The sequence below is a fragment of the Brassica napus genome, chromosome C1 (assembly GCF_020379485.1).
Source record: "Brassica napus cultivar Da-Ae chromosome C1, Da-Ae, whole genome shotgun sequence".
Classification (NCBI taxonomy): Eukaryota; Viridiplantae; Streptophyta; class Magnoliopsida; order Brassicales; family Brassicaceae; genus Brassica; species Brassica napus.
Window position 1 is genome coordinate 9,538,524 of NC_063444.1, and position 130,072 is coordinate 9,668,595.

General features: G+C 36.8%; 17 protein-coding genes across 22 annotated transcripts; 9 read left to right on the forward strand and 8 right to left on the reverse strand.

Moving 5' to 3' along the window:
- Positions 1-6,171: 6,171 nt before the first annotated feature.
- LOC111202186 (transcription factor MYB102) lies at positions 6,172-7,727 on the reverse strand. The gene is made up of 3 exons (XM_022694627.2): positions 7,469-7,727; positions 7,240-7,369; positions 6,172-7,144 (listed from the first exon to the last, which is right to left on the reverse strand). Exons 1-3 carry the CDS (start codon positions 7,599-7,601, stop codon positions 6,343-6,345), a joined length of 1,065 nt encoding a protein of 354 aa, XP_022550348.1. The 5' UTR covers positions 7,602-7,727; the 3' UTR covers positions 6,172-6,342.
- Positions 7,728-20,278: 12,551 nt separating this feature from the next.
- On the forward strand, positions 20,279-21,386 carry BNAA01G11290D. The gene is made up of 2 exons (XM_013814245.3): positions 20,279-20,690; positions 21,069-21,386. Exons 1-2 carry the CDS (start codon positions 20,400-20,402, stop codon positions 21,234-21,236), a joined length of 459 nt encoding a protein of 152 aa, XP_013669699.3. The 5' UTR covers positions 20,279-20,399; the 3' UTR covers positions 21,237-21,386.
- A 769-nt stretch (positions 21,387-22,155) lies between these two features.
- On the forward strand, positions 22,156-24,430 carry LOC111202188 (vesicle-associated protein 4-2). Its single transcript, XM_022694629.2, has 7 exons — positions 22,156-22,947; positions 23,256-23,326; positions 23,412-23,493; positions 23,605-23,723; positions 23,933-24,010; positions 24,124-24,243; positions 24,337-24,430. Exons 1-7 carry the CDS (start codon positions 22,602-22,604, stop codon positions 24,394-24,396), a joined length of 876 nt encoding a protein of 291 aa, XP_022550350.1. The 5' UTR covers positions 22,156-22,601; the 3' UTR covers positions 24,397-24,430.
- A 333-nt stretch (positions 24,431-24,763) lies between these two features.
- Positions 24,764-26,929, forward strand: LOC111202187 (bifunctional riboflavin kinase/FMN phosphatase). The gene is made up of 10 exons (XM_022694628.2): positions 24,764-25,021; positions 25,104-25,290; positions 25,380-25,510; positions 25,579-25,648; positions 25,729-25,794; positions 25,877-26,031; positions 26,109-26,204; positions 26,285-26,436; positions 26,520-26,603; positions 26,676-26,929. The coding sequence occupies exons 1-10, from the start codon at positions 24,946-24,948 to the stop codon at positions 26,796-26,798; spliced, it is 1,140 nt and encodes a 379-aa protein (XP_022550349.1). The 5' UTR covers positions 24,764-24,945; the 3' UTR covers positions 26,799-26,929.
- A 12-nt stretch (positions 26,930-26,941) lies between these two features.
- On the reverse strand, positions 26,942-29,793 carry LOC106440109 (sugar transport protein 12). Its single transcript, XM_048745598.1, has 4 exons — positions 29,605-29,793; positions 29,179-29,501; positions 27,952-28,581; positions 26,942-27,583 (listed from the first exon to the last, which is right to left on the reverse strand). The coding sequence occupies exons 1-4, from the start codon at positions 29,735-29,737 to the stop codon at positions 27,128-27,130; spliced, it is 1,542 nt and encodes a 513-aa protein (XP_048601555.1). The 5' UTR covers positions 29,738-29,793; the 3' UTR covers positions 26,942-27,127.
- An 11,318-nt stretch (positions 29,794-41,111) lies between these two features.
- LOC106374369 lies at positions 41,112-42,061 on the reverse strand. Its single transcript, XM_022694210.2, has one exon. It carries the CDS (start codon positions 42,013-42,015, stop codon positions 41,284-41,286), a length of 732 nt encoding a protein of 243 aa, XP_022549931.2. The 5' UTR covers positions 42,016-42,061; the 3' UTR covers positions 41,112-41,283.
- Positions 42,062-58,938: 16,877 nt separating this feature from the next.
- Positions 58,939-60,177, reverse strand: LOC106375730 (F-box protein SKIP27-like). The gene is made up of 3 exons (XM_013815718.3): positions 59,673-60,177; positions 59,511-59,585; positions 58,939-59,434 (listed from the first exon to the last, which is right to left on the reverse strand). The coding sequence occupies exons 1-3, from the start codon at positions 60,021-60,023 to the stop codon at positions 59,237-59,239; spliced, it is 624 nt and encodes a 207-aa protein (XP_013671172.2). The 5' UTR covers positions 60,024-60,177; the 3' UTR covers positions 58,939-59,236.
- A 270-nt stretch (positions 60,178-60,447) lies between these two features.
- Positions 60,448-63,392, reverse strand: LOC106375729 (telomerase Cajal body protein 1-like). The gene is made up of 14 exons (XM_013815717.3): positions 63,137-63,392; positions 63,000-63,062; positions 62,857-62,909; positions 62,688-62,768; positions 62,520-62,593; positions 62,251-62,333; positions 62,051-62,157; positions 61,812-61,954; positions 61,682-61,729; positions 61,463-61,515; positions 61,208-61,292; positions 61,027-61,093; positions 60,829-60,948; positions 60,448-60,711 (listed from the first exon to the last, which is right to left on the reverse strand). Exons 1-14 carry the CDS (start codon positions 63,319-63,321, stop codon positions 60,581-60,583), a joined length of 1,293 nt encoding a protein of 430 aa, XP_013671171.2. The 5' UTR covers positions 63,322-63,392; the 3' UTR covers positions 60,448-60,580.
- A 216-nt stretch (positions 63,393-63,608) lies between these two features.
- LOC106375728 (anaphase-promoting complex subunit 4) lies at positions 63,609-69,004 on the forward strand. Its single transcript, XM_013815715.3, has 19 exons — positions 63,609-63,864; positions 63,955-64,066; positions 64,245-64,336; positions 64,484-64,567; positions 64,658-64,897; positions 65,208-65,288; positions 65,442-65,590; positions 65,762-65,922; positions 65,994-66,094; positions 66,172-66,246; positions 66,366-66,545; positions 66,653-66,735; positions 66,814-66,912; positions 67,161-67,265; positions 67,561-67,699; positions 67,822-68,040; positions 68,166-68,318; positions 68,428-68,509; positions 68,663-69,004. Exons 1-19 carry the CDS (start codon positions 63,793-63,795, stop codon positions 68,761-68,763), a joined length of 2,328 nt encoding a protein of 775 aa, XP_013671169.2. The 5' UTR covers positions 63,609-63,792; the 3' UTR covers positions 68,764-69,004.
- A 447-nt stretch (positions 69,005-69,451) lies between these two features.
- LOC106375725 (B3 domain-containing transcription factor VAL3-like) lies at positions 69,452-74,832 on the forward strand. 2 transcript variants are annotated; one of them, XM_013815708.3, is made up of 12 exons: positions 69,452-69,735; positions 70,411-70,492; positions 70,595-70,693; positions 70,919-71,222; positions 71,353-71,701; positions 71,917-72,013; positions 72,217-72,391; positions 72,558-72,637; positions 72,984-73,028; positions 73,114-73,320; positions 73,794-73,825; positions 74,086-74,832. In XM_013815708.3, exons 1-12 carry the CDS (start codon positions 69,581-69,583, stop codon positions 74,633-74,635), a joined length of 2,175 nt encoding a protein of 724 aa, XP_013671162.2. In that variant the 5' UTR covers positions 69,452-69,580; the 3' UTR covers positions 74,636-74,832. The 2 variants fall into 2 exon arrangements, with proteins under 2 accessions (XP_013671162.2, XP_013671163.2); XM_013815709.3 differs by having other exon boundaries at positions 69,454-69,735; positions 73,117-73,320.
- Positions 74,833-74,997: 165 nt separating this feature from the next.
- LOC106375726 (vacuolar protein sorting-associated protein 28 homolog 1) lies at positions 74,998-76,765 on the reverse strand. 4 transcript variants are annotated; one of them, XM_013815712.3, is made up of 3 exons: positions 76,559-76,765; positions 76,183-76,340; positions 74,998-75,885 (listed from the first exon to the last, which is right to left on the reverse strand). In XM_013815712.3, exon 3 carries the CDS (start codon positions 75,836-75,838, stop codon positions 75,209-75,211), a length of 630 nt encoding a protein of 209 aa, XP_013671166.1. In that variant the 5' UTR covers positions 75,839-75,885; positions 76,183-76,340; positions 76,559-76,765; the 3' UTR covers positions 74,998-75,208. The 4 variants fall into 4 exon arrangements, with proteins under 4 accessions (XP_013671166.1, XP_013671165.1, XP_022550352.1 ...); XM_013815711.3 differs by having other exon boundaries at positions 76,183-76,336; positions 76,559-76,754; XM_022694631.2 differs by having other exon boundaries at positions 76,183-76,482; positions 76,559-76,737.
- Positions 76,766-77,300: 535 nt separating this feature from the next.
- On the reverse strand, positions 77,301-79,304 carry LOC106375724 (transmembrane protein 184 homolog DDB_G0279555). Of its 2 annotated transcripts, none has more exons than XM_013815707.3 (5): positions 79,035-79,304; positions 78,323-78,607; positions 78,114-78,236; positions 77,740-78,030; positions 77,301-77,651 (listed from the first exon to the last, which is right to left on the reverse strand). In XM_013815707.3, exons 2-5 carry the CDS (start codon positions 78,587-78,589, stop codon positions 77,448-77,450), a joined length of 885 nt encoding a protein of 294 aa, XP_013671161.2. In that variant the 5' UTR covers positions 78,590-78,607; positions 79,035-79,304; the 3' UTR covers positions 77,301-77,447. The 2 variants fall into 2 exon arrangements, with proteins under 2 accessions (XP_013671161.2, XP_048601557.1); XM_048745600.1 differs by having other exon boundaries at positions 78,323-78,596; positions 79,035-79,284.
- Positions 79,305-88,566: 9,262 nt separating this feature from the next.
- LOC106374368 (F-box protein At1g31080-like) lies at positions 88,567-92,160 on the forward strand. The gene has a single exon (XM_013814413.3). The coding sequence runs from the start codon at positions 90,046-90,048 to the stop codon at positions 91,261-91,263; it is 1,218 nt and encodes a 405-aa protein (XP_013669867.2). The 5' UTR covers positions 88,567-90,045; the 3' UTR covers positions 91,264-92,160.
- LOC106375723 (BAG family molecular chaperone regulator 7) lies at positions 91,930-94,084 on the reverse strand. The gene is made up of 3 exons (XM_013815706.3): positions 93,045-94,084; positions 92,468-92,758; positions 91,930-92,394 (listed from the first exon to the last, which is right to left on the reverse strand). The coding sequence occupies exons 1-3, from the start codon at positions 93,903-93,905 to the stop codon at positions 92,182-92,184; spliced, it is 1,365 nt and encodes a 454-aa protein (XP_013671160.2). The 5' UTR covers positions 93,906-94,084; the 3' UTR covers positions 91,930-92,181.
- A 7,458-nt stretch (positions 94,085-101,542) lies between these two features.
- On the forward strand, positions 101,543-103,364 carry LOC106375722 (quinone oxidoreductase PIG3-like). The gene is made up of 5 exons (XM_013815705.1): positions 101,543-101,874; positions 101,987-102,166; positions 102,426-102,507; positions 102,586-102,852; positions 102,933-103,364. The coding sequence occupies exons 1-5, from the start codon at positions 101,623-101,625 to the stop codon at positions 103,127-103,129; spliced, it is 978 nt and encodes a 325-aa protein (XP_013671159.1). The 5' UTR covers positions 101,543-101,622; the 3' UTR covers positions 103,130-103,364.
- A 1,888-nt stretch (positions 103,365-105,252) lies between these two features.
- LOC106375721 (endonuclease 4) lies at positions 105,253-107,419 on the forward strand. Its single transcript, XM_022694632.1, has 10 exons — positions 105,253-105,271; positions 105,406-105,520; positions 105,643-105,823; positions 105,916-106,026; positions 106,097-106,152; positions 106,236-106,319; positions 106,405-106,497; positions 106,600-106,667; positions 106,769-106,842; positions 107,010-107,419. The coding sequence occupies exons 2-10, from the start codon at positions 105,407-105,409 to the stop codon at positions 107,126-107,128; spliced, it is 900 nt and encodes a 299-aa protein (XP_022550353.1). The 5' UTR covers positions 105,253-105,271; position 105,406; the 3' UTR covers positions 107,129-107,419.
- Positions 107,420-114,403: 6,984 nt separating this feature from the next.
- Positions 114,404-116,542, forward strand: LOC106374367 (endonuclease 5-like). Its single transcript, XM_013814411.3, has 10 exons — positions 114,404-114,577; positions 114,668-114,782; positions 114,876-115,062; positions 115,163-115,273; positions 115,366-115,421; positions 115,535-115,618; positions 115,706-115,798; positions 115,888-115,955; positions 116,075-116,148; positions 116,231-116,542. Exons 2-10 carry the CDS (start codon positions 114,669-114,671, stop codon positions 116,347-116,349), a joined length of 906 nt encoding a protein of 301 aa, XP_013669865.1. The 5' UTR covers positions 114,404-114,577; position 114,668; the 3' UTR covers positions 116,350-116,542.
- Positions 116,543-130,072: the final 13,530 nt, after the last annotated feature.

The following is a 130,072-nucleotide window of genomic DNA, read 5'->3' on the forward strand; positions in this document are numbered from 1 at the left end:
CCCCAAACCCCAAACCCCAAACCCCAAACCTGAAACCACAAACCCCAAACCTCAAACCCCGAAACCTCTAAACCCCAAACCCCAAACCCCATATTCCAAACCCAAAACTCCGTATTCCTTATTTTCATATATTCCAAACTCCATCTTTATTATTAAATTTCGTCGTTATTTCCTCGTTGGCTTACGAGGTATTTACGACGATTTCTGCCTACGTGGAATTTACGACGATTTCTTATACGTGGTCTTTACGACGATTTCTGCCTACGTGGAATTTACGACGATTTCTTATACGTGGTCTTTACGACGATTTGTGCTTACGTGGAATTAACGAGCCTGCGTTCTTTATTTTAATATTTCGTCGTTATTTCCTCGTTGGCTTACGTGGAATTAACGAGTGTTATGTTTAAATCCCTAGAATCCGAAACCCCAAATCCCATATTCCTTATTTTCTACTTCATATATTCCAAACCCCATCTTTATTTCTCTTCCAAACCACAATTCCCACATTTGCTTATTCATAAAACAAACTCCCACATTACCTTATTCATAAAACAAACCCCACATTATCTTATTCATAAAACAAACTCTCTCATCTTATTCATAAAACAAATACATCAATCGGATACATCGACATTCTCGTCATCACTAGAAACATCATCATTTTCATTAAACTCGTCTTCAACAGCTTCGTCTGTGGCATCATCGGGAAGATCTTCGTACTCGTGATTATGCGGATCAATGAGAAGGATGTCATCAATTTCTTGTTCAGGTTCCTCGACTTCATTTATCTGTTCTTCTTGCAATTGTGGTTCTTCTCCACTGATGATTCGTCCTCGAGGTGTAACTTTGATCACTGCTAACCAATTTATACCTGAATCTCTCATCCGAGGGTATGGAAGGAAGCTAACTTGGTCTGCTTGTGAAGCTAAGATGAAAGGCTCGAATTTGTTGTACCTTCGTCCACCGTTGACATCAACTACACCGAATTTGTTTGACCGAACACCTCTGTTGACGACGGGGTCAAACCATTCACATTTGAAGAGGACGCATTTCAACTTCAGTATTCCTGGAAATTCGACTTCAATAATCTTCGTCAAGATCCCGTAGAAATATGTTTCCCCTTTCACACATGTTCCATAGTTACTGGTCGCCCGCTGTCTACCATACTCATATGTATGAAAAGTATAGTCTCGTGTGAAATACATCTGTGATGTGGTGACCTTTACAAGTGGAGATTGAATTACTTCGTGTAACCACTTAGGATAATCTGCATCTGTGATGTGGTGACCTTAAAAAAAAAAACGTGTAACACCTACAAAGTTGGTGGATTCAAAATTTCCTCGCTAAATACACGTAAACTATTTCTTCGTAAATAACACGCAAAGTTTACGTCGTATTTACGAGAAAATAGTTTTTCCTCGTAAAATACTCGTTAAATTACATCCACTTTACGACGAAACACTTTTGTCGTTACGGTACGAGGAAATAACGATGACTTTAGTTTTCCACGTAAATTTACGAGGATTGTTTTTCCTCGTTAAATTTCCTCGCTAAGCATGTGTTTTCTTGTAGTGACGGTAGGCTGTAGCGGAAGTTAAACTTGGTCTAAATCATCATAATAATTCACCACTATCAAAACCGGATCCAAAAATTATGAGATTAATAAAAAATTAGATTAGTTTTAATCGTTTCTAAAATTTTAAGAAAATCATGCAATTTATATATAATCATTTTTAACATTTGAGGATCAAAACGATTTTTTTATCCGGTTGTATACACCATTATTTGTTAGTTCCTATAATAGTTACAATGCAATATATAGTTTTAACAAACTCAAAGTCACGTTGCTTCAAATCAACTAATCGTATGAAAATATAGTAGTGCCACGCTTGCCAAAGACACATATTTAGTTTAGTGCTTATCTTAACTTTTGAAATTGACTTTATCCGGATATGATTTTTTCCCTATGGACGGCTGGGACTTTGTGTCCATGAGTGACTAAATTGGTCTATAAACTTTTACAATAGAAAAAAAATTGAATTATTGTTTTCCTTTATAAAGGTTTTGAAATCGAGCTTTTGTTGTTTTGCTTTTCTTATAAGAGCACCATTTTCAAAATTTTAGTTAATACTATTGCTACCATGATTGGATAATGCTACGTTTTATTTGACTTTAAAGATATATCCATGTTCAGGAGTCGATTACAGAAGATAGACAAGCATTTGTCTCGCAGTTCTCAAACCGGTTCACAAACGTATGTGTTAGCAGTTCTTACACATATTGATAGGTTTTCAAATATATTCATATGCTTCCATGTTATAAGCAAACTAGTACTAATTAATAATTAATATATAACTTGATTTCAGTTTAATTAGCTTTGGGTAAAGGCTAAATTAAGTATTCTTGATTTTTATTAAAATCATTAATTTAAAAGTTGTACGATGTCATTGTTTATTGATACAATATGTCTTCCAAACTGTTGCACAAAAAAATTGTCTTCCAATTTTTTAAAGTTTTATATATCAACATTGTCACTCTCTAGCTAGTAAATGGTCTGTAAAATTTCATTGTTTAACTATAATGACTCATTTTCTTTGTTTCATTTACTATAAATTATTTTTTTTTCTTTGTATGATTAGTGTGGAAAAAGTGGACTACTCGTATTGATGTATGAATGACGTATGGATTACGTGGTCATCGACCATTAGAATGACATGTGATTATAGAAGCTTCTGGTCGTACGGACGACAATAATGAACTATCAAAGTCCAGTAAGTCCACTTTGTGGTGACAATTAATAGTTTAATTGTTGGGAAAATTCTTTGACTAGTGAATCGTGTAATGAAATATCACAAATTGGACCATATGGATGATATTTATCACAGATTTCAAGCCCGACTTATATCTTGATTAGATTAAAACTGGCCGGTACGTATAATCTACAATGACCGAAAGTTTCAAATTGTTAATTACCATTTAGCGAAGAAATGGTGAATATACCAAAAATAAATATTGAGAAAATTATTTGTCTATTTTAGATACATGGATATATAAATATAAGTAATTAGTATATTATTGACCAAACCAGAATGGTCATATATAGGAAACGTACTAGCAGTGGCGGACGTAGTAAGAGCTGTACGGAGGCATGTGCCCCCATCTAACTTTTCAATTTCTTTGAGTAATTAAGCTTAATCAATGACAGTGCCCCCTATTGAATTATAAAATATAGTGAAAAATGTTATGTGCCCCGATTAAATCTAGTTCTAGATCCGTCCCTGAGTACTAGGTATACATTCTAACCAAATTATTGTACTTAATTTGGTTTTTGTGTGTTTGTCGTGGTTTGCCATCGATTTCAACTATTTTTTTCATTTGTTTTAATAATAATTGGGTACTAATAGTTTTGCATTAGTGATTTAATACGAAACATATAACTTTCACTAAAAACATAATTGATAACTTGAGTGTTTATTTTTTTGCGCAAAGGCTTTCGAATAACTTGAGTGTTGCTCCAAGTCTCCAATTATCTTAGAAAACTTAGTAGAAATAATTAGATATTGAATTTAGGAGGATATTAATTTACGTTAACTCTATAAACCTCCAAATTTGACCACAAGATTTGGTTTTCATGATCAAGTGGCTACATATAAACACAACACGAATTGTATACGAGAAAAACACGTTTTGTTGTTTTGTCATGGGTATGCAGACACACAGACGAAAACAAACGGGAGCATGTAAAACAAAGTTCACCTTTTCGCTGTGGGTCTGATATTCATTTTGGCAACCGCCCAAATGTGTATACAAATTATTGGTAAGCTTTATCTGATTCTTCAGTCAATAGATTACATTTTGTTTAAATTTGAACTTTTTACGACGAGCGTGTCTTTTTTGTTACGTTTTATATATTTTGCAGACAACTAATAAAAGTTTTTTAATATCGGGTTTATATAACAAATCTACTCTTTGTGTTTGTCTTATAAAAGCTTTATATGTCCTTAACACGTAACTTTTAGATCAATTAGGTAAAACTTTAGCGCACAGAAGAAAAAAAACATAAGAGTTTACCTTGCATTACACTAACTACAAAGTGATAAGGGTACGATTAACCCGGTCTTTTAACCGGGGTTTTTAACTCATGATTTTTTTTTTTTAACACTTTTTGGTTAAGAGGCAACTTTTATATATCTTGTTTAAGAGACAGTTTTTAGCTTAATACTATCTTTTAAGCGAAGGTAAGAAATCCAGTTAAAATTTTTTGGTGGATTATGGTCTAAGAAAACCTTTACGGTTTATAGAAGGATGGAACCGACTTTTTGGATGGTCCATTGAAAAACAATACATTTAAGCTGTCAAAGTCACAACATTTATCCAATTACAAGTATTTATGCTATTATAAACAAAAAATTATTTTTATTTTGAGGAAAAAAATACAAACATGGTTAACTGATTATGTCCGATCTAGGCCTGGGCATAAAATCCGGAATCCGAAATCTGAACCGAACCCGAACCGAAAAACCCGATCCGTTATCCGACCCGAAATGTAAAAATACCCAAACGGATCTTGTAGGGTAGTACAAAAAATATCTAAACCCGAAGTGTTATTAATCGAACCCGAATGGATAACCCGAAAAATCCGAAATTAATAGTCAATATAAATATTTTGAAATATATATAAGTATTCCAATTATTAAATTCAATATTTGTGGTAATATTATATATAATAATAAATATTAAAATTCTAATAAATGCTTTACGTACACAATTAGTTATAAATAAATATTTTATAATTTGCTCGTTGAAATAAAAATTCTATTCTCTATAAGGCAATACATATTTTTCACAAATGATATTTGTTTTCATACTTGATTTAACATTTTATTATTATTTTATCAATTTATATGTGATAGATTAATTTTTATTTAATTTAGATGTTTTTCTTTATGTTTTACTTCAAAAAATTTGTATTTTACTTTGGTTATATCCGAACCGAACCGATATAACCCGAATCCGTACGATATATGATTACTTTATGAGTTTTATGATGCAATACAATTTTGAACCGAACCCAAAGTGTTATTATGCGAATCCGATCCGTACTAATAAAATTTTAGTATGAGACCTAGAAACGTAAACCGAAAAATCCAAAAACCCGAAAAAACTCGATCCGAATGCCAACGGGTACCCAAACCCCTAGGCCTAGTCCAATCCGGCAGTCAAAAAATAACAGCTCATCCAAAAATAGCGGGACCCACGGATCTATTATTGAGTTCCACGTGTTGTCTATCTTATGTTTGATACCTACGCGTGTAAAGCGTACAAAATAAAACTACGCCGTGATTTCAATAATGAGGAGGCTTTCTTTTCTTTTTCGTGGTTGCTTTTTGCCTTAATTACATGCAAAGCCGTCGACACTGCTGGACATGTGTCTTCAGTCCATTAGATACTCCCATATAAAGATAAAGGACTGGGACACCTTTCCGCACGTGAACTGCACACGCCGGGGCGCGACTCCCGCCGGTTCCGGGATTAAGGAAGGAAGTAAAATATCACTCGGTTTTTGTAAGATTTTTGAACATGAAAGCTCCACTCCAACTCTCTGTTAAGAGTTGGAACAAGTCCAGTGGATCGCTGGAATAAAAGAGTATTTAATAAATTAACTTTTAGGTACACTATATAAACTCAAATTTTACATGTTTTTTTTGTCGGCCTCAAATTTTACATGTTATGTATGTCTTTATTTGTTTGATAAAAAAAATGTCTTTATTTATAAAATTTTACTACCAGCCTGTAACTCGTAATCTTGTTTCCGTAGAGATGATGATATAATGCCAATACAATTATTGTTAATTAATTAAATATCTTGCTGGGAATGCATGTTGTGGATCTTATGAATTAAAAAGAAAAATGAAAAAGTATCTAGGTTGAATGGTGGTGAATCATTTGGACTATAATGCTTTGGCTCATACGTTTCCATTAATACCTTTTGGGAAACATGACATAAGTCAATGATGTAATTATTAAAATATTTATATCAGAGGAAATTTTAGCACCTCATATCAATCATGCATATCATTGAGTCAAAATAATACGGGCAGGAGACTATGCTTATGTAGAAGTAAAGCCGGCCAAATATAACATTTAAATAAATAGTAGATATCAATAATGGAAACTAAAAATGGTTTTACGTACTATTAACTCTAAAACACAATTAAACAAAAGAACGTGAACAAACTGTATTTTACATTACATGTAAACCAATTCAAATAGAAAAACAAAGCCTTAAAATTACAAGTAAAATAAACTATTCCAATAAACTTTTATTTTGTTTCTTATAAATTATATGAGAAAATCATTAACGTCTAAGAAATCGGAAATATCAAACTTTACGAGATTACTGCAATAGCTTTCCATTTCATCCTCAGTGTTGCAACTGCTACTATTGATGTAAGTCGTGGAACTGGAGTTTAATGTTGTCGGGCTCGAGGATGGCGTGTTCAAGACCGAATTAGCAAAGCTAAAGCTCTGGTCCGAATAAGAAGGATCTAATACAAAACTAGAGTTCGCAAAGTTGTTGAACGATGGAATATTGCAATCTTGGACCGATGTATTCGAGGTTGAAGCGAGAGCTTGTTCTCCGAAACCATTGAACTGATGACCCATGTCGTTGAACTGAGCTTCATTGGGGAATGGCGGCATGCAAGGTTGGTAATCTTGATGGCCGGTTTGGTACTGATTTACTCCGGCTTGGTTAACATCTTGATGATAAACTGAGTGGTGCTCGTGGGTATTTGTGTCATGATCCACCACGAAGTTTAGGTTTTGGTTGTGGTTTTGGGTTTGGGTTTGGTTTTGAGAAAAGAGAGAGGTAGCGAGTTTGAGAATCTCCGGGTTAACCAAAGGATGTTGTTGCTGTTGACGATGAGCATCCATCATGAGTCTTGACATGTTGACATGATGTGAAGAGGAATTGTACAGAGATGATGCCAAGATGGATGAGATATCAAGGAGATCAAGTCGGGGACTGTGAGTCACTGGATCGATGCCCATTCTAAGCAACTTCTTTCTAATATGTGTGTTCCAAAAGTTTTTGATCTCGTTATCTGTTCTTCCAGGCAAACGTGCCGCAATAGCAGACCATCTATAAGAATTTATTAAAAACAAAACACATAAGAATTTTTGGACTAAATCAATATTAAGAAAATATTGTATAGACAAAAGTAAAATTAAGCTCACTTGTTTCCTAAAAAGCTATGAAGATGAATAATAGTTTCTTCTTCTTCCAAGGAGAATCGCCCTCGCTTTATATCTGGTCGGAGATAATTAGTCCACCTTAGCCGACAACTCTTGCCACATCTTTGCAAACCTGATAATTAAGAGAAAAATATACAAAATTTAAATATCAAAACTTTTAGAAAACATCATTACTAAAAGCATGGTTTAAAATGCTAAATAAGAGACAAACCAGCATTTTTGGGGAGGGTTCTCCAGTTACCATATCCATGTTGCTGGATATAGTCAACAAGCTTCTGGTCTTCCTCAGACGTCCATGGCCCTTTCTTGAGGCCAGTCTTCTCGCAGCAAGGTGATCTTCCCATTTGAGTTTTGTCGATGATTAATAATTAATCTCAAATAATTGGTTAGTTGGCTTTATCAATAATGAGCTAATGAGAGAGTTTTAAGGAAAGTAATGGAGAAGAGAGAAACAAAAGGCCGTAGGGTCCGTAATGGAAAGTACCAAGTATATATAGGGATTGAAGAAGAGGGGAAGTCAATATGGTTCGGTGCCGTCCTCTGTTTCCCAATTGGTATACGTGTCCCTTTTATTAAAAATAAAAATAGAAATCGAATAAATTATGAGTTTCAAAAATAGAAATCGAATAAATTATGAGTTTATACTTTATACGATGCTTTTATTGTTGTAAAATTACGGAGAATTTATCTGTGTATTATTAATCATAACATGTGTTCCTTTATATAAAAATTATATGTCATAGAGAAAGGAAAGTATCCAAAACTTAAACTAATTAGGATTAAGAAAATTACTACTACATAATAATAATAATGGAAAGATAACAATTACAAGGAAAATGAAACAGAGTTTCATTTTCTCCAAAGCATAAGCCGCGCCTCTCTCTCTCTCCTAAGGTCACGGCCGCCTCTCTCTCTAGGGTTGGGCCGTCTCTCTCTCTAAGTGTATAGACCGGTTATGGACCGGACCGGTTATGGACCGCTTATGGACCGGACCGGTTATGGACCGAGCCGGTTATGGACATTCATCAATTGATTTATAACACTCTCCCTTGGATGCCATAACCATTCAGGGATTGTAATACGCTTAATGTTGCCTCATTAAAACCTTATCAGGAAAACTCAGTGGGACAAAACCATGATGAAGGAAAAAGAGTACAACACGTACTGATCCCCCTGATGTAAACCTCAGTGTAGGTTCTTTAGTCTACGCATCTGATGCGTGATCTTTCTTGGACGTGCAGGAAGGGAGTAATCAAATCGGCCAAGTTTATTGCTGAACCGTAATTGGACCATTTTGATATTTCCGGTCTTTTCTCATGTCTTCTGACATCGTGTGTACATGGTCAAGAAGTGAACCTTTGCCGTCGACCACTCTATACTTTGGTCAGACATGTAGGACTATGGTCCTCGACCAAAAACATCCTCACGGATACTCTCTTTGGCTATTAGCCGCCTATGACGATGTTAAAATGCTGATTGATAGGTAACAGACTGTATGAGTTTTCTCTATACTACCATCGACTATGCACTAATCTGATCGATCCATGTTGAGTCATAGACTTCTTTTATACATGTCCATAACTTATCTCATGAGTGTCCAAGATCATGACTAGATCAATGATCATTGTTGTAATGAATTTTACAATCTCATCAAACTATGGCTCTGCGGCCAAATACACTCATGGACCTCACACATGGCTATCGATTCTTCTTGCCTTCGGCAATGCCACATACATTAGATATTGCAGTCCTATATTTATATCTTGATGGCGTCCCATGACCTTTCTTGCCGTGGATCATACCACGCACTTGAATATATATTAGGTCATGGACCTCGACCACACGTGCTTATGGACTGCCATATGATAGCTGATCTTTCTTTTCCACTAACCTGTACTACAATCTTGTCGGTCTAGGCTAGTGTCACAGATCTGTATAAACCTTTTAACCTCTCTTTAGGTTGGTTTAGTATAAACACAAGGAATTCGAATTTCTTTATTAGTTTACATATGGACTGAATTTGATCGTTCTTACATAACTCCTTTACTAGTATTACATACTATATGCAGCTGCTTTGTTTCAGTCCATGAACAGCTTAGGAACAATGTTGTCCTTTATCCAGTGATCCATATGCTGCTTACTACATCTTTATATGTCAGTCTAATTTCTTTCTTATGACCAGACCTTTGTCAATTTCGAAATTGTGTAGCAGCATCCACCACATAGGAGTTTATCTCCTTATAATCTGTTCCATGGTCTCTGTGAGTATCCTTGTGTAACAAGCTATGATCGAATGTTGTTAGTAGGAAACATGAACACCTTTAGACCTCGTGATCATGTACCATATCTCACGGTTTCTTTTCTCTCACAAGACCCATATATTTCACTGGTTTATATCAGATGGCGTTTCTAAATATGTATGTATGGCCAATACGCCTATCTCTTCTTTAGATACTTTAAACCCCACGTTTATCTTTTCAATCTAATCTTTAATCTTTATGAGTACTCTTTCGTGGGTTCTGATTCTCATTTATATCTTTATGTTCAAGTGCTACTCTCTTATGTATAAATATATCTTTATGTGTCGACACTTATATATGGTTCCATTGTGTTCCAGACATGATCTAATCGATTTGAGATTTCATTATCCAGGACCTTTGTTACCTAGTAGCTTGGCGTCCCAAACTACATGGTTTGGTACCTTAGATGTTTAGCTGCGCAGCCTTTTCTCAATGTCTGGTCTGGTTTCCTTATGACCTCGGATTTGTATTCTATGCACCTTTCTCTTTTTCTTTCCGAGGTTCCTTATCTTATGGAACACTTTGGTCTATCTTGTATAGACTCTGTAGCAACCTGACTGTGTCTCTTTCTAGGACATCAGATTTCGTTTGGTGCTAAGCTGGTTATGACTTAGTCATTCTATTCTTTTCTTTTCGGGTCAGTGTCTGGCATCTCGACTAGCTAGCTATGTATAATATTTTCTTTCTTTGGACGTCTATAATTCTAATCCGAGGATCTTTGCCAAGACAATGATGGTTGATATCATTTTGTTTCTTATCATTCTTTACTCTTTACCAGCTTATAGCTTTCTCCTTTTAATGTTGGTAGTCGGATTCATTGATCATACAATCCGTGTACCTGGCCACTTTCTGATCATCCATATTTGGCTCAAGGTCTCTTAAAAGTCGTGGGAGAAAGTCATACTCTTATCCAACATATATTCCCAATCCTCTTCTGAGGTTCCATCTTAGACGGCACATATGTCTGTGGTGGTTTATTCAAAGTCTGTTAAGATGGTGTATGTCTGGTTTATGACCCGTATTCAATCTGAGATGGGAATATCTATGCTCACTTATATGGCCTGATATATTTTTACTTTATATACATATAAATCCATGATGTCCCTAAGCTTTAGGATGGATGTCCGATCCTTATAGGTAATGGACTGCACGGCCAAGCCGTTTATATCATGGTCATAGACCATGGTTCACGAATTTGTAGTATTGATCATGTGTCACGGGTTTATCCTCTCTCCCCCTCATGAACATACTATAATTTCGTGATGCTTAGGACAATAAAACCTAATGAGTTTCCCTTTGTGTACATGTTTCACAACGTGAGATCATATGGGATCTCTTTGTGCCTTCTCAATATCAATCGTTGCATCAAGTTTAGACTAGGATGGCTAATCCGATCTTGCCATATCAGTATGATCACCACGGCTCTTGCCTCTTATCATACTGATCTGTAACATAGTTTTGATCAGTAGATTACATAAGTATAGTCTTGACCACTTTCTTAAAAGGGTCTTAGGCGTTTTCTTTCTTTCTTAAATCTGAAGGAACTTGTTTCCTTTTGCCCATTGTTTCTATTTGGAAACCATATTAACTCAATGGGTTATATATTCTTGGGTGTATATAATGCCCTTTAGGCAATGTCTTAGCCATAGATTTCTTACTAGTCTACTATACCATACCATAATGCCCTTTAGGCGATTTCTTTATCAATCATTCACATTATCAAGTAAGATCAGGCAAGATATAATAGTAATGAACTCAAATAAATTCTATTATTGTATATAAAATCGTGAATGACAATTAGGTTTAAAGCAAAACACAAATCAAAGACTTAAAACACAATTAGCATGTCGAGTTCTTTCTTTAGTCAATAGACATGCCGGCCACACCATCAGTTGCATTAGACACGACTGCCTTGGATTCATCCTGATCCATATCAGTCTTATTTGCTTCAGGATATCTTATCTCACTATTTTTTTTTAGCAACTAATTACTCTGCTCAGTTAGGCATGAGAGCAGATCATTATAGGTGGTGAAACATTTTTCTCTATAGATATGTTGTAACAATAGATCTCTTGGATCGGCTGTGAGGAAGGTCTTTTCCAGTAAATCCTCCTCTGTTACCACTTCACCACATAGTCTCAGTTTGTAAACGATGTTGGACAAAGCAGAATGATATTCATCCACAGACTCAAAGTCCTGGAATCTGAGACTCATCCATTCATGTCTGACATTTGGTAATAACACCATTGTGTATCTGGATTTTAATTTTGTCCAAAGGTCACGAGGATTCTCAATATTTAGGTACTGATTTCTAAGATCCTCAGTGAGATGATGACGCATAATTGTTATGGCTCTTAACTTTTCACTTTCAGTTGCATAATTATCCTGAATGATACTCCTTCCGAGTCCTCTTGATTTCAGGACAACTGAAGTGTTCATTGCCCATTCTAGATAATTTTCTCCAGAGGGATTTAGAATGGCATAATCCAAAGGCTCAAATCCCGGCATCTGAAATCATATTATCAATCAATTCATGATTTAGAATTCATGCAACCAATTTAAATAATCAGTGCATATGATTTCATAAGTCTCTTGATCAAAGCAATTTACTACTCGACCATGGTGCGAGACAAGTCGAGAAAGCTACGTCTATATGTGATGCTTAGGCCACACGGCCATTTTGATGTGATACAACGATCCTAGAGATCGGTTCATGAGATATGCAAACAAGGTCACATGACCATTCAGATATGGTGTCTCACTAGACCACACAACCAAGCTATGATGCATTAAGCCACACGGCTTTCTATCACATGCTGCAAGCAAGTTATCAATCAAGGGCACAAGGCCGCGAGTATGAGCAATGCATCGGAACGATTAGGCCACACGACCGTTCGGTATGATTCTTAACAAAGCCACACGGCCACACAATTCATATTAATTAGGGTTTACCAATTTCAAGGTTGGTAATATGTGGCTAGATTTCAGGGTTTCAGAATCAAATGATCTAACAACCTATCTTTCATGCAATATGTAAATAATCCAAAACCTTAAATCAATCATTCAAGTTTTAAACAATATGGGATTTAAGGTTTCAAGGCCTTTAGGGATTTAAAACGAGATTTAGGTTTTTAGTTTTAAACATTCAAACAATGCCTCACGGCCAAAGTATATGCCTCACGACCAATGGGTGCAATAGGTTTAACTCTTATGCATTTAGTTAACATGTAATTTCAATCCTAAGATGGTTTGTTTCTATCAGTTTATGATTCAATCAAACAAACAAACCAATCGGCCAAACAATGAAACAAATCATGTGGCCACTTGATTTTAGTTTCAATACAATCCTAACATTAAATTCTAAGTTCAATTGCAATCAATCAGTAGTGATCAAGTTCAGATATGAATTCAACAAGGCCACACGGCCACATGATATGATCTAGAACAATTAACCTAGAATGTATCAAGGCCATACGGCCACAACTTCAAATTCGATTTCTAGGTTTTTAGGGTTTCAGTTTAAACAAGATAAGCAATTCAGATTCAAGTTTAAAACAATCCTAATCATAGTTCTAGGCGATCAATCAAACACTCAAGTTTCAAATCAAAAATTAAAACCAATTTTCCAAATTAGGGTTTAGGGGATTTCGAAAACTTTGATCTTTTATCAAAAGGATTTAGATTTAAGATTCAAAAACCTTTAAGGTTATCATTTTAATTGATCAATGGATCAATCTCGATTTAGTGTTTAGGGGATCATACTTATTCGAGCTCCGATTTACTCTTTAGGGTTTGATCTATTATCCTATGGCTTTCCTCTTAAGGATTAGATTTTAGGGTTTCAATCTTTACAAACAATCCAAATTCAATTCTCATGTTCTTAGAATTAGGGTTACCTTTTGTTTGCAGGTTGTTGAAACTGGACCACCAAGATGAACGGATGAACCTCGAGCTGCACACGGACGGACGCGAACTGGTTGCTATCGGATCATCATCGGATGCGAGCGGGACGCATCTGCTTCCTATCGGGTTCGCGAGCGGCTGCTTCCTATCGGGTTTGCAAGCGGCTGATCGGGAATGCGAGCTGGCTGATGGGGAACGCGAGCTGGCTGTGATGCGAACGAGAAGCTGAGGTCGTCTAGGATCAGGAACACCTTAGGGCTGGAGCTGATCGGATGGTGACGAACTGGGACGCAAGCAAGAACGGATTAGGGTTCGTCGGGTTCGGATTAGGGTTCCAAAACAAATCGGCGCGCACTGTATCAGGGCGTGAGGGCGCGTCGGTGGTCAGATCGACAAACGGTTTGCACTGAATGATTCCTCTTGGCAAGAACTTCGATTTGATATCTTGATCGTTTTTTGGGTCCTCACGGTTTGGGAGAACGACCCCTTTGAAGTTCCGAGGTAGATTCCTTTCGTTTAGGGTTTTAGGGGTTTTGTTTTAGCCTCAGGGTGTTAGAGGCTATCGTGCTGATAACGTGTTGTAAAAGTATGAGGAATTTGTCTGTGTATTATTAATCATAACATGGGTTCCTTTATATAAGGATTACAAGTCATAGAGAAAGGAAAGTATCCAAAACCTAAACCAACTAGGATTAGGAAAACTACTAATACATAATAATGGAAAGATAACAATTACAAGGAAAAGGAAATAGAGTTTCCTTTTCTCCAAAGCATAAGCCGCGCCTCTCTCTCTCTCTCCTAAGGTCACGGCCGCCTCTCTCTCTCTCTAGGGTTGGGCCGTCTCTCTCTCTGAATGTATGGTCCGGTTATGGACATCCATCAATTGATTTATAACATTTATCTATTTATTATGTCTTTTTTTCTTTCTTTTTTACTTTTATTGGCTTCATAGTATTTTTTAGTTGGAGTGTCTTATAGTCAATATTGCGTATGGTGTTTTACGAAGTTTATTTGGAAACTGCATGCTTAGATGCAGAGATAAACCACATAGGCACATACATTACAATAATGTTTTACGTACATACAGTTAAAAGGGAAAAGTCCGTTTTGTTCCGTTTTATATTTACAGTCTCGTGATGATATTTGATTTTCTGTTTGAAGTATATTCAAGAAAATGTAAACAAAACATTATGAATTTCTTAAAAGACTGAACAAACTCAAACTCAAAAGAACGCCGATCATGTTACAAAGAAGGATTGTGAAAGATTCTTATTCAAAAGTACAAACTGTCATTTTTTTCCTATTGAGTATTGCTAACCTTTGATGGAACCGTGATTAACAGTTTGTTGAAAGTATAATAAACTGTCTTATTAAGCTTAACAAGCTTACTTGTTATATTAGAACTTTGATGACTCTTTAAAGTACGTAGCTGTAACGTTGAAAAAACTGGATTTTTCTTAGTCCTTTCATCATGATCGTGATCATATGTATGAGTCAATCAACCTACAGAAGAAAAACAAGAGTAACCGTTATTCTCATTTCATTAATGCTTCTACACCAGGAGGTCTTAGTTTCAATTTCCAAAGAAGATGAAATTATGCGAATTAATGGAGAAAATGCTTACAAGAGATCTGCAGTATAGCGCGAGAAGTACCGTCAAACGTGGATTCCATAGGACGGCTCAAGTGATGCAGTCAGGCGTAAATCCTCATACGGTAGGTAGATTTTTCGGCCGTAGAATCGTCTGTAATATTTCTCATGGTTATAACTGCTTAATTATCCAGTGCTAAAAAAAATCATATCGTTAATCTCCAAAACAATTATAACATCAAGGAAATGTATAAAAACCTATAAAATTTATTTCTGGTTCTAGCATATGAGATTCGATGTACCCTTATTTTTGATGTATACATGGTACTCAAGTCTTGAAATTTGTAAAAGAAATACGCTTCAATATCTCATATTCAAATCTCTCCTTGTTAATTAATGTCTTGGATAAGGGAGTAATTAACATGTTCTAGTTCTTGGCTAACGGATAAATATTGTACGGTGAAAAAGAAATTGTATTTTTATGGTACTTTCTTATGCAATATATATATACTATAAGAAAGTCGTTTGTTCACAGCTTTGTTAACACATAAGTTATGGATTTCTGTATTAGTCAAAAAAAAAAGATATTATAAAGAATGAATAATTAGAAAGATGAAAATAAATTCTGCTAATGAAAGTAACACAATTAAAGGGGTGACGATGAGGAAAAAGCGTCGCTCTCCAAGCTTTGTGAGATGGTTTCACATTAGCTGTCGCCAACATGAAGATGCCACGTTCGTTTCCCTTCTTAATTTCAACTCATCATGTTTTCCTTTGGATTAGTTTTCAACTTTTACAAAAAGTTATAGCAATCAATAATAATAAAAAACAAACAAATGCGTTACAAATACAAACAAAATTTTCACCCTTAACTCGTCTTGGCTCGAGCTATATACTAAGATACTAGGCTTTTTTAGACCCTCACCATTGAGAATTTAGATTAAGACCCATGTAAAAATAAAATTTTCGTATTGATCTCCATTACGATTTGAACAATTTTTCCATAATTGATATAGTGATACGGTTCACTGACTTTTTGTATGTATAATAAATGGGTCTAAAGAAAATATTTTAAAATGAAAAGAAATACTTTAGTTAAAATATTGGACCAACCGTATCGCTTGAATTGCAAGGTCTAAGGGGAAATTTATTAAAGTCAAATATCTACTGTGCACATAGCATGATAGAGAGAAAGGAAGAGGATACCGCATTTATTTCGAATGACAATAATGGAGTTTGGCATTTGCCGAAATTTAGAAAACATTAAATGTGGATATGTATTTTGATTATATACACTCTCACCATACTACATAGCTGTTGCTATCTGTATGTTTGAAGACCAATATTTTGTACCTATTAGCTTTTCCTGTATGAGATTTTGAACATAAATGAATATATATATATATATATATATATATATATATATATAGATATATATATATAGCATGGTATGGTGTGTAAATCACTATTTAATTAACTTTTTGACAAATTATAAAGAGTAAAATCTTAAAAGGACGAGTGGACAAAAAGATTAGACGAGGAGTAGCCATAGTCGGGGCGTCAACGGCAGCAGGCTCCAGAAAGAAAAAAACGACTTCACTTTATAAAGAAGCTCACGTGCTGAATCAAGGGCAACATCGATCGGTACATATGCCTGGCATGATGTGAGGACCAAAGGCCGCTTGTTTGGACCACTTAATTTACGACTCGTGTTCCCTTTAATTGTCATACAAAATTTAACTTTGATGTTTGTGGATATTGAATTTCATGGGGCGAAAAAGCTGTTTCACAGAGAAATGCGATTCTCCTATACCTCGAGTATGAACATACACAAAACCAATACATCACGTCTACGACCATTCTATTGGTGTATAGTGAATAAATATACAAATAAACGTTTATTTTATATTTTACCACAAAAGAAAATATTCCATAGTATAATAATACATAAGCACAAATTAATATATTGATCAAAAGCTTCAAATAATTGTGAGTAACAACAGATGTATGAATAATTAATTTGGCATTGAGAAGAATAGTATCACTTTCAAATCTATATTATTGAGTTACATATTGCCACGGAGTACTAAATCTAATGTAAGCATCATATGATTATTTACTAATCATCTTATTCTTATCGATCCAAATTATTAGGAACATCTCACACATACTAAAATAGAGTTACTCTTATGTAACCATTTCTTCCGGAGGTCTTATAACCTAGGTTATGATTATTTTAAACAGAATAAATTAAATAACAATATAACATAAACGATCCGTAATATTAGGGTTATGTCTCGGCGTTTGAGACTGAAGAATCTATCGGGTCCAACAACAAATGAAATCTTCGGCATGTTTATCCCTAAGAAACAGAAAGTTTTTTTTTATCTAGAAATTTTTTTTTTAAAAACAAATCAATCGCGGACAGCCACGAGTCAGTGGAGTCCGCGACCAGTGTAAGAAACTCACTAAAATCGGTTCTTAATTAGTAGTTTTTGTAACCGATATTTAAAAGTTTTGTGGGGACCCACGCACTAAGAACTTCACTAAAGACCCCGGAACCTCACTAAGGACCCCGGATAAACATGTTCTGAGGTGCGTAATTATGCTGCTGAGCCAATAAATAAATGAGTTGATCTAAATTAAAAATTAAGAATAAGATTAGGTGTTAATGCTAGATTAGGCTATAATGTGTCAAATCTAGCTAGGGCTTTGCTTGCGCATGATGGATCATTTGCCACAATAAGAGCCCACGTGTATATATATAGTTGACCAAATCTCATTAATTGATATTAATCTTTTGACAAATTAATTAATTGACTAACTATATACATGTCTTGCATGGTTTCATAATATAATATGCAACTAAATATCGCAATTAACAACTTTATTCAATTATATGAAAAACATACTTAATTAAGACGCCTTTTATCTTCTAATGTTCTTCTTTTTGGGTAAACTTCCAATGTTTTCTTATAAATTATCGTTAATAACCATTATTTTATATAAACAATTGCTTTTATTATGTGATATTGTCTTTCTGCCAATTTCATCCAAACGCAAATGCACTCACCGTCATACTTCGAGTAACGACGGACAGTTAGGCAACAGTATTAAGAGCCACACAGATACAATGTTTAATTATCAAATAATTCTTCAAATAAAATATGGAAGAGGATATATTAATAAAAGTATACACTGTTCCAGTATATATTCATTATTAATCATTATTTCTTTATTCAAAGTTTTCTGATTCGTATAAACAAAAAACTGTGATCCCTAAACAGTTGAAAGGAGCAGAGTCAGTAGACAATGACCAAAGATCCATTTGTCCGTGTATTAAAAACGATATTAACTTGATACGAAATCGTAATGGTTGTGCAGTTGATGTTGCCACTTAAGGCACTTACGTAAGACTCCATGCAAATTGTATTTAATATATTTTATGTTACGTATTAATTTGATTATAAATTGGTCAATTTTGTTGGGTCTGTTCGATAATAGAGTTGATTGATACCTAGATAATATTAAAACTTATCATATGAAATCTGGAGTAAAGACAGCAAATACACTCGAGAACTCTCTGGAAAATTGAAAAGATTCACTTTTACTAATTAATTTCATGATTAGTTGATCAAATATCTCTGAACTACATATAAATACTGCCAAAATTAAAAATGATTAATATTTGAATAGTTTAGCTTTATAATACAAGTACTTCCATGATCTTGGAGTTTACTAAACCTTTATACTTATTTATTAATATTATATATAAGAGTTTTATATATTGATAAAATATATTAGATCAATATAATTTATACTGATTATCAAAAAAATATAATTTATACTCTGCTCTCGTATTACGAGCAAATTATCTTAGATTTGATCCAATTGTTGTTATTGTTTGTACTATCTATTTCACTGATCAATTAGAAGAGACCATACACATTTTGATACATCCAAAAGATAGGTATGTGGGAAGAAACATAATCAACATTAGACACAAGCATTTTTGGCTAAATTAAGTACCAGTAAAAAACATGTGTTACCAAAGTGTGTTGGTAGCAAGTAGCCTCCTACTAGGGGTGATTCTCTTATGTCCCCGGTTCAAACTATTATTTAAATTAGAATATCTAAAGGCTAACTTGAAATCTAGGAGAAATCATAGGCATAAGATTGGGAATTTCCACGGTTAACAAATTTTTTTTAGCAAATAATACTCGCATTTTGAGGGACATATCCAACATAAAGCTTTAGGTAACCTAGACATTCATTTTCTGATATCATATATCTTGATAGACGTGTTCTCCTCCTTGATTCATAACCTTAACAAATTCCGAGCATTGACTTTGAAACCACACGTATTTACCCTTCGAAAACACACCACTTAAAGTGGAAAAAGAAAAAGAAACCCAGCGCCTCTGCTTGTTGTAGAGGATGGATTCGACTATCCCTCGAGGCTTGGAGAACTGACGGTCCGGCCCGAACAGGACGTAACGACGGTTCGACGCGGTGGTTCGGGGCGCCAGTCTCTCGGCGCGGCGCGAGGGAACTTTCGGTCGGTTGCATTTCGACTAAATGAGTCTGACTAAATGACTCCCCGAAGCAACGTGGACTTTTCGGCCCAGCGAGTTAAAAACCCATGAAGACGACGCAAGCTAGGTCACAGGAAAACACCAAGTCGACTATAAAAGAGAGGAGGGGATGCAACGTAGAAGGGATCCGAAAATACTCATACATATTGGGCGGCTAGATTAGGGTTTTTACCTTCGTTATCTCGCCGTACTGTATTTTTCCGCCAAAGCTCCTCGAGCTCCGGTCGCTTTTCCTTTACGCATTCCCTTTCCTTGTAACCGACGAAACGCTTTTCCGACCATCAATAAGACGTCTTTGCTAAACCCACATTTAAAACCGAACGTTCTCTAGTTTAGTACCGTTTCTCATTCGAACACTTGGAGAGATTTAAGAAACGTTTTTTTATTAAGAGCTTTTCTTTAGTCTGATCAGATGTAGCCCGGTGATAGTTTGTCAGTTTCGTGCTCCGAATACTAAATTACGTTTACCAGTAAAAATATTTGACCTTTTTATTTATGAGAAAAAATGCCTGATCTGGTGTTTACAAACAAATACAAGAACCTATATTTGATAAAGGTCCATTTAATAAAATGACGAAAACGCCCAAAACGATCTCAAAGCCCAAAACACCAAAAGGCCCAAAATACCAAATCATTGTTTACCACTGAAATTTTCCAACACAAGAAGGAACAAACATAACAGATAAGTGTTATCCTCATCTTCTTCTCCCAACTCATTGAGAAAAAAAAGCAAAGGGAATTTGGTGGTGTCACTATGAACATTGCCACTTATTATCGTCACTCTAACGTCATCCTTAATCTTCATGTAGACAAGACTTTAGTGAGGACTCGACAAGGAAGCTCAAATGATATTACATTCATGACAAGAACACAAGGAAGAAGAAGAAGGGGATTGTGTTTGGTAAAAGCATGTGCCGGTACAGGAGAAGAAGAATCCAGAGAACAAAGCAAGACCGAGAAAAGAAGTTTCTTGACCTTAGCAGAAGCCGGTCTTGTCGAAATCTCGGGCCTTGGTGCGCACGAGAAGTTTCTCTGCCGACTAACGGTAAATTAAATTATACTCTCATTATTTCGTGTGTTATAGGTTTTTCACATACTTAAAAAAGAAAGTATTTGCAATGCCAAATTTTACGCTAATCTATAATTCAACTTTGATGATTTTTAACTAAATTTATGGTATGAACTAGGAAATAAAACATCAGCTTTATATAATTTGGATACATTTATGTAACTATGTTTATGAAACTAAAAAGAAATCTTAAAACATACATTTTCAAGAAACGGATGGACCATAATCAACAATCTATCAAGCAATAGTTTATATATGTAGATTGATTAAATGACTTGGAAAAATATGTACATTGATTTTAAGACAGAAATTCGCATTAACTTAGGTTATATCTTAAAAATTGGAGTGATACAGATATCATCGTTGAACTTACTAAGGGTGATATCGGAGCAAGAAGGATGTTCAATAGAAGAGTTAAATGCTGGAAAAATATGCGATTGGTTCTTAAAAGATAAGCTGAAGAGAGAGCAGAACATGGAATCTGCCGTACTTCAATGGGATGATCCCGATTTTCCATTTTAATACTATCTTATCATTACACTCTAAGGTGCAACATAGTAATAGTATGATTTGTCCATTGAAAATGTTGAGTCGAATTGAAGATATTAGCTTCTTCATTTTCAATTTGGATGTTGAGTCAAACTGAAGATATTAGCTTGTTTATTTACAATACACGATGGTACGTTTCGATCTGCATAGAAATTGAAATATAATCCCTTCGTTATAATTATGTTTCACATTATCCTAAACAAACAAGTTTTAGTTGTTGATAGCTCCACATACCTTGTTCAAAACCCTTTTACTCGTCTCCGTGAATTCTATTTCTCCGACCAGTTAGTATGGTCGGAGCGTAGAAGAATCATTAAGATCAAAAACTCGTAACTGCTTCCTTGCCCTCCATTTCCTTTCCACAAACAAGTTTCAAGCACCTAACAAAAATTGGCACTGATTCCATCTCTAATCAACCTCTATTTTAGAGTTTTTTTATTATAGGAAAAAATAGAATTAACTTTTTGCTTCAATATATTTTTCTACGATGGAGCTATATTTTCTTCTATTTATACATAAATGTTATATTTGTCTCTAAATATGGAGAAAAGTAGCATTTAATCTCTACTTTTGAGTTTTTCTGTTATAGAAAAAATAGAAGTGAATTATAAATACTCTAATACTTTTTTTTTATCAAAGAAATACTCTTAACAAAAATTTTGTTTGACCAGAGAAACTTCCCAATATTGAAGGAGTTGCAGCTTCCTCTAGAAGAATGAATTCGACTATTTGAGTTTCATCATCCAAAAATAAAAATCCTACCCGGACACTGACCAAGTGTCAAGTGACCATATATGAGTTAGAAATAAAATGTACGTTGACTAATAAGACACAAGTATATCACTAAACTCTCAGCCGGTATGATATGGCGACTATGCACTAAAACGTGTTCAACAATTCTGAATATTATCCATGACTAAAATAGCTTGAAAGCAAAAACATTAAGCCAGCATAAATAAAAGACTTTTGAAAGAGAATCCAAACCAGAGTTGTCGTAGTAGTATAAAAAAGACTTTTGGAAGACAACCGAATACGCTGTCGTTTTCGAAGTATGTTACTTTCGCTTTTAATCCCACCCTCCTCCACTTACCGCGATTCGATGTTCTTCCGCTAATCTAGCACCCAAACATACAAATCGAATTATAAAATCTTATAAATATAAAAAAAAATCCAAATCAGTTAACGAAAACACGGACGCGAAATCAACGAGTTAAAATCCACTTTTCTATCTCCCTCTCGCGTCCGATCTCCCTTTCTCTCTCCTCTCTACTCATCCAAAACAAAAACAAAACAAGTCAACTCATCTTGTCGGAAAATTGCATGTCTTAACTGTCCGAGATGACTATGACGACGGAGGAGAAACCAGCTTCGGATGGCCGAGGAGGTTGGGGTTTCTTCAAGATCCCGTTTCGAAACTCTAGCGGTCGAGGAAACGCCGCATCGAGTGCCGCCACGTCTCCGTTTCCATCGTCTTCTTCTTCTACATCTTCTCATCTCCATAACCACCATCACCACCACAACCACCACAATCATCATCAGCTTGGCTATAACGGGCCTCATGGTGATGGATCGGGTCAAAATCAAAACCCGACTCCTTCTCCTTCGGTATCGTCTGTGGCTAAGTCGTTTCTGCCTACGAAACGCAGATTGAAGCTTGATCCGTCGGAGAAACTCTATTTTCCTTGTGAGTTTTGTTCGAATCTCATCTGAATCAGAATCATAGGGTTGTTTCTGTAACTACACTAAAATTTTGATCTGATTTGGGATAAAAGATATGATATTGACTTAATAGTGAAATAGAGTTTTGAACTTTGAAGAATAGTTGACGTTGACCTTATTTTACTATTATGCCATTTTGAGCATTTCTAAATTAGGAAGCTTTTGGTATGTATATATGTTGGTCATGAATATGATTTTGTTACTTGATTATATCAGATGATCAGTTCTTGAGTACTGAATTAGATTATTTATTATTCTTTTTCTTTTTTGAAGATGAGCCTGGGAAGCAAGTGAGGAGTGCTATTAAGATTAAAAATACCAGCAAATCTCATGTAGCCTTTAAGGTATGTTTTTTCTTATCTAAGTGTTTTTGATTATCAGAGTGTTTTGCATTTTGTATTTGTGCTTACTCTCGTTGCTCTTCTTCAGTTTCAAACAACAGCACCGAAGAGTTGCTTCATGCGTCCACCGGGTGCCATTCTTGCTCCTGGAGAGACTATTATCGCCACTGGTAATTGTTTTTTTCCATTTATTCTTCTTCTTCTTGATGATGCTATTAGAGAAATGAGTGTAGAAGAGTGTGCATGTGACTCTATTTCTCTCCCTTGTTGAACTGTTACAGTGTTCAAATTTGTTGAGCCTCCGGAGAATAATGAGAAGCCAATGGATCAAAAGAGCAGAGTTAAGTTTAAAATCATGAGCCTGAAGGTGAAAGGTCCAATGGACTATGTGCCTGAACTGGTATGATCATCTTATCATCTCTTGTTTGAACTGGTAACCGGTTGTAACAACATGTCAGTATTCAAATGGAACATAAGATTATCCAATTCATCTCCAAAATATAATAAAAGTAGAGACTTACAGCTACTTTTTAGGCCTAGACATATAAACCGAACATGTTTGATATTGTTTGTCATGTTCTTACATTTCTGAAAAATTCTTTTCCGCAGTTTGATGAGCAGAAGGATGATGTGTCTAAGGAGCAAATATTGCGTGTTATCTTCTTGGATCCAGAACGCCCCAACCCTGTGAGTATCTTAAACATTATACTCTTATGAAATCATTTCTCAACTACACAGTGTCTTTTTGTTTTCTGCGGCCTATTTCTACTAATTATCTGTATGATTTATTATTGAAAAAGGCACTGGAGAAACTGAAGCGTCAGCTAGCTGAAGCAGATGCAGCAGTGGAGGAAAGAAAGAAGCCACCAGAGGAAACAGGTCCAAAGATGATTGGAGAAGGACTCGTGATCGATGAATGGGTGAGTCACGCTTTTACTATCGTTAGTTTAGATGATATGTGAAAAATGTGACATTGTTATGGTCTCTCTCTCTCCTGTGTAATGAAAACACAGAAGGAACGCCGAGAGAGATATCTTGCACAGCAACAAGGCGAAGGAGTTGACTCTGTCTAAGAATGAACTAAGAAGATCCTTCTCAGGACAAAAACAAGTGTGTGCTTGTGAAGAAAGAAGAAGAGACCAAGATATTAAATTTTCTCTACTAACTTCCATATTCATAATGCAATCTAAGGATCATGTTAGTAAAAAAAAAAAAAGACAAAGAATGAAACTTTTTCATGTAAAAAAAAAAGAAGTAAACTTGGGGGTTTGTTAATGAATTTGTTCATGTTAAAGACTAATAAAAGATGCGGAATCAACCCGGTTGATTTAATCTTAAACCGAATCTCTTTTTTACTTAAACCGTACCGGTCAGGACCCAGAATCCAATTCGAATGTTCGGTAGGACCGGGGGTACCAGGAATCTTCAAATCAAAAGATGCTAAAAAGGATCAATCAAATCTTACGTGTACAACTTCTCAACCTTTCTTCTTCTTCTTCATCATCTCTGCTCTCTGCTCTCTGCTTCGCCGTCTCAATTCGTTAACCAGCAGCCTTGACGACCCGTTGCAGCTCAGGACGAAGATTGTACGGATTGTAAATTTTACATACAGTATTATTATAATGTCGATGAGCAATTCGTTGAAGAAGCTCTCGTCTTGTGTTCTTATTGATCTCGACGGAACCCTAATCAACACAGGTATATATATATATATACTTGTATTCAGCTTCTATTATCGTAACTTTGAAACTCAATTTGATTGATTGATGTTATCGTGTAGATGGTGTTGTGAGTGACATATTGAGGAAGTATTTAAGTAAATATGGAAAGCAGTGGGATGGGAGAGAGGCGCTTAAGATAGTGGGGAAGACTCCGTTAGAAGCTGCGACTACCATTGTTGAAGATTATGGACTTCCTTGTGGTGTTGATGAGTTCAATTCTGAGTTCTACCCTTTGTTCTCTGCTCAGTAAGTTAAAAAGTTCACTCCTTTTTGTTTTTGCTTTTGTTTCTTTGGTTTTGAATGTTTTTTGTGTGTGTGTGTGTTTGTGTTTGTAGGATGGATAAGATCAAGTCACTTCCTGGTGCTAATAGGTTGATTCGGCATTTGAATGGGCATGGTGTGCCTATGGCCTTGGCTTCTAATTCCTCGAGGGCTAATATTGAATCCAAGATCTCTTATCATCAAGGTATGAACTTTACTCAATGAAGAATGATCTTGTGTGTGTTTGATGGTTTCTTCTCGTCTTTTGTGTAGGTTGGAAGGATTGCTTCTCGGTTATCATCGGTAGTGATGAAGTTTCCAAAGGAAAGCCTTCTCCTGATCTGTAAGATCCCATCTCTTGTGAAACAAAAGACTGTGGTTAGTTATGCGAATGACGCTTGTCTGACTTTGTATGCTTAACAGTTTTCTGCAAGCAGCGAGAAAGCTGAATAGAGATCCAGGAGAGTGTTTGGTTATTGAAGATTCTGTGTGAGTCTTTAACTTTTATCTTATTGTTTTTGTAGCTGAGCTTTTGGTTTCTCTCTGAGTAATAGTTTGTTGGAAATGGCAGGCCTGGTGTTTTGGCTGGTAAAGCTGCTGGGGCCACAGTGATTGCTGTGCCTTCTTTGCCTAAACAAACTCATCTCTATACTTCTGCAGATGAAGTCATTAATTCTCTGCTTGACTTAAAACCTGAGAAATGGGGTCTTCCTCCGTTTCAAGACTGTAAGCAAACACTCATGAACTTCTCTCACTAATCCTTTTTCTTCTCAGTGAAAAAGACTTTGATTTGCGTTTTGCAGGGATAGAGAACACTTTACCTATCGATCCTTGGCGTATAGGAGGTCCAGTTATCAAAGGATTTGGCCGTGGCTCTAAAGTACTCGGAATCCCCACAGGTCTGTACAATTACCATTAAGCTCTTCTTTTCTCTTCACCTTTGTATGGACTTTTTTCTTATTTCCGGATTTGTTTTCAGCTAACTTGTCAACAAAGGATTATGCGGAGGAGCTAGTGGAGCATCCTTCGGGAGTGTACTTTGGTTGGGCGGGGTTAGCAACGAGAGGTGTCTTTAAAATGGTCATGAGCATTGGTTGGAATCCTTATTTCAACAACACTGAGAAAACTATTGTGAGTTTATATGAAACGTTTTTTAAACTTGTTCACTCTTGCAGTGCTTTTTTTTTCTTTAACTTTAGCCTATGTTTACGTAGGAGCCATGGTTGCTTCACGATTTCACTGAAGATTTCTATGGAGAAGAGCTGTGTCTTATAATCGTTGGTTATATACGTCCTGAGGTATTTGTTATTATCATCATGTATTCTCATATGACTCTCATGTGATGTGATGTGATGTTGTTCTTCTTGCAGGCTAACTTCCCTTCACTTGAGAGTCTGGTCGCAAAGATTCACGAGGACAGGGAAGTTGCAGAGAAGGCTCTTGATCTTCCATCGTATGCTAAGTTTAAGGATGATCCTTACCTGACTAAATGATTAAAAATTATTTTATGTAAAGAATCAAAAACTCTTGTTTTTCTCACATTCTTGATTATGAATTTGATTTTATAATCAAACTCGCTGATTGTTTTCGAAACCCGAATAAGACTTCTGGCGTCTTTGCTTTACTTATTGTCAAGTTAGTAAAACAGGTTATTGCATTAAAGAAAACAATACATAAACTTTGTTCGTGTCTGAAACGAAACAAACAAAGTACTACTTACTAATCGTATCCCTCCTTAGATAAATGATATTAAAGTCTTTTGGTTGATTATATTATAAGTTACTAACCAAGCCAAAAAAAAACATATCGATTTCTTGGTTCGTTAATGGACTTTGCCCATCTCCACACGACCATTCTCATCTCCGTCAACGAACCTTGACCAATACCAATGCGATCTCCACACCTGATTCATCTCCTCAATCGGCACACCTCTTGTCTCCGGCAAGAAAACGTAGATGAAAACCGACATCACCGCCACGAAAAACGCGAAGAATATGAACAACCCGAACTTCATGTGACAAAGCATCATCAGAAACACTTGCGCGATTATGAACGTGAAGATCATGTTCATCGACACCGTTACGCTCTGAGCCGCTGATCGGATCTCCAGCGGGAAAATCTCCGAGGGGACTAGCCAACCGAGTGGACCCCACGACCAAGCGAACGCCGCCACGTAGATGCATATGAACAAGACCACAACAATGGCGTACCACTTTGGTAGAACCCCTGGGTTCCCGTCGACCCCGAACTTAGCTCCGATCGCCGCCGCAACAGCAACCTAAGAAGAAGACGATTGAAATGTTAAACCGGTACTCAATAATCTGATTTGAATTATACTTTTAAACTTTAAAAAATATTGAAAATATTTTGTTGAAAAGTTTAATAATATAAATTAAAATATACTATATTTATTTAGTATTTCTATTATTTTGATTTAAAATTTTAGCTGAATATTTTTATATTATATAGGTTTAAAAAAATATTTACTATTTAGAACCAATTTTTGAATCTAAGAGCTTTAAAGCAGTTTGCAAAGGTTTATAGCGTTTTCGGTGTTTGTCGTAAAAGGCCACGTAGCCATTTGGATATGTTAAACCGGCTAAACCGGAACACAATAACCGAATTAATTTTAGAGATGAAAAAAACCTGAGAAATTAGCATTTGAAGTCCTCCTTCAAGGAAGAGAAACCGTCTCCCCCATTTATCAACGCCGTAAATCGAAACAACGGTGGCTCCGACGTTAACCAAACCGGTAACAACCGCCGACATCAAAGCCGCGTCGTTACCAAACCCGATCGTTTGGAACAGCACCGGCGCGTAGAACATGATGACGTTGATTCCCGTGAGCTGCTGGAAAGAAGGGATCAGAATCGCCATAGTAAGATGCGGCCTGTACTTCCTCTGCAACAGGTTCCGCCACGGATGCTCCACGAGCTTCGAAGCTTCGCTGGCGGCGATAAGGTCGTCCATCTCGTCTTCGACGTTGTCGACGCCTCGGATCTTACGGAGTTTCGTCTCGGCTTGCTTGAATCGGCCTCGCTCGATCATGGAGTTCGGTGTGTCCGGGAGGACGAGGGATCCGACGGTGATGATGAGAGCGGGAACGACGGCGCCGCCGAGGCTGAGCCGCCAGCCCCAGCCGCCTGGAATCTTGGAGAAGAAGAAGTTTAGGACGCTGGCGACGAGGATGCCTATAGTGATCGAGAGCTGGAACCCGATGTTCAGTGCTCCTCTGTATTTATATGGTGCCATCTCCGAGAGGTACAACGGTACGGACTGTCAATTTTTTTTTAAAAAGTATTGAGGTTATTTTGTAAATATGATGTATTGTAAGGGTACAAAATCAAACAATAAGTTACACCCAAGATTTTCAATTTGGAAAAGAATCTAAAAGCTTTGAGGATACTTTGTAATACTTTTAGAACTAAAGTGTACAAAAACAGACATGTTCTACTCAAACAACAACATGAGGTAGGAAACTGAATATTACTAACTTTTACTCCTGTTCAAAATAATTATTTTTTAAGGTTTTTGATCATTAGTTAAGAAATTACCAACTTTTATTCAGTCTTATCTCATTTGCATAAAGACAATAATAGCTACAAGCCTACAACTAATTCAACCAATAAAAAATTATATTGCAAAATACAAATAATTTTAAACTTTTCTGATTATAACTTTTTGATTAGAAACTTAAAAGTATGAATTAAACAGAAACAAAACGAAATTTCTAAAACATCACTTAAAAATCAAACATAGGGAATAGATAAATATCATCACAGCAACTAACAAGAGTAACAGAGCGAGGGTCTACGTGATAAAAAGCAAAGTATTAGCTCATAATTAGGATACTATATAAAAATAATAACAGACCTGATTTGTGAACCCAATACCGAAACCAAGTAACAAACGACCAACGATGAGCATCCAAACGGCAGTTGCGAAACCGTTAAGAAGAGCTCCAGCGCAGAAGAGAACTCCTCCGAGAAGCATCGAAAGTTTACGGCCAAATGCACGAGTAACGTAAGAAGCAACAACGCAAGAGCAGAGCGCGGCGAGGTAGAGAGAGGAGGTGAAGAGAGTGAGAGGAATGCTGTCGAATTTGCAGTATTTGTTGGACTCGTGATCGTTCTTTTGTTTCTCGTATACAGACGGGAAGAACTCCTTCTGAAACGACTCCATAGTCGTCACACCTCCTGCAAAAAAATAACAAAAATCATAAACACAATTGTAACATTGAAAAAAAAATGCAAAAATAAAGATCTTGTCGGAAAAAATATGGAGGAAAAAAAATATTACCGGAGATTCCGATGTCGTAACCGAAGATGAGACCACCCATGGCAGCGACGATACACGTCATGGTGACGTAAAGAGTGAGTTTGCCGGGATATTCCCTATTGCCATCTCCGATGACAATTCCGACTGCGGGCATTTTGGTCTTTTAGTAAATTTAAGAGTGTAGATTAGAATAAGCAGATGAATCGTTGAACGTTATGTGTTTATTATATATAAGCAAAGGTGTGGAGGTTAATGTGGGTTCACTAGTAAGCTGTGGATAGATCGTTAACTTACTTAACGTGTTGAATTTAATTGATTATCCTTTATGCTCATTTTCCTTAAATTTAATAATTCATTTATGTGGTAAAATTAGCACCAAATGAACTTGACATGGAATTTAATCCTCGGTCTTTATTTTCCATCTAGCAATTGGACAAATAATCCAGCCACATTAATTCGCATGCATCTCTTTAAGTCAAAGTCTATTGATTCGCATAGATATATAAGTCAAGAATTTTTTTTATAAGGTTTATAATCCGTGGAAATTAGAAAGAATAAGTATCATATTATATTTTAATAGAAAGTAATCTTATGTCAAAAAAAGTAATCTTACTTTAGAATCCCAGGTTTCTATTTTCTAGCATGTAATAGATTCAACGATATGGATGGGGAATGCATGTTCGTTTGAATTTATTGTTTCCTTTTAGGTAAAAAGTTATAGGTAAAGTTTGCGATATGGTTTAGAATTGTGGTTGAGAGGTTAGGTTTTGTTTTGACTTACTAGTATGAGAAAGATGGACAATTTTAGTATTACGTATTGGCAGAAGACTCTCCTATACCATTCTATATAATTAACACTCTACCATGAAGTGGGAATTAAATTAACTATGAAAATCTTTGCGAAGGATAATAACAGATCAAACAATGAATTTTCTGACTAGACGACACATGTTCTGTTTTGAAATTGTAAAACATTACTCTTTTGTAAGGCGCTAAGGTTAAATTAAATTTAATTTTAAACACATGAAAACTAGAAATTTTTTGGGGTCAAAACTAGAATTTATAAAAACAATGAGGATCTGTCTTCCTGAAAAAAAAACTCAATCCAAAAGCATAAGAAACAGAGGATCATAGACAGAATACCTACACACATGGGGTCCATGGTGTATTTGCTGACTATGAATTTTCTCTGTTTCTGTTGCATAATCACCAAGTGCATATATATCATCCACATTGACTACAATTCAACCCATTTTCACACTCTCCACTAATTATTTTTTTCAGCAACCTTTGACACAAACGCCTCACTAGAATCATCATACGAGATTTAACACCAAAAGAGTCTTTTGTCATTGATTAAAAAACTTTTTAGATATCAGGAAATCTCACATTGTTAAGATCATATGGTCTGCAGCCTCTAGAAGAGTGATTTGCACTAAATCCTTGGCCACGGGATAGAGTTTGACTAGACCTCGTTGATAAAATCATGAAGCTAAGAAGCAAACTCAACACCTGTTGGTCCACCACCAACTACTACAAAATTTAGCATTAGTTTAGCATCATCTTTCTCTCTTATTCGTTCAGTTCTGGTAAACTTTCCTTCTCATATGAAACAATGACAGTTCTACGGATTCTTTGTCCGTCTTCAAGACTTCAACCACCTGCAATCCCACCACCAGTTCTTAGAGACATCTTAAAAGATATAAACCTTCGGAATATTCTTACATCTATATTAGCAATCAGTCATTTTACACTATCATTGCTTACAGAACAATGTATAGAGAGTGGAGCAAGAAAACTATTAAAAAAATGCTAAGGAAATGAAAATTCTCCTCCACCCCAGGAATGTTAAATGTATTAGACTTAGTTCCAGTAGCAATTACAAGATAGTCATAGTCAACATCAAAAAATTTCTTCCCGTTAGAATCCATGTCTTGTTTAGATCGACAGTACACTTTCTTGCTTCATGGATCAATCTTGAAACATTCTGCGTCCAAGAAAGATATCTCAGCTCTGTTTCTGCTTATTAAGAGACATAACAAGTTGCATTAATTAGTAGCTACTCAACACATTACAAACACTAGAATAAACTTGGGCAACTTAAACAACAAAACTCAGAATGTTGTCTCAAAAGAAATATAACAGAACATTTGCAGTGAGAAGTACCAACAGATTTCAGTTTCTGTTTTACCTTCCTTCCAGACTGGCTCAGCTACTCTGCGAGCTTTCAACAGTAGCTCGTATGATGAATTTTTTAAATCCTTCAACAAACATTTTGGTTGACAAGTGTCAAACGTGTGAAAAATAAAAATAAAAATGTAAAAAATAGAAAAGTAAGGCCAACTAGGTTAGGGATTTTGAGGGTCCCAACAAGAGAGGAATAACAGAAAATGCATGTCGTTTTTTTCTTCTTGTGACGGTGTGGTACTGAAAGAGACAACGAATCAAATAGTCTTGTAAATGTTGGTAAATATTAAATGCATATTCTAATCAAGTTGTATGCTGCTCTATATATATCAAACTGAATGTTGATGATGTTGGATAATTACAATTAACTAACTCATTAAAGTGAAGTTTGATGGGTTAAGGAAAAAGGAAAACATATCAAGCTTATGAATGTTTCCATATTATTATTAGGAAAAGATGTAGCTCCGCCCTTAGAAAAAGATGTAGCTTCGCCCTTAGGAAAAGATATAGTTTCTTTCTATATAAAGAGTTCTCATGGAGAGATGTTCCATCAAAAGAGAAACACATTGAAAGGTTTAGTTTTGAGAGAGTTTCTAAATCTAATAAGAAGAGAAGTTCTTATAATCTTTGTGTTTGTGCAACTTTAATTGGAATCAGAGCTCCAGGTTTCGAAGGTCGTTTACAAGAGGAGTTGTAACTTCGATCAAAACATGGGGGACGATTCTCAAGCACGTAATAAAAGTTTTGAGATGAAGAAGGACATACGATGTCCGATGCTAACATCGACCAACTACACCGTATGGTCGATGCGAATGAAAGTGATGCTTCGTTTATACGAAGTTTGGGATACGATTGATCCAGAGAGTAAGGATGCAAAGAAGAACAATATGGCGATTTCTCTAATCTTTCAATCAGTCCCAGAGGCGCTAATACTTCAGATTGGAGAACATGATACATCGAAGAAGATTTGGGAAGCTATCAAATCCCGTAACCTAGGTGCTGATCGCGTGAGAGAAATAAGGTTACAAACTTTGATGTCTGAGTTCGACAAACTGAAGATGACAGACACAGACACGGTGGATGACCACACAGGAAAACTTTCAGGCTTAGCATCGAGAGCAGCCGCGTTAGGGGAGATAATGGAAGCATAAAAGATGGTAAAGAAGTTTCTGAAGGGACTTCCAAGAACGAAGTTCATTCACATCGTAGCTTCGTTAGAACAAGTGTTGGATCTAAATTGAACGGGATTCGAAGACATTGTTGGGAGATTGAAGGCTTCCGAAGAACGCATCAAAGAGGAAACCCAAGATGAAGATCAATCGAAGCTAATGTTTGTAAAGAATGATGCACAAGGTCGTGGAAGCCATAGCAACTCGCGAGGAAGAGGCAGAGGTAGAGGTTATGGTGGAAGAGGAAGAGGACGAGGAAGGTCTAATGGTTCTGATGGTCATAACAAAGGAGGAGAAGCTTCAGACAAGACCAAGAAGGACTACTCCAAGGTTAAATGCTGGAGATGCGACAAGATGGGGCACTTCGTGTCACATTGTCCTACACGACCAAGAGAAGAAGCTAACCTAACGGAAACACAAGAAGCAGATGCATTATATATGCATGAAGTAGTATTCCTCAACGAAGAGAGAGTGTTTCCTAAGAGGTTTAATGAATGCGATGGAAATACGAGTATATGGTACCTTGACAATGGTGCAAGTAACCATATGACAAGCAAGAGAGAGTTCTTCTCAAACCTAGATGAGAGCATCAAAGGCAAAGTCAAATTCGGTGATGGATCAAACGTCGAGATTGTTGGGAAATGTTCGATCACGTTCATCGGAAAAACAGGGGAGAGAAGAGCACTCAAAGATATCTACTACATCCTAAGTCTTAAACACAATATCATAAGTCTTGGACAAGAACCCGAGATGGGTTGTGAGGTTAATATGAAAGAAGACTTACTGATGCTGAAAGATCCTCGTGGAAGGTTATTAGTACAAGTCGCAAGGCAACCAAACCGATTGTACAAGACGCCAATGGAGGTTGAATATCCGAAGTGTCTTCAAATACAAGAAACTGATGTTACATATATGTGGCATGCACGGCTAGGACATGTGAACTATGGAGTCATGAAGAATATCGTAGACAAAGAGATGGTAGTAGGGATGCCTCAGGTGATACACGAGAAAGATGTGTGCAGCGCCTGCTTAGTTGGGAAGCAAACTCGGAAGTCTTTCCCGCCTAAAGCAAAGTATCGAGCATCACACGCATTGGAGTTGGTACATGGTGACTTGTGCGGTCCGATATCACCATCAACACCAGCAAACAATAGATATGTATTTGTCTTAATTGATGATTACTCAAGATATATGTGGACGATGCTGCTAAGAGAGAAGAGTGAAGCGTTCGATCGGTTCAAAAAGTTCAAAGAGTACGTGGAGAATCAAACGAAGCTACAACTCATGACTTTTCGCACCGATAGAGGAGGAGAGTTCACATCTTCTGAGTTCATTCGTTTTTGTGAAGAAAACGGTGTAACTAGACATCTCACCGCACCGTATACACCGCAACAAAACGGTGTGGTTGAGAGAAGAAATAGAACACTAATGGAGATGACTAGAAGTTTGATGAAAGCTATGAAGATACCTAATCAGCTATGGGGAGAAGCAGTACGTCATTCAACGTATCTCATAAACCGCATTGCTACAAAGGCTTTGGAAAACAAGACTCCATACGAAAGCTTGTATGTTAAGAAACCGAACATTGAGCATCTAAGGGTCTTTGGATGTGTAGCTTTTGCAAAAATCAACAGTCCTCATCTCAAGAAGCTGGATGATCGATCAAGGATGGTGATCAACCTAGGCACAGAGCCCGGCTCAAAAGCTTACAGGCTATATGATCCGGTTGCGAAGAAGATAGTTGTTAGTAGAGATGTAATCTTTGACGAGAAGAAAAGTTGGGATTGGTCCACACTATCAACAAACGTAGACGAAGAACCAGGATCATTCAAGCTTCCTCATATTGATGTTACAGAAGAAGGATATGGTGATGAGCATCAAGATCACCAACACCACGAAGAGCAAAACAATAATGAAGAAGAAGAAGCTGTAGACGCAAGTGAACAAGAACAAGTAGCAGAGAACAACGATGCAAACCAAGACCAGCATGTAACATCAAGATATGGTAGTAACATCAAGATATGGTAGTAACATCAGAAAACCAAAGCGGTTCGATGATTACATCCTACTTGCTGAATTTGAAGGTGGCAGACTCTTGCTCACCATCGATGGTGAACCAGAAAGTTACATCGAAGCTATAGTGATACAAGCTTGGATCGATGCAATGAAGGCAGAGATCGAATCTATCATCAAAAATAAGACCTGAAAGCTCGTCAAGAAGCCGGTTGGTGTGAAACCGATAGGTTTGAAGTGGATCTATAAGATCAAGAGGAATGCAGATGGAACGGTGATCAAATACAAAGCAAGGCTAGTTGCAAAAGGTTACGTGCAACAACAAGGCATAGACTTCGACGAAGTATTTGCACCAGTTGCTCGGATAGAAACCATACGACTACTCTTGGCGTTAGCAGCAACTAATGGATGGGAGATCCATCACTTAGATGTGAAAACTGCGTTCCTGAATGGAGACTTAAATGAGGATGTATATGTTACTCAACCAGAAGGCTTTGTGGAGAAAGGAAGGGAGGATCATGTCTACAAACTTAGCAAAGCACTATACGGTTTGCGTCAAGCTCCGAGAGCTTGGAACATCAAACTCGACCGTGTTCTCAAGGAGATTGAGTTCACGAAGTGCACCAAGGAACCTGCGGTATATCAAAAGAAACAAAAGGGGGAGCTTCTGATCATAGCTATATACGTTGATGACTTGTTTGTAACAGGGACTTCACTCAACGTTATCAAGCAATTCAAAGATGATATGTCAAGAAGATTTGAGATGTCAGACCTCGGGAAGCTTACATACTATCTTGGTATCGAAGTAACGCAAGGATCTGATGGCATTCACATCAAACAAGAAGGATACGCGCAAGGTATACTTGTCAAGACGAAGATGGAGTCATGTAACTATACTCATGTTCCGATGCACACGAGTTTGAAAGTATCAAAGGCAGAGGAGGAGCCTGAGATTGATGCAACATCGTATCGAAGCATCATAGGATGCTTAAGGTATCTTCTTCATACACGACCGGACTTGGCATTTTTGGTTGGTGTATTAAGCAGATATATGCAGAGTCCAAGAGAGAGTCATAGGGAAGCAGTGAAGCATTTATACTCACGTTCTGATGCAACATCGTATCGAAGAAATGCAATGCACCTATTAACGGTCTATGGACGTTCATCGGAGTTCAGAAGGTCAACATACCCGAGATTCGAGTTGGAATTAAGAGGGAGAATGTTGGATAATTCCAATTAACTTGAGGAGCAAGTTAACTCATTAAAGTGAAGTTTGATGGGTTAAGGAAAAAGGAAAACATATCGAGCTTAGAAATGTTTCCATATTATTATTAGGAAAAGATGTAGTTTCGCCCTTAGGAAAAGATGTAGCTTCTTCCTATATAAAGAGTTCTCATGGAGAGATGTTCCATCAAAAGAGAAACACATTGAAATGTTTAGTTTTGAGAGAGTTTCTAAATCTAATAAGAAGAAAAGTTCTTATAATCTTTGTGTTTGTGCAACTTTAAGATGGGTCGGTGTTTGTATAATTGTATAACGAAAGACTCTTGTTACCTAATGGGTTGCCGCATTTCTCTGATTGCGATTACAATATACTCGTCCCATTTTTTTTTGCCAACAAATGGTTTAGGCATTACTGGTTTCTCGTTACCACACGCCTTTGGTAGCGGTTATTGGCGTTTTGCAACAATCACTCAAATCACTTTAAACTGTTTCTAACCGCTATAAATCTCTTAAATTCAAAAACTAGTTTCAACTAGCGTTTGCGATTGCGGATAGTTGCGGAAGGGTAAATTTTTTTTCTTTTTTTAAAAACAATATAAATACAAAAATAAATATAAAAATAAAAATTTTAAATTGAAATAATAGAAATACTAATATATATATATATATATTATTTTAATTTATATTATAAAATTTTAAAATAAAACTTTTTCCTATAATTTTATAAATATAATTTTTATATTTATTATAATATTAGGATATTAAATACTTTTATAATTATATAAAATGTAAATATTGTTAATTTATTATTTCACCGATGTTGTATTTGATGGTTAACCAGTCATAAGTATCCCGTAAACGCACCAATTTATAACCGCAATAACAATTGTACAAATCTTTTAAAACCGCAACCACCCGCATCTGCAAACTCCCGCAATCGCTGCGGCTACACCTGTCAGGCCCTTAGTTTATCCCAAACGATAATAGTTAACAATAACCATTGTTGTAGAAAGATTTTTTAAACATATTGCGTTGTTAATTTGTAACTTTTTTATATATTTCTGCACTTAAAATATGTTTGATGGTGAAATTACTAAAGAAAAAAAACTCTTTATAACAATTGAATTCATGTAGATGGAGCAAGTTAAACTTGTCATTATGTCGGCGTAAATATAATTCACCAGATCAAACAATTAAACGCCGTATCTAATTGTTGATATGTCTTCATACATTTCACAAGCTAAATTAGAGTTCGAATCTTTTGTTAATCCTCAAACATATATGCAAATTGTATAATAATACATGATAACTAGATTGTAACCCGCGCAACCGCACGGGTGTTCTTTTACCTTTTTATGTCTGACATTATGGTTGTTCATAAGTTTTAGTTGTTTGTGTGAATATATTTGTTGATGATATATGTTACTGATGTTGAAACAATTAAAATAGTATGTTAAAATCATTTGTTAATAGGTATTTTTATAAAACTTACCATTTGAAAGTATATATATTTATAAATCATACAGTTAAGATGGTTTGTGTATATTATAAAAACACAATTTTCATAGTTTTGGATTTGATATATTTTTAATTTATATATATCGTAATTTGTTTTATATACTATTTAGTTCTATCTCTTGTAATATTTGACTAATTAAAAATCTGAAATCATAAAAGATAAAATAATACTCGGCTATACATATTGCAAATATAATGGTGCAAAAATAAAAATGGCCTATCTATTTAAATCATATTGGGCCCTATTTAATTAGTTTTTAGTTTATTATCTGATCTATAGATTTTTTTACGCAAAACAAATTACTAACATTTCCCCCCTAACTAATCTTTTAGTTGTGATATTATAGGTTTCCCTAAAATTGGTTGCAATATGTCACGAACAGCTTGCTTCTAAAGAATATAAACAATATTTTTTTTAGTAAAAAATATATACTTGTAATCTTTAATCAATTAATGGGTGATATATATGGATATAAGAGCAAGATTTGGGGAATACTTTAACTTGAGATATTGTTAACTAATTGGCAAGATTTTATTTGATGTTAACTGAATAGTTAACCAAAAATGGTTGCAAAGTCCGAAATTTTTGTATCAATAATTTTAGTATCAATAATTTTAGTCGTTTTTAATATTCGTCAAATTCCGTTTAAGGTTAGAAGAATATATCTATATTATTAATGCAATAGTTCCAATTTTTATTGAATAGTTCACCATCTTCATCTTCTCCAAGTACATTCTGTAATGAAGATGTAAAAAATGTACCTATTATTTATAATAAAGAGACTTGTGCAGACTATCAAAATCTCAACAAAAGGGCTAATACATGACACGAGAAAGCTAATTTTTTAATATAAAAACACCATAGTAACATTTCATATCGTGCTCGTTCATGGCCATAAAATTGATACCATCCTATATGCGAATGTTTAGAGTGGTTTCAGTAATAGTAATCAACTTAAAATGTCTATAGAACAACTTTGAGTAAACGACGGATGTAGTAAATCTGAAGAACAAACACGAATTAAAATCATATAAGTGTTCGATAGAAAGGTTTTATTATAGAAGTCATAATGTATATAGTATAGAAAGGTTTTATTATGAAACAGTCATTTTTCGATTTATGTTATAGTTGTTGGTAATTTACGACTTAATGTGATATTAATAAGAAAATAAATGATAGGACAAATTAATGTAACAATTTTCTAGATGATGGTCTAAAATCAAATATCACACACGAAAGAAATCCTGATTAAAAGAAACAGATATTGTGTGGCTGATAACCCACGCGCAGATAACCCACGCGCTGCATCACGCGCCCCCAAAAGCGATTTAGAAAGCGAACCCTAAATTTTTTTCCTTCCCTTTCTCGACGGATCTGCCGTTGCGGCACCGTCGCCGATCTTGTTTCACGATCTCCCGCAAGAAGCTAATCTCTAACCTGACCATCTTTTCTCTATTTCCTCATGATTTCATCAAGCTCCAAGCCACAAGGGTTAGTAGAAGCCTTGACAGAATCTACTGTTCTTGTCCATGGAATTGAAGAAATCACAGTTACGACTTCTCCAGCTACAGTCTCACCAGTGAAATCTTGCCTTCCTTCATTGGTTACTCTCTCGAATCCATCTTCTACTGCCTTAGGAGAGAATCAAATGCAGCTTGAAACAGCTGTAGTCGAGGCTAACAAGGCAGTTGTTGATAAGGACATTGTTCCTGGTCATGGCTCCAACCATCTCCCAGCTCTCAAAGGTGCATGGGTTAAGAAGCTAAATGTTGCGACTTCTTCTCACCAGTGCTCTGGTACTTCTGGAGTTGATCCAGTATTGTGGCCTTCCTTGGCTGTCTCTTCTCGCAGTCAGACACAAGTAGGAGTGCCACTGGTTAATCACAATCCACCAAGAATGGAGGATGATGCTCGCTTTCCTTGGGCAGCAAAAATGAATCCATCATCAAGGAATCTCTACAGAGCTACAGAACCCGAATATCTTGAAGATGGCACTCCTAAGGTAACAATCCCTAAACATGTTTTGTTGCAGGGATTGGAGAACCAAAAAGAGTATGTTCTTGGTCAGTTTAATACATGCTCTCCTCCGCCTGGTGGTCTGATTTTTGCGGTCTTCAGCAAGTTGTGGGGAAGGAATTGCAGGATAACAATTAAGAAACTTGAAGAATCAAGCTACCTATTCCATATTCCAGACGCATCTACTAGAACTTGGGTTCTTCAAAGGGGATTATGGCATGTTGACGATTGTCTGATGTTCGTAGCACATTGGACACCAAAAGCTTCTTTAGCGATTCCTGAGATTATAACCATTCCAGTATGGGTAACTCTTAAGAAGATACCCACCATCTTATATTCTATCCCTGGAATAAGTCACATAGCTTCGGGTCTAGGTGCTCCTATGGCAACTTATAAACCCAGGTTAGATCCTATTCTTACGGACGAAGCTAAGATTTTGGTTGAAGTTGAGTTGAGTAAAGGTTTCCCTTCAAGAATTGCTGCTAATGATGAAAATGGATTTATTTCTATGGTTGATGTTGATTATGCTTGGTTACCTTCTAAATGTGAAAGATGTGGTCAGCTTGGACACAAGATTAAACATTGCTTGCAATCTGCTACTGAGTCTCATTTAGTTGACACTAATCTCTATGAAAATCCTTCCAATGGTAGCTTGGTGGTTGTCGAGACCAACACACTACTGAAATCTGTCCAACCTGACACTTCTTTACTTCCATCTTCAGACACCACATTATCTCCTCCATCTTCAAAATTTTGTCTTGAATCAAGTGTGGTCGACATAGTTAATGGTGCTGATGTGGAGGATCTTGTTTCCTTAGCTACTATTTCGGTTCTTGAGAACATGTATATGTCTCCTTCAATTATATGTATAAATGAGCTATTGAGTCTCCGATTATGGAGTCTGCCTCAACACTGCCACTCATCGACACTTCCATTGCTCAAGCCTCACCTATAGTATAAAGGGAAAGCAGTAAAATAGGTGAGCATGGTTTATGTTCTAATAAGTTTGCCTCTTTGATCTCCTTGGAAGGAGGAGACGAAGATCCAATAGATTCGGACGAAGAGACATATTCCATGGATCTTATGACACTTTCTGGAAAAAGAATTTTTCGAGAAAGACCGGTTAAACCGTCAACAAAAGCTAGGGAGATGCACTTGCAATTCACGACTCGCGGCGGACGAGGAAACCGAGGCCGTGGAAACCGAGGCCGTGGAAATAGAGGGGCAAGTGGATAGAAGTGCTATTTCTCTATCTCTAAACTCAAAGTGAATGATCTAATTGTTTCTGGTTCATTAGTGTTCCCTTCTCTTTTATAATCAGTTGCTGAGATTGTATGATTAAGTTCATAGCTTTTTGCTTGTAACCATCTTTTAATCTAATAAATTAAAAAAAAAAAAAAAATGAAATCATGATTTATATTTTAATAGGATAGATTTGTATAGAAATGAGCCAGTACTGTTTGATTTTTCTTTCTCTCTGATCCGCAAAATCGTGATGGAACTCTTTTTTTTTAAACATTGAAGTCGTTATAGAACTTAGAAGCAAAATTAAATATAAAATAATTCTCATGATCATGGAAAAAGATCGATCTCGATCAAACCTTCTTCCTCTGCATGAAAATCCATCTCTGTTTGATTCCGTTTACTCATCTTCTTCTTCTTATACTCTTCGTAAAGCTTTATTTCAATCAAACCAGCTGCTCCATCGTCCTCCTCCTCTTCCCATCTGTATCCCATTTTCTCCGGCGACATCCAGCTACTCATCTCCGGAAAAGTGAACTCCGACGACGAATCCGAATCCGATTCCGGGTAACAGAGCGACAACGACGGGTAGCTCTCGAGTTCCCTAAACCGGGTCGGATCCTCTTCCTCGTCTTCGTCATCATCGTCTTCTTCGTAGGCTTCGTGTATCACCTCCAATGGCGCTCTCAAATCCCACTCCACAAACTCTTGTCTTATATCGGAATCTTGTTTGGCTTCGGACAAGGAATAAACATCAAACAAAACATCAGATTCTTCTGTCTCCTCGGTCTTAACTTCTCCTTCTTTACTTTTCCCCGGTCGGGTAAGCGGTTCTCGGGTCGATCCGAGGCGTTCGAGAGAGAAGAGAAGGGCTCCGGAGATGAGAAGAACAGGGGAGAGAAAGATTCGAAGGGAGTCATCAGGAGAGTAGATGAGAATCAGAGTGCATAGAGCGATGAAACAGGAGAAGAGAGGAGGAGGATCTGATGAGGAGGAGAAGGAGATTTCTTCCATAGGAGCGTGACGATGTGGTGGAAGCAGAGACTTTGGTGGTCGTTGCATTTAAAAGCCCCCCGAGGAGGGTTTTTGTCTTTCTTTTCTTAAAAACAGTCAACATATACTTAATTTGTTCATTTAATTCCATTATTGAAACGTGGAATGTATAACTGTTGATAGAATCAAATAATTTATTTCCTTTTAAATAACAGAAAACTTTAATATTGTAATAAATATTTAGAAATATTATAGATATTTTATTACCTATATTTAGGTATATAAAGATAAACATTATGAATGGTTTTGCTTTATTTCTTTTTCAGTTAAGTTTTATCTTTTAGTATTATCGTTGGGTTTTATCTTTTTTATATGTAAAGAGTTTAGATTTAAGATAAATGAAAAAATTGAATTTGAGTCATATCTTTGTTCTCAGATAGAATTTAAGATTAACAATGTTCTTAAAAAGACATTCATTTTAAACATTCATATATTAACGAGATGATTGGAATGAGTTATAATTTTATATTTTTTTTGCTATAGAACTAAAACCGTAGATTTTTTTTAATGTGGTTATAAATAATTTTGCTGTAAATTTTGGATATAGATTTAAAAAGATTTAGTGATTTACATATACATTTTCTAAAACCAAAAATAAGTTTTTTTGATTTATTGCTTTTTACACCCAAAAATAAACAAAAAAAAAGTAAAGAAAAATCTGTAACTGTAAAAAAATTTACAGAGCATGATTAGAAAAGATTTATGCTTTAAAAATAAGTTGGGCTGTAGAAATATCCTATAACACCTTTAAAGCATTTTCCAATCATCCCATTAAATAAGATTTTGTGTTATCATAGTTTCTACTACATCACACAAAAAGACTCTAATATATGTATGAAATGTAATAAAATAAAGGAAATACATATTTTTATCATACTTTACTTCTTTTTATTCGATTAGAGCATCGCTTACCCGTTTGAGCCGGCTTCCTTTTGCATTGGAATACTTACCCTGTTGTTGAAAATTTTAACACTACAGCCTAAAACGAGAAAGAGTGTTACCATCGGGGTCTAAATCATTTTAAAAACCGGTGTAGTGTGTTCGAGTGAAAAAAAAGTCTTTAGCATTAAAGTTTAATGTTTGTGTTGTGATTTAGTGAGTTATATTGCTTTGAGCTCTTTATTCGAGTTTTATATTGTTTTAAGATTTTTTTACGGATCAGATTCATTTCATGTTGAATTAAGAATGTTATTTATATATTTATAGCCCTACAGAGTCTGGATATCGAGTTACATGATCTTTAGGTGGACATACTGACCATTTGTGTACCTTTCTCACGAGCCACATGGTTCATAAGTTTGGCACAACTAACCTCCACTATCAGAACAAGTGGATCTGATGAGTCAATGTAAATGATGACACCAGCACCATAATGGGAAATGTTCATGTTGTACCACATGACGCAATCGACTTTGCTCCTATGCATGTTGCTTTGGAGACCTCCAGAATGTGATTGACACATTGACGCGAAATGCCATCCATAGAGAGATCTCCCTTTTGGTAGATGTGTATGTAACTTTTACTGTATATGTCGCGTCCTATCGTGCATCAGCTTTCCTTAAGGTGGTGTGTATAGTTAGTTGCTTTCGTGCATGTTAATTTGATAGACCATAAACTGTTTCAACCGCATAAAATAGGTTACCAAAATGTCTCGTATGGATTTTAAACCTAGGTATATCGCAAATACGATAATTCAATCTTCGGTAAACAAATTATACCAATTGATACATGATTTATTTAGTAGCGGAAGAATATTTAAATGGTAACCCATACCGACATCGCGACGTATTGCCTAGATTCCTACAACGGGTTGAGAACTGATTTTCTTGCTTTGATTCTTGGAGTGTTGGTTCGGGAAGTGTGAAAGTTCCGAAGTGCGTAGAACAAAGGCAACGAATATTAAAAAGAAAATTTACCGCAGAAACGGGAACTATATAATTGACAAAAAATGAAAATAAATTGAAGACGAAATTGGAAATTTGTTTGATATGATACATGACACAAGTTCCGTGTATTTTTCTAGTTGAACAAAAGTTTACTTTTGTATGTACCGCTCCATGTTTTTCTAGTTGAACAAAAGTTTACTTTTGTATGTACCGCTCCATGTTCTCTTTTGTAATTTTGTTATAAGATGAGTCGCGCTAAAGGTAATCTTTTATTATGATTTGCTACAAGTTTTACAATTAGTATACCTTTAGATGTAGATTAGTGAAACTTTGATTTGGCATATAATCAGGCAATGATACATGTAATTTACCCAGTAACCAGATTAACTAATTTAACTGTTTAGATACCGAGATAATCGTTTGGTCCCCCAACAAAGGCAACAAGAAACTTATATTTAAACTAATGAACTTCGTAAAATGAACTGAACCCATATAATTGCACTATTACTTCTAATGGTTTAATTTAATGACCCGTTGTGACAAAAAGAAGATAAAAGTAATGACTCACTAGCCCTGGGCTCACTAGTAAAAAACATTGGAGTAATCAACATCAATTTTTAAAGTATTACCAAGAAAGTTACGTTTCTAACTTCCACAAATAATATGCAAAGGAAAAAAAATTAATTACCCATTTTGTTAAATCTTAACCGAATATATACTCTCTTTTAAAAAAAAAAAACGCAACTGAATGTATACTATTCAGCATTTTATCATCAATTTATACTGTTATCTATATTATGTTTTGCTACCTATATAAGACACGAATCATAAAAATAATGGAATTGCTAGATCATCAATGTTCGATTTTATTGTTTCTAATATGTAATATCCAAGAAGTTCCCAGTGTTACTCCCATACTCAAACACAAATATAAATACATTGTTGTAATTATTTCCTCAACCAATTTATTTGCATACATGATGTCATTTCTTTGCATTCATATTTTCATCACACAACATGTCTGCTCCATCCTTTTTCAATTATTTTTCCTACACTTTTAATCCTGTTTCGTTCTTTTCTTTCTATAAAGATTTAAGTAATAATGAATGATTGTTGAGATAGAGAAAGGTGAGAGCCTGAAAGGTGGTAGTTGTGGCAATGGTAGTGGTTCTTTTGCCCATGTCTTCCTTTTTTCGTGTAACTAATTTTCCTGATTTTTGTTGGACTCGGAAATATATGTTTTCTTTAACCTAAAATGCTCTGTGGAGGTCTGTACTGAAAAATTGCAAGTGTTATAAATCGAATTAAATACTTTGGTTCTAATTTATGAACAAGATTGGAGATAAAGCTTTTGGGTTCTTACATTATTTCAAGTTTGAGATTCATGATATACAAAGGGTTATTTAAGCAAGAAGCAAGGACTTTATATAAAGTCGACAAAAACAATCAAAGTTTTGATGATTAAGGAGAATGGACCCAAAGGACATCACAAACCACGTGACTTTGATCCATTTTGGACCGACCCGTCCATCACTTAGGCTTGACTTCCATGTAATGATTCTCAAAATTAGATGTCCAAAAGTTTAAAAAGCACATGAACAACTTGTTTTTTAATTGTGATACATAATAATAAAATTAAAGAGAAACTAAGACATCACTTTTCTTCTTCCCTTTTCCCTCCTTTTGTTTCTCGGGTCTCTTTCAAATTTCGATGTATGAGTCAAAGTGGAAACAAAACTGTTCCATTGGATGGATGATAATGAGAGTAGAGATGCATATGGACTGTCGACATATTGGACAAAACGTTAAGCTTGAGAAAAAAAATTATTCATATGTTATGTAAACCATCTGGTGAAAGATGTACTTGGAGTCAGAATGATTTGGGTACACTTATACGATTGGTTATTTTCACGGGTTAATTTGGAAAATAATAACAGTAGTAGAAACACAAACTAAGGATCTGCATGCATGAGAGAGTTTATTAATTACTAGTATGATCATCCCGGTCAATTTTTGCTTATTATTTTTCATATATAAATTGTAATGTTTTTAGTTTTTAATGAAAAGGGATCCATGATTATAGTCACATATATGGATAGCACAGGAAAATTCTGTATTTTCTCTATTCAATTTTCTCTATATTTTTGCTAAATAAGTCTTTTCGGAATATATCTTTTGTTAATTGATATAGTAAAAATTAAACAATGTCTATAAAACAGTCAACTTATATTAATAGACTCAACCATTTCTATAGCTCGTACAGTCCACAAAGACATTTCGGACAGACTGCTTGCAGATTATGTACCATTCTTCTTTTTTACAGAGAACGCTCTTTCGTTTTGTTTTGTTTGTTTGAGATTTTTTTTCCTTGATCGTCAGTTGGCAGGATAATGATATGCCCTTGTTAAAATCTAGTTTGTCTTTTGTCTTCTTCATTTCTGTTTTTTGTAGATGCAAAAGCAATTTATCATAGGCAGAACAGTATTGTAAACAATAGTTTTGTAGATAACATTGTTGAACATACCTATCGTCGTTATACTTGTTACTGTCAAAGCTTTGAATTGAAACAATATACTCGAGTGCCATTTTTAACATGAAATAAACAATTAAGAGATTGTTAATGAAAAATAAGAAGAAACAAAATCTTAACTAAGAGTGATGAACTTGTATGGAATTTATTGGTATGAGTAAAAGATCTCAATGGAAAGAGAAAAACTCAAAGTAGAGAGCAATGTAGATTAAGAAAGAGAAATGAAAAACAGAGAGATCAAATAGAACGTGAAGTAAAAGATAAGTGATTTAACAGTTTCAAAACGTGATATTTATCTTTGAACGTGGTGGTGATAATGTGAGATAATTTAAGAATTTAGATACTTGGAAATTAAGGAAAACTGTGATCAAATAATTTTTTTTAATGAGAAATTTGTTATTTTATTTATTTTTAAAGCTTTGCCAAATGTCAAATTCTGATTAGCTAGGTGACTTGTGCTTTAGTATATAAAACTATTGTTACTCCCGTGCTATGCACGGATCAAATCTCTTATATTTTTAATTATTTTATTATTATTTTAAATTTAAATAATTAGTATTTTACACATAAAGAACCATATATAATATTGAAGCAAATATGCTGAAACTGTTTTACAAAATATTTGATTTTCTAAAAAATAGATAGGCTTATATATGTTTGTAAGCATTTAATGTTATCATGAGTCTACAACATATTTTTAGAAAACAAACTACTATTTACGCAAACACTCATCAACTTCATATGAAACATAATTTTAGAAATCAAAATTCGTGTACCTTTTTATCCAAAAATCCGAGAGACCAGTACTTTAATTTTCCATTTTTTGAAATTAACTGAGCTGAGAAATAGCAATATATTCCAGTGGTATCTTTAAACTAAATTTTGCAAAAAGAGAGAAAAGATTATGTATTAGAGAAAAAAAAAAGAATTATTCTAAGAAAATTGATAGAAAAAACATAAACCTGCAGCAGAGCTCTTTGGTTACACTCAAATTCCTGACCTCTTTATGATCTCTTTTTACATTTGTTCTCCCCATTTATAGCAAATATGTAAAGAATGTAATTTTTGTTGCACATGGATGGGTAAAACGTGTACCTTCATAAAAACATAAACTTTATATTATTGTTGCAGAAAAACTTAAGATATATAACAATGGAACACTTACTTTTTCTTTTTGATGATGTGACGTAGAGTGCAGACACGATGCAACAATGCACTGGTTGTTTTTAAACAAAAAAAAATGCAATGATTGTTTGTTCTATGTAAAGCTTAGCCCTGAGTACAATTTAGAGAACATTAACTTTAATCGCCATGTGTCAAAACTTAGAGTTTCAACTTTGAAGACACGATGCTTTGTAGATACAATGGAGAGAAGAAAATAATTTAATTTATATTATAGATGAAGAAACAATTTTATACCAAAAAAAAATGGAAAACAGTTTCAAAGTATATGAGTAACGTGGGGTGGGTTTTTGAGAAAATTAGAAATATAGGTAGTTGAATATTTGAATTGCTGAAATATAGAAAAAAATAATTGTTTTTAAAACTTTTGCAAGTGTTAATTTTTTTAATATTTTTTTTTAAAAATTTCCACATGGCAATATCTGATTTGCCTGACGACTTACGGTCTAGTATATAAGAGATATATCAGAAGTTTCTGCTCTTATCACTACAAGAAAACATCAAGGATTCTGAGGGAAAAAATCATCGGAATTTCGTCGGAATAACGTTATTCCGACGACATACCGACGAAACACGCCGTCGGAAATAATTCCTCGGAATTTCTTTTTTCCTCGGAAATCCCTCGGAATTTTCCGACGGAATTCCGAGGAAATAAATTTCCGAAGAAATTCCGAGGATCACTAGTTTGTCGGAAATGTCCTCGGAATATACCGAGGGAGAACTTCGTCGGTATAATTCCTCGGAAGTTCATCGATCGATGCGTGTTTGGACATATATACATCGATCGATAGGAGTATACCGACGGACCTTTTCCTCGGTTTATTCCTCGGAATATACCGAGGGAACTGGTTCCTCGGAATAAACAGAGGAACCTGTCCCTCGGTATAGCCCGAACGTTTTTTAAAAAACCCATCGATCGATGCTTTTTTGTTCAAAAACGCATCGATCGATCTAGTGAAAAATATAATTAATTTCCTCGGAATGTAAAAAATATTAATTTTTTTAAAAAAATAAAATTTCTGAAATTTAAATTCGAAAATATGAAATTAAAAGTAAAATTGAAATCATATTAATTAATATTCAAAGTTTCACAAATAAAAATAAAACATTCGGAGTTTGTGGAAAAAAAAAAAAACTACGGGTCTGGCACGTCCGGGAACACCTCGTTCGGGTACATCCTCTGCATCATCTCCATCATTTGCTGGTTCAGCCTCCTCTGTGCCTCATAGCCCGCCTGTTGAGCCGCCATCTGGGTCTCCAACAAAGATATACGATCATCTTTGTCCTTCAACTGGGCCGTAAGTACTTCTGGATCAACAAAGGGCGGTGGTGCAGAAGAAGGGGGAACTGACCGGGTGCGACGACCCAAACCGACCAAACGTCCCTTCTTCTTTGGAACCGACTGAATAGAAAAAAGCCAAATTTAGAAATTTAAACCAAGAAATAAATGAATTGAACTTTTAATAACAAAGAACTTACGGATTCAACGATTTCGTTGATTCGAAACCGGGACAAGTTGGTCGAAGCCGTCGAAGCGTCATCCTCGGTTTGAAGCTGAGACACTTCGTCTACCACCTGAGTTTGGACCAGGTCGACCACGTCCCTCACAAGACCGTCATCAATCTGGCCGGTCTTCTTGTTGGTACACGCCCTCCTCATTAGGGCGAGATCATCAACCGGCTCGCCATCATTTTCTTCCGCCTTGAAAAAAAACATAAATTAAAGAAACATTAGAAATTAGAAGAAATGCACAGTAAATTTAAATTCTGAAACTCATATAATTGAAGAAAAAGCGGTTGAACTTACCATGCGATCTTCGAGAGTGGCAATAGATTGAGCACCCAAGTTATGCTTGTAGATGCCCTTCCCTTTACGGTCGCTCCTGCGGTTGGTGGAGTTGGTGGAAGAAGTTTCTTTCGTTTCTTCCTTATCCCAATGCTCACACAACTCCTTCCAGACCGTGTCGTTCATCGACTTTGAGACCTTTTAATAAAAAAAAAAGAAAAAGTTTAATAAATTAAAAAATAGTTTAATAAATTAAAAAATGGTTTAATAAATTAAATCGAACCTTATTGATTTCCCACTTCTTCTTCCACTCGTGGATCTGCTTCCCATAGTTGTCCATTACTTTATGGACGAAGTGGTGATAGATAAAGAGCGTCTCATCGGAATTCCAGTTGAACTCTTGCTGAAAAAAAAAACACAATTAGTAGAAAATTTATATTAAAGATTAAAAATATAAGTAAAAAATTAGAATACTTACCGCAAACTGACGAAACCACAGAACCTGCTTGTCGGTTGGGAAGTGAGTGAAAGTCGGATGTCCACTGTCGAGGGCCGAGTACATCATACGGTTGATCCATGCGCTGATCCCGTTCCCGGATCGGTTGAACCTTATTAAAAGAACAAACGGTTAATAATGAATCCAAATTTAAAAAAAAAAATGTTTAATTACCATGTTTGACCCCGTCCATGTGGATACGGAGTGAGATACGGAAGATGGTCACGACCGGGCTGTTGAACCAACTCCGCAACACGCATCACTCCCGGAGGACCCGGAGGAACAGGAGCGGATGCAACAGCGGGAGCGAGAGGAGCAGGAGCGGGTGCAGCAGAGGGAGATGTATGGTTGGAGCTGTGGGGCGAAGGGGAATCCTGAAAATGGCTGGAATCCCGAGACTGGCTCCCCGTACCACCACGACCACGACGCTGTCGAGACCGGGTCTGATCATCATGAGACCTGTAAATTTAAAAAATATATTTAATAAATACAGGAATATATAAATTAATTTTTTTTAAAAAAAAATCCCAAATAATTTAATCACAAAAAAAGATTTATATATATTTAATTTTTTTTAATAAAAATATAAAAATAGTTCTAATAAACAAAAAATAGTTGTAATAAATAAAAATAGTTTAATAATTACAAAAAAATAGTTTTAATAATATATATATATTAAAAATATTTTTAAATCCCAAATAATAGTTTTTAATCACAAAAAAAGTTTTATAGATATTTAAAATATTTTGTAAAATCCAAAAAATCGAATTTATATAGAAATTTTTTTTTTGTAAAGTCCAAAAAATCGAATTTATATAGAAAAATCATTTTGTAAAATACAAAAATCGATTTTATATACAAAAATCGATTTTATAAATACAAAAAAAAAAATTATAAAAAAATTCTAAATCAATTCAACAAAACAAATCATTCAACCAAATCACAATTCTAAACCTATTATACAACCAAATCACAATCCTAACCAATCACCCTAAAAAAAATCTATCAAAACCACACAAAAACCTAACAAATATAACCTAAGAGAGTGGGATAGGGTCCTTACATGATTTGTGTAAGAGAAGAGGGAGATCGCCTGAGATATCGTCGGATTTCAGGGGGAAATCGCCGGAGAGAAGAGAGGATTTGCGCAGAGGAAGAAGAGAGAAATGGGGAAGAAGAACGGGCTTGTAGTTATAAAACCTAGGGTCCGACGGACATTATCCGTCGGAATTCCGTCGGAATTATAATTTCAATTTTCGCGAAATATTTGCCCGGTAAAATGAAAATATTCTGAGGAAATTCCGACGGATAATAAAATATCCGTCGGAATTTCTTCGAAATATTCTGAGGAAATACCGAGGAACTAGTGTTTGGGGTTTCAAAACATCAATATTTTTTTGCCGTATTTCATTTCTTATACAATTGTAATGCATACCATTGAGGATTCTTTGTATAGATGAGCATAAACCATGAAATAAAAAATTTCAAAGCTAAATGAAAGTATTCCCTTTACCGTTCATTAAAAGGTATAAGTGTTTGTCTTATGTTGCGAGATTTCGTTCATACAATTCGAAAAGTGTTAATTATACGGTAAGGAACAAATTTTTGACTTCATAATGAACGTAAGACACTTAATAAGGGTTATATAGGTGTTATTCAAACGGCAAAACGTTGTTTTCGGTTTAAAAACCCTATTTCCTCGGAATTTCCTCGGATTATTCCGAGGGAACTCCGAGGAAACCCTCTTCTTCCTCGGAATTTCCTCGGAATATTCCGAGGAAATTCCGAGGAACTAGTGTTTGGGGTTTCAAAACGTAATTTTTTTTAAATAAACGCATCGATCGATGCGTTTTTGAATAAAAACGAATCGATCGATTACTAAGATGGACCGGGCCGTAAGATTGTGATCGATCGATGAGAGTAACCCATCGATCGATCGAGAATCTCAATTTTTCCTCGGTATGTCCTCGGAAAATCTTGTATGCTTTTTTAAAAACGCATCGATCAATGCGTTTCTTGACAAAAACAAATCGATCGATTACAAAGATGGACCGGGCCGTAAGATTGTTATCGATCGATGAGAGTTTCCCATCGATCGATCGAGAATCTAAATTGTTCCTCGGAATGTCCTCGGAAAATCTTGTATGTTTTTTTTAAAAACGCATCGATCGATGCGTTTCTGAACAAAAACAAATGATCGATTACAAAGATGGACCGGGCCGTAAGATTGTGATCGATCGATGCGTTATAGAACAAAAATGCATCGATCGATGCGTGTTCGGAAAACAGAATTATAAGGCAAAACCCGACCTTTTCTGGATCTAAACCTTAGAACTCCCATCCCCTCCGATTTCCCCTATAATTCGCCCCCCCTTTCTCTCTCTATAATCATCCGATTTGAACAATTTTGGGCTCCATTCCACTTGATTTTTCGAGCTCTACCTGATTCCTACACTCGTCTTCACCCTAAGACAGGTATACTCTGCGAATCTCCACATTCTGAAATCGTGTTCTTGAGCAATTTTTTGGGTTTTGTGAATTTCTTATTTCCGTGTTGATTCCTTGATCAAATATGCATGAAACAAATGTTTAAACATGGAATAGAACACAATTGTCTGTGATCAACGAGTTTGTAACAGGATTTGAGATGATTTAGGGATTGAGAATTTTTTTCAATTTGGTTTTTTCTTATCACAACTCGATTTCGCTTTTCATTTTCATGTTGCTTTGAGTTCTTAATTGATTATAACCATGTTGAGAGCAATGATTCTATTTTGTAGAGAATGAAGCGCACGAAAATGTCAGCAAAGAAGAACACACAAGAAGAGGGTTCGTCTCAGCTGGAGAAGCAAAGGCCAAAGAAGTGGGATAAGTCTGATACCACCCACTACAACAACATGAAGAAGGTAGCCGTTCCGGCTACACAACTAGCATGTCCTGAGACGATGACAATATTGGGAATCCAAGCAGACATTGAAGGACTGTTCCAGAACATGGGTCTAGGCCAACTATGCAACCTCAACGAACCCACTTATCCGGAGTTGGTACGCCAGTTCATAGCATCCGCATACGTCACCCGTCCCGATGATAGCCATCAGGAAGGTTTTCTGGCATTCGTAGTGTAGAAAGTATACTATGAGGTATCTTTCACAGACCAAAGGCAAGGGCGTGGTTGATGAAGAAGGAGAAGATGAGGCTGCACAAGCCATTCCAGATGATTCACAACCCCATCAGCTACTCCCATCAGACTCCAGCCAGTACAAGCTGCAAGAGCTTCCACCGAACGCCACTTCGCGCCAGCAACAACATTGGAGAGATCAGAGCATAAAGACAAACAACGACATGCTACAGAAGATCTGGGCTGCCATTTCACGTATCAGGCCGTGTCGTTGCCAAAAGGATGATGTAGTTCATCGGGACAACTCTCCATCCAGCTCTGGTTCGGGTTCGAGTGGTACACACAGGGTAAGAAAGAGGTCCAAGAGACCCAATGATGCAGGAACATCTGGAGCAGGAGACGAGGAGTAGGAGCTATCACCGACTATTTTATTTTCTTTTCTATTCTAACGTTTTATGGTCTTATTTTCTGTTAATTTTGAACTGAGTTTTTTTTTGGGTTTCTTAATTATGAGTTCGTATTTTTTTTACATGGTTTCTTCGTTTTATTTGGTTGTGTTCTGAGTAGTTTTTAATTCGTATTCAGCTTTGCCTTGCTAGATAAACCAAATAACTATTATCCGAGGAAAGAGGTTATATCAAGTGTTCCTCGGAATTTCCTCGGTATTTCTTAAAAATAAATAAATAATAAGTTCAATGGTAGTCTGTTTCCGAGTCATCATCACCAGATGAATCTGAATCTGGATCTTGGTGAAACTCTCCAATCACTGGTTCATCCTCTACGTGAACGACGGCTTCCTCTCCAAAGTCGGTTAAATCGACTACAAGGCCAACTCCAGCTAAATCTTCTGCTGCACTTAAGTTGCCGGATGTGCTTGGTTGTAGTGGGTCTTCCAGCTCAGAACTTCCCTGAACTCGGCCTCTCGGGTTGAGTCTTGTAACAGTAACCCATGGATCATCTCTGTTCCTTACCCGGGGATACTTGATATAACAAACCTGTAACATTTAGAAAAATTATAAATTAATACACATGATGATGAATCATTCTGAATAATTAACATTTAATTACCTGATCGGCCTGAGAAGCAAGAATGAAAGGACCATAATATTGCAGCTTTCGCCTCGAATTTACTGATGTAACACCAAATGCATCTGTTCTCACACCTCGATCTGGGGTGTTGTCGTGCCAATCACAATAGAAAACAGTACAGCGCAATCCAACCATGCCCAAATACTTAATTTCCAAAATCTCATGTATGTGTCCGTAGTATACATCATCTCCTGATGCAGAACAAACGCCAGCATCATAAGTCGTACTCGAACGTCTCCTCTTCTGAGTTGTGAATGCATATCCTCGAGTACAAAATCTCGGATATGACTTCACAACAAAGTTTGGTCCAACGACCATCTCACGTATCCAATCGTCAAATGTTTCACCTCTGGCCAAACCAGCAGACACCTATTAATAGCACATATATATATATATATTATATCAATAAATGTGAATTAGTATAAATATGTGATAAAATATATTTTAATTTGTTTAAAGCACTCACATAAGTAAACATCCATCTACTAAATTCTCTCTGCTTCATTTCTTCTAGTTCGTCCTCTGTGGCGTATCTATACTCGAACCGCTTTTCTGCCATGAAAATCCTGTATATGATGACAATAATGTAATTAATTAAGATTTGTTAAAATAAAAATTTGTAAGCTCATTTATTTACCTCTCATATTGAAGAACGTCTTCGCAGTTGGTGAGCAAATATGTTTGCAAATGACTGCGCTCCTGCTCAGTAAGTCGACGGTCCTTTGGTTTTCCGCTAAGTCGTCCAACATCTGTGAAAATGTCTGGAACCGTAACATGATATGTTGCCCGTTCGCCTCTATCATCATGCCGAGCAGGTCTTCTGTTTTTGGTCTGAACTTCTGCTGGAAAGTAGTACTCGGCAAAGTTTGAAGTTTCTTCATTGATCATCTGTGCGACTATAGAACCTTCCACCCTACTTAAATTTTTCACCATCTTCTTCAAATGGAACATATACCGCTCATACAGATACATCCATCTATACTGCACAGGACCACCAAGTTCCAATTCTCTTGCCAGGTGAATAACAAGATGCTCCATAACATCAAAAAATGAGGGAGGAAATATCTTCTCAAGGTTGCACTGAATCACGGCTATGTTAGTCTTCAAATTTTCAATACCTTCAAGAGTCACTGATCTCGTGCATAAATCGCGGAAGAAACCACTTATCCCTGCAATTGCTTCATGAACATTTCGTGGTAATAGTTCCTTGAAGGCGAACGGAAGGAGGCGCTGCATCATTACATGGCAATCGTGGCTTTTCAAGCCAGTAAACTTTCCTTCCTTTCTGTCGATACAGTTACGCAAATTTGATGCGTAACCGTCTGGAAATTCCACATCGTTTGAAATCCAATCAAAGAATGCATCTTTTCCCGCTGCATCAAGTCGGTATATGGGAAAAGGAGCCCTACCATTCTCATCAACATGAAGTTCTGAACGAGCACATATATCGTCTAAATCCAGTCTGGACTTCAAATTATCCTTTGTTTTACCTTGAACATTAAGGATCGTGTTCATGAGATTGTCAAAAAAGTTCTTCTCAATATGCATGACATCTAAATTATGTCTTAGCAGATGATCCTCCCAGTATGGCAGATCCCAGAAAATACTTTTTTTGTGCCAGTTATGTAGTTCTCCAACAGCATCTACCGGAAAACGCTCATGGCCACCGACTTCTGGCGTCCTTTCTGCACCAAAATCTCTTAGTTGTATCTTCAAATCTTTCCCACAAATTTTCGAAGGTGGACTGTCAAACACCGTCTTGTTCTTCGTAAACAAATTCCTACTCCTACGATATGGATGATCAGGTGGTAGGAATCTCCTGTGACAGTCAAACCAACACGTTTTCCTTCCGTGTTTTAGTTGGAAAGCATCAGTGTTATCTTGACAATATGGACATGATAGCCTTCCATGCATTGTCCATCCAGACAACATACCATATGCTGGAAAATCACTTATTGTCCACATTAGTACTGCCCGCATTTGAAAGTTTTCTTTACACGAAACATCGTATGTTTCAGCACCTTGAGCCCATAGTTGTTGCAACTCATATATTAGTGGCTGAAGAAACACATCAAGTGATCTCTTAGGATGCTCTGGTCCGGGAACGAGAATCGAGAGAAACAAAAACTCTCGTCGCAAGCACAAGTTTGGGGGGAGGTTGTATGGTGTAAGAATGACGGGCCATAGAGAATACTGTCTTCCACTCTTGCCAAACGGACTGAAACCATCAGTACATAATCCAAGGTAGACATTTCTTCTCTCATACGCAAAGTCGGGATACTTTGATTGGAAATGCTTCCACGCTTTTGCATCTGAAGGATGTCTGATCTCACCATCTGTTGAGTGCTCCGCATGCCATCTCATTGGTTGCGCTGTGCGTTCAGACAGATACAACCTCTGCAACCTTTCCGTCAAAGGTAAATACCACATCCTTTTATATGGCACTGGAACTCTTCCACTCGTATCTTTATAACGAGGCTTTCCACAAAATTTGCATGTAACCCGCTGTTCATCCGCCCTCCAATAAATCATGCAGTTGTCGCTGCATACATCTATTACCTGATACGATAAACCAAGACCAGCTACGAGTTTCTGAACCTCGTAGTATGAACCAGGAGCTACATTATCCTCGGGTAGAATACCTTTTACAAAATCAGCAATCGCATCCACACAGTCTTCAGCCAAATTATAATCTGTTTTAATGCCCATCAATCTTGTAGCAGATGATAAAGCTGAATGACCATCTCTGCAACCTTCGTACAATGGTTGCTTTCCAGCATCCAACATATCATAAAATCTCCTAGCTTCTGCATTGGGTAAATCTTCCCCTCTAAAATGATCATTTACCATCTGCTCAGTACCTACACCATAATCTACATCCGTTCTAATTGGTTCTTCTAATCTAACCGCTGGCTGAGGTTCGCTAGTACTACCATGTTCATAATCAGTTTTCCCATGATGATACCAAATTTTGTAACTTCGTGTAAACCCACTCAAATATAGATGAGTCCAAACATCCCACTCTTTAATAACCTTTCCATTTTTACAATTAGAGCAAGGACATCTTAACATACCTGTTTTTGCTTCCCGTTGTCGGTGAACTAACCCCATGAATTCGGTTATACCTCGTTGGTATTCTTCCATAAGCAATCTCGTGTTCGGATCCAAATTAGGTCGATCGATCCAAGAACGAAAATAATTTGAAGAAGACATATTTTTTATGAATCAAATTCGTGTGTAAATAGAGTAAGAGGGAGGATGAAGATATGGAGTGAAAGAAGAGGAAGAGGAGTGCTTGTATTTATAGTTTAAATCCTGCCGACATACCGAGGAAATTCCGACGGAATTCCGACGGAAAAGGCTAGTTCGTCGGAATTTCCTCGGAATTTTGTAAAATCCCTCAACGGCTCTCCAACGGCTATAATATTTCCTCGGAATTCATCGGTTTTTTCCGAAGAACACATTGTTCCTCGGAAATTCCTCGGAATATTCCGACGGACTGAGGTTTCCTCGGAATTCCGTCGGTATATTCCGAGTAACCCCAATTTTGTGTTTCCTCGGAATTTCCTCGGAAATTCCTCGGTATATTCCGAGGATTTCATTTTCCGTCGGAATGTCCGTCAGAATACCGCTGTTTTCTTGTAGTGTATCGTTATCGTGTTCCATATTAAAACATAATCCAATACATTATAGTTAGTTACATTTTAGAAAAGTTGACTATATCCTAGGTGATCAGATATAGTGACAGATAATGACAACGTTGGAGACATTATTTCAGATTTTTCGTAGTCATGACTCTAGCGGCCATCGTGTGAATGAAATAACAGTAAACTTTAAAGTAGGTGCTGTTTTTACAAAGGGATGAAAAACGACTTATCTAAACGCTTCTAGTTGGATCATTAGCAGGTTAGTTCTTCCTTACGATGGATTAATATGGCAACAGTACAATTTTGATTAGATATCGAGTATGATTTGACCTTAAACAAAAAATATGAAAATATTGGACAACCTTCATTTCATATATCATCAGATGATGTAATTTTTATTGTGGAGTTGTGAGTAGTTTGTATGATCAAAGTTTTGTATATAGAAGAGGATTGCTGGGTTACAGAACGCATGAACAAATTACAATATGCAGATGATATTAGTTTAGGTAAATAATAGATATTGTAATATTTAAAAATTTATGACTACAGTTCATTGGATACATATGGGGATGATTGGTTGGAACGTGGCTCTAAATATTTAGCTATAAAAGTTTAGTTGCAGGTAAATTGGTTGTAGCTGTAAAGTTATTATTGTAGATTTTTTTCTTCAGACTTTTGTTGTAATTAAATTTGTTGTAGCTGTAAATTATACGCTGTAGATATTTTAAAATAAAATATGTGAAATCTGTGATGTATATATATAAAATAATTATATTAATATTTTTTATAAATTCTCAAAGTTTATTGTTATTTAAAATGTGATATATAAATAATATATATTTTATTTAAAATATTTTAATAATTTTTACAACACTCAAAATTGAATTAAATATTTATAGATGTTTTTAATTATAATTATCTAATTTATTTAATATTATAGATATTTTTTTTATTTCACAGATTCTACAGTCTATAAAAAAAAATTTTAGGTTTTTTTACCTAAAATACATTTAAAAAAATTTTGCTTTAATTTTTTTTGTTGTAGCTTTAAAAATAAAGCTAAATCATGATTGATAAAAATTTCTACATTTAACTTTTAACTATTAAAAATAAAGCTATAACATGATTGGTAAAGTTTAGTGATTTAAAAATAAATAAAATTAAAATAAAGTGATAAAACTCAACCAATCACTCTGCTATTACTAATATAATTAATTATCTTTATTGAACCTCTGAGACAAAAACAAAAACAGAACCTTGGATACTCTGACTAAAAACCCAAAAGACTGAAATACATTAAAAAACCATTTCAGTTCCCAAGGTATGCAGAAAATGAAACTATACACAAAAACCAAACTCTAGAACCCTAAAAGCTTCTGGATCAAATTGCATACTAATCTTAAAAGGCTAACAACCGTCAAAGAGACTTTAACAGTAGTTAAGTGTATAACACTTTAGCCACTCGAATCCCACCATCTACACATCTCATCATCATTTTCAAGTAAACAATGCCACAGAGACATTAGACAGCTCCTCTTTCCTCTTAGCCTTGGTCCAACGATGGCGAACCGGTGCGTTAGGAGGCTCGACATCTTCCACTTGCTGGCTCGAATCCTCAAAAGCTAGTTGGTTTCGAGAAGCTCGAGTCTTTTTGGGTGTGGTATATGAAAAGTGTAACTCTTTTGCTATCAAACTCTGTTATAGTGTCAAATTGGCAATAAGAATATAATCAGAATCAATCAAATAAAATGATGGAATTAATGGAACTCACAGCTTCTCTGATTGATTTAGATACAATATTTAGACTCTTCAGATCCTCATGATCCACACCACAAACCACTCGAATCTGTAAAAAAACTCTTATTGTTAAAATCATATCTAATCAAATCTAAATTTATTTAAAAATTTAATTTAGAGTAAAATAAGCTTTTACCAAGAGTTCTTGAGGCAGAGATTCAAGGCCAGATCTCTCAGAAGACAACGAAACATTAGTAGTTCGGCTTTTTTGTCTCTTCACGGGGGTCGATTCAGTTGCCGGAATCTCAAGCAAAGATTCTCGGACTCTACTTGAAAACAAAACCCTTTTTCTCCCTAACCCTCTCGTGAACGTCACCGAACCTAATCCTAACTCTAACTCCTCTTCCTCACCGTCTAGCTTCGACTTCATTGTTCTTCCTCCTCCACTAAGAAAGTTCCTGAGAAATATAGTTTCCAAGAACCACTCGGCTACTTTAGCAACACTGCAGAACCAAAGCTCACCGATCAAATGTAGATAATGAATCATCAGAACACAGAGAAAAAAAAAAAGAGAACAGAACTGTAGAGAACTGAAACCTGAAGAAGAATATAAAAAAAAGCTCGTACTCGAGTATATCCACGTGGCGGTTTGTTAATGGACAGCCGTCAATGGCAGTTTGTGATTAAATCTAGTCCAAGTTGAGGAGCTCTCTCTGTACAAGTTAGTGCGTTTTATTCGGGGGAGGGATAATCGGGACCGTGCGTGCGTGGTTTCATGGGATCATCAATATTAGATCTTTGCCACGTGTTGGCTTTGGGAAGTTTGAACGGTGGTGAAGGCGAGGAGTTTGGTGGTTACGTAAACAGAGGAGTATGACTTTTTTTTTTAATGTTCATTGGATTCGAGATAAGCAGCATAGGATTTTGTAATCTTTTATTTTTTTCAAAATAAATGCATTGCACAAAAAAGAGAATATGCCAACATTTTTCTTAGTTGGATAAGACTAATAAACGTTGACAAAAAAAAAAGGATAAGACTAATAAACGTTTTTTTTTAATTTCTTTTAAACAGAAAACAGTAGAGTGAAAATAATAAGATATATCTTAGGCGTTTTCTTCCTCTCCTGTGACATTCAAGTGATGAGAATTGCTTGCAAGGCCATTGTTATGTTCATCAGAAGTGTTCTCTTGGGATGTGACGTAGAAACTCCACAGAGATACACAGTTTTCATCAGCTGTGTGACCAAACAAAAAAGGAATATAAAGAATTGTTTTTTTTTTAACATTAGCAAGAGAGTAAACATTTAAGATGTCGGAAGGGAAATAGTCTTATGATTTGGTGCAAAATGTACCTTTTAATTGAACATCGTTGTTATCTTCATCGTCATCATCAGGAATTGAGAAACGTCTGTGACCAGAGGATGTAGCAGCCATTGGAAGGTATGGGTGGAAAGAAAAAGCATTGACAGTATCTGCAAGTAGTAATTATTATGCTTTAGTATCTCATCAAGAAGTGGAGAATTTACTCAGAGAACAAAAAATAAGCTTACCTGAAGCAGCTTGATATCCAGAGACCCAGTTTCCAGTTTGTAAATCATACATATGAACCAGACCATCCTGAAAAAATAAATAGAAAAGAGATATGGAGAAAAGATTTTAGCAATTTCACTTCACTTTAAGTTGGTCTTGAATACTTTAAAACAAAAGCAAAGGAAGGAAGATCAATAGTACCTGACCACCGGTACCAAGATGTCGTCCACACGGCTCAATATCAAAGAAGACACGTTGGTTTGTGTTCTCTGTTGCTCTGTACAATCTGATCACATATAGAAAGACCCATTCAACACTTTCTCATTTGTACTTAAAAAGAAACTGAAAACTACTTAACATTTGAAAAGATTGAATCAATTCTGAAGTTCAGCAAGCTAATACTCACTTAAAAACCCAAAGACAACCCAAGCCAAATAAAAGAAACTTAATACTCACTTGTAAACTATCTCAACAGATTTCCGCATATCCCAGCAAAGAATGTAAGGATCCTGAAAACAAAAAAAACAAAAACAAAAACAAACAATGTTTGGTAAGGTTACTGCACACATGATTAAAATATAATATAATGCTTTAGTATCTTCAAATCAATAACACTTTCTTCGCCTAAAAAGGGGCCATCTTAACATGTAAACCAAGTTGTTAAGAGCATGTTACCTTGCGGCCTCCTGCATATAAGTAGTTCCCATCCTTTGAAAACTGAACCTGAAAGCAAGTAAAAAGTTTGATTTTATGATTTATCATTTCTAAAAATGTACAAGAACAAAGCAAAAAGTTAATGGCTTACATGTGTAACGCCACCTTCTTGACCATGTAAAACATACAACAGCTCCATGTTGTCTTCTCTATAAATCCCAGTAGTCTGTCCGTAAGAGCCCACCGCCAACATTCCAGAATTAGTTGGAGAGAAGGCAAGAGTAGATAATATACCTGCAAATTACAAAACCAGCAAAGGCATACTGTTATTGTTTATGCATGATCTGTACTAATGATAATGCATCGTTGGAGTGGTGAACTGAAAACAACCTGCTTGGCCTTCTTTCTTTTTCTGTAGAGTTGAATACTGCCCAAAATCTCTACCGGGACGATGAAGATCAAACACTCTTATAGAGTTGTTATAACCAGCAAAGATCCTAAAGACACAATCACACCCAAATGAACTGTTACTCAAATTCTCTAGCATATGCGAAGAAGATGGATGAGAATTAGAACATGCTTTTGCTTACTTGTTTCCACCAGGATTAAATCCAATTGAAAAGGCAGCAGTTATTTCATCCATAGCATCATAGGCTCGGTACGTGCATCGGAGCTGCCATTGGTATATACACATATAAATAACCAGATACACACCATACGATAGTGATAACAAAGAGAAGCAATATAATAGAGCACATGAACACTCTTTCTCCAGGTCCTAAATATAACTAATGACCGCAACAACATTAAGTTTACAAAAACCCCAAGCAGCAGATTCCATGGAGAGAAAAATCAGCACCTCACCAGAAGAGCTATCCCAAAGATGGATGGGATGGTCTCTAGTTGTGGTAGCGAAGACGCATGTTAATGGGTCTGAATCAATCACAGTGAAAACAGCCAAGATCAGTCATTCATTAAGCCAAAAGAGAGAGAGAAAGAAGCCTTCATGATAAGCTTATTAAATTACCTGAAACTGACATGTATGGATACCAACAGAAATCATAAACAGATTCACCCTCATTCACAAGAAGACTCGCACCATATGAATCTACAATCCCAAAAAATTAAAAGGAAAAATCATAAACACACCACGAGTCACAAAACTACTTGACACAACATAAAACGGCAAATGTTACCTTCTTCAGGGATTGTCACTCCATAACCATTAGACTCCCCTCCATCTTGAGGCCTAATGCACAAATTTTCAAACTAAAACAAACCCAAGCATACACAATCCACAATGCTTATACGCTACGCTACATAAGAGTTTTCAACTTACAGATAGAACAGACTAAGTGTATTGTCCTCAGAGCTTGCAAGGAAACACGAACCATCAGGTGACCTGTAAAAACCCAAACTTTAAGAAAAAGAACAAAACTTTAAGCGAGAGAGAGTGAGTGTGAGAGAAAGGGTTACCATTTAAGACCCTTGAGGAAATTGTTAGGGTTTCGAGAGGCCCTGAACTGCTTGGAGAAATGGTGTGTTCGGTAAGGAGAGACATCGAATCTCATGGCGGGCCACGTGGAGTTTGTCTCTCCTGAGTCTACAATTAGTCCGCCGTTTTCTTCTGCTATTGCTATTGTTTCTCCTCCTTCACCCATCGTCGTTGTCAGTGGGGGAAAGTAGAGGAGAAGAGGTTTACTACCTTTGCTCTGAACCCCAGTCAAAATCGAACCCGAACCGGTTTTTTCAATCTCAGTCCTAATAATTTAACCGGAAATTCAAAACCAGTTGTAAACCGTAGTCGAAATCTCCGAAACCCGAACCGGGTTTATCATCTCAGTCAACCGAAAAACCAAAATTTATAAACCAAACAAAACCGAGATCAAACCGGAGATTGGGTGTTTTATTGGAATTGAGAGAAAAATCCCGCCAGGTTTTGCCATAAGTGCGTCTCGTTCTGCTCTCCGGCGACCTCCGTCTTCTCCTTCCGCCTTCCTAAATTCAAATTCAATCTTTGTAGCTCTTCTTTTTCTGATTCCTTAGTTCCTGTAGCTTTGGAAGAAGTCGAAAACCTCTAATTTTTTTTTCTAGTAATTGTTTTACTTTGTAAAACGTTGGGATCTTCGGAGATGGAGAGTGAGGAGGGTGAAGAAAGTAGCATTCCTTTCCAGCTCCAGTTCGACAAGCCCATACCCTTTCAGGTTTTTCTTCTCTTCTGCTGCTCAAAGTTGGTGGCTTTTTCTGATTTTAGACATGGGGGCTTGCCTCTTTTTTGGTTCATGTTTTTGTAGATTAAGATAGCAGAGTGGAACCCTGAGAAGGATTTACTCGCAATGGTTACGGAGGATTCAAAGATTTTGCTGCATAGGTTCAATTGGCAGAGGTTATGGACTATTTCGCCAGGTGAAAACACTTCTCTTTATTCACTTTTTTCAAGATAAAAAGTAGACAGTTTTATATACATGATGGGTTTCTGGCTCTTAAATATGTGCTGCAATTAAAAGTTTACTCATTTATTCAGTTTTTTTTTTTTCTCTAGGTAATAACTAGTAAGTCTATTTTCATTTCTTTTGGCTTATAGGAAGGCCTGTTACTTCTTTATGTTGGCGTCCTGATGGTAAAGCCATAGCTGTTGGGCTTGAGGATGGAACCATTGCACTTCACGATGTTGAGGCAAGTTTTAGACTTTGTAGCTAATCCTGGGTACTAATGATGTTGTTGTTGATGGACTAACGATTCTTTTTGAGCCACTGCTATAGCAAAGGAAAATAATCATGCTTTTATCAGAGTGTGGTTAATACTCTTAATTTTCAAATGCAGAATGGGAAGCTACTAAGGAGCTTGAAGCCCCATGATGTAGCTGTCGTGTGTCTTAACTGGGAGGAGGATGGACAATCCAATACCGTATGATTATTTCTCATGTTTTGGTTTTATATCAATGGGTATTCTTTCGTTCTTATGAGCTTCTGCTTACTCTGCGAGTTTGGTTTTCAGGACGAAATTGGGAAAGTCTCTGCTTATGAGGACCGTACCTCACGCTTCTTCCTTCCTGCTCCAAGAGCTCCGAAGATGCCTGGAGTTGTAGCTGGTGACTCCAGTTTCATGGATGATGGTGAAGATTCTTTAGCAGAACTATCTAATGCCTCATTCCGGAAGTTTAACGTCCTCTGCAGTGGGGATCGAGATGGGAGCATCTGTTTTAATATATTTGGAATATTTCAAATTGGGAAGATTGTAAGTCGCTCTTCTGACTTTAAGTAATTAGTAAGCCATCTATGTATAGTGTTTGCATATAGAGTTTCAGGATGCTTAATGAATTTTCAGCACTGTTTGCATATGTAAATTGTCTTGTGAAATCTTTAGTGGCTCCCTTATTACATATTTTTCAGTATTGATGTTAGGGGTATAGTTTAACATATTGTAAATTTCGTTTTTATCTTTATTGCTAGCAACGAACAATATTTTCTTGTTTTATTTTCAATGTTGACTCTTGTTTTCTCTCGTTTCACGTGTTTGCTCACCTTTCCTGCAAACTCATGATCAGAATATACACGAGCTGTCTGTTCCTGTGGCCTATCTGGATGGGCATGCCTCTTGCAAACTATTTAATGCTACTATTTACAAGGTACTCGCATCCCTTAGAACCATGCTTTTCGAATGATATAAGTGACATTTCTTCGGTTTCCATGTCTCTGAGAGTGAATGTCCGTGGAGGAAACTAATAAAGGAGGGGTAAAGAGTCTTCAGATTCGAACTAATTATTGTTTGCATTTCTTAGGTTGCTTTGTCGAAAGACCTCTGTCGCCTGGTGGTAATGTGCACAGGAGAACTTAGGGATTGTGATATCGAGCCAAAGGAGGAAAAGCTAAATATTGATTTGCATGGTTTACATTGCCTTGCAATGGACACATCTATATTTTGGAAGAGGTAAGCTTTCTGCAAGAAGAATGATTACACACCAAATTATCTGTATTCCGCTGTTGCTGCTTCGTTTGTTCCTTAATGTGGATTTCAATACTGGAAAATGTTAGTAAATGACACATTTTTGGTCTGCCTTGCATCTTTTTTATTCGTTCTCTCGTCAAAATTTAATCTCAGGAAATATGAGCTTCATCAGGTTGCTCAACAAGCTTCCAACATCGAAGATTTGACTGAGGTTATTCGAGAATCCCTATCAGTTTTGAGCAAACAATGGGCGGATGCCATGAAAACTTTCCACGACAAGTTTCATTCTCTTTCCACCTTGATCATAGATAATGGTATTCGCCACTTCCGCTTGTGTATTGTGGTTTTTTTCATAGATTCACAGGCTGCGTTGCTTTTCTCCTAGGACTGGAATCATCTCCTCAAGAAGAATTTCTTAGCCTTTTGGGTGGTGCACGAATAAGCCCAGCACTTAATCAGTTTTTAGTCAACTCTCTTGGTGAAGTGGTAAGCTTCCCTAGCTTGATCATCTTCAGGGTGCTAGTTTTTATTTTATCCCACTAAGTAGTTATCTTGTTTAGTAGGGTGTCAAGCGCGTTTTAAAGTCAGTATGTGGTACAGGAAAAGAGCTTCAGCTGGTTGTCCTTGACCATCTCCAGGTTTAGCATTCTTCACCCTCCTGGAAATGGATATATGTATTGTTAGACTAAGTAAGGTTTGCTTAGATTGCAAATAATTTTTAGGTATATATATGTAACCTATAGTTTTTTTTTTCCAGCCTGCAGCAGAAATCATTGGATTCAGGATGGGTGAACTAAGAGGTCTCTCGAGGTGGCGTGCACGATACCAAGGCATTGGTTTGGATGAGAGACTCCTTGATGAAGCAACTGAAAATGCTGGTCTTCTACTCGTACAAGTGCAACGGTTTATGATGGTATTATCTTCTGTTGTCCAACAGGTACAGAGGCATGCAGCCCTTTAGGCAATAAATTTTTTAGTTATTCAGAATAACGTTTCCCATGTTTCCCAACCAGTGTCAAAAAAATTATAATCTTTTTGTTTCAGTTCTCAAATTTCTTCAACTGGCTCCTCAAAAGCATAAAGTATCTTATGCAAGAACCAAATGATCAGCTTATGTCATACAACAGGTATGCACGCGTGTTTCTATGTTGTTTATGGTGTTGAAAGCCAATTATTTGTAGTTACATTGTTTGGTTCCGTGGCAGTGAACTCCTTGTGGTATTCTTGAAGTTCTTATATGATCAAGATCCGGTGAAAGACCTCGTGGATCTATCTGAAGCTGATGATGACATTGAAATCGATATGTGGGTTACCTCTTTCCCTATCTGCGCTTTTACCTACCTTTTACGTATTATGTTTTAGTCGATCAGAATCTTGGTCATGTTACCTGACTTTTTGAAACATCCGTAGGCAGATTCAGTAGAGTAGGTTATTGTGTTCTCACAAAAGCATTTCGTAGAAACAAATGAAGTCCATTGAATCCTCCAAATCTGTCCATTTCCTTACATTTTCCCTCCAAGTAATATAAACTCTTATGGTTTTGATGTTCCAGCAAAACAATTGAAAGAGTAAGACAATTGATTCAGTTTGGAGGGTTTTCAGACACTGATTTTCTGCGGAGAACATTGGCTAAGGAATTCCAACACATGGAGTCCAGGTAATTTTTGCCTTAACGTTTTTCTACTTATTTCAATTATTGGACATGATATTTCACGGCGCACAGCATTAGTAAACTGATATGTGTCAAAGGATGTGGTAGAGACAAAGGTCTGATGCATAGACTTGGCATTGTATAGTATTATTATTGCTAAACAACGATTATACATATTTTGGGAGTTTTACCTGCAAAACAAACTATGCTGAGCTTTCAATGTCTGATCATACTCTCTTATGGATTTCTTTAAGTGACTAGACATCAATATTTGATTTATTTGCTTTAACAATTTTTTTAGCTTCAAGAGGGCTCTTCAAATGCCCTTTACAACCATATCAAGGAAGATATCATGTTTGAAGTTGTTGCCGCTTTGCCCTCTTCAGTTGTCAACAACGCAAACGCGTAGTACCATTCCGATGTCTATTTCCTTTTACAAGGTATTTGCAACATTAGTTCTAACGTACATTATTATAATCTTGCGTATTGTCCGTTTCTATTTATAAAGCTAAAATTTTGCTCCTGCGTCCTGACATGCTTAAACCTTAATCTGCTTGTGCAGAATGAACTCTGTGCTGATACACCTTGTGAAAGTGGGTACACTGATTACATATCTTTTCAAGTCCCTGACGAAGCTTTCCCAGATATTCAGAACTGTATTGGCATAGCTAAGGGGTTTAAGCAAAACTCCAACAACCAAACCAATGATTATACTTCTCTGGAAGCTGTCTTGTTATCTGTGCCAAGTGGCTACCACTGTGTGGATCTATCTCTCTACAAGGTGAATACTCATTCTCTTCCGTAGCACTGGTTGATTATTTATCTTTTATCTCCCATTTGTCACCTGGTTGTGCCTGTCTCTCTTTCTCTGAGCTGTCCTGTAACACAGTCTTCATTTTGAAATAGGATAAAGAACTGGTTTTATTAATGAACGAAACAAGTGCAAATTCTGAAGGCTCAGGAGAAGCCTGCATGATGGTTGTTCAAACTGGTAACCTTCCATTCATTTCCATTTCAAGATCTAGCTGTCTAAATCAGTGGGAGCTAGAGGATTTGAAGGTAATGTTAATTCTAACCATTCTCAACTTCTCCCCGAGTGAGGTTATCTAGTATCTATCTTGAAACGATCTTGTTTACCTAAAAGTCCTCACAAATGTTGTTGCTGCAGAGCTCCATTGTTTACCTGGAAGTGGAGAATGAAAAGGTTCGCAAAGTTCCACATTCTACCATTGCTCCTCTAGCAGTAAGCGGTAAGTTCCACATTCATATTCTAAATCTTTAAAGGTACTGCAGACTCTAAAGGGCAAGATGTCGAACAACATAGGATGACATTCTTATAGCTAACACCTTGGAACTAAAAAAAAATGCTTTTCAAGTTCACCGAAGCATCTTTTACTTTACAGCTTCGAGAGGAGTGGCATGCGTTTTTGCTGAGAGAAGACGAGCCCTGGTGTATATATTGGAAGAAGACGAAGACGAGGAAGAAGTCTCTGAAGACAAGTAAACCCTCCTCCAAACGCCTGGCTTTTGATGTGTTTCTGTAGATCAATTAATTTCAAGTTTGTAGAAACAAAAGACTTCAGTAGATAGAATCAATCACTACTCCCTTGAATTAATTGGTTATGACTTGTTCACACTTCACAGGTTTGTACTTTAGTCTTTAGTATTAATCTGCATTTTTGTGATTTGGCTAAAACAAGTTGAAATTATGTATCTGTTAAAAAATTAGTAGTGCGTTTTGTACTCTTGAAGGCAAGTTTAAGCCACTCTCTACGCTCCTGAATAATTCTGGTTGACAACAAATGTCAGAAATGAGATGAGATGAAGACACATTAGTACATGGCGCATGTTGTTGTTCCCTTTGTGCTGCTAATTAAATACTAGACAGACCTACCTATAGAGTGAGAGTTGAAAGCTTTTCGGCAAAATACTATATTAGCATTTGCATATGGCAAAAGGTGAAAAAGGGGAGATTCTAGCCACAGCGAACAAAATAATAAAAAAAAAAATGATGCGACATATCAATGTTGTTATCAAATAAAATATCATTTGGTATGATGGGAATTTATTTTGGACCTACCAAACTCATGATGACTTGGCGTTGATTAAAATAAAAAGAGAGAGAGAGAGAATAAAAACGTAATAATAGAGAAAAAAGAGGAAAGAAATAAAATAAGGTTAAATAAATGAGATTATAGCTTTCCTTTTCCGTAAAATCTCAGAGAGAGAGAGAGAGCTGATCAGCCAAAAACAACACTTGACCACCATTTTCTTCTTCTCCTTCTTCTCTCTCAGTTTATTTAGGCATTTTCTAGGGTTTGATGCTTCCCTTTCCTTCTTCGTCCTCAATGACGCCTTCTTCCTATTCCGCTAGATTTTGCTTCAACCGCGAGTGCCCTGACTTCAACCGCGAGTGTTACCGCCCTGGATGGCGTCTCCGTAACGGCGATTTCGCCGACCTCTGTAACCGTTGCGCGTAAGCACACCCTTTCCCTCCGCTTCCTTCACTTTTCAGTTAACAGTTTTGGAGTGTGTGTTTTTTTCTCTCGATTTTTTGAAAAATTAGGTGGAACGTTGTTTGCTTGTTTGTTTAATTTTTTTTTTTTTTTTTTTTTTTTCTTGTATCTCTCGTCTCACTGGTGATAGATTTTGAAAACCGTGATTTCGGATTGTACCGTATCTCTTCTCCACTGGTCTTTTGAGCTTTGCTTTTTTGCAATGTTGATGGGGAAAGGTTTGTGTTGTTGAATTCTAGATATGAATGTAGAACCTAGAGCGTCGTGGTCTAATTTTTCATGTGGGATCAATGCGGTTTGCTAAGTAGAGAGTCGATAGTGATTTTATTCCCTGTATGTATTGTAGACTGTAGAGTGCTTTCTAGAAACAATGCGTCTTTGATCATCCCTTAGAATGTGTGTGTTCCAATGCTTGCTTGGAGACTATAGTTTCTACTGACTTGCTTTTGAAATGTAGACTTCATCAGATTGTCTCACTTGCACAAGAAGTAAAAGACTAGTTAAAAGTTTTTTTTTAGTAGCTATAATTGCATTACGCATTAACCGACTCAAGAGACTGGTTTTTCTTTCTCTGATTCAATTTATTGTTTTATCCATTTTGCAAATATATATTGATGACTGTATTCTGGTGACAGCTCTGCCTATGAGCAAGGAAGGTTTTGTGACATCTTTCACCAAAGGGCTTCCGGATGGAGGTGTTGTGAGTCTTGTGGAAAGGTAATGAAATGGTGCACTGATTACACATTTTTTGAAGTCTCTTTCGCATCAACAAAATCCCTGTGCGCATATGAAATTTCTCACTGTTGGAATTCTGTGCAGCGAATTCATTGCGGTTGTATTGTTTCTGCACCTGCTTTTATGTTACTGGATGCTGGAGGAATTGAGTGCTTGACTTGTGCACGAAAAAAAGTTTCTGTGGTGAGAAAGGATTTCACTTTTTTTTATTTCCTATTATAGAATTCCATCCTTATATTATTCTTGGGAGATTGATATCACCTGAATCAATATGGTTCATGATGTTCAGCAACTCTCGCTAATCTTTAGCAAACTTTTAGCTGTTCAAAGGTCCTTTTCATGTGTTTGAAGACCTATATTTTGTGATGTAAGGCCACACGCGATAACAGTCTGTTTTATGCGTGTCAGGGTCCTAATTTTAGGCCACCACCACCATCCTTTCTTTTCCAGTCTCCAATTTCTGAGAAATTCCAGGACTTGTCGATCGATTGGAATTCTTCAACCAGAAGTTACCGGCCTCCTAATTTATCAGGTCCTTCGATTCGGCAGAGTGATCGTGGTGATTGTTATGAATTTAATCAACCTACTTCTAAAGACAAGGCCACTGCATATTCCACGGAGAAACACAGGGGAATGAATGACTTGATGGGGAAATTAATGAGTGTAAACTCGAACAATCACACAAACAGCATTCTTTATAATCAGAAAGCAGGTGCATGCATGCTTTTATATAAAAAGATTTTTATATTACTTTTATTGCAATCTCATTTATGTTTTCTGGCTGAGGGGATTTTGTATTATTAGTCGAAGCCGGCTGCTTACTAATGAATCTTTAACTGCAGGGCCTAATTGTAAAGTACCTACTTGTCCAAACGTCAATGCAGCATATCCTCCACTGATCTCATTGAAGGAGGGTCCATTGGTGGGGGCACAGCGTGCTTTTCCCGTAACGACACCAGTTGAGACGAATGGTCACTTGGGACTAGGTGGAAGATATTTATGGCATAAAGCTAATTCTTCTCCACTGAGTCACTTACACAATGACTTGAATAATGGAGCAGACTCGCCACTGGAAAGCAAGAATTGGAATTTCGGGATTCATCTTGATACGCCAGGAAAATATCAGGTGGTTCCACGATATTCTCCCAAGGTTCCATATAAAAATCAAGTTCTGCAGAATCTACCCAACGAGTATCCTTCTTGTCTTTTATCAATACTTAGCTTTTGACGTGAATAAGTCTAGACTAGGTTGTAGAGTAGGGTGGGTGTAAGCCTTTCAGATAGACGGTCTTATATATACGTTTTACTTTTCTGCTTGGATACTTAGCCCGCTCAGGTTCATGATATATAAAACTGAAAAAAACGTTTGTCATTTTAAAGCTACCTGAACCTTAACGATGTGCAAGATCTGTATCCGTTGTCACCCCTCTCTTTGAGAAGATTCTGAGTGTGAGTGATGCTGGACGAGTTGGGAGGATGGTGCTGCCAAAGAAATGTGCAGAGGTACATAACTGTTTGCATATGCAATTACATTTTCTTATTATCTTAATTAACAGGTGATACATGTGGAAACAATTGGGGATGTGACTGTCTGCTGCTTATATCAAATACACTATTTTTTTTGCATCATGAATCCACTAGTCATAATAACTGTACACTTTCCTGTTGTGTCGAATTAAACGAACAAGGCATCTGTTATGTAACAGGCTTTCTTGCCCCAAATTTCCCAAACCGATGGTGTGCCTCTCACAGTACATGACTCAACGGGTAAAGAGTGGACATTTCAGTTCCGCTTTTGGGTCAACAACAATAGCAGAATGTATTTTCTAGAGGGAATAACTCCATGCATACAGAGCATGCAGTTGCAGGCTGGTGATACAGGTATGTCATTGGTGTTCCTTTACCATGTAACTAATGCTTAAATATGTTCTTTTGGTGGCATTATAGTGAATATCTTTTGTCAAGCATATTACACTTCTTCTGAGTTAGTGTCTTGTATTAGGGCCCTATGCTTGGGAACTGAAATCCATTCACTTTTTTTTTCTAGTCATATTTAGTCGCGCAGATCCAGAAAAGAAGTTAATCATGGGGTTCCGAAAGGCTTCGGTCGCTCAGTCGTCTGTTCAGGTTACTTTCTAAATTAACTAGATAGCTTTATTTATAAGTACTTCTGGTTTGCCAAAATTACAATTTTAATTTACTAGCCAACTAACTGTTAGTCTTAAGAAGCTTTCCTGGATGTTAGCTGCACTTTGTAATATTGCCAACACACAAATAGGAATAAGACGAGCGAAGTTATAATGAGTGAAAATACATTGTTTACATGGATTCATGTTAGAAGCAGACCTTTTTGCCATTGCGAAATGGGCTTGTTTCTAGATTGCAGTAGAATATTTTAGATTGTGCAACTCATGACTGATGGAAATACCAGAAATCTAGAACATATTATTACTTATGAAATGTGTCTTTGCAGGAAACTGAATTGAATAACAATCGTGAGAGTTGCACAAACGGAGATGTAAGTGTTCACAGTCCAAACTAACACACTTTCTTGACAAGTTAGCTTGTGTGAGGAAAGTTAATCTCTTCTGCATATGCATTAGCAGGCTGAACCGATTGATATACATCCACCTAACGGGAAGAAGAAAAGTAGCATGACGACTACAAGAAGCAAACGTCAGAAAGTCGAAAAGGGAGAGCTCAGTGAGCTGAAGCTAACATGGGAAGAAGCTCAAGGATTTATCCTGCCTTCTCCAAACCTCACTCCATCGATAATTACGATAGAAGGCATTGAGTTTGAGGAGTATGAGGTACATCCATATGATTTTTTTCTCAGCTAATTTGCATTTGTGGTTTATGCCGCTTTAGGATCTTAGTTTTCTTTACATGGTCTTCTCCTCTTCTGGAAGACAATATTTTTCATGATATTTAGATATAACCTGATGCTCAGCCGGATTTTTGAAATCAAGCTGTGTGCTCATGCTATAATAGACACATTGGGTTCTAGAAATTATTCCCTCAAGCTTAAAAATACCTTGCGTGCTTTATGATAGTCGGCTTGACTGCTCTTTGGCCAAACAGAAAGGTGTAATGACTAGAAATTACTTATTTACATTTGACTGAGAATCTTATTTAACTGTTATCCTTTTAGAAGTAATAATGAATATAAAGACAAAGACGACAACTGAGTTGATTTGCTTCTCCAATTGTTTTGTTGTGTCTTACTTTTGAGAACAGATCACTCACTGAGTTATTTCTTTCTATATTTGTTGTCTCAAAATAGGATGCTCCAATCATCGGGAAGCCAAATACTGGGTAAATTGCCTAATCTCGAATCCTCGAAACCTTGTACATTCCTTCTATCGGCTTTCCTCTTTGCTTTTAGTTTGTTTAAAATGTAACTCTTATCTTAGATGATGCCGATAGAATTCAAATTAGGTGTACTAGTACCAGTCATGGTGCAAAGGCATGTTGCTAGATATTGAAATGTATCTCCTAGCATTAGATAAAGTAAATAGTTTCTTTAAGCTCCATTGATTTTATGTTTATTGTTGTTTTCTTTGAATTGTGTCTAGTTTCGGATCAACATGCTCTGCAAATAAAGGACTCTTAGCTGAACAGGACGATGAGGAAGCCAAGGACGAAGCTGAAGGACTCTTGATGTCACCCAAATCAACCTCAAAGCACCCACGGCATAGAAACGGCTGCGCTTGCATTGTTTGCTTACAGTCCCCGAGTGGGTCGAGTCCCAAACACGGCCGACGCTGTTCTTGCACGGTCTGCGATACAGTGAGACGCCGTAGGGAAACTCTGTTGCAACGGAAAAAGAAGCAGCAGCAGAGTGAGATAGAAAACAAAGCACACAAGGAGATGGAGTCTCCAAACTCTGATGAGGAACGTCACCAATCTGTTAACAACAGTGGGACCACCAGTAAGGACTATGAGCGTCATGCATCGCCGCCTTCAAAAGCACAAATAGATTTGAACTTCCAACCAGAGAAAGATGAAGAATCTCCTCTTCCCCGTTCAAAGACAACGACTAAGGACAAGTCTCTGCATCATGATGAAGCAAGAAGCTCATCAAGTGCTCATAACAAGCTCCATGTAGATTTTGCAGACTCCTAAGGTGAATAGGATTATGATGGCAGAAACCAGAGAAAGCTTCTAGTAATTACCATTTTTAACCCCACAGGCATGGCGCATTTTGGACATAAAGGGTAGTTTTAATATATTTACGGATGGAAGCTCATTACTTTTTCTAAACTCTTAGCTAATTACAATGAGCAATATAATTTTCTCGGTGAACTTCTTATAATTTCACATTTTGATTTGTCTACAGAAACAGACAATTGAACTCTTAACATTTTGATAAGTGTAGAACTTGTTCAATATCTTCTCCCATGAGAGATTTTGAACTTGTTCCTTTTCAAAGATTCATCTCTGGAATGTGCAAATTGTCTAGAGAGTAGAATCTAAAGACACAAACATTTAACAAGAAAGAAGCAAAAGAGCAATAAAGTAGAGTTTAGATTCATACAATTCAGAAGAAATCAATTCCCTGGGTTGGCATGATCATTACACAACAAAAGAAAGGTCTACACAACATTCATCTCCAGAGTGTGTAGCAGCAAACCAAAATCATTACCCTAAAGCCAAGTAGTCTAAAACAAAAGCATCCGAGCAGAAACATCACACGGGTTAGTTACCAGCACTAGGCAAAGCAGCCATGAAGGAGTTATAGGAAGACTCAAGATCAAAGTGAAGCTGCCTAGCCTGCTGCTCAGTGAGCTCATCAGAAGCTCCCATCTTAGACAACCTCAACAGCCACTCTTTCATCTTCATCTTCCCTTCGAAATCCGGTGGCAAAATGCTCAGTTTCTGAAGCGAAGCAGAGAGATCAGAGAGCAACGGATACACCTGGTCAACAGCCACCATGTTGAGCTTGAGAGAATCCATGGAAGTGATGAAGTTCTGAACACACTCGGCAACAACGGAAGCAGAGCTCGAAGTAGAGGCCATCGCAGCAGCCCGATGCTCCACTGTAGCCGGGACGCCAGAGGTCACGAGCCGGTACACAGCAGCCGAGCAGTCCATCTTGTACGTCTCGGCGAACCTCTCGATGTTAGGGACCAAGTCCTTGAGCGTGGCGGAGAGTGTCTTGAAGTGGACGATGAGCTTCTGACACTCGGTTTCGTACTCGGATGGGGAGATGAGGTCGCGGATGTAAGCCTTCTCGAGCTTCTCGGTGGCTTTGATGATAGCGTAGAGCTCGGCGAAGTTCTCGTACATTTCTCTCTCACGCTTATCGTTCCACAACTTGACCTCCATCTTGGAGAAGAGAATGGGACACGCGCAATAGAAAGTTTCCTCTATCTCTAACAAAAATCACATGGAAAGGAGATTAGTTAGCATGTAGATATTGTAAAAGTTTAAAACTTTAAGATTAAAAGGGTGAAGCTTTGAGAGATGAATCATAGCAGAGAAGGCACAAAGTATGCAACTTTAGAGCAGATTAGATCACAATCAGTGAAGCGAGAAAAGAGGAGAGAAAACCCAAATCAAAATCTTACCCTAAATCATTCTAATCGAACATTCAAAATCACAATTTTTTTATTTCCAGTTATGAAGCAAAAGCCATAATATATAGAGAGAGAGATGGCGAAGAAACTCACATGATACAAGGGTGGGGATTTCGATGGTGGAACTAATCTCCAGATAGATTAGATGAGAGGAGAGAGATGGGAGATGAGATTGCGTGTGAGGAGAGGGGTCTTTTATGACGATGATGATGACGAAAGCTTCACGCGGGTATGCGCGCAACGAACTCTGTCTTCATCAACGAATCAATCATCATCGATTTTCTCATCGCCAAAATAATTCTCTCTTTTTTTTTTTTTTTTAATTTGATGGCACAAAAAAACCCCCTCCAAGCCAATTTAATTGATTTTATTAAAAGATTTCGATTAAAAACCCTAAAATCCAAAATTAATCGACGTTGAAATCTTAGGCACAGAATTTTAAACGCGTAGTTGAAATTGGGAAGCTGACCTGTGAGGGGCGTTGACAAAGAAAGAAAGAAAGAAAGATACTGGTATAAAGGATTCTTCTTCAGAGGGAGATTCGCTTGAGGCAGTATTAATGAATGGTATGATCTGTTGTCAGATTTGGAGAAGAAGAAGAAGAAGAATCTGTCTAGGCTGCGTGTTGGAGTTGCGATGATCTGGAAAACTCTTGTCTTGTCTTTTCTCACGCTTTCCCCTTTTTTTACGCGCTCTTTTTTTTTTCCTTACCCTTTTCTTTTTACTGCCACTTTAGTAAATAAATTTCACTTTATCCACCAGTGCATTAAATATTTCAAATTAAAATAAATTATTGAAAAAAAAAATATTTTAAATTTTGTTATTTAAATTTATAAAAAAAAAAACTTAAATCTTATTTTAAAAATGTTAAACATATTCAACTGAAATGTTAAACTTAAATCACTTTGATTATGCGAAAAATAATCTTTAACATATTTCGAGTATATAATCTGTTTTCCAGTTTTGGGATTTTTTCAATTTTCACAAATATATTAGTCCAGTGAACTTTCTTGTTTTTTGTATTATCCAAATTAACGGGGTAACAAAATAATATTTAATATAAACTGCACATATTTCTTGTTGGTTTATTTATCATCATCCTGAATCAAAAATCATATACTGTACTATTTGGACACTATGTTTTTTGCTGTTAAACTCCTGCCTGAATCATATGATTTAACAGTGTTATGTGCGAGTTTGCGAACCATAACTTGAGAATAGTGTAGTAGTTTAATTAACATTGTTCTCAAAACATTATCCCTTTGTCTCTTATTCCCAATCATGACAAGCAAGAGTTTCAAGTCCCCAAGACACCTAAACAAAAAACCGTACACTTCCCGTTCTAACCGGGGACAAGATCATTCAGTCTTTTTATCGAGCTTCTTCTTGGTCTCCCCGCTATAAGGACCAACATGATAAGCATGCTTCTGAACCGCAGCAAAGATAACCATCTCTAAACATACCAACACATTCTGAATAGCTTCCTGGATTTGCTCTACCTCAAGCCAGAAATGGTGAGACTTGATCACTCCCATCGCCACCAGAATGTCTAGTGCTATTCCCTGCAATCTCACAAGAATATCAATGAACATTTGAATCCCAACTACATGCTTTGAGGGGGTTTAGTGGTTATTATAAACATTAGTTTACCTGCCAGAAGCAAAAGAAAACAATCCCTTTGATGCAGAGGAACTTTGCGAGTGGATTATGAGGAGCAAGCTCCTTAGCAAACACATGGTAGAAAACCACAAGCGAATAAAGCGCCAGAGAGACCGAGAGGTTGAGAACGATAGTGAATGTCCAGCTCAACCAAGAAGGATAAAACCCGATGATCTGTAAAGCTATCATCAAGATGGAGCAAACTGGTCTGATGACTACAAACTGCCATGTCCAGTATTTCAAAAGTCTCAGAGTTCGATGATCCAGACGCACTACATGAGGCTGGCCAAAACAATAGACATAACAAAGTCAGTGATGATACACAGAAGAAACCTTGCGAAGATAGATAGACAAGAGAGAGATACCTGGAAGAAAGTCATGGGGAAAGAATGGTGAATCTCTCTGCCTTTGATGCCATCAGGGACAATGTTGTTGCTGATAGATATGTTCAAGTAACTATACATCAACGCCAAGAACTTCGCAATGACCTTGCAAACACACAAATCAAGAATTTGTAAGCATCTCTATATTATGTTTTGAAGATAAACAGGAGATAAAACAAAAGAATACTCACGAGTGCTTCGTAGCATTCTTTGATGGATTCTAGGAAGAGGAAGAAGATTTCACTTCCTTTGATATCTAACAAACCAACAAAGGACACAACAGCGTAGATAGGAGCCATGAGGACAATGATGAGTATCGCCTTTTGCTCCTTGGGGTTCTTCCAGTGAGAGAGATGCTGAGACACGAGCTGTAACGTCAGCAGAACCGTGATGAAGACAGATAACGCAGAGCAGTAGAAAGTGAGCTGTGGAGGCTTCAGCTTCGTTAGGTCCATCATCGTTCCCCTGCAAATGCTCTTTAGCATCAACAAGACACAGACTTAGCACAAGTATTCTAATCAATCCTACATCTGAAATCTTCACTACAGCACTAAAAGCAGAGAGCCCCCCTACATCAAAATTGAATATTTGCTGCAAGTTGTTTCCTTTTCTCAAAATCTAACATCAATTTGTACAGGCAAACACTTGATGATTGAGATCTAAGGCTGCTAAGTTCGAACTAGAAAACGAGCTGATTATACAACAAGTTCGAAACTTTTGATTGATTGAAACAAACAAGAGAGTCAAAACCAAAGAGCACACTAAACACAATCACACCCATCTTGGGAAGGAAGATTTTTTTTTTTTTTTTTTTGATATTTTAGAATATTCCAATACAAATTCGAAGCTAAAGAAACAATGTAAATCTGATCAAAAGCTAAACATAAGAGCGAGCTAGCTAACCTGAGAGATGGAAGAAGAAGAAGTAAACAGAGACGAAGATGAGAGAGACTGTGAATTAGCGTGAGATCTGTCTTGTTAGATCATGTAGAATTGAGGGAAGGGAGCAGCAGCCATTAATGGAGTCGCAAGCAAGTGGGTCCTCGTGATGGAGAGATACCACGTGAGACGCCCACGACGTAACTATGTCGGCACGATGGATCCACCTGTGAGTTGTTCACACGTTGTTTGGATTTGGTTAGATTAAAAATACCAAACGCTTTAAACGTTTGTTTGGTAGTTAGGGGTGATTTGAATTTGTCAGATTAAAATGTGAGACGCTTCAAACGTTTGGTAGTTTTTGATTTTTTTCTCTTGTTTTGTTTGGTTTCATAAATTTGATTGATTGATTGATTGATGGTAAAGATCGAGTTTTCTTCATTGATTACGTCATCGCTGAGCATATAACCCAAGAGAAAAAAAAAACACAAAACAAATCCAAGGATTTCTATTTGTGAGGCCACAAATGGGCCATTACAAGCTTCTTTTTACAGTTATATTTTTTTATCCGTGAATAAAAAAGCCCATAAGAGTCCACTTCAACTTCTATTCCAATTTTGATTAATTTGATGCTCAACTTGATCCATCTACAAACTAGGCATGATCATTCGGGTACCCAATCGGGTTTCGGTTTTATCCATTCGGATTTTGGTTTTTCGGGTTTATCAAAATCAACCTCATTCGGGTTATATAAAAGTTTGGTTCGAGACCGGTTCGGGTTCTATCGGATTCGGGTCGGGGTCTTCAAAGAACCGGTATAACCCATTGTACTTTCGGGTTCGGATCCCAATCGGTTCTTCGGTTTAAAAATACCTGATTTGTACATATTTTGTAACTAAAACATAAATAAAATCTGTTCTTCGGATTTAAAATACATGATTTGTACATATTTTAATAGCCAAAACATAAGTAAAATCGATTCAAAAATAAGAAAAAACATCAAACATGATCATTCAAAATCAAGCGAAAGATAAACATAATTAGTGATAGAAAGAAAACCAGATAAATGAAATCATAAAACAAAAACTAAGTTCTCATGAAATGAGAAACATTATTCAATGAAAACAAAACCAAAATCTAAAAACTTCATGCTTCAACCGGCACATTCCACCATCAACTTTTATGTAATAGATAATTATTTTAGAAGTTCAATAATATCTTAAAGTATTTTGGATACATATTAAGAATTAAGCTCATATTTTGTAGAAGTTCTTTTGTGATTTTAAATGTTTCGGGTTCTATCGGATATCCATTTAAGTCCGGGCTCGGTTCGGATAATACCCATAACCCAAAATACCAAAAAACAGGATCCATTCGGTATTTATGTCGGGTTTGGATCGGTTCAGATTTATTTTTATCGGATCGGGTTCGGTTCAGATTTTCGGGTTCGGATTATTTGCCCAGCCCTACTAAAAACTAAAGACAAAAAGGCCAACTGTTTTATTAAATTCTTTTTTTTATGCATCAATACTATTAAATTTGGATCATGGCCAATTCATAATGTTATGTCCAACTATTTATTTCTATATTTTACTAACTAACTGCCATTAGTCTACATATAAATATACTGTAACACCCGTCTCTTCAACACTCGAGACCAGCGTGTTACCAATCAACAACTTACATCACAAAATCCGTAAAAATGTCTGAAAATCGACTTTCATATAAATTACGAAATAAATCCATAATTCCATAGTCGAATTAACTGAAATAATCGTCGAAGATAATAAATATAAGTCTGAGAAATAAAACAAAGGAAAACGCCTAAAAGCACCAGCTGTCCGATCAATCTCCTACTCGCCAGTCTCACCTGCAAGGGGGCAAAAGAGAGGTGAATAACGGGGAAGTTACTCAGTGAGGTCTGGGATACTAAACCCGAAGTCCATGGACCCGGACGGAGCACTCCGAATAAATATAATTTAATCCTAACATGTTGCAAACACGGTACCTAAAGTACCCATAGATCAAACAATAGTCCTAGTGATGAGCACACTCGCTACCCACTAACAGGCCAAAAACACCACCGAATATGTGCTCGGTTCATACACACACAGAACAAGTGCTCGGTAACACACGCCCGTAGACGATTTATGGACCTTCTGGGTTATGTGTCAACCGGTCGACTATAGCTGACCGTAACCTCCATACAATCCGGCATACAGAAGTCTGTCTCTGTATCCGTCTCAAACAATCACATAACTCTTAATAAAACAACTATTTTTATTTACCAATTTTAAATGAAACAATCATTGTTGAATCCTCTAACACCCTAGATCCGGTTTAAGCAAAGAACCTAAAAACTAAACAAACAATGACAGACTCGATTTCACGCAGACGGAACATATTAGAAATAAATTATTCTTATTCGAAGTCCTAAGTCGTGTAAGAGCAGTTCGGGAAAAGACCCTCACCTTAGCAATATGGAAAAGTAGTAGCTATGAACTCCAGCTGGTCAAACAGACTCCAAATCTGAAATCAGGACTAAAAACTGAGTCAGAATCAGAACGCCCTTCGAACGGATAAAAACGGATAACCGGCGATCTGACAAAAAAGTCAACCCGCTGGTCAAAGGTCAACTCTGACCCAAGCCGGTCAATCCTTGACCAAATTGAAATCGAATTGAACCAATCGGTTTACCCAAACCAAAATCAATTTCAATTAGACCAAATCGGTTTTCCATAACCGAATTTAAATCAATTTTTAACCACCGGTTTGACTTAGCCAATTCAATTAATTTAAACCAGAAATCGATTTAATAATTAACCGGTTAACCTAAACCAAACTGAAATCAATTAACCTATCCGGTTGACCGGATCCGCGTTGACTCAACTCGGCTGAGTCACCGAGTCACCGGCCGAGTCACTGGCGGCGGTAAAAGGACGGCGGCTTACCAGAATCAACGGCGGCAACCACTACAAGAAAACACAAGTTTAGTGAGTAAATTTAACGAGGAAAACTAATCCTCCTAAATTTACGTCGACTTTACGAGGAACTTACGAGAAAATATAAAATCAACGTTATTTCCTCGTAAAATAACGACGAAATCATTTCGTCGTAAAGTCGATGTACAACAAATTCGAGCATTTCATCTTAACTTCACAAGCTGGCCAAGTTAGCTTTCTTCCATACCTTCGGATGAGAGAATCGGGAATTAATTGGTTAGCCGTGATCAAAGTTACACCTCGAGGAAGAATCATCAGTGGAGAAGAACCACCATTGCAAGAAGAACAGATAAATGAAGCTGAGGAACCTGAACAAGAAATTGATGACATCCTTCTCATTGATCCGCATAATCATGAGTACGAAGATCTTACCGACGATGCCACAGACGAAGCTGTTGACGACGATTTTAATGAAAACTAGACCCTGATCCGCGCGCCAGCGCGGGTATGAATTTTCAGTTTTTAATTATTTATTTTATTAAATGATGTATTTGTAATATTCGTTCATATTATATTCATTAAGTAAATATTTTTTTTTACATCTTAAACTATCTATTTTTTTACGAATGTGTGATATTATATAAAAAATATAAAAAAAAAATGAGTATAGAGTTAATTAGATAATTTTAAAAACAGAAATTTTTCTTTCGTGTGCGATATCATATAAATAATGATCCGCCCAGTTAACAAAAATCATGATTATTTTATGTGTAATTTTTTTTATTTTGACCATTTCCTTAAAACTATATTAAATTTTACATATTTTAATTAGAATATTTTAATATCTTTACCTTTTTATTTGAAATGCAACTCAATATTTTCTTAACAATTATAACAAAATATTTTAAAAATATGAAAATTACATTTTAAATTAAAATTATCCTAAAATATGATAAGTTTTGATGTAAACGAAAACTCAAATTATGTCAAAAATAATGATATTCAATGATAATAAGAATTTTAATTGATTATTTTAAAAAAAAATACATTTACAAAAATATTGTTTGAAAGAAAATTCATTTATCTTTCAAATATAAAATGAAAATATTATAATTAAATAATAAAAAATATAAATAAAAACCCTAAATTTAGCAAATGACAACTGAGTTATATTATGCTAAAATTTTCTTTCTAACAATTTATCAAATGACAAATGAGTTATGAGCAAATAATACCATATAATTTTTTAAAACAAAGCCATTCTTAAATATTTGTTGAATAAATAATTATTTTTAAATTTAATCAACTGAAAATAATATCCGATTGATGTATTTGTTTTTAATAAGATTGATTTTCAAACTTAATGCATGTGATTTGATGGATTTAATCATGAAAAACTATTTATATAATTTGATTTTGTGTTAGGTAATGGAAGTTTGTATTAGAAATAAGAGATTGAGATTATAAGTTAAGGAATTGTGGTTTTAGAATTTGGGGTTTAGAATGGAAAGAATAGATTGAGGTTAAAGGGAAGATGGGTTTGGGGTTTGGAATATATGAAGTAGAAGATAAGGAAGATGGCGTTTGGGGTTTCGGATTTTAGGGATTTAAACATAAACCTCGTAATTTTCTCGTAAAATAACGACGAAATTAAAAAAAATATAGAACGCGGGACTCGTTAATTTCACGTAAGCAGAAATCGTCGTAAAGACCTCGTAACCGGAAAACACAGGACTTGCTATTTCCTCGTAAAATAAAAACACGGCCCTTGCTATTTCCTCGTATTTCAACGTGGGCTTTACGAGGAAACAAAACGCCGGTCTTTGTAACTCTTTGTAAATTTACGAGGATATCTAATCTCTTATATATACTCGCGAGCGCTCACACTTTCATTTCGTCTCAACTTCCTCTCCACTTCCTCTCTATTTCGTAGCAATGGTAACTCTCTCTCTAATTCCTCTCTAATTTGATTAGTTTAGGATAGATTAGGTGGTTAGTGTAGGGAATTTAGATAAGTTTACGGATTTTATGTTAATTAGTGTTGATTAGATGGTTAGTGTAGGGAATTTAGCTAGATTTATAGAAATTGTTAATTATATAATTTGTTAATACTGTTGATGTTAACTTCAAAGATTAAATTTTTTTGCAGGGCCTTCGAAAGAACATGCTTACTCCCCATTACATAACGAGGCGGATGTTGCGAGGAGGAGTGAGGAATTCTACCAGGCGATGAACGACCCTTAGTTCTTTTTTTTCGGTTGTTGTATTATAAATTCAAAACTTATTTATATATAAAATATTTTCGTATTGATTTTTATTTTAAATTATAATTTTATTAATAAATTAAATATTTTTTTAATTATATTTTTAAATTCTGTAAAATAAAAAAAAACTAAGTAAATTTGTACATAAATTACGACTTATTTATGTGGAAAGTTTACGAAGAAATAACGAGGAAGGTTAAACGAGGTCTTTACGATGAAATGATGTACTTTGTCTTTACGACGAAATGATGTACTTCGTCTTTACGACGAAATGTTTTCCTCGCTAAGTTACGACGAATTGGCGAGGAAATATGCGTTACGACGAACGAGTAACGACGAAACGTGTTTCCTCGGTAATTCCTCGTAAAGCTTCTTTTAAGACGAACTCACGAGGAATACCGCCGTCGTTAATCTCATGTTTTCTTGTAGTGGACGGACAACGAGGGGTGGCGGTGGCGCGTGAGCTACACGCACGGAACGCCGCGGGACAAAGGCTGTGCGTGACGGCGCGTCTGGGCGACTCTCCAGCTGATCTTCCTAGTCTGGACTCGTTTCGACGTCACGATCACGATGGTGGCCTTAGAATCACGAGATTCCAAACGGTTAGTGAGTTATGATCGATTGAATGAACGGTCGTTTTAAAAACAAATCGGAAAGGGCTATTCCCAGTTACCTACGGCTGGGATCGGCAGTGAACTGGTCGATCTCGGCTCTGGACGTGGTGATGGTGGCGGTACGATCACAGGTGTGAGTGACGGCTCAATATCTGTAGAGTTATAACGCTTAGGGTTTCTGAGGAATAAAATAATGGGCAATAATGGTTTATATATGAGACTCACCAAGGGCTTCCTGCAACACTAACGGGCTCTGACGGGCCGAAGTGACTGGGTTGCGAACTGGGTCGCTTACAATTCTCCCCCACTAATATTCGACCCCAAATTCGGCTCCTAAACCGACTGTCCAATACCATCCTCAAAAAGCCCTGGATAATCAATCCTCATCTAAGTCTCGGTCTCCTCATGGATCTCATCTCTCTCCCAGCGAACTCATACCAAACTAGTCATCATGCCCTGAACATCTTTCACTTGCCGATCCAAAATCTGTACTGGCTAACAAAGTGTAGCCAAATTTTTACCAAGGTCACTTGGTGGCTGTTGCAAAATGAGCTCTGGCCCTCTCACAAATTTCCTCAAAATTGACACATGAAACACATCATGGAAGTCTGATAACTCTGCTGACAGCCCCAATCTGTAAGCAACTGCTCATATCCGCTCCAAAATAGGGTACGGGCCCATGAATCTCGGTTTAAGCTTCTTTAGATTCCGGGTCTTAGATCCTCCCTGAAATGTCCTCATTTTCAAATATACTAGGTCACCCACCTGACAATCCAAATCCTTACGGCGCTTATCCGCATAACTTTTCTGCCGGTCATGAGCTTCCTTAAGCTGAGTCTTGAGTATCTCTACTTGCTCTACTGTCTCCTGAACCATTGCAGGTTCTAAGTCTCTTTGCTCCCCCACTTCTGTCTATTAAAGTGGTGTACGACAAGGCCTACCATAAAGAGCTTCTTATGGTGCCATTTCAATACTCGAATGGTAGCTGTGAGCTACACGCGCGGTGGCGGTAGCGCGTGAGCTACACGCGCGGAACGCCGCGGGACAAAGGCTGCACGTGACGGCGTGTCTGGGCGACTCTCTGGCTGATCTTCCTGGTCCGGACTCGTCTCGACGTCACGATCACGATGGTGGCCTTAGAATAACGAGATTCCAAACAGTTAGTGAGTTATGATCGATTGAATGAACAGCCGTTTAAAAAAAAAATCGGAAAGGGCGATTCCCGGTTACCTTCGGCTGGGATCAGCGGTGAACTAGTCGATCTCAGCTCTGGACGTGGTTGTGGCGGCGGTATGATCTCATATGTGAGTGACGGTTCAATCTCTGTAGAGTTACAACGCTTAGGGTTTCTGAAGAATAAAATAATGAGCAATAATGGTTTATATATGAGGCTCACCAAGGGCTTCCTGCAACACTAACGGGCTCTAGCTGACCGAAGTGACTGGGTTGGGAATTGGGTCATTACATATACCTCTTACGTTATTTTCAGTTTATTATAACTTCTCTTTTTTTCTTATAATTTTTCTTTACTTCCTATATTTTAGGTATCCACTACTCTCATTATTATAATAATAAAATTCACGTATATATTGTTTGTGAGCAAAAAAAAATTATGACACCATGAACTGTTCCACTAAAAATAAATATTACAGCTATATTTAATTAATCACATTATTTATGAAAAAATCATTGACAGCAAGTATTTTCACTATTATGAGCGTTGTTGTTTTTTTTTCATGCCCGATACCACTATAATGTATAAAACATACAAAAATAAAAATTAAATTTCTCAGAAAAAAATTTAAAACAAAAATATACCCGTCCTTTAAAGAACGGGTCAAAATCTAGTAAGATTATTAAAATTATAAACTAATACTACATAATTCATCCAAAAAATTTGTTGTTACGGTTTACATAGCAGATATTTTACAATAAGATACTACTCCTAGGTGTTAATCAAGGATAAGGCTATCTTAATCATTCTTTTAATTATTGGTAAGTTATATCTTACAATCGTACTACTAAATCATTAAGTGTGTTATACACTTAAGATCCGGTGAATCAGAAGCCTTCCATCACTTCTGAGCAACCATTCAATCCATTTCTCCCTTAACCATTGGTGTTAGTAGCCTTCTGGCCTGAAGCCTACATTGAAACCACCATTAGCAAAGTGTATTTCCTCTGATAGGATGCTAATTATCAGCGGTTTAAGAATATCCACCGATATAGAAACGGTTTGAGACAACGCCAACAACAGCAATGTAAGGTCACTTAACAAGAGTTCGCCCTAATATTCTCCCAGGCACGAGCTCCAAGGCGCCTCCAAGACCAATGCCCTCCAGCGACGCGTTCTCGCCGGCGCTGGACCTCCTCGCCGGCTCTGCTCACCTTCACCCTTTGCTTTATGTTTCAGGTTTTTCTTTGTCTGTTACCGGTTCATTTTCTGTGGATTGTCGGAGGTGTTAGATCTCAGCGGATGCTACGACGGAGACAAGAGCTTCGACTCTTCGTTGGGCTTCTTCCGGCGGTCTTCCCTACCGGTTTGGTCCTTCCTCCAGCGATGAGTCGAGAGGATTCTCTCGTCGCCGCCGCTTTGCTATGGGCTTCGGGTTCAGATCCTGTAGTACCTCTGTCTGGTTACCGTCGGTCAAGTCAAGCTGTCGACTTGGTCCAAATCTTTCAACCGCGTATGGAGCTTCGTTTACAAATGTCTAACTCAATCTCTCCGTCACTGGAAAGACTTGAGTCACACGGGCCACCGTGCCTTCCTGCTCCTCATCTCACCGGTACCAGATCTCAAAGCACCACAAGTTCAGATCCGAATCTCTTCGGTGATGCTTCAATTTCTCCAGCCTATAAAGTGATGCTCTCTTCCCCGCCATGGTTCATCCTCGACGGTGGTATGATTCCGCTCCGGAGAAGAATTTCCGGCGACCACCTGGTTGGTGCCTATGTACGGTACGTTTCTCCTAGGGTTGTGTTGACAACGCTTTACAAATTAATGTCCACTTTGACTTGGGCCTGATCCAGTTGAGGAATGGAACCTGTCAGGCCAAGGAGTTTCCTGACAAGACCCAAATATTTAGAAAAAAATGAGATCCAGCAATCTGTGGCGTCTGGGTTTTGGGCTAGGTTTTCAGAGATTCCGGTTGGGTTTACCGGGATCTCACCTCGGTGTAGACTGTCATATCTCTTCTCTAGGAAGAAATTACCTCTGGATTCAGGGAACACAGTTCTATTTTGGTCATTCTCTTCTTCCGAAGAGAAATCTCTATCACCACATCCTCTTCCTATGGCAAGAGGTACTTCCTCGGATTTGTGGTCGAGTGTTTGTTTCAGTTCCTGCATCGTTTTGTCATCTTGCGGAGCGGTCTTTACGGGACCAGAAGATACAAGCGAGACTATCTTGGTAGTTCTCGTAGATGGGGTATGGAATCCAACGTCACTTGTGACTATTCTCCAACTCTCCGACATTGTCGTGAAGGTTTTACTGACGCATTCGAGCATCGTCTCGAATTCGCTGTCATCTTCTTCTGAAGACCTATCTTATTTATATGTTGTAGTTTATGCTTATTGCCAAAAAGGATGGATAATTCCCTTTTGCCCTTGTATTGAAGAAGATCAATATTGAATGAAATTCCGTTTGTGTTAAAAAAAAAGGTCACTTAACAACAACAACAAAAAGCATATAGATTATGCTTTTTACTCACTTAAAACCTATGTTACATGGAATCGGAAACGGATACGCGGAAGCGGAAGCGTTTGGAAACGCGGAATCGACATTTTATAAAATTTTAGGAAGCGGAAACGTGTTGGAAGCGTTTTAATATATATATAAAATAGTAACAATAGTTATTATTATTATTTATTATTAATCTGATTATGTATCATTTTAGTGTTAATATTTTAATGTACAAAATCTAAAATGAAATTGAAATTTAAGTTAATTTTTTTGTAATATATATATTATATATCATGTGAATATTATTATATTTATCAAGTAAAGGAAAAAAATATCAGTATATTATTCAAATGTTAGTTGTCCTCATGTTAATTTCATAAAAATGCATATATATTATTGTTTATTTAGACCGGTGAGAAGAGTATAATATCCATATTTATTTTTCCTTTAATTTTGGCTAATAGAAAAATTCAAATAAAATTTATAGTTTAAGAACACGTGTAACTTGAAAACCCTAATTGCTTCTTCTCCATCATTGCTCACCTTGGAAACTACCTTTTCACACGATAAATTATACACATCTCGGTGATTAACAAGTGCGAGTATTTGTCAAGTGCTTTATATCTTTGAACGAATCCGACTTATTCAATCAGGCGCTTCCGAACCGGAATCGGAGCTTCCCCTGCGCTTCCATATTCAACTTTTCTGGAATTCTGATTCCAACACGGTTCCAAGCGATTCCGGACGCTTCTGAACCCGTTTCTGCTTCCGAAGCGGGAATCATAGATAAAAAAACGATTCCGTGTAACGTAGCTTAAAACTTAATTAACACTCAAATCTTGTAAAAAAAATGGAAGGTTTGCTTCTTGTTTTTCGCTAACCTTTTGTCTTTTTTTTTATTAATGTAAATTATATTCAAACCAAAAGCTTTTTTATTTAATAATGAATAGTCATGTTTTTGTGGCATAATTTTGAGAAACAAACAATTTTAACACTTGCATGAACTGACTATGTCATAGGGACATAGTGTCTGTGGTATTTGAGATACAAACTCTAGAGCATAGTTTTGTTTTTTTCTTATTTCATTTTCTACCAAATTGTGCACTCTGATGTAAACCAAAAGCTTTGTTAACATTCAATTCATTTAAAAAAAAAATGTCATATGGATGACAATATAGTAGATTTTCCCTCGTGAACCCGATCTTCATGGATTCTTAGAGAGTTTCGTCTAGTCTGTTCCTTACGTGTTTGTCAACCATTTTGAATTTTTGACTCGCTGAGATTGCTGTATAACAGTATAAGTCATTTTTCCATCCCCGCGATTGTTGCATTCTCTCTATCTTTTGGCTCCACTATTAAAAAAAAATATTATTTAATGGCCAATATTGTTTTGGGTGATTTCTGTGGCTGTGATGAAATATAAAATTAGGAGTATGCTTTTTTTAATTATTACCGAAACCCTAGCTAGTTGTGTGTCATTTGCATTCACAGATATTTCTCACCGTCTCATCACAAACTGCACAACTCCAGATCATGAGTACGATAGAAGAAAATTTAGCTCCCATTCCGAATGATCTTATTGTCCAGATATTGTCGAGATTGCCTGCAGAATCAGTAGCGAGGTGTCGTTGTCTGTCGAAGCTGTGGGGATCCATACTCCACCGTCCATATTTCACCGAGTTGTTCTTGACTAGGTCATGGGCTCGTCCACGTCTCTTATTCGCCCTTAAACGAGAAGATGCCTGGAGCTTCTACTCTTTGCCTCAGCGTCAACATGATCTACATGACAAGGCGTCGCCTCCTCTAGTAGCCTACTCAGATTTTCACATGAAGTTCTCCAAAGACATTATTTCTCCAGAATATCATGGCTTTACCTCTGGTTTGATCTGTTTCTCTAGGAAGTCGATCACACTGAAGAGTCAGGAGGAGACTGTGATTTGTGAACCTAGAACGGGACAATATGCCACCGTACCTAAACTGTTACGGTATGGGAAAAGCTTTTTAGGGTATGATCCTATTGGCAAGCAATTCAAGGTACTGTTCATGGATCATACAGATTGTGTTACACATTGTTCTGATGTTCACAGAGTTCTGACTCTAGGAAATGGAATAATGGAGTGGAGGAAGATCAAATGTTCATGTTCTTTATTTCATCATGTTATGGATGATGAAGGGATATGCATCAATGGAATTTTGTATTTCTCATCTAAACAGCGTTATTATTTTCCGTGTGATGTGAAGATAGTTTGCTTTGATGTTAGGTCTGAGAAATTCAAGTCTATTGATGTAGAATGGGATAGTGGTTGGCATGTTAAATTGGTAAATTATAAGGGAAAAATCGGTGTGGTTACTTGGAAGGGCCTGTATGAGTTGAGTATATCGGTTCTAGAGGATGTTGAGAAACAAGAATGGTCTAAATATGTCTACACTTTGCCGGAGAATAATATCCTTGATTCCTCCAAATATTCCATCGCTGGAGTGACTGCTACAGGTGAAATTGTTTTCTCGGGGAATTTTACACGTGGACCGTTTTATGTTGTCTACTTCAGTCTCGAAAGCAACACTCTACAAAGTGTTGAGATCCAAGGTTTGGAGAAAGATCATAGAGTTTGCGCTTATGTAGACCTTGTAGAGGATCTTAATGTTAACAATGCAAAGTACCTCAAATCAAGCCCACGCCTAAATGTCATTACCGTTAGGCCGAAACCACAAGAGCGCAACTCTGCTCTATCTGTGAAGAACAAGCCTTGATCCTTCAGAACAAGTACGATATGTTAGCTAACCTCGACGATTGAGAACAGGTGCTGGTTTGTTGTGTTGGCTAATCTATCTTTCGTTGTCTTTCGCTTGGCTTAGTTATTTTGTGCCTTTCTTGTTACCAACTTCATTTCCTAATTGTGTTACTCATTACTTGGGAGCAAACAAAATATGTTTAGTGTTTTTTTCTTTGTCTGCATGCATTTTTTTTTTATTTAAGTTGGACGCCCAATAAATAGAAAATTACTTTGATTAGCCACGGTATAAGAGAAACTCAACTTTAAAACTTAATTTCAAAAAAATAAAATAAATAGATTTGGTGAATGTGCATGTGTAGATGCATTGTGCATGTGTCTTACTTGAACGAGCCTTTGATTGTCTGATGGATGTCTTGAGCTACGATTCTTGGTTTGATTACGTTAGGCTAGAAGAGAGTGTTGGGAACAAAGATAGGGTAAGACAAATCTATGAGAGAGGCTATATTGTTAATGTTCCTCCGAGTCAATCCGGTCTAACTTTATAGTTTTATGAAATTTATAAACAAAGACTATAATTATTTTCTAAATGTGGTTATGTACTTATGTTAAACACACCAAAAAATAATTATGTCATCATTCAAGAAACTCAAGAACACAAGAATCAAAACAATGACACAAGCAGAATCAAAACATAATCAATTTGAAAAACAAGAGTCCACAAGTTTGGAAACACAAAAGGATTACACATGAACTGATAAAACACAACACACTAAAAAGACACACGAGAGAATATTCGAGGGAAGGGAGACTGATAAACAGACACTCCCATTATTTTCTTCTCACCATAACTAGAGAAACATTCTTAAGACACTAAGAAAACAAACAAAAGAGGCTAATTAATTATTTCAAGACACAACAAAACAGAGCCTCTGAATCACGTGCACCCTTCTTCAGTTTCAAGCAATTGAACAATCTGAGTCACTCCCTCTGCGATTTCATTGCGGATCATAGTGTCTGGCATATCGAAAGTTCTTCTCCTCATCGACAATGACTTCCCCTGCTGTGGTTGCGGGTCTACAACCTCCAACATTGCTTCCAGCTCATCCACCATTGATCTCTTTGCTCCTCTAACCATTACATCAACTCCCTGATAACCAAAATCCAAATAACCACAGATTGATTCTCTGTGAATTGAAAAAACCACTAAGAAGTGTACGTACCTCAATGGCATCAACCGTGAGGAGGAGGACAATAATCTTCTCAGAGAACTTCTGGCGCTCCTCTGCATCACGAGAGATGACGCGGCGGTAGTTGAAGTTGTGGAAGGAAGCTCTTAACTCCTTGAGTTTGGTCTTTGCGATAGCTAGATCACGAAGAGCACGTAATGCTTTTGAGCGGCGAATCAGATAAGCTCTGAAAGCCCTCTGGATCATGACAGCCGCATATTCAGGTGGCATCTCCTTGTTCTTCCCCTTCTTGCTCCTAACTGCTCCACTCCTTCGAGAATACGCCTTTTATAACCACCACAACCATTAGAAGATAAAACACATAATAAGTACAAAAGGGTTCAAACTTTGAACAGACCAATCTCAATCATGCCAATCAATATCAAACTACTTTTCCAACAAACTTCATAGAAACTAAAAATCGGTCTACATGCCCCACCTAAAGACCTAAGTGAAACTAATTTTTTTTTTTTTGCCTAATCAATAATCTCCTATAAAACACATTTTTTGAACATTAACTACATAAACATAGAAAATATAGGCAAGAGAGAGTCAGTGTAAATAAAGATACCTTCCTGAGAAGGATGGCACCATGTTCCTCAGAGTCATCTTCTTCTTCATCTTCTTCATCATCCTCCTCAATCACAACAACACGTGGCTTCTCCTTCTTCTTGATCTTCTTCAACTTCTCCTTCTCCTCATGCTTCTTCCCCTTGTCGCCTCCAGAAGAAGAAGCTTTAATCGTATAGGTGTGCTGCATCTCTCCGTTCTCCCTCTCTGACTTCAACTCGGTCGTCCAATTATAACTCTTCTTCTTCTTCTTCGCCTCCATCTCCTCTGCCTCCGCAGCCTCAGCAGCAGCTTTGGCCTTCTTCAGAGCAACTACATCCTTCTTCTTGCCGCCTTTAATCTCCGTAGTCCACGTGTACTTCCTCTCCCCAACAGGACACTCAAACTCAGCTTCCCACTTGTACTTCCTCTCTGTCGGCTCAGCTTCCCACTTGTACTTTCTCCCCGGCGGGCCTTGAATCTCGGCCTCCCATTTGTACTTCCGCTCTCCAGAGCCCGCTTTAATCTCCTTTGTCAGTTTATACTTCCTGTCGGAACCATCGCGTCCTCCTCCTCCGACCAAACAACGCTCGAACTTAGTTTCCAACTGGGAGACTCGGTCGCAGAGATACTGCAGAGGATACTCTTCCTCCCTGCGGCGGCGAATCGATTTCTCGATCAGGACCAGATCCGTTTCGAAGAATAGATCGAGTGGGGAAGGTGATGAGAATCCGAAAGGGAAAGCAGCCACATCTTCTTCTTCGAAGACATGGTCAAAGAATGATGAAGGAGGTTTGACAATGGAGGTTTCTCGGTGGATGACGAGAGGAGGAGAACAGGTGTAGTACGGGTCGATGAGATCGAGTCTACGAATCCAGCTCATGCTTGCTTGCTTTGAATCGAAAGGTTAAAAACGAAACAATGTAAAAGAAGAAGCAGTAACCAGAAGAGAAGATGAGATCTGTCGATAATAGAGTCTCGCAAGTGGGTCCTAATGTATAATAGAGAGATATCACGTGAGACGCACCCGACGTTTTGCATAAACACATGTCGGGACATTGGATTCCATTTCCATCCGTGAGGAGTCTTTTAAACATTAAAATATCGACCGAACGCTTTAAACGTTTGCTTCGTAGATAGTTGGGGTTGTCAAGATTATAATATGAAACGTTTTATAACGTTTGTGTTGTTGCAATTAGAGAGCTTAAAGACTGAATATTTCTGTGTTATTATTAATGATCAATGGGAGTTCCTTTATATATATAAGGATTACAAGACAAAAGAGAAAATGAAAGTGTAAATATCATAATCCAACAGGAAATATGAAAACTACTAAAACATAATAATGGAAAGATTACATCTACTAAGCTTTGTGGCCGTCTTTCTCTCTCCTGAAATCGGCTCTCTCTCTCCTCTCTCTAGGCTTCGGCCATCCCTCCATCTTCTAGGTATTGGGCCGGTCTTGGACCGGGTCTGGTTAATGGCAATCCACTCCATGATTTATAACACTCCCCCTTAGATGCCATAACCACACAGGACCGGGCCTGGTTAATGGCAATCCACTCCATGATTTATAACACTCCCCCTTGGATGCCATAACCACACAGGATTCGTAATACGCTTCATGTTGCCTCATTAAAACCTTATCAGGAAAACCCAGTGGGACAAAACCATGATGAAGGAAAAAGAGTACAACACGCACTACTCCCCCTGATGTGAACCTCAGTGTAGGTTCTACATTCTACGCATCTTGGTGCGTGATATTTCCTGTATGTATAGGATGGGAGTAATCAGCCAGTTTCATTACTGAACCGTAATTAGACCATTTCGACTTCTTAGGTCGTTTCTCATGTCCTTTGACATTAAATGTCTCGGTAAAGCATGTGTGCTAAACAATATGAACCATATTGTCCTCAGAGATCACTATTTGGTCTTTGCAAATCGTGTTTGCATATGTCCATAGTCTAAACGTGATCGTCTACTCTTAACTCTTTACTTTGATCGGACAAACTAAGTACTTATGGACAATGTACTAGACGTGGTTATCATGAACCTGTGTCTCGATCTGGCCGATCCATGTCTGGGTCATAGACCTCGTCTATACATGTCCACTACTTGTCTCATGAGTGTTCAAGATCAATGATCATTGCTGTGAGTTTATAATCTCTTATTATGGCTCTGCGGCCGAACACTCTCATGGATGTGGACATCGATTTCTTTGCCTTAGGTAATGCCGTATTCATTTTGCATTCCTATCTTAATGATGGCGTCTCATGACCTTAGTTTCTGTGGATCATATCACACACTAAGTATATATTATTAGGTCATGAATCTCGGCTTTCACAAGCTTATGGACTACAATACATTTGTATCCGGTTGATCTTTTGTCTCTACTAGCCCGTGATCAAAGGATAAGAGCCGGACGCCTTGTTAGCAGAAGGGGCCAGACGCCTTTATCTGAAAGCCGGATGCCTTTTAGCTTAAGGGCTGGACGTCTTTAGTCGAAGGACCGGACGCCTACATATACGTTCTGTATCAGTCTACTAACCTCTTTTAGGTTTAGTACAAACACAAGGGATTTCAAATGTATATGGACTGTTATTGGATTGTCTTTTATACAACTCCAAGATCAATGATCATGCGTGATCAATTTCTTTACATACTATATGCAGCTGCTTTATGTTTCAGTCCATGAATCAGCTTAGGAACGAAGCTGTTCTTTCATCTTATCCAGTGATCCATATGCTGCTTACTACATCATTTGTATCTAATTTCTTTCTTATGACCATACCATTTTCAATTTCGAAAATCTGTAGCAGCAACCACCACATAGGAGTTCATCTCCTTATAATATGTTCCTTTGATCTCTGTGAGTACCTTGTGTAACAAGATATAGTCGAATGCCGTTAGTAGGAAAACATGAACACCTTTACATCATGTACATCTCTCACGGTTTCTTTACTTCTCACAAGATCCATCTATTTCACTGGTTTATCAGATGTCGTTTCTGTATATGTATATGGCCAATACGCTCATCTCTTTTTTAGATACTTTGAACCTCCACGTTTTATCTTTTCTAATCTCTATGATCTTTTATGATTGTATGAGTACTCATTCGTGGGTTCATGATCCTCGTTCATTTCTTTATGTTCAAGTGCTATAACTTTATGTATCTTTATACAAATGTGTGTGTGTGTCGACACTTTCATGTGGTTCCATTATGTTCCAGACATGATCTATAGATTTGAGATCTTATTATCCAGGACCTTTATTACCTAGTAGCTTGGCGTCCCAAGACTACATGATTTGGTACCTTAGATGTGTAGCTGCGCAGCCTTTTCTCAATGTCTGTTTGGTTTCTAGTATGATCTCGGATCTATCATTCCATGCACCATTCCTTTCTATCCGAGATCTCTTTATCTTATGGAACACTTGGTCTATCTTGTATAGACTCTATAACAACTTGATTATGTCTCTTCTAGGATATTCATTTGGTGCTAAGCTGGTTAGTCATTTCTCGGGTCAGTGTCTGGCATTTCGATTAGCTTCTCAATTAGCTATCTTTATAATCTTTCTTTGGACGTCTTAAATTATAATCTCTAGTCCGAGGATCTTTGCCAAGACAATGATGGTTAAAACCATTCGTACTTTTAACATTCTTTATCCAGCTTATAATCTTTCTCCTTTATTGTTTGGATAGACGGATGCAATCCATGTACTTGGCCACAATATGATCACCCATGTTTGGCTCAAGTTTTCTTTATAAATCGTGGGAGAAAGTAATACTCCTATCCAACATATATTTCCAATCTTCTTCTGAGGTTCCATCTTTAGACGACACATATATGTATGTGGTGGTTTATTCAAAATCTCTTAAGATGGTGTATATCTGGTTTTATGACCGTATATAATCTGAGATGGGAATATCTATGATCACTTATATGGCCTGATGCATATGATCATATTATCATTCTATACATGTAAAATCATAATGTTCCAAGCTTATAGACTTTAGAATCTTAGTCTTATAGATAATGGCTTACTTGGCCGAACCTTTTATGGTAATGGCCTCTCTGGCCGGTTATGGCCCTTGCGGCCGACCTGTTCATAACATGGTTTCTTTGGCCGAGTAATGTCCTTATGGTTTGGCCGTTTTAAAACATGGCCTATGGCCTCTACGGCCGAGGAATGGCCTTTTATGGCCGAGCCATTTGTAACATGGTATGGCCTCTATGGCCGAGGAATGGCCTTTTATGGCCGAGGAATGGCCTTTTATGGCCGAGCCATTTAGACCATAGTGGTACACGAACTTGTAGTATTGATCATGGGTTTATCCTTTGTCCCCCTCATGACCATACTATAAGGTCGTGGTGCTTGGGACAATTAAGCCTAATGAGTTTCCCTTTTATGTATATGTTTCACAACCTGAGATCTTTTACGGGATAACTCTGTGCATTTTTAATCTTTGCATCGAGTTTAGACTTTAGGATGGCTAATCCTATCATGCCATATAGTGTAAAATTTCGTAGTGTATCTTAATATGGTCACCACGGTTCTTGCCTCTCATCATACTGATCTTATAGCATAGTTTAAATCAGTAGAGATCATTAGGTATAGTCTCGACCACTTTCTTATAAGGTCTTAGGCAATTTTTCTTTCAAAATCTGAAGGAACTTGTTTCCTTTTGTTTGCCCATTGTTTCTATTTAGAAACCATTTTATCATAACTCAACGAGTCACATATTATTGGGTGTATCTAATGTCCTTTAGACAATGCCTTAGCCATAGTTTCTTTACTAGGCTCACTATACTACTTTCACGATTTCTTACTTGGATATTGTGCCCTTTAGGCAATTTTTTATCAGTAAAAACATTCATATGTTCAAGTAAGATCAGGCAAGATATAATGAAATCAAAGCAAACTCTTTTATATATATATAAAAATCGTGAATCATCAAGTAGGTCAAAAGCAAATCACAAAATCATAGACTTAAAATAAAATTATCATGTCGAGATCTTTCTTTAGTCAATGTATAAGCCGGCCTCACAATCTATATTACTCCACACGGCTTTCTTGGATTCATCCTGATCCAATGCCTCAGGATATCTCATCTCACTGTTTTGTTGCTCAATGCATCTTTTCTGAAGTTTCTCAAATCTGTCAATGGTATCTTTAACTTTCTGCTTTCTTTGCTTAGTTGCCAATAGGTATGACAATAGGTCATTATAGGTTGTGAAAACCTTAGCTGTATATGATAGCAACCGATCCTTTGGATGGAATGTGGAATATGTTTTATACAGTAGATCATTATCTGTAACCACTTCATCACATAGTTCAAGACTATGGGCGATTTTCATTAGAGCAGAATCGTATTCTTCCACGGATTTAAAATCCTGGAACCTGAGTATCTTCCAATCATTCATGGCTTTTCGCCATAATTATATGGATTTTCGTTTTATCCAAAGATCATAAGGATCCTCAATATCTTCATACTTATTTCTCAGTTCCTCAGTGAGATGATAGCGCATAATTGTTATGGCTCTATGCTTTTCACTTTCTATTTCATCATTTCTTTCAATGATACATTTCCCGAGTCCTCTAGACTTCAGGGCAATTGAAGTGTTCATTTCCCATTTTGGATAATTATCTCTAGAGATATCTAGGGCAGCATAATCCGAAGGCTCAAATCTCGACATCTGAAATCATCAATAAATTCATGATTTAGAATTCTTGCAACCAATCAGTGCATATGATTTCATAAGTCTTATCTATAATACTTTAGGCCACACGGCTTTTCAATATGATGCTTAGGCCATATGGCTTTGCATTGTGATGTTTATACCTCACGGCTATTATGTGATACAACGATCTTAAGGATCGGATCATAATGCAATCCGGTTTATATAACCATTTGGCTACTAGACCACACGGTCACTTTGATATTCACTAAGCCACACGACTTTTAATCAATCAAGGGCACAAGGCCGCAAGTGTGAGCAATGCATTAGGCCACACGGCCATATACTAAACAAGATCTAGATTCAATTCTATTTCTTAGTTGTATATCTATTAAGTTTTAGAATTAAACGATCTAGCAACCTAACTCTCATTCAATATGTAAATTCTTTAAATCAATCTTTCAATCTTTAAGTAATGAGAGATTTAAGGTTTCAAGGCCTTTAGGAATATCAATCAAGATTAAGGGTTTCAAGGCCTTAAGGATTTCGAATCTTGAGATTAGATCTATTAATCAATCTATCAATCCTAACATCTCAGATCATCAATCATCAAACAAAGACATTTTAAAACCGAATTTAAACTTTTTAGGGTTTCAGTTTGAGTGATTTAGATTCGAATTTAAACAATCCTATCAATAGCTCTAGGTGATCAAACAATCAAAGTTCAAATCAAACAATTTAAAACCGATTTTCCAAAATTAGGGTTTTTTTTAGGGGATTTCGAAAAACTTTGATCTTTGATCAAGGGGATTTGATTTGAGTTTCAAAATCATTAAGACTTTGATTTTAATTGATCAATGGATCAATCTCGAATTATGGTTTAGGAGATCGGACTTATTCGAGCTCCGATTTACTCTTTAGGGTTTGATCTATTTTTCCTATGGTTTTTATCTTTAGAGTTCTGATTTTAGGGTTTCAATCTTTACAAAACAACCATGTTCAATTCATGTTCTCAGAATTAGGATTACCTTTGTTTTGCAGATTGTAGAACTCGGACCACCAAGAGAACCTCGAACGGACACAAGATGGGACGAGCTGGAACGTTCGCGTGCTGAGGCGAGACGCGTCTGATCGGGATCAGATGGTTTGGCGTCTGGTCGCGGATGTGCGCCGAGGACGTCGGACGCGTCTTCTTCTTGAGTTCGCGAGCAGGTTGATTGGGAACTCAAGTTGGCTGTGATGTGAACTGGAAACTGAGGTTGTCTAGGATCAGGAACACCTTAGGGCTGGAGCTGATCGGGTGTTTGTAAGCCGGAACGCAAGCAAGAACAATTTGGGGTTTTTTCGGAATTAGGGTTCCAAAAGACCAAGACGGCGCCGTGTATTGTTTCTGCGAGTGTGGGCGCGTTTGAGATCGGATCGACAAACGGTTTTCGCTGATGGATTCGTCTCGTCAAGAGCTTCAATTTGATATGTGGCTCGTCGTCTGGTTACTCAGGTTTTGAGAGATAGATCGATCTTAAGTTACGCCTGGTTTAGGGTTATCTTTGTCTTTGTTCCACCTTGTGCGTTATTTTTTTTCATGTTCTTCCCCTAATGTTTATTTAACTCTTCAGTCCTGGCCTATTGCTAATGTTCCACCTTGTGCGTTATTTTTTTTCATTCTTTACATGTCACTTTACAGATTGGCTTATTATGTTGATCATGGTTTGCATAAGAAGGTTACTTTCGTTTAGCTGAACTATTTGGGTTTGGTTATCGTTAGGCAGACGTTAGTTTTTTTTTATGTTTCTTTCATCTTTTTCCATCTATTTAGCACATTCAACCAGGTCACTAAACAAGTCTCTACCAAAACAGGTTCTTGCATGACTTTTGATGTTAGCATACATGGTTCTCAACCACTGACACTGACTAGTAGTGTAGGATGATTTGAGTATGCTTTGTATAAAGAGATTGAAACTAAAGATGTGGAGAGCGTACAATATCTGTTTACATATGTTGTATTCTTTTTTCTTGAACAACACATATGTTGTATGTTGTACAATATCTGTGTTACATATGTTGTATTCTGAAACTTGTGAATTTACATTGATTTACGTTTTTTTTTACTTCACTCGTGACGGTTTAGAGACGGACTGTTTGTCATTATTTTTGTCTTACCAAACATTGTAGACAATGAATGCCTCAAAGCTTATCCCACACACCAAAATTCTCTTTTTGCCAAAATATGGGTGCTTGCTGCTTAAAAAGGAGTTATAATTTGGTGATATTCTCGGGGATGTTTGTTAAGAAATTCAAGAAGAGGAAGCAGATCAGTAAAGAGGACTTACAGAGTAAAAGCATTGCATACATATTGATTTATAGGGGGGAATGTGAGAGAATCAAATGCTCAAGATTAATGTGCAAAAATAAATAAATGTATTTGAATGATCATTGGGCCAGGACTGAAGAGTTACATAGAGCACTAATTTGTTTCCAGAAGAACCAGAGACGAAGAATCTTCTTATAAGATCCTTGAAGCTGCCGCCTCTAATTAAAGTCTAAAGTAGAAATGTTTAAGAGAGAGTTGTAGGTAAAGCATCATAAATAAGAACATGCCTTGCCTTGTCAAACGTAACGTACATGATCATAGTTTACATAAACCACGGGGTCTCCTGACTAGTATCTTTTATTTTTGTTCTGATAGCTACTACTACTGAGGTACATGGAGTTGATACTAGGAACTGATTTGCATATGGTAAAAAAACTGTTACCAGATAAAACCCCAAAGTCACAGTTTTACAGAACTAAGAACACCGTTGGGTCAAAACTTGACTTGTGTTTGCTCGACTCGATCCATCTGTCTTTATTTTTTTTTTTTTGTTAATACGAATAAAAGAAAAAAGAGGAAGAAGGTTTTGATACGGAAGCTAGAGAGAGAGAATGAAGGCGATCGTGATATCGGAGCCAGGAGCGCCGGAGGTTCTGCAACTCCGTGAAGTGGAAGACCCACAAGTGAAAGACGATGAGGTTCTCATCAGAGTTCACGCCACTGCTCTGAATCGCGCGGATACACTCCAGAGACTTGGCTCTTACTCTCCACCACCTGGCTCTAGCCCTTACCCTGGTCTCGAGTGTTCCGGTACCATCGAATCCGTCAGCAACTCCGTCTCTCGTTGGAAGGTCGGAGACCAGGTAGTAATAAGATTTAAGTAAAGATGTCATTTTTGAATTCGTGTTCATCAGTTTAGCTTTCACTTTTTTATATTAAAGTTTTGAACTTTTTTGATTTTCTCTCTGTCTTTAGGTGTGTGCTCTTCTCTCTGGAGGAGGTTACGCAGAGAAAGTTGCTGTACCTGTTGGACAAGTCCTTCCAGTCCCCGCTGGTGTCTCTCTGAAAGATGCAACTGCTTTCCCTGAAGTGGCGTGCACTGTTTGGTCTACTGTTTTCATGATGGGCCGTCTCTCCCCTGCTGAATCCTTCTTGGTATTTCTCTTCTCCCTGTTGCTACAATGCTCATGGCAATCTGACAAGTTGTTTAGTTTTCCTTTATTTCAGTTTTTGGTTGCTTCATAAAAACTGCTTCTTTGGCTATGATTTTATAATGAGTGAATGATTCTGCGGATTTTGAAGTGACGAGTCTTATTACTGGGACTATTAGAAGCAATTACTTCACTTTCTGTTTGTGTGTGTTTACTGTTCTTGTCTAGCTCCTTGCTAATGTTGATGGTTGCTGATATTTCAGGTTCATGGAGGTTCAAGTGGGATTGGGACATTTGCTATTCAGATGGCTAAACATCAAGGAGTGAGAGTATTTGTCACAGCAGGTTTTGGTCTAAAGCTTCAGTTAATGGACAACCTTCTCATTTGTTGACAATGTTCTAATTTTCGTTTTTGACTAACAGGAAATGAGGAAAAGCTAGCTGCTTGCAAAGAGCTCGGTGCGGACGTTTGTATAAATTACAAAACCGAGGACTTTGTGGCAAGGGTGAAAGCTGAAACAGATGGGAAAGGTGTGGATGTTATCTTGGACTGCATAGGAGCGCCGTATCTGCAGAAAAACCTGGACAGCTTAAACTTCGATGGGAGGTTATGTATTATCGGTTTAATGGGAGGAGCCAATGCAGAGATAAAACTAAGTAGTCTGCTTCCAAAGCGTCTCACTGTCTTAGGTACTCAAACACACAATCAATCAATCAGTATTCAGTCATACATCAAAACTGAAAACTTTGATATGTTTTTGTTCCTGCAGGAGCTGCGTTAAGACCAAGAAGCAAGGAGAACAAAGCGGTTGTTGTAGCAGAAGTGGAGAAGACTGTTTGGCCAGCGATAGAAGCAGGGAAGGTAAAACCAGTGATTTACAAGTACTTACCGTTGTCGCAGGCAGCAGAAGCTCATAGCCTGATGGAGAGTAGTAGCCATATTGGTAAGATTCTGCTTGTTACTTGATATTCTCTGCAAAGGGAGAAAGAAAATGTTCAGAGACACGAATCATGGTTGGAAAATAAAATAATCTGGTGGATTGTGTTCGTAGATGTACAAGAGTCTGTTCATTGGCTTTTATGTATCTCTGTGTTTGGGACTATGTATGTAACTATGGACCATATATATCAATAAGCTGTCTACACTAAAGCGTTATGTTTACTTCTTTATATTCGACAAAATATAATGTTGTAATATTCAAGAGACTGTACTTTTTTTTTTTGAACACAACTCACTTCCATTAAACTAAAATGTTCGGTTACAACAGAGAGAGAGGGGATTAAACATCCTCTTTGATAAAAAGCATTAAACACAAAGATAAAAGAAACCGAAACAGATAGGTCTTCGTACGAAGATGACAGCGGATTCGAAGCAGAGCTTGAATGCGTCAATGGAGCCTGCACGACAAAGAGAATTAGTCACTTTTGATTGTGACGTTGAACTCCAACCTGCACTTACAAGAAACCCTGAAGTATTCTCGTTTGCATCTTCTGGTCTCGTAGAGACCGCTACGCAAGATAGCAAAATAGTGTTTAGGCTGAACAAACTGCTCGGTGACGAGACCGAGACTTTTGCTCCTTTCACCGAAAGAAGGTATAATGGTAAACGTCTCTCCTCATAAGAGGAGGATGATGAAATGGAAGAACTCTTCAGAAAAGAGAGAGAAAACATTAATCGCTGAAAGATTCGGTTAAGAATTCCAATGAACCCATTAGAACTTTTTATTACTCTAGCCAAAAGGACCCAGACCATAAAATTGATTATAGACCAGACCTTACCCACAAATGCAGGGCTAAAACTTGGGCTGACATCTTGGATATTTTCCATGGGCCTGGCCCATGCTGTGAAGCTCGAAGGGCTGACGTCAGCAATACTCCAGTCGGATCTGAGAGATACGTTTGAGGGATACCACAAGGCAGAGCTGGATTGTGCACTGGAGGAGTTGTAGTGTTTGATGGAGGAGCTAGGAGGTATAGTCTTGTCGCAGGTGAACACGTCGACGGTGGGGAACGCCTTGTCTGCGGAGGATGGGCTGTTGGTGGAGACATATGGGTAGCTAGCGACGAGGCACCGGTAAACAAGAACAGGGGGGACATGCGTATCAGACAGGGATCTCTTCAGAGAAAGGACCCGACAAAGGATATCATTGGGTTGAAGTGAGCAGTCGGGTGGTAGGTTTGACAGTGCGTTGAGGTTTACACTTACAAGGGAAGCTGAGCTACCGTCGACCTTAAGTACGGCGTACCGTTTGTTAAGCGGATGTGAGGGCCAGCGACGGTTGAAGATTAGAGATCTGAAGCCCAAAGCATAGAGCATCCTTGTAAAGAGAGAGAGTGGAAAGGTTAAGCTTGCACAAGCACAAGTCCTCCAGGAACCCCCAGAGAAAAGAACAGTTCCGGTGACCTGTGACCGACGAGTAGCCACAGATATCGACGGCGTCAGATCCGGAAGAGAGAACTTGAAGAAGATTAAAAACGCAGCAGAGAGATGGTAAGAATCGAATGAGAGCATGAGAGACCAAAGGAAAAGACGATGCCGGCGAGCTCTTGCTCCACCGGCGTCGGAATGCGGTGAACTTCTGGGTGTCTTGATATCTGTGTCAGAGAGCGTTTCCAGATCTACTCAAGAGACTAGAGACTGCACTTAAAATCTGTAATTTGTAACTAAACCTTTTTAACAAGAAGCCATGTTGTAGTAAACAAAGGATCAAACGACACTCCTTCAGTTATCTGAAAAAAAAGATTTTATAAAGTATTCACGCATATTAATAATATAATAAATATTTACAATTAAATTTATTGTTTATTTTATTATATATTTTTCAATAACTATTAACCAATAATATTTAATCAATTCAAATATTTTCAATTAATGTTTCTTAAAAATATACAATTTATCAACATTAAAACGGAACGGAAGGAGTACGATCAAAGACTGTTATTTCATTTTATGCCAATTAGTTTTGAAATAAATTATATTATTTTAATAGTTGACTTTGAGCTTATTTTATGATAACAAAAAGTTTTTTTTTTTTTAAAACCGAAAAATATACATATATATATATATATTCAGTGAGCTGAATCAATTTTAGATCAAAACTTTGTGAAGGTATTATTCTCTTCTGAACTTTGACTTGTCGTTTTGAATCGATCTGTACGATGAAACCCAGTTTCTAATTTAGCAAAATCGTGCAACAAAAGTCTTTGATTAGCATAAAAATCGAAACTTTACAACTGTTTCAGTATGAATTCGTCGCTGAGCCTGTGGTTAACGAGAGTACTGGTGCTTACACAGCTCATCCACGGAGCTTTGAGCTGGGGGAAAGAAGGCCACTACACCGTCTGCAAAATAGCCGAGGTAGTGTCTTGCTTAAAGCTATAACCTTTATAGGATCAGAGATGTTTCTGCAAAGAACAAAAAAGAAAGTACCTTTTGTTGATATCTGATGATAATGACGTTTTTATTTCAATGCCTTAAAGAGCTATTTTGAGGAAGAAACTGTAGCCGCAGTGAAGAAACTTCTACCTGAATCTGCTCAAGGAGACTTAGCATCTGTTTGCTCGTGGCCTGATGAGATTAAACACCATTGGCAGTGGCGTTGGACCAGCCCTTTGCACTATGTTGACACTCCTGATTACAGATGCAACTACCAATACTGTCGTGGGTTTATTCTTCCTTCTTCCAACTATCTTTTTTTTAACCTCTCCGTTCATGTTTCAGAGTCTAATCTTATATGTTCTGTCTCTGTGAAGGGGATTGTCATGATACTCATAAGCATCAAGACCGGTGTGTGACTGGAGCTATTTTCAATTACACGATGCAACTTATGTCGGGTTCTGAAAACTCGCGGAGGATAGTACACTGTGAGTGAGATAAAAGTGAATTTAATACTATGCTTCAGTTTTTGAGTTCTGACTAGTTTTTTGTCTGTAGACAACTTGACAGAGGCTCTCATGTTCTTATCACATTATATCGGAGATGTTCACCAGGTAAAATACTGTTTGTCATTTCAAATAAATCATACCACAACATGTTCTGTCTGATCTGAGTTGTATGTTGTAAATTTACACAGCCTTTGCATGTTGGTTTCCTGGGAGATGAAGGTGGAAACACTATAACAGTCCGCTGGTACCGTCGCAAAACAAATTTGCACCATGTAAGTGTTTGTTATCTATCAATACTGATGCTCATAAATGTTAGCATTCCTGATGATTGGTTTAATCTTTTTGAATCATTTGAAGGTGTGGGATAACATGATAATTGAGTCAGCTCTTAAAACATACTACAATAAAAGTCTTCCACTCATGATTCAAGCACTTCAAGCCAATCTTACTGTAAGATGTTACTTTCTTTATGGAGCTCCAATGCAAGTACGTTATAACTAATCAACTCACATTTTTGATTATATTTGCTTTGAACTGCTTGTATGAATATAGCATGGCTGGTCAAATGATGTTCCATCGTGGGAATCATGTCAACTTAACCAAACGGCCTGTCCAAATTCGTAAGCTCTAGTCCAGACCAGTCAGAGACATCTCGTTATAGCTTGTTTGTTTTCCTAATTACATCGTTTGTTGATTGAGTAGGGTTGTGGATGTTGTTCAGGTATGCATCTGAAAGCATAAGTCTGGCCTGCAAGTATGCTTACAGGAACGCTACCCCAGGGACTACTTTAGGAGGTAATACTCACTCAGCATTGAATTCGAAGTTTCTAGGAAATATTACCTTGAAGTTTATTCACTCTGAAACAAAGATCTTAGCTTTCTTTACCCACGCATGCTCATCTCAATCATGCACTTGTATGCAAAGTTGTGATCTTGGACTTTCTCTCACGTCTGTTCTGCAGATGAGTATTTTCTCTCTCGGTTACCCATTGTGGAGAAGAGACTTGCACAAGGTGGGATTCGCTTGGCGGCCACTCTGAACCGTATCTTTTCTTCACAACCTAAGCTTGCTGAAGCATGAAAGTAAAACTAAGAAGAAGATACCACAGGAACCATAGGCAGTCACTCTATTAGCTCCTCAGCTCATCTGATGTTAATTAATTTTATGCGTTTGCTATTGTTTTTAGTTTAATTTGAATAAGCAGTAGGCGAAATTGTCATCTATTATCAGACATCTAGCTATCTAGGACAACACCATGTCCAAGGTGTATCAACTGATGCTTGCGTTAAACTGAAAACAAAGGATAATAGGATTGTTATCACAAGCTGGGTTGTACTTAACGTGTGAATGATATCTCTATGTTCGTGCTGATTCCACACCTGATCGTGACCATTGCTAAAAAAATATATGTTGTTTGATAATCCACCGACTAGGTTTTGCGTTCGGTTTTCGGTTCTAGAGACATATATAAAACTGTTTGGTTTGGATAACAATGTTAGAAACTAACTAATATCTGTCAAATTTTTGGTTTTAATTTGGTCCCGATAAAACCTAGCATATTGAAACAAAGACAAAGAAGCCTTGTTGTCTTTTGATAAGTAAGCACTCCTATCTAGCTCTTAGACTCTAATTACAGTTTGAGTTTTAGACTAAAGCTATAATTGTAAGTAGCAACCTAAACTCTCATGTAATGGTAGTAGCTAAACTTATGCTATGCATTGCTATTCTTCAGAGTTATAACTTTATATCAAAAGGGTAAACGAAAACATACACATCTCTTTTTCTTAAGTTTTATCGACATCCCACACTTGCGTAGAATACTAGAATTTTATTAGCAAATGCTATTAGGTAACTTGTAGAAACACTACAAGAAAACAGCGGTATTCTGACGGACATTCCGACGGAAAATGAAATCCTCGGAATATTCCGAGGAATTTCCGAGGATATTCCGAGGAAACACAAAATTTAGTTTCCTCGGAATTTCCTCGGAATATACCGACGGAATTCCGAGGAAATATTAATCCGTCGGAATATTCTTATAGAATACCGAGGAAAAACGTATTCCTCGGAAAAAATCGATGAATTCCGAGGATATATTATAGCCGTCAGAGAGCCGTTGGGGGATTTTAAAAATTCCGAGGAAATTCCGACGAACTAGCCGAGAAAATTCCGAGGAAATTCCGAGGAAGTAGAGTTTTTAAACCGAAAACAACATTTTACGGTTTGAATAACACTTATATAACCCTTATTAAGTGTCTTAGACTGATTATGAAGTCAAAAATTTGTTCCTTACCCTATAATAAACACTTTTCCGATTGTATGAACGCAATCCCCACAACATAAGAGAAACACTTATACACTTTAATGAACGGTAAAGGGAATACTTACAATTCGTTTTGAAATTTTGTTATTTCATGGTTTATGATCATCTATACAAAGAATCCTCAATGGTATGCATTACAATTGTATAAGAAATGAAATACGGCAAAAAAAATGATGTTTTGAAACCCCAAACACTAGTTTCTCGGTATTTCCTCGGAATATTCCGACGGAATTCCGAGGAAGATAAGGGTTTCCTCGGAATTCCCTCGGAAAATTCCGAGGAAGTAGGTTTTTAAACCGAAAACAACGTTTTGCGGTTTGAATAACACTTATATAACCCTTATTAAGTGTCTTAGACTGATTATGAAGTCAAAAATTTGTTCCTTACCCTATAATAAACACTTTTCCGATTGTATGAACGAAATCCCCACAACATAAGAGAAACACTTATACACTTTAATGAACGGTAAAGGGAATACTTACAATTCGTTTTGAAATTTTGTTATTTCATGGTTTATGATCATCTATACAAAGAATCCTCAGTGGTATGCATTACAATTGTATAAGAAATGAAATACGGCAAAAAAAAATCGATGTTTTGAAACCCCAAACACGAGTTCCTCGGTATTTCCTCGGAATATTCCGACGGAATTCCGAGGAAGATAAGGGTTTCCTCGGAAATCCCTCGGAAAATTCCGAGGAAATTCCGAGGAAGTGGGTTTTTAAACCGAAAACAACGTTTTGCGGTTTGAATAACACTTATATAACCCTTATTAAGTGTCTTAGACTGATTATGAAGTCAAAAGTTTGTTCCTTACCCTATAATAAACACTTTTCCGATTGTATGAACGAAATCCCCACAACATAAGAGAAACACTTATACACTTTAATGAACGGTAAAGGGAATACTTACAATTCGTTTTGAAATTTTGTTATTTCATGGTTTATGATCATCTATACAAAGAATCCTCAATGGTATGCATTACAATTGTATAAGAAATGAAATACGGCAAAAAAAAATCGATGTTTTGAAACCTCAAACACTAGTTCCTCGGTATTTCCTCGGAATATTCCGACGGAATTCCGAGGAAGATAAGGGTTTCCTTGGAATTCCCTCGGAAAATTCCGTGGAAATTCCGAGGAAGTAGGTTTTTAAACCGAAAACAACGTTTTGCGGTTTGAATAACACTTATATAACCCTTATTAAGTGTCTTAGACTGATTATGAAGTCAAAAATTTGTTCCTTACCCTATAATAAACACTTTTCCGATTGTATGAACGAAAGCTCCACAACATAAGAGAAACACTTATACACTTTAATGAACGGTAAAGGGAATACTTACAATTCGTTTTGAAATTTTGTTATTTCATGGTTTATGATCATCTATACAAAGAATCCTCAATGATATGCATTACAATTGTATAAGAAATGAAATACGGCAAAAAAAATCGATGTTTTGAAACCCCAAACACTAGTTCCTCGGTATTTCCTCGGAATATTCCGACGGAATTCCGAGGAAGATAAGGGTTTCCTCGGAATTCCCTCGTAAAATTCCGAGGAAATTCCGAGGAAGTAGGTTTTTAAACCGAAAACAACGTTTTGAGGTTTGAATAACACTTATATAACCCTTATTAAGTGTCTTAGACTGATTATGAAGTCAAAAATTTGTTTCTTGCCCTATAATAAACATTTTTCTGATTGTATGAACGCAATCCCCACAACATAAGAGAAACACTTATACACTTTAATGAACGGTAAAGGGAATACTTACAATTCGTTTTGAAATTTTGTTATTTCATGGTTTATGATCATCTATACAAAGAATCCTCAATGGTATGCATTACAATTGTATAAGAAATGAAATACGGCAAAAAAAAATCGATGTTTTGAAACCCCAAACACTAGTTCTTCGGTATTTCCTCGGAATATTCCGACGGAATTCCGAGGAAGATAAGGGTTTCCTCGGAATTCCCTCGGAAAATTCCGAGGAAATTCCGAGGAATTAGGTTTTTAAACCGAAAACAACGTTTTGCGGTTTGAATAACACTTATATAACCCTTATTAAGTGTCTTAGACTGATTATGAAGTCAAAAATTTGTTCCTTACCCTATAATAAACACTTTTCCGATTGTATGAACGAAATCCCCACAACATAAGAGAAACACTTATACACTTTAATGAACGGTAAAGGGAATACTTACAATTCATTTTGAAATTTTGTTATTTCATGGTTTATGATCATCTATACAAAGAATCCTCAATGGTATGCATTACAATTGTATAAGAAATGAAATACAGCAAAAAAATCGATGTTTTGAAACCCCAAACACTAGTTCCTCGGTATTTCCTCGGAATATTCCGACGGAATTCCGACGGATATTTAAGTATCCGTCGGAATTTCCTCGGAATATTTTTATTTAACCGGGCAAATATTTCGCGAAAATTGAAATTGAAATTCCGAGGAAATTCCGACGGAAACTATCCGTCGGACCCTAGGTTTTATAACCACGAGCCGCTTCTTCTTCCCCATTTCTCTCTTCTTCCTCTGCGGCTCTCTCCCTCCTCTCTGGCGATGTCCCCCTTCTCTCCGACGATATCTCCTGCGAATCCTCTCTAAACCTACACAAATCTTGTAAGGACCCTATCCCACTCTATTAGGTTCTATTTGTTAGGTTTTTGTGTAGATTTGATAGATTTTTGTTAGGGTGATTGGTTAGGATTGTGATTTGGTTGTAATAGGTTTAGAATTGTGATTTGGTTGAATAATTTGTTTTGTTGAATTGATTTAGAATTTTTTTATAAATTTTTTATTTTTTTTGTATTTATAAAATCATTTTTGTATATAAATTCGATTTTTGTGTATAAATTCGATTTTTGTATTTTACAAAACAATTTTTGTATATAAATTCGATTTTTTGGATTTTACAAAACGTTTTTTGTATATAAATTCGATTTTTTGGATTTTACAAAACATTTTTAATATTTATAAAACTTTTTTTGTGATTAAAAACTATTATTTGGGATTTTAAAAAAAAAAATTTTAAAAAAATATATATATATATATATAATATAAATTTCTATATTTATTAAACATTTTTAATATTATTAAAACTATTTTTTGTAATTATTAAACTATTTTTTATTTATTAAAACTATTTTTTGTTTATTAGAACTATTTTTTTATATTTATTAAACATTTTTAATATCTAGAAACTTTTTTTGTGATTAAAACTATTATTTGGGATTTATAAAAAAAAAATATATATATATATATATATATATTTATATGTAAACCGAGGATGACGATTCGACGGTTTCTACCAACTTGTCCCGGTTTCGAATCAACGAAATCGTTGAATCCGTAAGTTTTTTTTTTTTAAGTTCATCAATTCATTTATTTATTGATTTAAATTTGGCTATTTTCTATTTCAGTCGGTTCCAAAGAAGAAGGGACGTTTGGTCGGTTTGGGTCGTCGCACCCGGTCGGTTCCTCCTTCTTCTGCACCACCGCCCTTTGTTGATCCAGAAGTACTTACGGCTCAGTTGAAGGACAAGGATGATCGTATATCTTTGTTGGAGACCCAGATGGCGGCTCAACAGGCGGGCTATGAGGCACATAGGAGGCTGAACCAGCAAATGATGGAGATGATGCAGAGGATGTACCCGAACGAAGTGTTCCCGCACGTGCCAGACCCGTAGTTTTTTTTTTTCAAAAACTCAGAATGTTTTTTTTTGTACAACTTTGAATATTATCTAATATGTTTTAAATTTTAATTTTATATTTTCGAATTTAAATTTCAAAAAATTTATTTTTTTAAAAAAAATTAATATTTTTTTAAATTCCGAGGAAATGAACTCTCGGAATATACCGAGGAACATGTTCCTCGGAATATACCGAGGGACTCATTCCTCGGAATATTCCGAGGGACTCGTTCCTCGGAATTTTCCGAGGGCTCCGTTCCTCGGAAATTCACGATGAAAATTCCGAGGAACATTTCGTCGGAACTTTCGAGGATCGGACCATCGGAAACTCCATCGAAATATCCCGAGGAAGTTCTCCCTCGGTATATTCCGAGGAGCTTTCCGACGAACTGTTGGTCCTCGGAATTTCCTCGGAAATTTGTTTCCTCGGAAATTTGTTTCCTCGGAAATTTGTTTCCTCGGAATTTCCTCGGAAATTTGTTTCCTCGGAATTCCGTCGGAAATTTCGGAGGAAATTCCGAGGAAAAATGAATTTTCGAGGAGTTATTTCCGAGGACTTGTTTCGTCGGTATGTCGTCGGAATAACGTTATTCCGACGACATACCGACGATTTTTTCCTTCAGTATGTCGCTGTTTTCTTGCAGTGAAAGATGCATAATAATTCAATGAAATCACAAACCTTGATCACAAGTGATTTACAACGATGATGTTGATCAAATATAGAGATAGATAGATATCTGGAGTCTAACATCGAAAAGAAGAGAAGGAAAGAGAGCCAAGCCCAACTTGCCTAGCACCAGAATCAAAATTTAGATGCGTTGGTAAAAATAGGCAAGTCATCCTTGGCTCAACCTCATTCTCTATTCTTCCATGTAAGACCCTCTGATACACGCAGAGACTCTCTTAATCATCATCATTGTGATCATTTTGTTATTCTGTCTCTCCTGTTAACTATCTTGTCATGTCAAAGCCCTTACTCATGGTCAAGGTATTTATAGTCATATGCAGAGGGAAATATGTGGACTACTTTAATTGAAATTTCATAGTTTTTTTTTTAATCATGCATGGTTTTAGACTTTAAGTGCATGCAAGGAAAACGAATGGAATGTTGACCACAACCGTATGTTATGAATAATTAACATTCGTACCATCACTACTACTACTCCAAAGGCATCTCCGACATAAGAATCCACGTGTCGCATGTTTCTTAGGATTGGAATCATAGTTTTGGTGGTTGATGCACAACATGCAAGAAGTACCAAAAGGCAATAGTAAGATTCTTTGATAGTGTTTATACTATCTTTTTCAAAGAAGTTGCCAAGAATATCAATTTTCTCGGATAAAATGGAATATAAATGAAAGAAATTTAAGATTGTTTTTTTTTTGTCAAAAAAATTTAAGATTGTCCTTTGAATTGAGAATATTATTATTATTATTTGGAGACTCATCACGTCGTGAAAGGAGCACTGATTAGTGCTGGAAATCTGAGTGATTATCCGCGAGTCTAGTCTCGTTTCACCCGCCGCGGGGCAGGTGCAGGTCGACCTATTGAAAAAATTCAACATGCGGGTAAAAGTGCGAGTTAAGTCAATTTTAAACAGGGTATGTACAGATAACCAAATTTGAGTCGCGAATACCTGCAAAATTAAAAAAAAAATTGTTAAAAAAAACCAAAAATTCGTAAAAAAAATATAGAAAATATTTTTTAAATTATATAATTTTAATTACAAAAATATAATTTATATTATTTTTCATAAAAAATAATAATATATCAAATAATAATTTTATTAAATTTAGTATTACCTGCGGGTTACCCATAAATCTTAGCGGGACGGGTGCGGATATATCATTTTTTCTTCGCGAGTCATGCGGGTCAGAATTTGGAATTAAAAAAAAAGAGTCGATCCGCGGGTTAGCGGATTGACCCGCGAACCCAGCTCTAGCACTGATGATGTGATCCAAGTTCCAACTAAAGCTGGTATCTTCTTTTTTACCATTGGAATTAGACTTCAGAATTTTCTAAAATACAATTCATGACACTACAGTTAAATAATTTTTTTTTTTTTTTTGTAAACTACAGTTAAATAATTGCCTTCACGAAACCTTAAAGTTTCTCATTTATATGGGCCGTAGCCCTCGTCAATGGATCATTTGATTATGACTTATGAGATTCATATTTCAAACTGAAACCTCCCTCCTCCCTCCATTTTTCTTTATTACACCCATGAAACAAACTGTAAAGGAAAAAATCTTTGGGAATTCAGTTACAAAAAAAAAAAGTTCTTTGGGAATGCAATTCAGATTTAGGCATGTGAATAGTGGATACAACTGTCTTGTCAGTTTTATAAAAAAAGTTCTTTAAACAAATTAAACGTGGGAAGCGCAAGTAGAATAATTTACAGTTTTTCTTTTCTAGATCACACACAACCCAATGTAAGCAGAGATAGAGAGTAGAGCAGTTGAATCAAAGCAGAGAACCAGCAAAGATCAAGTCTTCTTTTGAGGTAACTCGTTTGACTTTTTTTCTATTTTCTTCTTGAATCGTTTTCTCTCGATTCGACGCCAAACCCACTGAAAATAAAAGTTATTTTCAGAATGAGGTTGTCGTTGAGACAGTGGGTTGCGAGTGTGCTTGTGCTAACACAGCTTGTACATGGAGCTCTATGTTGGGGGAAAGATGGTCATTACACTGTCTGCAAAATAGCCGAGGTCAAACTTTTCTTAACTAGTTTCTAATATATAGGAGGATTGGTTGGATCTTTGCTTAAGACTGATTTTTCTTTTCCATTTGTAAATCGTCAGGGATACTTTGAGGAAGAAACTGTAGCTTCAGTGAAGAAACTTCTCCCTGAATCTTCTCAAGGAGGAGGAGATCTAGCATCTTTTTGCTCATGGCCTGATGAAATTAAACACCTCTCGCAATGGCAATGGACTAGCTCTTTGCATTATGTTAACACACCTGAATACAGATGCAACTACCAATACTGTCGTGGGTTTATTTATATCCTTTTTCCTTTATGTTTCAAATATTTATATGCGTTTTTTAAAACTTTTTTATATGCTAAGTTCAAATCTATGTCCTTGTGAAGGGGACTGCCACGACAGTCATATGAAAAAGGACTGGTGTGTGACAGGAGCAATCTTCAATTACACAAGGCAACTTATATCTGCTTCTGTAAACTCAGAGAGTTTAGTCCATTGTAAGTAACGTTTTAGTAGAAATCTGATAATGTATCAGTTTACTAATATGTGACTACTGACTCTCTTTTTCTTTGTCATTTCTCGTTTGCAGATAACTTGACAGAGGCTCTCATGTTCTTATCACACTATATGGGAGATGTCCATCAGGTTAATTGATCCCTTCAGATGAATCACGATAGAAACCAAGTGATGTTATGCAATTGAGACCACCTTTAAACTGCAGCAGCTAATATCTATTGTTGGTTTCATTTTTTTCACAGCCACTGCATACTGGTTTTCGTGGAGATCAAGGTGGTAACACAATAATAGTCCACTGGTACAATCTCAAAACAAATTTACACAATGTAAGTGTTTTGTTTTTCAATCATATTGATGCTAACAAGTATCTTTTCTGACTGGGAACTGGAACTATATATATATTTAACTTGTAGGTATGGGATGACTTGATTATTGAATCTGCTCTCAAACAATATTACAATTCAAGTCTTCCAGTCATGATTCAAGCCCTACAAGCCAAACTCATGGTACCATGTTATTTATTTATCCAACTTCAGCACACTACAACCTTATTTGGACAGTGATCATTTGCTTTTAAATTGTTGTCTTCATATAGAATGGCTGGTCAAATGATGTTCCATCGTGGAAGTCCTGCCAATTTAACCAAACAGCATGTCCAAATCAGTAAGCAACTATCTTTATGTGAAATCTGTCTTTTGTAACTATCACTGGAAAAAGAAGAGAGAAAAGTCTTTACAGTATATCACCATTGTTGATTCTGAATGTTATTTGATGTGTTAAAGGTATGCATCTGAAAGCATAGATCTTGCCTGCAAGTATGCTTATAGGAATGCCACCCCAGGAACTACTATAGGAGGTATATTCTTAGCATTCACTGATCAGTATATTCACTCTGAAACAAGACTTTCTTAAGCTTTCTATCACATTTTCTTTCTCAGATGAGTATTTTCTCTCTCGGTTACCCATTGTTGAGAAAAGACTTGCGCAAGGCGGGATTCGCCTGGCGGCAATTATTAACCGTATCTTTTCTGCAAAAACAAAGCTGGCCGGAGCATGAAAGCTAAGATAAAAGTTTCCTGGAAAACCACACGTTATCGTTGTGTGTCCACCCAACTTACAACACTCTTTTTTTTCCAAATTTCAAGCCCTAAACCAAGTTTATAGAGATGCAATCTTTTTTCAACTTTAAGCATGAAACCAAAGTGTTTGGCCTAGTGCTAGTAGTACAAGATGGTTGGTTCTTTTAATTATTCCCCGAGTACAAACTATCTTTGATACGGGAATTCTTTAAATTGGAATATTTAAACTTGAACTACAAGCAACAACCACAACCCAATATAGTTTAGTGCATGTTCTTGTTACTACTACCCATTTGATGGATACGAGTCAATGTAGTCATGATCATGTGAACATTAGATAATTCAATTTAATTTAAGTAAGCTAGAGTCTATGCTGATTTGCAAATTGAATATTTGATTAGTAAGTTTGAGTCTTTTTTTTTTTTGAAACAAATGTAGGCACTTGAAAATCGTTCCACACGTCAAAAACTTGAATAATATTTAAAGATAACAATAAATTAGATTTTGTAAAATATTTCATGTGATACACTTCTTCTCTAAAATATTTTATCACTTAACATTATGGTTATTATGCAATAATGTAAGTCTATATTGGGTTTGGATATGTTATTTTGGATCCGGTTTGGCTCGAGTCTATAATTAAAATATCTATGAAATATATGTAATTTTGGTACAAAATAGGTTCGGATCAGATCAGATATTTAGGATTAGAAAAAACTCAAAGTACCCGAAATCCTGAAAAAGCCAAAACACGAAAATCTAAACAAATACCTGAAAATATATTCAAATACCTAAAAATATTCAAATACCTAAAAGCCAAAATTTTATCTGAAGAACGAAAAATATCCAAAGTTTTATTTGAATACCCGAAATATAATTTTGAAATTTTACCCAAACCCGAAACTATAACTGAAAATCTGAATCTAAAACTTAAAAAATTATATAATACTCAAAACAATCTGAAATACCCAAATATACATAATATACGCAAAATATTCAAGTACTTTGGATACCCGACTCGAATAGAGACTTGCGGGTCCAAAAAAAGCCAATATGTACTTTACTCGATTTTGGACCCGAACATGTATTTTCGTGTTGGTTTCGATTCAGCTTTTTGGATACGAGAAAAATGCCTATGCCTAAGAGAAAGTTTATAAGAGTGTACATACAAAATCTCACATCAACTAATTCATAAATTGTTTAATTTTTAACAAATTTCTTTATTTGATATAATACAACTTTATAACATAATAATATAAAAATCATAGAATATTAATTCATATCAAACTTTGTTTATAACCAAATGAAATCCGCGCTTTTGAAGCGCGAATCAAAATCTAATATTGCTTTATGTTCCAAAATATACAAGTTTGACTTTTTCCTATAAAAATATATTTTAGTGTATATAGTTAATTAATGTTATGTCGATAAAGCCAAAACACAGAAGGAAAGCGACGGAGTTTTCTTTTCCTAAAAATCAACTGACTTGAAAATTTCCTTTTCCTGATAGAAATACCACTTGTGAAGTCTTCGACTTTGGCACTAGCCTTTGGAGGTACATTCACCCTGCTTCTCCTTGTCGAATAAATGTTCACCATGACCCCGTGTACTTAGATGGGTCACTTTACTGGTTTACGGCGTGTGTAAATCTAGCACTCTAGATTCTGAAAAGACTTTCTTATTTAACAAGAATGTACAAGACAATGTATTTATACAAGAGACTCGACAAAGAATTGGTAAATATTCTACACCGACATTGGATATTTCCTAAACAGATATGGAAACATCCTAACAGAATTGAAAATTATCGTATATTCCCTAATACTCCTCCTCAAGTTGGAGTGTGGAGGTTCGTAACACCCAACTTGGATAATAACAACTCAAACTGCGGTTTGCCAAGTGCCTTAGTCAAAATTTCGGCTAGCTGATCTTTAGTTCGCACATGCCGAGTAGAGATAAGACCAGCTTTAACAGCATCTCGAACACAATGACAGTCACGTTCAATGTGTTTTGTTCTTTCATGAAAGACAGGATTGGCGGCAATGTGTATAGCAGCCTGGTTGTCGCAAAAGAATGGCACCGGTTTGGTAACGGACACACCCAGATCTGTGACCAATGGGACTATCCATTTCATCTCTTTAGTTGCCTGAGCCATCGCTCGATACTCGGCCTCTGCAGACGAGAGTGAGACCGTATCCTGTTTCTTCGTTTTCCAGTCAATCGGAGATCCACCTAGTAGAACCACATACGAACTTAAAGACCGACGAGATGCTGGACACGAACTCCAATCTGCATCACAATATATAGAGAGCTCGAGTTTGTCATTTGAACTCAGAAGGATACCCTGACCCGGAGACCCTTTCAGAAAACGTACAGCTCGGAACGCAGCACGCAAATGTTCTTCACGAGGAGACTTCATAAACTGCGAGAGTAAATGAATGGAGTAGCACAATTCTGGTCGCGTTATAGAGAGATATACCAGTCGACCAACAAGACGACGATACACTTTCGGATCAGGAAGAAGAAGCGAGTTCTCAGTGTGAAGCTTGTGATTTTGTTCAATAGGAGTGCCCGCAGGTTTAGCACCAAGAAGACCAGCGTCTGCCACAATGTCCAATACATACTTTCGTTGAGATAGAAAGAATCCCTCTCCAGAACGAGCAAGTTTATGAAGTTACTGGCAATGACTAGATCATCCACATAAACAAGCACACGAACTTCAACTTTTCCTTGAGAGTAAGTAGACAATGAATAATCGGAATAGGATTGCACGAACCCAAACTTCTCAAGAGCCGATGATAACTTTGTGAACCAACATCTTGGTGCTTGGCGAAGGCCGTAAATAGCCTTACGTAGACGACACACTTTAGATGGATCCGGATGGGAGAAACCATGCGGCATGCACATATAAACTTCTTCTTGAAGATCCCCATGTAGAAACGCATTATGAACATCCATTTGATGAACCTCCCAATTCTTAGCTGCAGCAATACGTAGAAGACCTCTAACGGTAGCCATTTTAACCACCGGAGCAAACGTTTCATCAAAATCTTCACCTTCTACTTGTTTATTCCCACACGCAACTAGACGGGACTTGTGTCGTTGAATAGTTCCATCTGCATTATATTTGTCCTTGTATATCGATTGACAAGCGATGACTGTTTTGCCAGGCGGAAGAGTGGTAACATCCCATGTACCTTGATCCTCATGAGCATCTATTTCTAGTTTCATCGAATCACGCCACACTTTCTCTTTAACAGCATCTTGATATCTCTTGGGTTCAACACCCGCGGTAACAGCCGCTAAGAATGCTTGATGTGAAGGTGAGAAGGCATGATCAGATATATAATCAGCTAAGGGATACGGAGTTGTACCTGGAATGTTTCCCGAGGACGAAGACGAAGCACAGAGAGGAACGAGGTGTGTCTTCACTAAGCAGAGCATTGTAGTTGACGTAATCCTTGAGCTTTACAGATGGCACACGAACACGTTGTCCTCGTCCTAACAAGATTGAATCAACAGGAGACGGCTCTTGGACACTTTCTGAAACCGGAAGAGTACTGATCACAGTTTCAAAGCCAGGTTGAGTCTCAGTAGGAGACACTGTCGTTGGCTCAACTTGTGTTTCCAAATTCTGTAGTGGCTGTATTACATGTGGAGCTACATCATTTACGACTGGAAGATCTACACACGTAGGTACTGAACAATCAACTTCCGTAGTGCTCCCCCTTTCTGGTAACACGGGAGTTGATTCAAATAACCAGTCGGAATCAGAGTAATCTGTAGGTACTGGCGGTACTGATTGTACGGACGATGCTTCAGACAGATGAGCCCAGGGAAACTTGTCTTCATAAAATACTACATCTCGAGAGATCAAAAATTCTTTCTTGTCAACATCATAAACTTTCCATCCCTTCTGACCAAAAGGATACCCCACGAAGATACACTTACGACTGCATGATCCAAACTTGTCTTTGTCTCGAGACCTCAAATGTGTGTAACACAAGCTGCCAAATACTCTAAGGTGATTATACTGCGGTTCTTCTCCATATAGTACTTGGTACGGTGAAGAACCCTTGATTACTTTCGTCGGAGTGCGATTGATTAGATGAGTTGCTGTCATTACAGCTTCACCCCAGAACTTTGTCGGTAAGCTTCCTTGAAACAACAGCGCACGAGCTACATTCAGTATGTGACGATGCTTCCTTTCAACACGACCATTTTGTTGTGGTGTGCCGACGCATGAGGTTTGATGTAGCACTCCATTCTCTCTAAAGAACTGTGATAAACACATAAACTCAGTACCATTATCTGATCTCACCATCTTAACAGATTTACCGAACTGCTTTTCTGTCATTTTACAGAAATTTTGCAACACTACCCGGACCTCTGACTTCTCACGCATTAGATATGTCCAGACCGCACGGGAATGATCATCAACTACAGTTAAGAAATAGACTGAACCACAAGAAGCAGGAGTTCGATACGGTCCCCAAACATCGCAGTGAATTAAGGCAAAACACTCATTCGATTTATTCATACTACCATAAAAAACTTCTCTAGTTTGCTTAGCCCTATAACATGTGTCACACGGACTTAGGGTAGCAAGTTTATTGGATGAAAACATAGGTAAAACTGATAAAACAGAAGAAGACGGGTGGCCAAGTCTCTGGTGCCAACGTAGTTGATCAGCTGAAGTAGCAACAGGAGAAGACACACGGTGAACTCTAGCAGCCATGACATCCGTGAAGTAGTACACACCACCTCGTTCCTTACCGGCTTCAATCAGGGTCCTCGTAAAACGGTCCTGTAACAAACAAATTGTATCAGTTAGTAGAGCAAAGCAATGTGTCTGCTTCAACAATTTGGACACCGAAATCAAGGAATAATTTAAATTTGGCACAAACAAAATATGATCAAGCGTGATCTGATCAGTTAATGGGAACTGTCCTGTATGCGTAGCATATGTCTTATTGTCATCTGCAAACCCAATAGGGCAAGGGACAATACTCGTTGTGTTTATAAGAAATGAGATATCTCCAGTCATGTGATGTGATGCTCCAATGTCGAGTATCAAATCACCAAGTTTACTCTTACCAGACAACTTATCAGAGGAGGATGTTGATTTCTCGTTGGTCATCTGTGTGAGAGTCCTCCACTGTTCATGCGTTAGTTGAGGAAAAGAGGATGCATTGGAAGTTTTCGCATGAGCTCTTGCTCCATTGTTTCTTGTTCGATCATAACTTCCACGACCACGTCCTCCTCGAGAAGCTCCTCTGTTTCCACCACCACCTCTATTTGCTGAGCGATCTTCCAACCAATCCGGAAAGCCGACCAGCTGCCAACACGTAGCTTTCTCATGCCCAGTACGACCACATTTAGAACACTGAGCACCACGTTCTCGCCTCCCAGACTCTGTTATTGGCGTTAGTTGATCAGATCTGAGCTCCTTCTTTGTCGCAAAACCCACTGCGTTTTGTTGTGACTCTCTTTTTTTCACCGAATTGAGACGTTGTTCTTCTCTAATTAACTTGGCATAAACTTCACCAATGTCAAGAGCAGCATCATATGAGATAATGCCTTGACACATGCCTCCATAACGAGCTTGATCTAGCCCCATTACGAACTGATGAACCTTTTCTTCTTCTCTATCTTTTTCAAATTCTGCAACTGCAGAGCACGAACACGATGGAAGTGGCTTGTACATGTCAAGCTCCTCCCAAAGCTTTGACAATCGACCATAGTACTCAATAACAGACAAACCCTCCTGTCGACAGACAACCAACTGTTCTTTCAAGTGATGAACGTGGACCTTGTTCCCAACTGAGAAACGCTTCCGGAGATTCTCCCACAACTTGTACGAGTCTTGAACAAACGTGACAGTTAAGCGAACTCGTGGTTCGATCGAGGTACGAATCCACCCAACAATCATAGAGTTAACGGAAAGCCAGAGCTCAAGGTTCGAATCACTAGCTAGTGGCTTCGGTATGGTACCTTCAATGAACCCTAACTTCCGTTTTGCTCGAAGATCATTAGTCATCTCACTTGACCATTCATTGTAGTTCTCTCCAGTTAACGTCACCGACGTAATCATTGCCCCTGGATTATCCGAAGCATAGAGAGAATACGGAGTAGAAACAGAGGCCTCAACACCTTTCTCACACGAAGTAGAGCTTTTAGAAATCACCGATTCTTCACCCCTTCAACCATCTTTGACTTGTCTGAACTCGAACTTCGAATTCACAACCACGAACAAGCTTCAAATATCCGAACTTCGAAACCTTGATGCAACACAGAAAAAAAAAACTTAGATCTCAGAAACTTTCTGCTCTGATACCATGTAAATCTAGCACTCTAGATTCTGAAAAGACTTTCTTATTTAACAAGAATGTACAAGACAATGTATTTATACAAGAGACTCGACAAAGAATTGGTAAATATTCTACACATTGGATATTTCCTAAACAGATATGGAAACATCCTAACAGAATTGGAAATTATCGTATATTCCCTAATAGCGTGTGAAAAAACCAAAGTATTATCTTTCGATCTTCACACCGAAACTTTCCAAGTCATCTGTAAATCTCCTTTTGTCCATGCACATGATGATCCTTATAGCATCAGCATATGTATCCTCGATAACTGCTTGGTGTATGCGAAACTAACTGGCCCACCCAAGATATATGGTTGTTGGATTCTTCAGGTGGCAACATCAAGACATGGAAGAAAATGTGTTCGATAGATCTCAACAAAACTCTTAATTGGTTCGGAGAATGCACACTCTTAGCAATAGCATTTTCGGAGAAGAACAAGTTGTTACTTCGTGGTCGTGGATTCTATCAACCACTGGTAAGTGGTGATACATGATCTCCATACTAAATCTTATGAGTTACTCTTCGGAACTAACAAGTCCGTAGGTTTTGTTTGTTATTTCCAAAGTTTGTTTTCTGCTTCATCAGACTAGTTTTCTCTTTCTTTTATTTTCTACCGATGAACCATTGTAATTTAACATGTTCCACATTTGTGTGACCTTGATCTTCTCTCTTTTGGCTTCTTATTGTCTTCAGCGGTATTATATGGTATTTCCACATTCGTACATTACATATTATAATGTCTGATGAGTGATTCATGTATTAAGTTTAGATCATACCACCAGTAAATTAAAAAGTTCACAGCAACATAGTTGTGTTATCATCTATTCATATATATATATATAAATGTTTATCCTGGTTGTCATATTGGGGTCTACATTTTCCTCTTTGTTCTCTAACTGTTAGAAAATTTCCAAAAAAATAGAAAATAGGAAAATGTTATAAAAACTAGATTCAGCTTTGGAGTTTTGTTTTTCATCTTAAAACATGCATTGCTATGATTTTGTAACTTGTAACTCATAGCATGAACAAATAAAATTTAAGCTACAAACAACAACCAGAGCCTATATAGTTTTGTGCATGCAATAAGTGATACACTTTCCATGTCCATGGTACATCCACCTCCTCCGCCTCCACCTCACTGTCACAGATATATTCAAACACAACTGTAGCTATAGTTGATGATATGACAATAAGCATGTTTTGTCACTATTTAAATTTAGTAAGCTTTTACATCGGAGGACACATTTTGACTTTCTAATTACACTAAAGAACACATTCCACTTGCAACCCACATTTGACTTACTGTTTGTCCATTATACCCTTGGAAGCTCCTTCTCTCTCGTTACCTTCTTGTTGTAGCTAAGCAGATTTTTTTTTAAAAACAAAATCATTAACTGATAAAATTCTGACTTCCCCAATTCTCACAAACCACAAATCCCTAATCCGCTTAAATAACAATATCTATCGTCAATGGAAAGCTACATCCCTAAACCCCGCCGACGGAACCACTCTCCCTCTCTCGTTGAGCTCCAGCAAAAGACTTGAACCAATCATCATCTCGTTTAGCTCTGACAGAGGGCTCTGTTCTTCACCACGAGCAACCTCTGGCGCCATACACACTTTTAATTCCCTTAGAGCCGCTGCAATTCCTCTTAGAACATCTGCAAATTTGCAAAGACACAAACCCTGCAACTCTAGCCATAGATCTTGCAATGATTGGTATGAGACAAAGATTCAAACTTTTTCCTATTCATGTTCTTATTGATGGTGATTTGTTTGTTTGTTTTTTTTTTTTTTTTTTTTGTTTAAACTGAGTGTATCTCGTTCTTATGGAAGGGCTCAGACTAATCTCCAAGGGGAGGTGCAGTCCACGGATAGGCCCTCTCTTCGGATATGCAAATGGGCCCTAAAGCATAGATCCATATCCATGTGGGGTGTACAAAGACATCATGAAGTAGTTCCTTCCGGCAGAGTTTGAACTTGCAACCTAGGTGCAGGAACAAATGGTGATTTGTTCCCTTTTCGTTTGTTAATTTTTGAAGCAGTTGGAACAACAATTGGAGCATGAGTGTGTATTCTCGTCCCAATTTCTCTCCTATGCAAGTCATCATATATACAATAGATTTGGTTTTCTTCTCAGGTTCACTCAGTGTAAAGAATCAGTACACAAAGGTATTTGTTTATGTCTCTGCCGTCTTGCATTCGGAAATACTCTTGTCCTGTGTTTCTTTATAACATTTTATTTCTTTGTCTGAGGACCTACCTTTATGGTTATCTGTTGAAAAGCCATCTACCTCTGAAATTGAATTAGATGAAGATGGTGTTTGGAACATTGCTGAGGAAAAGGATAAGAGCTTCATTGCTAACTGTTTATGCTTTTGATGTCTCATTGTTCATAAGGTCGACATTTTGTTTGGAATATACGTTTTGTCACACAAACACAAATCACTACCAAATAATTGTTCATTGTACAGATCCACGCACGTCTATCTATCCATATGTATTGTTATCCATATGCATATGTTCATGCATATCTGTCCACAAATAACCGTTCATGATTACCCGTCCACACTCATATGCATGTACTCCTACATGTTTATATGTCCACATGTAGCCGTCCACGCTTACCTTCTCTCTAAATATTTTTCAAATATGAACTATTTACAAACTAAATATATATGTTACCAAATAATTTTTTTAACCAAACAAAAAACAAACTAAAAAATGAAAATAAAAGTTTTTTTTAACGTTTTTTCATCCATCTATATGTCCACATCTTTTCTATTAACTTATTTTTCCTCTGTATCCACAATTTTCTGTCCACACTTCTCTTGTTCATGTATTGTTTTTCTATGTCCACAATTTTCTGTCTACATTTCTCGTGTCCACGTATATTTTATATAATTGTTAAAATATATAAAAATATATATATGAAAATAGATGATAAAATGTAGAGAAAAAGAAATTACAATTTATAATAGTAATTATTTTTGCTTTATATGTCTTAAACTTAAAAAAAAACAAAATAAACATAAAATGAAATGAAAAATAATAATTGTTAACTTATTTTTATTCTATGTCCACAATTTTCTGTCAACACTTATCTTATCCATGTTTTTTTTCTATGTCCACAATTGTCTGTCCACATTTCTCATGCACACGTATTTTTATATAATTGTTAAAATATATAAAATATATATATGAAAATGGATGTTAAAATGTAGAGAAAAACAAATTACAATTTATAGTATTAATTATTTTTGCTTTATATGTCTTAAACTTTGGAAAAAAATAAACATAAAATGGAGTGAAAAATAATAATTGTTAACTTATTTTTCTTTTATGTCCACAATTTTATTTCCACACTTATCATGTCCATGTATTTTTTTCTATGTCCACGATTGTCTGTCCACATTTCTCGTGTCCACGTATTTTTATATAATTGTTAAAATCTATAAAAAATATATATGAAAATGGATGTTAAAATGTAGAGAAAAAGAAATTACAAATTATAGTATTAATTATTTTTGCTTTATATGTCTTAAACTTTGGAAAAAGAACAAATAAACATAAAATGGAATGAAAAATAATAATAATGTAAATAAAATAACTAACTAACTGTTACGAAAGTCAAAGAAAGCAGCAGCCACCGTTTTCGTTGAAAATATAAAAAGATGTGGGATCCGCTGCACTATTTGCACAGTAAATTTTCTTCTATATATACGAACGTTAAACACATCATCCTTCTCCTTCAATAACACATCCTCTCTTCTTATCAGTATTATCTTCTTCGTACGGGTATAAAATTTTGCTTTATTTAAATTCCTGCGATATAATAAAATTCCAGTTCTTTTTATAACACGTTATCAGCACGATCACTCTGCGATTCGGTAAAATTTATTTGTATCATTTATACCCTGTTATAATGGTCGGTATACCGCCTCTACTATTATTTATATTATGTTATAATGGCCGGAATACCGCCTATATTATTTACTAATAATTTAATTTATTTATTGGTCGGCCGAGCCGCCTTATATTCTGTTTATTATTTATTGGTCGGCCGAGCCGCCTTATTTCCTGTTTATTATTTATTGGTCGGCCGAGCCGCCTTATATTCTGTTTGTTATTAATTGGTCGGCCGAGCCGCCGTATAATTTATTTATTACTCTGCATTGATCGGCTGAGCCGTCGCATGATTTGTTGTCATAACATAAATATTTCATTGCCATAATTTTTACTTTTATGAAATTTTATAGATTTGATTGACTGTTTAATACGATATTTTCAGACTGATTTTTAGTGCACTCGATTTAACCCCAACGGTCACAAAGAAATTTTTTCAAAAATTTCCCCTTTTCTCCAACGGTCATGAACAGTAATTTTCATCTATAAATACAACTCATTTTCACTCTATTCCATATCCGGTCCTGCAGACGTGATTGAAGGAACTGGTAAAGCAAACTTTACTTTACCGAATGGAACAAAATTTTCCATAAATAATGCTCTATATTCTCCAAGTTCTAAAAGGAATTTGTTGAGTTTTAAAGACATATATCTTCACGGATATGATACTCAGTCTGCAACTGAGGATGGAAAGAAATACATGTATGTAACTTCTGAGAAATGTGGAAGAAAACACATATTGGAAAAGTTTCCAGAGCTTCCTTCGGGGTTACATCATACTTATATCGATGAGATCGAATCAAATCTTGTAGTAGAACGGAACCCAGAAGAGTTCACGTTATGGCATGATCGCCTTGGCCACCCAGGAACTACAATGATGCGTAAAATCATAGAAAGTTCACATGGTCATCCACTGAAAATCCAGGAGATTTCTCAAGGGAATAAAATGACATGTGTTGCATGTTCCCTAGGAAAATTGATCGTAAGGCCATCGCCAACCAAAATCGATAAAGAATCAACAAAGTTCCTTGAAAGAATTCAAGGCGATATATGTGGACCTATACACCCACCTTGTGGACCATTCCACTATTTTATGGTATTAATTGACGCATCCAGTAGATGGTCACACGTTTGTCTATTATCATCTCGAAATGTGGCATTTGCGAGATTTCTAACTCAGATGATCAAACTGCGAGCGCAGTTTCCTGATTATACTATTAAAAGAGTTAGACTAGACAACGCTGGTGAATTCACATCCCAAGCATTCAATGACTATTGTATGGTAATGGGAATTGAAGTTGAACATTTGGTTGCTCATGTTCATACGCAAAATGGTTTGGCTGAATCTTTAATTAAGCGTCTGCAATTGATTGCAAGACCATTGATCATGAGATCAAAACTTCCAACCTCTGTATGGGGACATGCCATTTTGCATGCAGAAGCACTCATTCGGATCAGACCGAGTGCATACCATAAGTATTCCCCACTACAGTTAGCGTTTGGTCGAGAACCAAACATTTCCCACTTTAGAATCTTTGGTTGTGCGGTATATGTGCTTGTAGCACCACCACAACGTACAAAGATGGGACCACAAAGAAGATTGAGAATATATGTTGGTTTTGATTCCCCATCAATTATTAGATACCTAGAACCACAGACTGGTGACGTCTTTACAGCACGTTTTGCTGACTGTCATTTTGACGAAAATATATTCCCAGTTCTAGGGGGAGAAAACAAAAATGTTGGAAGTGATATAAAATGGAGTGTACCATCATTGTTATATCTTGATCCTCCCACTAAAGAGTCAGAACTAGAAGTTCGACGAATTATGCATTTACAGAGTATAGCTAACCAGCTACCTGATGCATTTGTAGATACCAAGACGGTAACTAAATCTCATATACCAGCTGCAAATGCTCCTGCTCGTATCAAAATGCCAAATGAACAAGAAAAGGAGGATGACACACGAGAGCCAAAAACACGCCTGAAGCGTGGTAGACCTGTTGGTTCTAAGGATAAGAATCCTAGGAAACAGAAGAAAGCTGAAATATATGATGCACCCAAAATAGCAGAAAATATTTTGGAAGAAATAAATGATAAGGATTCTGATGAATCAGAGCATCATCAATCAGAGCATCATGAATCGAAAGATAATCATGAGATTTTTATTAATTACATCCATAATAAAAGGATATGGAATAGAAATGAACAAAATGACCTTGATGATGCTTTCTCATATATTGTGTCATGTGAAATAAATGAAGAAATCGATGATCCAGAACCAAAATTTGTCTATGAATGTCAAAAGAGACATGATTGGGAACAATGGAAAAATGCAATACAAGCTGAACTTGATTCGCTTAATAAACGAAAAGTATTTGGATCTATTTTACTCACACCTGCAGATGTGAGACCAGTTGGGTACAAATGGGTTTTCGTTCGAAAGCGAAATGAGAAAAATGAGATTACGAGATACAAAGCTCGTCTAGTGGCTCAAGGTTTTTCTCAAAGACCTGGAATCGATTATGAAGAAACGTATTCTCCAGTTATGGATGCCATTACATTTAGATTCCTGATGAGTCTAGCAGCTGATAAAAATCTAGAGATGCGTCTCATGGATGTTGTTACAGCTTATCTATATGGATCATTAGATACTGATATCTACATGAAAGTTCCTAATGGATTTAAAATGCCAGAAGCATTAAGTTCCAAACCTAAAGAGTTATGTGCAATAAAATTGCAAAGATCATTATATGGGTTAAAGCAATCTGGACGTATGTGGTATAATCGTCTCAGTGATCATTTAACAAAAGAAGGATATGTGAATGATCTTATATGCCCATGTGTTTTCATCAAGAAAACAATATCCGGATTTGTAATAATCGCGGTATATGTTGATGATCTTAACATTATCGGAACTCAAAAAGAAATACAAAAGGCATCAGACTATCTCAAAGGAGAATTTGAGATGAAAGATCTAGGACAAACACAGTATTGTCTTGGCCTACAAATAGAACATTCACAAAATAGTATATTTGTGCATCAATCCACATACACAAAAAGAGTGTTGAAATGATTTAGCATGGATAAATCAACTCCTCTTAGCACCCCGATGGTCGTTAGGTCACTTAATATTGAAAGTGATCCATTTCGACCACCTGAGGAGAAAGAAGAGATACTTGGTCCGGAAGTACCATATCTAAGTGCAATTGGAGCGCTGATGTACCTTGCAAATTGTACACGGCCTGATATATCATTTGCTGTGAATCTTTTGGCAAGATTCAGCTCATCTCCAACCCGAAGACATTGGAATGGGATCAAACATGTTTTTCGTTACCTCCAAGGGACCATTGATTTAGGCTTATTTTATCCTAAAAGTTCAAAAGGTCAAATGGTTGGTTTTGCAGATGCAGGATATCTT

What these genes read in the sequence shown, in the direction of transcription:
- LOC111202186 (XM_022694627.2), bottom strand. Translation starts at nt 7,601, where the DNA reads ATGGGAAGATCACCTTGCTGCGAGAAGACTGGCCTCAAGAAAGGGCCA. An exon ending in AACCCTCCCCAAAAATGCTG is followed by an intron (nt 7,370 to 7,468) that starts GTTTGTCTCTTA and finishes CTTAATTATCAG; the next exon opens with GTTTGCAAAGATGTGGCAAG. An exon ending in CATAGCTTTTTAGGAAACAA is followed by an intron (nt 7,145 to 7,239) that starts GTGAGCTTAATT and finishes AAATTCTTATAG; the next exon opens with ATGGTCTGCTATTGCGGCAC.
- BNAA01G11290D (XM_013814245.3), top strand. Translation starts at nt 20,400, where the DNA reads ATGAACATTGCCACTTATTATCGTCACTCTAACGTCATCCTTAATCTT. An exon ending in AGTTTCTCTGCCGACTAACG is followed by an intron (nt 20,691 to 21,068) that starts GTAAATTAAATT and finishes GGAGTGATACAG; the next exon opens with ATATCATCGTTGAACTTACT.
- LOC111202188 (XM_022694629.2), top strand. Translation starts at nt 22,602, where the DNA reads ATGACTATGACGACGGAGGAGAAACCAGCTTCGGATGGCCGAGGAGGT. An exon ending in GGAGAAACTCTATTTTCCTT is followed by an intron (nt 22,948 to 23,255) that starts GTGAGTTTTGTT and finishes TCTTTTTTGAAG; the next exon opens with ATGAGCCTGGGAAGCAAGTG. An exon ending in ATCCAGAACGCCCCAACCCT is followed by an intron (nt 24,011 to 24,123) that starts GTGAGTATCTTA and finishes TTATTGAAAAAG; the next exon opens with GCACTGGAGAAACTGAAGCG.
- LOC111202187 (XM_022694628.2), top strand. Translation starts at nt 24,946, where the DNA reads ATGTCGATGAGCAATTCGTTGAAGAAGCTCTCGTCTTGTGTTCTTATT. An exon ending in CGGAACCCTAATCAACACAG is followed by an intron (nt 25,022 to 25,103) that starts GTATATATATAT and finishes GTTATCGTGTAG; the next exon opens with ATGGTGTTGTGAGTGACATA. An exon ending in TTGGTTATTGAAGATTCTGT is followed by an intron (nt 25,795 to 25,876) that starts GTGAGTCTTTAA and finishes TGGAAATGGCAG; the next exon opens with GCCTGGTGTTTTGGCTGGTA.
- LOC106440109 (XM_048745598.1), bottom strand. Translation starts at nt 29,737, where the DNA reads ATGCCCGCAGTCGGAATTGTCATCGGAGATGGCAATAGGGAATATCCC. An exon ending in GTATTGGGTTCACAAATCAG is followed by an intron (nt 28,582 to 29,178) that starts GTCTGTTATTAT and finishes AAAAATTGACAG; the next exon opens with TCCGTACCGTTGTACCTCTC. An exon ending in TTCAAATGCTAATTTCTCAG is followed by an intron (nt 27,584 to 27,951) that starts GTTTTTTTCATC and finishes TCTTCTTCTTAG; the next exon opens with GTTGCTGTTGCGGCGGCGAT.
- LOC106374369 (XM_022694210.2), bottom strand. Translation starts at nt 42,015, where the DNA reads ATGCAACGACCACCAAAGTCTCTGCTTCCACCACATCGTCACGCTCCT.
- LOC106375730 (XM_013815718.3), bottom strand. Translation starts at nt 60,023, where the DNA reads ATGATTCATTATCTACATTTGATCGGTGAGCTTTGGTTCTGCAGTGTT. An exon ending in CTCTGCCTCAAGAACTCTTG is followed by an intron (nt 59,586 to 59,672) that starts GTAAAAGCTTAT and finishes GTTTTTTTACAG; the next exon opens with ATTCGAGTGGTTTGTGGTGT. An exon ending in CTAAATCAATCAGAGAAGCT is followed by an intron (nt 59,435 to 59,510) that starts GTGAGTTCCATT and finishes ACACTATAACAG; the next exon opens with AGTTTGATAGCAAAAGAGTT.
- LOC106375729 (XM_013815717.3), bottom strand. Translation starts at nt 63,321, where the DNA reads ATGGGTGAAGGAGGAGAAACAATAGCAATAGCAGAAGAAAACGGCGGA. An exon ending in TCCATACATGTCAGTTTCAG is followed by an intron (nt 62,594 to 62,687) that starts GTAATTTAATAA and finishes TGATTGATTCAG; the next exon opens with ACCCATTAACATGCGTCTTC. An exon ending in TGGATATCAAGCTGCTTCAG is followed by an intron (nt 60,949 to 61,026) that starts GTAAGCTTATTT and finishes TACTACTTGCAG; the next exon opens with ATACTGTCAATGCTTTTTCT.
- LOC106375728 (XM_013815715.3), top strand. Translation starts at nt 63,793, where the DNA reads ATGGAGAGTGAGGAGGGTGAAGAAAGTAGCATTCCTTTCCAGCTCCAG. An exon ending in AGGATGGACAATCCAATACC is followed by an intron (nt 64,568 to 64,657) that starts GTATGATTATTT and finishes TTTGGTTTTCAG; the next exon opens with GACGAAATTGGGAAAGTCTC. An exon ending in GATGACATTGAAATCGATAT is followed by an intron (nt 66,913 to 67,160) that starts GTGGGTTACCTC and finishes TTGATGTTCCAG; the next exon opens with CAAAACAATTGAAAGAGTAA.
- LOC106375725 (XM_013815708.3), top strand. Translation starts at nt 69,581, where the DNA reads ATGCTTCCCTTTCCTTCTTCGTCCTCAATGACGCCTTCTTCCTATTCC. An exon ending in TCTTTATAATCAGAAAGCAG is followed by an intron (nt 71,223 to 71,352) that starts GTGCATGCATGC and finishes CTTTAACTGCAG; the next exon opens with GGCCTAATTGTAAAGTACCT. An exon ending in ATCGGGAAGCCAAATACTGG is followed by an intron (nt 73,826 to 74,085) that starts GTAAATTGCCTA and finishes AATTGTGTCTAG; the next exon opens with TTTCGGATCAACATGCTCTG.
- LOC106375726 (XM_013815712.3), bottom strand. Translation starts at nt 75,838, where the DNA reads ATGGAGGTCAAGTTGTGGAACGATAAGCGTGAGAGAGAAATGTACGAG.
- LOC106375724 (XM_013815707.3), bottom strand. Translation starts at nt 78,589, where the DNA reads ATGATGGACCTAACGAAGCTGAAGCCTCCACAGCTCACTTTCTACTGC. An exon ending in TCCCCATGACTTTCTTCCAG is followed by an intron (nt 78,031 to 78,113) that starts GTATCTCTCTCT and finishes TGTTTTGGCCAG; the next exon opens with CCTCATGTAGTGCGTCTGGA. An exon ending in TTTTCTTTTGCTTCTGGCAG is followed by an intron (nt 77,652 to 77,739) that starts GTAAACTAATGT and finishes GTGAGATTGCAG; the next exon opens with GGAATAGCACTAGACATTCT.
- LOC106374368 (XM_013814413.3), top strand. Translation starts at nt 90,046, where the DNA reads ATGAGTACGATAGAAGAAAATTTAGCTCCCATTCCGAATGATCTTATT.
- LOC106375723 (XM_013815706.3), bottom strand. Translation starts at nt 93,905, where the DNA reads ATGAGCTGGATTCGTAGACTCGATCTCATCGACCCGTACTACACCTGT. An exon ending in GTGCCATCCTTCTCAGGAAG is followed by an intron (nt 92,759 to 93,044) that starts GTATCTTTATTT and finishes TGGTTATAAAAG; the next exon opens with GCGTATTCTCGAAGGAGTGG. An exon ending in TCACGGTTGATGCCATTGAG is followed by an intron (nt 92,395 to 92,467) that starts GTACGTACACTT and finishes TTTGGTTATCAG; the next exon opens with GGAGTTGATGTAATGGTTAG.
- LOC106375722 (XM_013815705.1), top strand. Translation starts at nt 101,623, where the DNA reads ATGAAGGCGATCGTGATATCGGAGCCAGGAGCGCCGGAGGTTCTGCAA. An exon ending in CCCCTGCTGAATCCTTCTTG is followed by an intron (nt 102,167 to 102,425) that starts GTATTTCTCTTC and finishes CTGATATTTCAG; the next exon opens with GTTCATGGAGGTTCAAGTGG. An exon ending in GAGAGTATTTGTCACAGCAG is followed by an intron (nt 102,508 to 102,585) that starts GTTTTGGTCTAA and finishes TTTGACTAACAG; the next exon opens with GAAATGAGGAAAAGCTAGCT.
- LOC106375721 (XM_022694632.1), top strand. Translation starts at nt 105,407, where the DNA reads ATGAATTCGTCGCTGAGCCTGTGGTTAACGAGAGTACTGGTGCTTACA. An exon ending in CTCGCGGAGGATAGTACACT is followed by an intron (nt 106,027 to 106,096) that starts GTGAGTGAGATA and finishes TTTTGTCTGTAG; the next exon opens with ACAACTTGACAGAGGCTCTC. An exon ending in GCAAAACAAATTTGCACCAT is followed by an intron (nt 106,320 to 106,404) that starts GTAAGTGTTTGT and finishes AATCATTTGAAG; the next exon opens with GTGTGGGATAACATGATAAT.
- LOC106374367 (XM_013814411.3), top strand. Translation starts at nt 114,669, where the DNA reads ATGAGGTTGTCGTTGAGACAGTGGGTTGCGAGTGTGCTTGTGCTAACA. An exon ending in ATATGGGAGATGTCCATCAG is followed by an intron (nt 115,422 to 115,534) that starts GTTAATTGATCC and finishes TTTTTTTCACAG; the next exon opens with CCACTGCATACTGGTTTTCG. An exon ending in TCAAAACAAATTTACACAAT is followed by an intron (nt 115,619 to 115,705) that starts GTAAGTGTTTTG and finishes TTTAACTTGTAG; the next exon opens with GTATGGGATGACTTGATTAT.